Source organism: Pelodiscus sinensis, chromosome 3 (genome assembly GCF_052426305.1).
Source record: "Pelodiscus sinensis isolate ZL-2025 chromosome 3, ASM5242630v1, whole genome shotgun sequence".
NCBI lineage: Eukaryota > Metazoa > Chordata > Testudines > Trionychidae > Pelodiscus > Pelodiscus sinensis.
Window position 1 is genome coordinate 141,451,407 of NC_143054.1, and position 138,507 is coordinate 141,589,913.

At 49.2% G+C, this 138,507-nt stretch overlaps 8 protein-coding genes across 14 annotated transcripts in view; 3 read left to right on the forward strand and 5 right to left on the reverse strand.

Annotated features, from left to right (window-relative positions):
* Window positions 1-1,365: 1,365 nt before the first annotated feature.
* On the reverse strand, window positions 1,366-8,540 carry LRRC73 (leucine rich repeat containing 73). Of its 4 annotated transcripts, none has more exons than XM_075925011.2 (6): window positions 7,003-8,537; window positions 6,083-6,258; window positions 4,931-5,053; window positions 3,286-3,386; window positions 2,467-2,578; window positions 1,366-1,905 (listed from the first exon to the last, which is right to left on the reverse strand). In XM_075925011.2, the coding sequence occupies exons 1-6, from the start codon at window positions 7,272-7,274 to the stop codon at window positions 1,835-1,837; spliced, it is 855 nt and encodes a 284-aa protein (XP_075781126.1). In that variant the 5' UTR covers window positions 7,275-8,537; the 3' UTR covers window positions 1,366-1,834. The 4 variants fall into 4 exon arrangements, with proteins under 4 accessions (XP_075781126.1, XP_075781124.1, XP_006131387.1 ...); XM_075925009.2 differs by having other exon boundaries at window positions 2,395-2,578; window positions 7,003-8,535; XM_006131325.5 differs by having other exon boundaries at window positions 2,395-2,578; window positions 6,083-6,243; window positions 7,003-8,526.
* Window positions 8,541-17,803: 9,263 nt separating this feature from the next.
* Window positions 17,804-26,894, reverse strand: YIPF3 (Yip1 domain family member 3). The gene is made up of 9 exons (XM_075925019.2): window positions 26,694-26,894; window positions 26,267-26,467; window positions 25,802-25,908; window positions 24,917-24,962; window positions 24,021-24,113; window positions 22,844-22,975; window positions 21,806-21,919; window positions 20,757-20,880; window positions 17,804-18,261 (listed from the first exon to the last, which is right to left on the reverse strand). The coding sequence occupies exons 1-9, from the start codon at window positions 26,775-26,777 to the stop codon at window positions 18,140-18,142; spliced, it is 1,023 nt and encodes a 340-aa protein (XP_075781134.1). The 5' UTR covers window positions 26,778-26,894; the 3' UTR covers window positions 17,804-18,139.
* A 171-nt stretch (window positions 26,895-27,065) lies between these two features.
* On the forward strand, window positions 27,066-34,693 carry POLR1C (RNA polymerase I and III subunit C). The gene is made up of 9 exons (XM_006131326.5): window positions 27,066-27,339; window positions 28,029-28,100; window positions 29,310-29,417; window positions 30,289-30,421; window positions 30,587-30,706; window positions 31,134-31,286; window positions 31,965-32,114; window positions 32,649-32,765; window positions 33,840-34,693. The coding sequence occupies exons 1-9, from the start codon at window positions 27,208-27,210 to the stop codon at window positions 33,956-33,958; spliced, it is 1,104 nt and encodes a 367-aa protein (XP_006131388.5). The 5' UTR covers window positions 27,066-27,207; the 3' UTR covers window positions 33,959-34,693.
* Window positions 34,694-36,283: 1,590 nt separating this feature from the next.
* XPO5 (exportin 5) lies at window positions 36,284-79,164 on the reverse strand. 3 transcript variants are annotated; one of them, XM_075925013.2, is made up of 33 exons: window positions 78,974-79,164; window positions 77,407-77,528; window positions 76,667-76,739; window positions 74,919-75,056; window positions 74,472-74,654; window positions 72,431-72,472; window positions 71,376-71,402; window positions 70,745-70,930; window positions 70,001-70,077; window positions 67,326-67,425; window positions 66,470-66,553; window positions 61,631-61,756; window positions 61,291-61,381; window positions 60,582-60,710; window positions 59,316-59,431; window positions 58,294-58,449; window positions 57,584-57,625; window positions 56,723-56,812; window positions 54,948-55,147; window positions 53,731-53,830; window positions 52,380-52,561; window positions 46,518-46,618; window positions 44,909-45,005; window positions 44,352-44,488; window positions 43,439-43,536; window positions 42,518-42,564; window positions 41,782-41,876; window positions 40,804-40,869; window positions 40,139-40,221; window positions 39,299-39,406; window positions 38,964-39,101; window positions 38,605-38,769; window positions 36,284-38,010 (listed from the first exon to the last, which is right to left on the reverse strand). In XM_075925013.2, exons 1-33 carry the CDS (start codon window positions 79,076-79,078, stop codon window positions 37,867-37,869), a joined length of 3,648 nt encoding a protein of 1,215 aa, XP_075781128.1. In that variant the 5' UTR covers window positions 79,079-79,164; the 3' UTR covers window positions 36,284-37,866. The 3 variants fall into 3 exon arrangements, with proteins under 3 accessions (XP_075781128.1, XP_075781131.1, XP_075781129.1); XM_075925016.2 differs by lacking the exon at window positions 52,380-52,561 and adding an exon at window positions 53,532-53,599; XM_075925014.2 differs by lacking the exon at window positions 72,431-72,472.
* Window positions 79,165-79,277: 113 nt separating this feature from the next.
* On the forward strand, window positions 79,278-91,538 carry POLH (DNA polymerase eta). Of its 2 annotated transcripts, XM_075925018.2 has the most exons (10): window positions 79,283-79,799; window positions 79,884-80,018; window positions 81,088-81,314; window positions 83,560-83,729; window positions 84,910-85,013; window positions 86,289-86,408; window positions 87,343-87,466; window positions 88,806-88,871; window positions 89,287-89,459; window positions 90,602-91,538. In XM_075925018.2, exons 1-10 carry the CDS (start codon window positions 79,663-79,665, stop codon window positions 91,431-91,433), a joined length of 2,088 nt encoding a protein of 695 aa, XP_075781133.2. In that variant the 5' UTR covers window positions 79,283-79,662; the 3' UTR covers window positions 91,434-91,538. The 2 variants fall into 2 exon arrangements, with proteins under 2 accessions (XP_089633521.1, XP_075781133.2); XM_089777395.1 differs by having other exon boundaries at window positions 79,278-80,018.
* Window positions 91,539-97,106: 5,568 nt separating this feature from the next.
* On the reverse strand, window positions 97,107-110,246 carry GTPBP2 (GTP binding protein 2). Its single transcript, XM_075925017.2, has 12 exons — window positions 110,026-110,246; window positions 104,607-104,633; window positions 103,681-103,865; window positions 103,149-103,257; window positions 102,364-102,561; window positions 101,705-101,879; window positions 100,823-101,042; window positions 99,951-100,086; window positions 99,425-99,483; window positions 98,454-98,625; window positions 97,959-98,123; window positions 97,107-97,503 (listed from the first exon to the last, which is right to left on the reverse strand). Exons 1-12 carry the CDS (start codon window positions 110,191-110,193, stop codon window positions 97,306-97,308), a joined length of 1,812 nt encoding a protein of 603 aa, XP_075781132.2. The 5' UTR covers window positions 110,194-110,246; the 3' UTR covers window positions 97,107-97,305.
* A 4,234-nt stretch (window positions 110,247-114,480) lies between these two features.
* On the forward strand, window positions 114,481-117,706 carry MAD2L1BP (MAD2L1 binding protein). Its single transcript, XM_075925022.2, has 2 exons — window positions 114,481-115,051; window positions 116,358-117,706. The coding sequence occupies exons 1-2, from the start codon at window positions 114,656-114,658 to the stop codon at window positions 116,892-116,894; spliced, it is 933 nt and encodes a 310-aa protein (XP_075781137.1). The 5' UTR covers window positions 114,481-114,655; the 3' UTR covers window positions 116,895-117,706.
* Window positions 117,707-121,400: 3,694 nt separating this feature from the next.
* Window positions 121,401-138,507, reverse strand: part of LOC102456152 (epoxide hydrolase 1-like) — an 18,606-nt gene continuing 1,499 nt past the window's right edge. Inside the window, exons 2-9 of the mRNA XM_014577631.4 lie at window positions 136,501-136,711; window positions 134,647-134,827; window positions 133,733-133,960; window positions 131,064-131,193; window positions 126,906-127,120; window positions 125,687-125,795; window positions 124,822-124,947; window positions 121,401-121,722 (exon numbers count right to left, since the gene is read on the reverse strand). Of these exons, the coding sequence (XP_014433117.3) occupies window positions 121,521-121,722; window positions 124,822-124,947; window positions 125,687-125,795; window positions 126,906-127,120; window positions 131,064-131,193; window positions 133,733-133,960; window positions 134,647-134,827; window positions 136,501-136,711 (1,402 nt within the window). The 3' untranslated portion in view covers window positions 121,401-121,520. The remainder of the gene's footprint in view (window positions 121,723-124,821; window positions 124,948-125,686; window positions 125,796-126,905; window positions 127,121-131,063; window positions 131,194-133,732; window positions 133,961-134,646; window positions 134,828-136,500; window positions 136,712-138,507) is intronic.

A 138,507-nucleotide genomic window follows, 5' to 3' on the forward strand; every position in this document is an offset into this window, starting at 1 on the left:
GCCACATGTGGCTATTTGGCCGGTTGAGTGTGGCTAGTTCTGCTATAGCGAACTAGACACACAACTGGTTGGACACCATGGCCATCGTGCCTTTCACACCAGATGAGCTGTGGAGCTCTCCCCAGTATCAACTTGCCCAGCCTGGGCCTCCGACAGGCTCCTACCACAACCACATGGGAATGGATTGCTGTGTCCCACAACTCACCTAGCAGCTTGTCACTCCTGTCCCCTCTCTCCCCCTCCTCAAAGCCTTTCTCAAGTGCACAGTGCCCTGCAGCACACACAAGCCCTGCAAGGTAAGAGTTGAGCCTGCAGCCAGCCAAACCGTTAGGTACTGTAGAGCACTGCTGCCTCCTTGTGGCTCTTCTAGCTCTTGTAGTGTACTCACTCCCGTGTCCTGAGGGCTCGCTGCAGTGAGGGAAGGGTGAGCGCTCCATGCCACATCCAGATGCAGGTTCATTTTTCTAGTGGGGTTTGAAGCTCTCTAATGGCGATGTAAGGTTGAGCTCAGATGTGAAGGGGCACAGACCTGTTGGGTTTTACTCCGCCTGTCTCTGCAGCTGTTGACAGAAGAACTAGTTACAAGTGCCACAGGATTAGAGGGCAGGCCCCTGTTACTGCAAGGGCTTTCATCCTTTCTCACTGTAATTTCCTTCCACAATAGGGGGCTACAAAGACCTGGCTCAGCTTTGATTCCCTGTGGGAGCATATGCTTTGAAAATACCATCAGTGGGCAAGATTTCAGGGCTCTGCTCTGAGCAGCAGAGTGAGCTATGGAACACACAGGCCTCCTATATACTTGCACAAGATCCCGCTCTCTCCCATAAGGGCAGAACCAAGAACTACGCAGCCCATCCAGCCGCATAGCCAGCTCTGGGTCATAGATAGCAGAGACAGACAAGTAGAGTCTGGCTACATGGTCTTTGCTCAGACACCCTATCCAGAACCGGCTCCAAGACATGGAGTATTTGGTCTTGCCCCAGCTATCCGTGTCTTACCTTCTTTGGATAAATGCACATATATGATAAATTCTGGGGACACTTCTTGTCCCTTCCAAGCTGCATCCAGAAGCTCCTCTTAGGGGACTGTGGCTGGCTTCCTCTGATACCACTGTAGCCTGTGGTTTCCATCTGCAGCTCAGCAGGCACCTTAGTAGAGGGCAGCTCAGATGGCTGCTGCTAGCACAGCTGGCAGCTTCCAGCACAGCTGTCCCTTGCCATTGCTCTGCTGCGGAGATTCTACTGGATTCCAGGGCTCCCTTTGCGACATGTCTCTCCTTGTCTCCTCAATCAACCTCTCCCAGCCCATCCAATACCCTTCCCTGTCAGTGGGAGTAGGAATGACAGAGCCTCTTGCAGCTATGAGTTGTGCTATGTCTGTGAACTTTATAAAATTCTTCTCAAGACACTGGTACAAGCAATAGAAAGAATATCTGTTATACACAAATATACACCTCTGAATAAATACAGCCTCCAGCATGTGCTTCAGGAATGTACAGCTAGGAAGGGGAGGGCAAGTGATTTGAACATGCAGTAAGTGGACAAGCACAAGCAGCAGATAGAGCATGTGACACAGACACTCATGTAGATTCACTCGGGGTAGGATCCAAAACTCTTGAGCTGAAAAGTGGCATTGATAGGACTTGAAGGATATGACTGCACAATTGGGACAGGCCTGCTGGAGGCACGTGCACACACGCACACAGCATAAACATTCACCCAGTATGTGTGGTGTGTACGCAGACACAAACACATGCTCCATGCACGCATTGCACATGGCCCTCACATACAGGCAAACAATGCTTTTTCTCAGCGATGCCGCTGGAGTATCCTAGTCACATCTCTGTTTCTGCTAAGAGGTTCTCACCCAGACCTGATGTTACCAAGACCATCTGAGAGCTGGGATCTGTGGAGCAGGAGGAAGAGAGAACGTTAGACATTTGAGCTGGAGAAGAAAATAGGTGTGGACACTGGGCACACAGTCGAGAGTGAGAGAAGGGGACAAATGACAAGAGGCAGAGCAAATGAAGGCTAAGGAGGAGCATGGCTAAGATGAAAGGAGACAGAAGCCAGACACAGAATATAGTGTCTGGTAATCCTCATGAGGTTTAACCTCATTCAGACTGGAGGGGAATTTAGGGAAGCAGCCAACCATGATGTGATCTGGAATTTAACTGAGACACTAGGGCCAACTCCCCAAGTTTTATGAAAAGACACTTAGGATCTTTAATACCTGAAGCTAGCCTATATTCCAGCCCACAATGAGATGGGACCTTCTCCATTTACCAACCCCACAGTGATATACTCTTCGAAGCAAACACCCCAGAACCCTCATTCCTGCAAGCCTCCCCTGGCCAGCCTCCTCTCCATCTCTCGGGGGTCCCAGAGGTCTTACTGCTCTGGCAGATCCAGGGGTTCTTCTCCCTGGCTGTGACCTCTTGAGCTTCATTCTCCTCCTCTTCCTCACCCTCAGAGAGCAGGTCTGAGATCTGCTGCTGCAGCTCGGGACTGATACTATTCTCTGCCAGGATCAGTGTCCGCAAGGCTGTCGGGTAATTCTCCACCATGTCCAGTAAGGTCTGAGCAGAACGAGAGCAAGAAGCGGGTGGACAGTCAGCACAGACAGATTTCAGATGAATAGAAAAGGGGTTTAGAGCTGCTTTATACTCTCTTCATCCACCATAACGCCTGTCCTAGTTTTTTTTCCTTATCTGCCCTCTACTGGCCCCCTACAACATATTAGGGACACTAAGGACTCTCCTCCTTTTCCTGGGGAGAAGATGGGATTATTGCCAGGACTTTCTGGCTGTACCCAAGGAGGAAAGTACCACACACTCTGCTGTCTTCTACCTGCAAACACCCCCTGGCACCTCCAAGATTCTCTCAGAGAAGGACTGCAGGAAACCACTAGGAATAACTGCCCAACCCTTAAGCCCTATCTGCCCCTAAACTCCAATACTTATTTATAAACCTAGTTCCAGAAATCAAACCTTCTCCCTCATATTTCCAGAGACCCAGAGAAGCACAAAAATCTGCTCTGCCTCATTCACTAGAGTTGAGACAGAGCCAGGCGTCTCAGGCTAGGGTTAAGCAGCACCTCCAAGGGCTGAGAACCCCAGACCAAGGAAAGGAACAGATGGTAGCAGCACTTATAGGTGCAGAGACTGCTCTGAGAACATCCCATGATGGGGGAAAGGGAGGTGGAAGTAGGTATAGCTCCACTGTTTGTTGGAACTGATGTCCCGGAGGGGCAGATGATGCTGTATCAGCACCAGGCACTCCTTACCTGAGCTGACTGGTCGGTAAGTCCTGTTCCTTCTAGGTCCAGAACCTCCAGGGTACGACTGGAGGCCACAGCAACAGCCAGCATCCCTGCTACCTGGTCACCTGGAGGAGAAGAAAGCCAGGGCATGTCAGCACAGTCTGGCTTCACGTGCCATTGGGCCAGGAAGATCCTGGGACTACCCATCCAGGAGCCTACCCTGTCCCAGTGCTACCGGCTATGTGCCAAGAGCACCTTGGAGGAGGAGGTGAAGTTTTGTTGGTTGTGAAAAGAGAGAAGTTGTGGGGAACAGACTGTTAGTTGTGATTGGCTGATCTGGGAGTGAACACAGAGAACTTGAAGGAACATAGCAAAATTCTCTTTTACAAGAAGACTTTGTACATCAAAAGCACCTACCATCCACCCACCCAAGAGCCTTTTGTCATCATCAGTGGGGAAATGCAGAGATTAGCCCCAAGGTCAAAGACCAAGTCAGTAGTAGAAATCCTGGTTCCCTGCCTTCTGCTCTGAACACTAGCCTCCACTCCTTTTCAGAGCCAGAAATACAACCCAAGTCTTGGCTCCCAGGATTCTGCTCTGACCACTAGTCCTCACTACCTCTCAGACCCAGGAATAGATCTCAGGAGTCTATTATCCTAGCCAATGGGGATGGCTGCTTTGGTGCTGGCCCTGCTGGCAGCCAGTGCCTTTGAAGCACTCCTCAGGGAGGAGGCACCATGTTACCAATCACAGTCCTTTGAACTACCATGTTAGGGATTCTTAACACAGTAAGAGTATGCCAGGGTGGGGTGAGTGTTGGGGGGATGAGGCAGAGAGGGAAAGGAGACCTGCTTGACCTGGTTTCCTGGGGCAGGTAAGATGTGAAAGCCACATGGCCTGGTCCCTGCTTCATCAGCTGCTAATCCTGCTCCAGCAGCACAAATGGGAAGAGAATTGGTTTCCATGGCAACCATTGCCAGGCTCTTCTCCTCCATGCTTTATCTTCAGGGAAGACACTGGGGGGCGGAGGGACTCTTCCATCTGGCAGACCAGTGGCGGAGGCGGAGGGGATTTGGAATGGGAGGGAGTAGAGGAAGGTCTGAGCGGAGGACTGACAAACACATAGTCCGTGGGACAGGTGAAGCCCAGAGTCCCGGAGAAGGGACGGTCTTTCCTCCCTAGGTTGCCTGCAGCTGCCATCTCCTCTGTGAAACACATCTCATGCATTTCCCAGCAGGACACGTGTCATCACACAAACTACCAGCACAAGTGGGATTAACTGGCTCCCTCGTCTCAGCACAGAGGACTGAATGGGCTATGAAGAACGAACTCCCCTCTCACTAGGGTGACCAGATAACATGTATGAAAAATTGGGACACTTGTTTTTTGGGGGGATATAGTAATATATATAAGACAAAGCTCCTCATATCAGGACATCTGGTCACCCTACCCCTCACCTCCAGCCCAGGGCAGGAGAGACAGAGTTGTAGTAGGGCAGGCTGCTCCACAGCGTCACTTCCAGTGCCCCGCAGGTCCCTGGTCTAGATTCAGTCTCCAGAGCTATCAAACAACACTGCAAACCTTCAGCACTGCAAACCTTCAGCACTGCAAACTCGCACAAAGCCTGCCAAGCTAGTAGTTTGGAGCCTCTCATGCCTGTGCCACTCACCAAGGGGATTGTAGTCCAGGTTCAGCACTCGCACCTGGGAGCTGTGAGCCACCGCAATGGCCAGGCGCCCCCAACCCTTGGCTGTGACGCCCGGGTTTGCGCTCAGAGTTAACTCTTTAAGGCCTGGAGAAGAGAGAGAAGCCAAAGAACACCCTAAGGACACAGACAAGTTAACAAACCTTCCAAAGGAGAACCTACTCAGCCAATCACACAGCAAGGAAGCGGCATGGATTGGTGTTTCACAATTCTCTGCATCCTTACTGGTAGACAGGGTATGATTTACAGAATGATTATAATTAATTAATCATCTGATTAGCACTACTGCCTGCAGTGCTGCCCCTTCATTTGCTCACAAGAAGCAGGGCTACCTGACACCTGCCTACCCCAGTCAGCAAATACAATGGAATCAATCTCAGCATGGGAGGGGAGATGGGCAGGACAGACAGGCACTGAAGTTTGAGTTCCAGGAGGGGTAGCTGCTGTCTCTATTGGGAAGCCTGTGGTTAGTAGCTGGTTAGGGTGTTGGGGAGAGGGTCTGGAGACAGAGTCCAGGCCTCAGACCTCATCCTCTTTCAAGTCAGCAAATAGTTATTCCCTTCCCTGTAAAAGAGCCACAAGAGCGCATTCACTGTTAATTTCCAGAGGAGCCAATGGGGTGCATTTACTGTAAATCCCAGTGCTGGGGGTAGGGAAAGGGGGGAACAATGTGCATTGATCTGCAGTCAGTGTAAATGTACCAATCACTGCTCGGGCTTCACGAGTGCAAAATATTAACACCCAATCAGAAGTCCAAGCCTTGCGCTGCCCTCTCCCCAGATTCAAATTCTCCTATCATGAAGTAGCAAACTGGCCACCATTCCCCACTAGTATGGAGCCAGTGGAACAGTCTGCTGTACCAGGAACCATGATCCATGGGACGCAGCTCCTCCCCTTAGAAGTGCACAAGAAGGAAGCAGAGTCTTCACCCAGTGCAATTGCTCCTATACTAAGGGACTGTTTAACTGCAGTGATGCTGGGAGGAGAAACCTTGTGGCATGTCTCAGTAGAGGAAGCAGTGTTGAGGCAAGGAAGTTTAGCTCTGAGCAAGAGGAGCCTGAGCCATATATGAGTTCCACTGGCCACTGAATGCACCCCGCAGACCCTTTTGCTTACCTGACTTGGCTCCATCGGGAGGCAGAAGCCCACAGATCAAATTGATGCCCTCGTCACCCAGCATGCAGTCCCCCAAGTCCAAAGCCACCAGTGAGGGATGGATGGAGAGTGCTGGATTGAGGAGAGCTAGGCCGGCATCTGTCAGGGGGCTCCCATGGAGGCTGCATAGGTAAAGGCTAGGAATTATTAATGTGCCTTCCTTAGGGTACAGGGGACTGGCTCAGCAGATGGGAACCAAGAAACAGGAAGAAGATAATTAATACCACTGCCTGGTAGGAGCAAAGTTCCAAAATGCCTAATGCTGTGTTCCTGAATGAGGGAGCTTAGAACAAACTGGGAAAAAGGGGATCTGGTGACAGATGGTAGAGAACAGATAGTTCTCTCTCAGCATGGGAGAGGAAGCAGGGCTGGGGACAAAAGGGATTTAGAAAACTCCCTCCTGCATGGGACAGATAGTGGTCTAGGGAATTAGGGATGGAGAGGCATCCCCCTTCCAATATAGGAGAGAGTATGGACGACGGGAGAGGGATTGCTTAAAGAATCTCTGTTCTGTTCACTCCCTCTGGAGCATCTGGCATTAGCCGCTGTCGGCAAGCAGGATACTAGGCTATATGGACCTTTGGTCTGAGTCAATGTAGAGTATATGCCAGGAAAATACAGATGGGAAAGATGCAGAGGTGACCTCCTCCCAGCATGGGATGAGGCACTTGATGCTTAAAATCAATAACTTTTCCCCCCCTTCAAATAAGAATGAATTTATAGGACTGCAAAGCAACAGAGGATGGGGTGAGTCAACCCTGTCAGACCAGGCAGTGGAGGCAAGCACATGTGCTCACTAGGGATATTTCCCTTCATGATGGTCACTCTTGGGGGGGCGGGTGGCACATCTCCATGGCACCAGCAAGGTCTCCCCTACTTACAACAGAGACTGGACAGAGCGGTTTGTCTTCAGGGCTTCCGCCAGTTGCTTGACTCGGTTGATGTTGGAGACAATCCCCAGGTTGAGATTGAGCTGAGCCAAGGAGTGAGATTCTGCTACCCCACGGCAAATGCGCCCAAAATCCCGGTCAGAAAGCTGGCAGCCCCGGAGTGACAGCAGTCGCACTGAGTTCTCCCGCAGGCTCTCACAAATATCCCGGATCTCAGCACTTGATAAAGTCTCCCCAGAGATCTGGATAGACCCTGGCAACATTTTTTTAACAATTTTGGCAGAGAGCAAATACAATCAGACACTTGCAGAAGCTGCTGTGCAATCTGGATCTGTGCAGGTAAATAATGTGTAAATTGAATCTGGATCTGTGCAGGTGAATAGTGTGCAATCCAGATCAGTGCAGGTAAGTAGTGTGCAATCTGGATTAGTGCAATCAGTGCTGGGATCTGCTGTGCAAATCTAATTAGCTGTAAAGGATTTTGTGCAGTTTGGATTAGCTGAAGGCTATTGAGCAATCTGAATTGGTGCAGGTAAGTAATGTGCAATCTGGACCTGTGCAAGAGCTTCTGTACAATTCTAATCCCGGCAAGTAACTAGTGTGCAATCTGGAGCCCTGCAGGCGTGTTGTGCAATCGGGTCAGTGCAGCGCTGCTCTGCAACCTGGAGAGGTGCAAGGAAACGGTGTGCGATCCAGAGAGGCAGGAAAATAATCTCCAATCCTTGTAGCTGCTGCGAAATGCGATGCAGTTACGGGTAGAGTCAAGAGTGCAGTCCGGCTGGAGTACGATTCCCGGGATGGGAAAGAGGTGTGCAATCCGCAACGGAACGGGGTACCGTGCGATCCGGATGACCACGAAGGAGGGTCTATATCCAGACCGGATCGCCGGATTCGGAGCCAGCCCGCTGATGCTACGAGAAGACAGAGCCGAAGCAGCCGCGGCGCCCGTGACACCGGGGAAGGGGAGGGAACGGAGCTGCGCTGTCATCCAGCTTCAGAGCCGCATCATGGGCCGGGACCTCCCCGGGCGCGGATCATCTCTATGCCGGTGCCCAGCGCCCATCCCCCGCTAGCCAGCCGGGGACGCGGCTCCGCCGGCCGCCGCACCTGCTCCCGTGGCACCCGGCTTCCCGGGGCGGAGCTGGCCGGGGCCCCGCCCGGGCCCGGCTCCCTCTGCACCTGGCTCTGGAGCCCACCGTGTAGCCGAGCCAGAGCTGCTCCTCCCCCTCCTACCGGCGCAGGGTGCAGCTGTAGGGCTCGGGCTGCTGCCTCCCTCCCCCGGGAGCCGGCTTTGTTGGGGGCCGGCCCGGCTGGTTCCTATAGCCACAGACTGTCACAGCAAGTCTCCGCCTCCTGCCTCGCCTGGCCCCGCGGGGGCCACCTTCCTTCCCCCGCCGCTTCTCGCTAGCGTCTGCGGAGCCTGCTGGGTGCGGGGCAGCAGGTGCTTGGCTGCGGACGTAGGAAGGCTTGGGACCGCCCACCCTTTCCTCAGGGCCACCTGGCTGCACTCGGGTGTGGGATACGCCCCTCCCCTCTCCCGCAAACGTAGTTAAGGCAGGCGGAGGCCTTGTACCTCATACACCTCTGGGAAGCCTCAGGTTCCCGCCCAAATGGGAGGCGGAGGAGAACGATGCAGAGCCAGGTCTCCAGTGCAACTAGCGCTGAGCTCGGGAAGGCAGAGACGGCAGCGGCCCAAGTGACAGAGCCACAGAAATGGGAGTCACAGGATTTCCAAGGCTGAGGGGATATTTCAGGGAGCCATGGGACTAACAGAGCCTTGTCTGAAGCACCCAGACAAAGGGCCAGGAAACCGTAGACATTTGGGAGGGCGAGGTGTGTAAAAAGGACCCAATTTCCAAGCCTGTGGTGGATGGGTGCTGTAATATTGTTGTGGCAGGGATATAAGTAAAATGCCCCAGAGCACTGGATCGCAATACCTCCAAGGCAAGGGTTAAAATAGAGGGGGCCTGCCCTATGGGAATCCGTGCTGCAGCAACAGCTTCCAAATAGTGGTTTGGGGTCCTGATGACTAGGCACTTTCTCTTATTTGATTGAGGAGTTGCAAAGGAGGTGGCTGCTGAGGCCCTTGGCTTTAGTGCAGCGGTTCCCAACCTTTTCCAGATGGGGACCCGTTTTAACAATTCAGGAAGACTTGGTGACCCTGGGCAATTCAAAAAATGTGTGAATAGCTCCTTCAGAGCCACCTGGGGAGACATCTGGTGACCCTTTTGAAATATAGTGGTGACCCATATTTGGGTCCCAACCCATAGGTTGGGAAACCCTGCTTTAGTCAGATCTGTCTGTCCTTTTGTGTTGTAGGACAAGTAGACCAAAGGAGAGTTAACATCCTGATGTGATCCAGGGCTAGTGACTTGGGGCTAAAGCTGCTTGAGTTGGACACAAGATCACAGAGACAGCTTGCTCTTTTTTGGATAAAGACTTTGGCTATGTCTACACTCACGGCTTCTTGCTCAAGCACGGCCATTCTTGCACAAGAATCTGCAGAGCATCCACACTTCCTGCCTGCTCTTGTGCAAGGAAATTTACAGTACGGCGTGGTAAGAGAGGGCTCCTTGCGCAAGAGTTATACTCTCTTTTTATCAGGTGTAAGCCCTCTTGTGCAGGAGCTGTTGTGCAAGAGGGCAAGTGTGGATGCTCGGCAGGGATTTCTTGTGTAAGAAAGCCCTATGGCTAAAATGGCCATCAGAGCTTTCTTGTGCAAGAGTGTCCACACTGCCATGGGAGCTCTTGCACAAAAGCACAGCTCTCACATGGCAGTGTGGATGTTTTCTTGTGCAAGACTTCTTGCACAAGAACCTTTGCACAAGATGTTCTTGCGCAAGAAGCTGCCAGTGTAGACATAGCCTTTGAGAGGTGTCATAGCTGGGATGTTTGCAAGTGGAATTGCTTCTGGGAAGGTTCTGGCCACCTGTGTTTAGTGTGATCAAGTTCTATGCATGTGGCCTGCTGTTTAAGCTAGAAATGGAAGAAACCCGTGCAGTGGAGTTTTCCCAGAGGCCAAGGCCTGGGGCTGCTCTGGTGGAAATAAATCAAGGCTTGAGAAGGAAATAGCACATTCTCTTCTGCTCAGTGACATATAACAGAGTTGCATGGATTTCAAAGGCTAAGGAGATAACCTAAGGTATCATGGGACTAGCAGACCCTTGGCTGAAGCAGGGAAATGAGCAGGGATTGTAGAGTCCAGGAAAGTTTCTCTGGAAGAGGAGGAGAAATAGTGTGTGAGTGTGGAAGGAAGGATTCTTGAAAACATTGTATCAATGAAGGTGGTCAGGTAGGTTCCCCACCCTCCAACCCTCTCTGTCCTTTCTTTGGCAAAGGAAGTGAATGAAAGCTCGTCAGGAAATGATCTGACAGAGCAGAGACCTGGGAATTTCTTTGATGTACACTAGTGCCCTCAGGGCTCACAGTCTCAATTAGTGCAGACTATTGGTCATGTGCCTTGCTCAGTGCAGGGAGGCAGCTAGTATGAAGGAGAGAAGGAGGTTGGGAAGTGTCCCAGCTTTGCATATCTCAGCAGCACTCACTGCACAGGACTTTTCTGGCCCACTCCCATGAAATTAATGAACTAAGTATGACCAATATAGGTAAAGGGGGCCTTGACCATCTTCCATTCACAGTGCTCCCCAGGCTGCAGATGTGAGGGAAGTGGGGAAACTCAAAGCTCAGGTTTCTAAGAGAATTTTGCAGGTGGTAGGAAACAGGAAGCAGAGAGACTAGGGCTAGATTTCACCAAAAGCAGCCAGCGAGTGATGTGGAAACTGCATACATAGGCAGCTTTCTATAAAGAGCTAATCAGCTAAGGAAAAGGATTGGGTGCTGTATATAGAAACCCTGAAGCAAAATCCCATCTAATAAGTAACTAAGAAAGCAAAACCAGGCTCCTGGGCATCAAGCATGGGGGTGGGGGAAGAGAGAAGATGGAAATTGAAGGAGAAATAGGATGCCAGGAAGCATGTTAAATAGCCATTCAGCTTTTCACTATGGAATGGAGAAGGGGTCACTTGAGCCAGGATTTGCATTTCATGTGGTGGCACAAGGGAGCATACAGGTACGCAGCAGAACAAGGCAGATAAGTATCTGGGCTCAGGTGACAAGTCCAAGACTTTGACTTCAGCACCTAATTTTCTGTGAAGGTGCCTGAATAATCCTTAGCTGTTTTCTAACACTTTCCTGCCACCACTTTATAGAGATAGGTGAATATCTGTCTCCCCATATCACAGCAGGTGGGATAGTGATGGAGAGAGTTGATGGGGGACCAAAAGGTTCAAAAACCCAGGTAAGAAGATTCACTGAAGCAAAAAGTGGGTTTGTGGAGAAGTAACTGCATGGCCCCTGGAACAGGAGAGGGGCCATTGTGATGCCAGCACTGGCTCCCTGCATCCAGGTGTCTAGTGCTAGTAAAGGTGATGTTTTGCTAACAGGGAGTTGCAGAATCTCCTGTGTGTGCAGATTAGGTGTCTGAGTGAGAATTAGGCCCTTGGCTGTGTAGAACAGCCGTGTGTCATCACAGCCCAGACAGATACACAGTAGCTCCAGTGGAAAGGATGGTTAGATAGCCAGCCAGGTCATCTTTCAGTGCCTCTGGCCAATACAGGTTGAAAGGGACATGTTGCATTCTCCCTCATAATTACTTCCAAGCACCAATTACTCATGTTCCAATAAAAGGAAACTCTCTTTATTATTAGAGTGGCTGTGGGAGGAGAGCCCCCGAGACATACTCTGGGGCTACGTTCACACTGCAGGCTTTTTGGCAAAAACTGTTTTGCGCAAGAGTGCATCCACAATGCCATGTGATTTTGCACAAGAGATGTGCTTTTGTACAAGAGCGTCCATGGCAGTGTGGATGCTCTCTTGTGCAAAAAAGCTCTGATGGCCATTTTAGCCATAGGGATTTCTTGCGCAAGAAACCCGTTGCCCATCCACACTGCCTTCTTGCACAAGAGCTCTTGCGCAAGAGGGCTTATTTCTTGTGGGGAGAGGAATAACTTTTGCGCAAGAAGCCCTCTGTTCTGACGCCTTACTGTAAATTTACTTGCACACGAATGCGTGTGCCGTGTAGGCACTCCTCAAGTTTTTGCGCAAGAACAATTGTTCTTGCGCAAAAAGCCTACAGTGTAGACATAGACTGGGGCTGTGTCTACATTGGCACCCTTTTCCGGAAAAGGGATACTAATGAGACAAGTCGGAATTGCCAATGCCGCGGGGGATTTAAATATCCCCCGTGGCATTTGCATGAACATGGCTGCCGCTTTTTTCCGGCTCAGAGCTTTGCCGGAGAAAAGCACCAGTCTAGGTGGGATCTTTTGGAAAATAAAGCTTTTTCCAGAAGATCCCTTATTCCTGATTTTAAGAGGAATAAGGGATCTTCCGGAAAAGGCTTTATTTTCTGAAAGATCCTGTCTAGGCTGGCGCTTTTCTCCGGCAAAGCCCCGAGCCGGAAAAAAGCGGCAGCCATGTTCATACAAATGCCACGGGGGATATTTAAATCCCCCACGGCATTGGCAATTCCGACTTGTCTCATTAGCATCCCTTTTCCGGAAAAGGGTGCCAATGTAGACACTGCCTGGGGCTACGTCTACATTGACCCCTTCTCCGGAAGAGGCATGTTAATTTCCAACTTCAGAATAGGGAAATCCGCGGGGGATTTAAATATCCCCCGTGGGATTTAAATAAACATGGACGCCGCTTTTTTTCCGGCTTGGGGAAAAGCCGGAAAAAAGCGTCTAGACTGGCGCGATCCTCCGGAATAAAGCCCTTTTCCGGAGGATCTCTTATTCCTACTTCGAAGTAGGAATAAGAGATCCTCCGGAAAAGGGCTTTATTCCGGAGGATCGCGCCAGTCTAGACGCTTTTTTCTGGCTTTTCCCCAAGCAAGGAAAAAAGTGGCGGCCATGTTTATTTAAATCCCCCGCGGATTTCCCTATTCTGAAGTTGGAAATTAACATGCCTCTTCCGGAGAAGGGGCCAATGTAGATGTAGCCTGGGTGTTTGCATCATTGTCTGTGAAAACAGCCAATACATTAGGTAAGAAGGCCTGGTTGCTAATCAGGTCCTAATCCAGGCCCCAGATCAGATTTAGAGAGCCATAGGGAAGGGACTTACGCTGCAGAGGATACATTACTCTTTCTTATGCAAAATGACTGGCTGACCTCTATCTACAGTTCAGCAGAATATAAAATCCTACTGGGCAGAAAATACCACTGTACACTCACACTTGGGCTTGTAGAACAAACTGGTTCTGGAAAAAGGAATGAAGCTACACTGCAGCTCTTAGCAGCAAGGATAGCAGGGTAAGACCTTATGCCAGGCTCTGAGTTTAATCCCAGACTCGGGTGTGGCACTCTCCACAGTCCTGCATACCAACATGCACTGTGCTTCCAGTGACCCTGAGGGAATTGGCTAGGACTCAGTCGGTGGGCCTGAGCTGGATGGACCATCTCTATGGGTGGAAGCAGAGACAGTGCTTTATCCCTGTGTTGGGAGACCAGCAGACCCAGTTGTAATGGAACCTGGCCTAGCAAGAAGTGCAGGTAGAAGCTAGGGATGTAAAATCCCATTTAATTGGCTAACCAATTAAACATTATGTTTAACCAGTTAACTGATTACAGTGAGGGCTGAAGCAGTCTCCCTATCCTCCATGGCCTGGCTGGAGCAGCCCCTCTCCTGCTTGCAAACAAAGGCTGCTCCTGCTGGCTGGTAGGAGCAAACTCTGCCTGCCGTAGGGGGCTGTGCCGCACCCGCCACAGACAGGAGCTTCTCTGGACAACCAGTCAGAGTAGCACCTGCCTGCAGTGGGCCCTTGAGAACTGGGGTGGGTGGGGAACTGTTCCAGCCTCTACTGGTTAACCAGAACCAACAAACCTCACATGTGGGTGAGGCTTACCATTTAACCGTTCACATCCCTAGTGAGAACCTTGTGGCTATGTCTACACTGGTGGCTTATTGCGCAAGAACATCCTGCGCAAGGGTTGCACAAGAAAACATCCACACTGCCATGTGCAAGATGTGCTTCTGTGCAAGAGCATCCATGGCAGTGTGGACTCTCTCTTGCGCAAGAGAGCTCTGATAGCCATTTTAGCCATAGGGCTTTCTTGCACAAGAAATCCCTGCTGAGCGTCCACACTGCCCTCTTGCGCAAGAGTGCCACCACAAGAGAGCTTACACCTGTTGGAAAAGAGCATAGTTCTTGCACAAGGAGCCATCTCTTACCATGCTGTACTGTACATTTTCTTGCGCAAGAGCGGGTGGGCAGTGTAGACGCTCTGCGGATTCTTGCGCAAGAACGGCCGTACTTGTGCAATAACCGGCCTGTATAGATTTAGCTTGTGTCTATGGGCCAGGTAGCAGAGGGAAATGACTTTTGGGATGAGCTGGGCTGTAATCACCCCAGTGGCCTAGGGCTGTCTGTCTCTCCTTCCCCATCTCCAAATCAGTGATGCTGCATCTGCTCCATTTGGTGTTGGAAGAATGAGCATTCAGGAAGAACAGGAATAGACTCACTGTAGTCTGATCATACAATAATTTTGTGAAAGAGGTTGCCAGAGGGTTGGGAAACTAGTTTGAGCACATTGGTCTGCAGGGAGAGGGTTTGGAGAGTGGAAAGTTACCAAGCAACATATAGAGACAAGTGACTAAGAAGCAGAGCTAAGCAAAAATTGTTTATCAAATAGTTTATTCATTAAAAAGTGTGAGGTTTGGTCATCATGAAATGTGCATTCAGCAAATAGTTTCAACCAAAACAAAACCAAAATGTTTTGGAAATATCAAAAGTTTAATTTTTGACCCAACTCAACATTCTAACCTCCCTTCCTTTTTTGAAATAAAGAGTCTCAAAATGGCCTGGTGGGAAAAGGAAAAAAATCTCTAGAACTTGGTCTTTAGGGCCCACATTTGGCTTGGGGGAAGATCCTGGTTCAGTTTTGCCCTCTTTCTGCTGTAGAGAAGGGGCTGAATGGAGTTCTCCCACAATACAGGAGCAGTCCCTGGTCATCAGGCTATGGGATAATCTGATGTGGCTCTTCTCTCTCGCTCACTCCTTATCATAGTTGGAATGAGCCCCTTAGGACACTCACTGGACCCATGGCCAGTTAAGTACCTCCTAATAAAGTTAATAGTGCTCATTCGTACCCAATATAAAATCAGGTTGTTGTTAAGAATGGCAGAAAACAGGAAGTACCAGCAAGGAGTCCCTTGAGGAAGATGGCAGCTTGTGCTGGGAAAGAAAGATAATTCTGAGCTTAGGAAAGGGAGCTGAGCCCGAGCCCGAGCCCAGGGGACTATCACTTGATAGAGATTAAATCTGTGGTTTATTGATTTTTCTGAGGACTGTTTATAAAGCTGTCTCGGAGAGGAGTTTGAGGAAGGGCATATTTAGAGGATCTTTGACTTAACTACTCTCCCAAGTCAAATCAATAACACCCAGCCAGGGTGTAAGAGGAGTAGAAACTTGTGCAGCTCCTGCATAGGGACACCAGGAAGAGGGAATGGAAATGAGGCAGATCGGGAGCCTACGTGCACTCATCTAGAATGGGTGCTACAAGACGACTACCAGACTTTCCTGCTGAAGCTGCTGTTTTTTCAAAAATACTGGCACAGGGTTTCCCCAGTTCTAGGTGAGTGTTATAACTACCATACTGTAAAATAATTCCCACACTTTCCTCAGCTTTCCTCACTCATGGTGGCAGTAGAGTTGCCAGGTGTTTGGTTTTGAACCGGACAGTCCAGTATTTGAGCTTTCTGTTTGGGAAACAAATTGAAAAAATATAAATGTCCGGTATTTTCTAAATAAGATATAATGTAGATTGTGATGTAATGTCAAGTGTGTCCGGTATTTTTATTGAAACCATCTGGCAACCCTAGGTGGCAGTACCTAGTTAGTACTATTCAAGCACTTACTTGAGCCTAGGGGAGATTATATGAAACAGGGATCTTCTTTTACAGAAAGTAACCTAGCAGTCTTTGAGAAGGTGCGGGAGGGAAGCTGAGAGCCACGAACCAGCTACACCTACACCTACAAGTTAGAATAGCATTGAGACTGCTCTCATTTACATTAGCTGCATATGACTGCCAGATGATTGGCCAGTAGATAGGACTACTTTGAGCTGCTCCTCTGCACCTTGCCATAGCCCCTGCAGCAGAAGGCCTATGAGCTGAATACATCTGTTATATGCTCCCTACAGGGGACTCGTGAGTGGCCTCTGCTCCCCTGGTAGTATCAGAGTAGTGCAAATGGAGTGCAGCAGGCCTGACAGATCTGCTTAAAAGCACTTTGGGGAAATACTACTTGGGCTTTGGAATGAAGAGGCTGGATGGCAGAGGGCAAACAATTCATGAAGCATGCTGGGGAGTAGGGAACCCCTCCACTGAGCCAGAAATGAAACCCAACGTCCACAGCTAGGAGACAGAGTAAGTAACTGGCACTTACTACCAAAAATCACAGCAATGCAGGATTGGAAGGATTAGGTCATCTAGTCCAGTCTTCTGTGCTGAAGCAGGACTTAGTGTTGTCTAGACCATCTCTGTCAGTTGTCTAACCAGTTCTTAAAAATCTCCAGTGACAGTGATTCTACAGCCTCTCTAGGTAACTTATTCCACTGCTTAATTAACCTCACAATAGTGGGGTTTTCTTAGACTTTTTCTTAAAGTCTAAAATCTTCCTTGCTACAATTTAAGGCTATTGCGTCTAACCCCCGCCATCAGTAGTTAAAGAGAATATCACCTTCCTTTGTCACAACCTTTTTCAAACTTGAAGGAAACTTAGGTCTCCCGACAGCCTACTACAAAGTAAACCATTTTTTTTCCAATCTTGCCTCGTAAGTAATTATCTTCAATCAGTTTTATTGCTCTCCTCTAGACTTTCTGCAGTTTGTCCACATCTGCCCAAAGTGTAATGCCCAGAACTTGATACAAGACTTCAACTGGAGCACTGGTAGAATTCCTTTTCATTACTCGCTTACAAAAAAAAATCTGGGAAATATTAACAGTAATATTGTAACATTACACTGATTCATTTAATGTGATTTCCTACAATGCACATTCTTTTCTTCCTGGCTATCGTTTCCCATTTTGTATTTGTGCGACTGATTAATTCTTCCTAACTGTTGTACTTTGCATTTGTCACTAATTCAGATTTTCTCCTGTTTGCCAACATCACTTTGAATTCTGATCTTGTTCTCCAAACTGCTTGCAACTTCTCCCAGCTTTGTATCATCAGGAAACTTTATAAGTGTACTCTCTCTGCTCCATCCCCTATTAGGTTAATCTAGAAGGTAAATAAGCATCTGTGCCAAAGGTGATGAGCAGTCACAGGTGGTGGTGGGGACCCCTATTCCATAAAACAAAGCACAGTGGGTGACAGGATAGAAACAGAACAGTCGTGGAGGGACCACATTTCAGGGCTAAGACTGAAACAGCTTGGTCAGTCTGGCTTTGACAAACAGCAGCAAGAGAGGAAGCAGGGTGAGATCTGACTAGATCTGGAGAGGAATTGTTTGTGGGGCATATAAAGGAGGAACAGGGTTCAGCTCATTCGTGCAATGTTCCAGCTGATTATCAGGGCTCCTCTGCTAATGTGAAGGGCCTTTTGAGTTGAATATTTGCTCAAGAGAAGCCCCCCTCGCATAGCAATTTAAAAACGGACTGGACAAAGGCCTAGGGAATGGACTGCAACGTATAATCCCATTTGGCTCTAGGAGGGAAAAGGAAAGATTAGATGGGACCCAACAAAGTTCTTCCTCTTCTCCCCTGTAGGAGCAGGTTCTAACACAAGACATACTCAGCACCAACATCCATTTAATTCCTCCCTCTTCAGGAGGTGAGCACAGCACATAGGCTGGGCATTACAAAAGCAAGCCAAAGGAGTGGGGAGGGAATAACAGAGTTGTAGAATCCCAGCTAAGTGTGCACAAGGTTGTGAGGACAGTTCTGACCAGTACAGATGCAGACTGGCAAGAGCTGATTTCCCTTGAGACGCGATGGGGAGCCCTGCACTCTTCTCCCCAAAAGAGGTACAAAGAAACCAAGTCCTTTTCCCCCCCCCAATAGTTGCAGGTGTTATGACCTAATAGCCCCAGAAGAGGTGAGGGCAGTGAGTCAAGAGTCCATGAGGCTACTGGGACAAGGCAATGGCTTTGGCCGTTGTGTTCAATACAATAGAGGAAACAACAGGGATGTCTCTGGCCACTCTCTGAAAGGGGGGGATGTTGGGTCTTTCCAATGTGTCCAGGATTCCTGTGAGGAAGGGTAAAAAGTGAGAGTTAGATCCTAAGGTACAGTGTTTCTATTTCACTCTGGCCAGGCAGATGGGGCACATGCTCAGAGGTGTTGCACATCTAAGCTGGAGGCAGGGGTTCCAGGACAGGCAGCCTTTAGGTTCATACAAATGGGAACACTTCCAGTACAAGCCCTGAGTTCTATGGCCAAACAGCTGCACGCATCAGCCTGTCACCTCTGCAGTAGGGCAGGGTGCTGGTGTCTCAAAAAGAGTGGAATACAGATCCCTTCGCCTTGAGGCTGTCTATCCTAGTGTCACAGCTAGTAAATGCTGCTCTCCTGAGAGACTCCCAAGACAACCTCAGCCTGAGAGAGCCCTCTCCCTTTGACTTTAGTTGTCCCCCTAGGACAGTGCCACAGATCTCATGTTGCTTTTCATCCTTGTGTGCGCATATAGACTTCACAGCTGGAGTTGTAGCTGGTGAGGGAGTGTGGCATTGTATCACTCTGCAGTACAGATATGGACCTGGTGTGGCAGGGAACAGAGGTGCAGACTCAGGCCTGCCTGTAACTCCAGTAATGCAAGTGATTGCTCCTGGAAGCAAGGAGAATCCTTTGGAAGATGTTCTTCCCAACAGGTGAGTCTCACACCAGCAGCTTGGAACCTTTGCTCTGACAGAGAGACTAGAGCCATGACAGGACAGTGCTGACTTCCAAAAAAATGTTAGACTATTCTATAAGGGTCAATAATGGGGCTGCATCTAGAATACTGTGTACTGTTCTGGTCACTGCAGTAAAAGGAAGGCCTGAAACAAAAGACCATGTAGCACAGGCCTGGTTTGAGGGCTAACTTGCTAATATAAAACTAATATAGTCAAAAGCTTGCTAATATAAAATTAAGCTGTGAGCAAGAGGCAGGCCCCTGCTCGCATTCTCAGCCTTGTTTGTGCCAAGTTGTGTAAAACACTAATTGGTAATAGACTCAGGTGTAGAACAGCAACTGGTATTAGGTACTGGCTAGGGACGTTAAATTTAGATTACCTGGCTAATAAGGGCGCCTCCACCTTTGAAGTGTAGCAACAGCCCCAGGGTTGCCACTTTGAAATACCGCACAGAGCCCAATATCAGCGGAGGAGTCCCCAGCTGACCCCGAGCTCACATGGCACTGCTGCTTTGAAACCCTGTGCACCTGGGGACAGTTGGGTACACCCCGCTGGCCCTGGGCTGCATGCGGCATTTCAAAGCAGCAGTGCGATGTAGAGCCTGGGGTTTGGCCCTGGGATCCACACAGCACAGCCACTTTGAAGCACACTCTTCTCCCTCCCTCCTTGCTGCTTTTTTCTGATAGAGGAAGCAAGTGGGGGAGCAGGTGAAAAGTGACTAGTCAACTAGAATGTTGACTGATAAAGCATTTGCTTATCAGATAGTCAACTAGTCATTCACATCCCTAGTACTGGCTGTAAAACAGTAATTGGTACTAGACATAAGTTAAAAGCACATTCCAAAAAGGTGATAACACCAGCTTGTTAAAAAGGATCTTGGTACCCACACTCCCCACAGATACCGACTTTTGTTAGGCTCTAGGTATTAGAATGAGACCTAATGTAGGAAGCAGATTATCCCACATCTGACTACTGCTAATCTTAGACTGGGGTGAGAGAATTTTTGATGGGGGGGGGGGGGGCTACTCCAAGAATTTGGGAAGTGGTCAAGGGCCACACTTTTACATGATATTAATGGAGGACGTGTGGGTTCTGGGAAGGAAGTTGGGTGCAGAAGGATGCTCAGGACAAAGGGATTTGGGATGAAGGAGGGGGTGTGGACCCTGGGAGGGAGTTTGGGTGAAGGAGGGGGTGTGACCTGGGGCAGGGGATGGGTGCAAGTGAGGATTCTGACCTGGAGGAGGAGAGTGTGCAGGTGTTTGTGTTGTGACCAGGGGCAAGGGATTGGGGTACAGGAGAGGATGCTGACATGGAGAAGGGGTGCAGGAAGGTAGTGCACGGTCTGTGACCTGGGGCATGGGATTGAGGTGCAGGATAGGAGCAGAGGTTTGGGGGAAAGGAGGGGCTGGGATGTCAGGTGTAGACTGACTAAGAGGCGCTTACCTAAATGCATCTTGTGCTGTATACATCTGCTGGGGTGGGGGCAACACATGGAATCCTCTTCTCCCCAGCATGCAGAGAGCACATGCTCCTCCCTCCCTCCCCTCCACCCCCCCACACTTTGTGGTGTACAGGGAATTGAAGGCAGGGAGTCTGCCTGAGGCTCCCGCTGGGCCACAGGCCATATTTTACCCACCCCATGTTAGGCCCTTCTCTGGAGCATCTGGTATTGGCCACTGGCACAGACCAGATACTAGAGGAGATGAATCTCCAATCTGATCCTATACAGCAATTCCTATGTTACCAGGCCCAGAACCAGGCTACAAGTTGGGAAGAAGAGAAAGCAGGGCCCCAAGGTGTCCAGTCAGTAACCCCAAGACTAAAGAGCTGTTGCCTTCCTGACCAGCTTACCTTCCACCACCTTGTGATAGGCAAAGTGCAGATAAAGGAGGAAAAGCATATGCAGAGCAGCCAGGGTTCCACACAGGATGAGCCGCTGGGTATGTCCCACTGTGCGTGACACCAGCACAGCAACCTAGGAAAAAGACATGGCCTTAAGACAGGGCTACTCAACATGTGGCTCACGGGCTATATGTGGCCTTCGGTGTGGTTTGGGTTTATGCAGGGCTCAACATGTGGCCCACAGGTGGGAGCCAAAACAAAAAAAGTAGTCAATACAACGGTCTTCTGTTGAGATGCGTTTTAGTAGTTAAATTTCTGGACTGTCATTGCTCATTCAAGGTGCTGTCATATGGGTGGAAATTGGGTAAATATTGCAATTTATTAATATCAGCAGAACTGACTTAAATGGGGCCTGTGTGTTGTGTAGTCTTGTCTTAATCTGTGTATTCATGCCCATCAGTGTGAAACTATTTGCATATATATTTGCATGCATATGCAACCACACTTAAGTTACAGCCCTCAGCATGTGTTATGAGGTATCATTGTGGCCCTCGGGGCTTCCAATGTTGAGTAGCCCCGGCTTAAGAGAAAAAATCCCCACAGCCCTCGCCTCTAATTTCAGAATCCAGTGCAGGAGATGCACATGGGAGATTGGACAAGCTGTAAGAGCTTGCTGATCCCTCAGCCCCTCTTCAGGCAGAATAGCAGGAGGCCTGATTGCAGCAGGGATCCAATATATCCCTTGCTAGATCCAAGGGAATGGGCATGGACCTCCAGGACTCCCTATCACGCTGCCCCACTACAAGGGAAAGTCAGGCCGTTTCCCACGACCTCCCACTCAGTTGTGATGGGAATTATTGCCAGTCCTGCAGAGCAGAAAGCACATTCCATATCTATCTCCTCTAGTTCCACTTGTAGTGGGGCTCCCAGCAGCCTAGTGAGACTCCGACATTAGCTACTACCCTCAGGGAGGTGTGACAGCAAGTGTATATCTCTGCAAAGTTACAGCTCTCAAACCTGCTTAGCAGAGAGCCTCTGCTCTGCTGTCCATCCCTTACCATCCGTAGTGTGGAGAGGCCACCGATCCCCAGCCAGCAGATATAAAATAGGGAGTGGAAGTGGATGTTATAGGTAACAAACAGGGTGACGCAGTGTCCAAAGAGACCATAGCCCTGAAAGGAAAAGAAAATGTGTGGTGAGTGGCAGCCCTGAATGGAGGCTGGATATGATCAGTGGCAGCTCGTTCTGAACATCCCAAAGCTTCTCTACCTGCATATACACTAGAGAGATGCAGCAGCCAACTAGCAATCAGCTGTGGTTACTGTGCTGGCTGGAAGTATAGCTTCCTATTCCAGAATGCTGGGGCATGCTGGAGGTGTGTATAACTGTAGGGCAGCAATGAGCAATCTAGGCTAGTGAGTGGGCTGCAGGATTGTAGTAACCAAGACGGCTTCCTGGGATAGGACAGTTTTGCTAACTGGGCTTGTGTACCTAAAATTTGCAGGGTGTGCCAACTGAATTGTAGCAGCACTTTGATTACATGCGGAGGGAATACACAGTTGTATGCAATCAGCACGCACCTCACGTCATATGCCTTGCTTTAAAGATGTGTCACTTTAGTAAGGAAAAAAAAAACTATGCAGACAGAAACCAGTGGAATCTGGTAACCCTGCAGGTGGGCAGCGGTAATCAAAATGTATTTGCAGGCCACACATAGAACCCCAATGGTCTGCAGGTTGCCTACTAAAGGACATAGACCCTAAAGGGCCTGACTTGCAGATGAAGAAAACTAACCTATGTTTAGAGGAAATGGGACTCCCAAGGACATTGAAATCAAGGAAAGAAACAAATGTGTCAGTCTGTAGAAACTGCCCCTTCCTCTAATCCCAAGAGAGGGAACCCTGGCAAGGCAGCATGGAGCAAGAAGAGCAGCTTGGGACTCAAAGTAAATTCCTGCCTTGTCCCAAAGCAGCTGAAGAGCTTGTTCATACATACACAGTACAGCCAAAATAAAGTCCGCTATGCCAGGGCTACATTCCCAACCCCCATCTCCTGTTGAAGTTCTGTGCACTCTGGAAACCCTTCTCTATACATACCAGCAGTGATAGCATCTGCACCATTGTGATCTGGGCATTGCACAGGTATGCCAGGAAATAGATGAAGGAGGAGACGCCCAGCCAGTAACCGAAGCAAGTGCCAATGGCTGTGCCCATCAACGTGCCTTCCCTCTGCAGAGAGAGCAAGACAGTGAAGAAAAGGACAGAGAAGACATCTCACAGAACAGATACAAGCCAATCGCTACCCCCTCGCCAGCAGATTCCCCCTTGCCTTTGGCAAATGTTTAGCTAATGCCTGCTTAGCAGCATCCAGAGAGGGCGGATCAGTGATACAGTGCTAAACTGTATAGCAAAAGAGGCCTGCAGAAGTGACCTCAAGTAGGTAATTCTGTCACGTGACAGATTTTAGGGATGATCTTGTGTGACATCACCATAGAAAGCCTCCATGTCCTAACATTTTCTCTATCAGTAGATGAGACTTCAGTAATAAATACAGGTATCATAACATAAAACATGCATAACTCAGTTTAAGTTTGGCTTATAAAAGATAAGTAGCAAAGTACATCCAAAACTCACATTTAGTCAGTAAAAAAGCCCAAAGGTGACACACAATAATCTTTACAAGTTTTAAATAAAAGCAGTGCTTACAGGTATGTTCCAGCTATATTTGTAGGGCTGCCCCATAAAACTAATTTAACTGGATGATCAGACCAGCATGACAATGATTTTCCATCCAGCTCCAACTTATCCTGACAGCCCTCACACACATCCCACTCCCAGCAGTGCCCAACACCTTAGCACCCCTAGCCCCCCACTCACCTCAATATACTGCCCCCTCCACAGCTCCATCACTCTCAGTCCCACTCACAATTCACCCTGGTACCTTTCTAGCCACTCCCTGGTAACCCCCAGTACAGCATCCTGTTCCTGTCCCAAGCTAGGGTGGCTCCTCCCAATCCTCACCATCCAGTCCTGGATTTCTGATGCAGGGGTGCATCTCTGGAATGCTCCAGCTGCACTACACCCCACGCTAGTTCATCCACTGCAATAGGCTTTTTCCCACTTCCCAGACAGCCCCAGAATAGGCCTTATCACACATCAAGGTTCCTGTCACCAATGCATTTCTAAGTCACACTCAAAATAGAAGCACCCCATGTAACTGACAGCAGTTCAAAGCCTAGTGCCAACCTGATTTGAAACTGAAACATTCCCTTACAATTATAGTGTCTGAAGTCTTCATCCCATGCAACAGGATAGCCACCAATGTGAAGACCAGCATAAGGGGGCCGTAGAGCTCACCTGCAATCTTCTACAAGGGTGACAGAGAAGAGAGGGGTTTGGTTAGTGCTGCAGGAAGCCAGACCACATTCAGATTACATGGGAAGTACCCCAGACTTAGCTCATACTCTGGTCACTTGCTGACCTGAGCAATTATACAAAAGGCTGGTGATAGCTACAAAAGAGAAACAATCACATAAGTAAGACTTGAGGAAGAAGCTTAACAGAGTTATTGAGTCAGATCAGGAGCTAAAGTCATGCTTGTCCCACTGCAAGAGACAGGTACAGATGGGGTGTGGTACAGTGGGAATTAACCAGAAAATCTAGCAGAGGCACCATACAACAATTTCTATCTCACACAATTCATACATAATCAGTCACCCTGGCACATGCATGGCAAAGTGCTTTAACTAATTCCCTACTCTGGGAGAGGGGGGCAGAGAAAGAATGGAAGGCAAAATGAAAGGAGTCTGAGTCAGAGCCCAGGGTAGCCTGCTTTCAGGCCCAAGACAGCTGTAATTCACTTCTTGACAAAGTGAGCAAGAGCTGTCTGTAGCACTGTGTCAGCAGCACTTTGCTGACAGGCTTATTCCTTAGCAAACTGACAGTTTCAGAGAGCATTGAACTTGGAGGTGAATGTGAGTAGAGGGCAGGGCCCGATTGTCCCCTTGGTGCTGGTTGGAATTTCTGAACTCCCCTCAGGCAAAGGTGTGCAGCCTACTGATAGAGAGATGTGTGTGTTAGAAATATTTAACAACCGATTAAGTGCTCCTGTACTTTCTAAAGCCCATTTACTCAGGATATAGAATAAAAGCTCTCCACAGTGGAACTCACCTGGGGAAAATTAATCATCTTCATGGGGATCATGGATTCCAGCAGTCTGCACCTCACAGAAATATCAAGAGTGAGGAAGGAAATGAAAAAGTTAACAAGAAACCCAAGAAGCAGGAGATGCTGTATTCCATTCCCTGATCAGTGATACAAAGCTCCATATCTCTTCCCCTCTGATCCTCAACAAAGCCAGCCAGTCCCACTAGCAGCCAGGGACCAGACTGGAAACAGTGCCTTAGAGGGGAAGAGGATTTGTATTGCAATCCTATCCCCCTGTGCACAAACAGTTTTCTCTGCCTGGTGTCCCGAGAGCAGGGTGACACCATGGCTATTATAAAGGAGATGTGCAAAGTGTTGCACTTGTGGGACAGATGAGGTTTTGTAGGGCTATGTATGCCCTTTCCTCACACTGTATGCAAGAGCAGTAACAATGAAAGGCTAAAGGAGCTGCTGGTTCAGCTCCACAAACCCTGTATCTTACACTTAGAATGGCAGCAATAGGCTATACATGAAACAACATACATCTCAGGATGAACTGAGGGTAGCCCTTTAGGAATAATGAAGGGTAAACAAGGGAGGATCCTGGACAAATTTCCCCCAAAGGCTATCTCCATAGCAAGTCCATAAGCAGAAGTGGATTAGTTAGGAGCTATCCAGGCCTTTATTATGTGAGAAACAGTGGGAGATGCTCCTCACTTTATGGCATGACCCTTCTGTCCTGTTCAGGTTGCATCTCTACCCTGTTATACTGGACCAGGAATACATGACAGGCCTTTCACAGTACCCCATGAAGGGGCCATAGTAGTGGACGGGGCTGCTCATACGAGGATGCGAGACTGAGATAACTGCATGGCCTAAGTCATTTGCCCCTGTGCTTAGTTTGCTCACCTGTTGCGAACCTGGATGGGCTCCACATCAAAGTAAGGTCTGAGAATATCAATGTTGGCATAGAGATTGAAGGCCTTCGACGCTTGTCTCTTACCTGCCTGCCACATCTGGGGAGAGAAATCAGTAACTGTAGCAGACTAAACATTCCCTTTGCAATGCCGTTCTGAGGCGCATCTCCTGGAACCAAAGCATCCAGTGGCTAAATAACCAGAATGAAAATTAAACATCTTTGGAGTGATCAGCATCCCATCCAAAGCCTAGGGGAAAGTAGGACAAAAGACATCAAGCCCAGAATGGGACTCAAGCTGTAGCACCCAGAAACCAAAGGTGAGATAGCTCAGGGTCATATGGGAAATGGCTACCTGGACCTAAAATGGGACTCAACATCTATAGCTCACTACAGTCAGAGCCAGACACAAGAAGGCAACACAGCCCGCCCCCCATCTCTTGCAGCACTCTGCTCACCTGGTCAGCTACTTGCCGGCCCAGCTGTCCCTTAAAACCCTTCATGCCCAGGAACTCTCCATCCTCCTCGTCTGCCGCAGCAGCTTCTGCATCCACCTCCTCCTCCTCCTTCATGCGCTGGTGCATCTCGCCCATGTCCTCGAAGCTGGAGCCAGACGTGTCGTCCATGTTCTCCATGTCGATCACAGCGGAGCCGCCTCCCTGCGCCCCAGGGCAAAGGGTCGGGGAGTCAGGCTCAGCGCCAGGGCCGGGGAGCGCTCGTCCCAGCGCCGCGGCGCCCGCAGCAGGGCAGGCGCCACCCTAGCTCCCAAGCCGGGGAAGCGCAGAGCCGGGGGGGCGGTTGGGGGGGGGGGCACAGCAGCGGCCCGCACCGCTGACAACCGCAGGGCCCCCCCGGCTTCCCCCTCCCCCCTGCCCAGCCCCGCACCTGCATATTGTCCTCGAAGCCGCCCCACTCCGCGGCGCTCCCGGGCCTGCCGCCGCCCGCCGCCGCCCCCCCGGGCCCGGACATCCTCCCCGTTGGCTGGGGGCACCGGGGCCCCCGGCCGCTCTGCGCCTCACTGCAGGGGCTCCGGGGAGCCTAGTCTGGAGACTGACGTGACTGACGTCAGAAGCCTCGGCAACTTCGGCCGAGGACGTGGATGCGCCTTTGCTCTCGCGAGATCTCATACTAGCGACCAGGTCTCGACGCCATCTTGGTTGTGGCATAAGAGCGAGCATGAAGGCGCCTCTGGGAGAAGGGTCTGGGGAGAGCTGTGCCTTATTATAAAGACAGCGTCAACCCAGCGCCGAAGACCCACAACCCCGCGATAGCAGTAGTGGCTGTTTCTTAGGTCAACGCCACACCCAATATGGTGAAGACCAAGTCGGGCTAAGGCGCCGGCGCCGCCAAAGCGGAAGGAAAGGTCCGTATCACGTGACAGGGCAGTGGGTATTCACTAATGCGACTGCGCAGAGAAGAGCCGGATTGTGGCCGTGTCACGTGCTGGGGGCGCGCCAGGAAGATGGCGGCGCGCGGCGGCGTGGAGGAGATGCGGAGCCGGGTGATACTGGGGGAGTTCGGGGTCCGCAACGTGAGTGAGTTGGGGGCCGCGCGCGAGGCAGGAGGGGGCCGGGCGCGCGCCCGGGTCTTGGTGAGCGGCGGTTGGGGGCGGTTTGCCCCTGGCACGCGGCCCCTGCTTCGCTCCAGCTCGGGGCTGGGCTGGCAAGATGCGGCCCCCTGACAGGGAGGGAGTCTGGCCGCTTCCTAGTCGCGCCCTGTGGCCCTGACCCCGCGTTTCCAGGCGCGGCTCGGGCAGAAGGCTCCTGTCCAAAGGGCTCACGCCGGAGCCGCGCGCCCTTTAAATAGATGCAGTAGCCGGGCAAATGCAGCAGCAGCGTCGGGAGCCCTTGAAGTTGCTGCTGTTTAAAGGGCCTGCAGCTCCCGGCCCTGCCGCTTCGTGTTGCCTGGCGGCCGCCCGGGACTCCCCATCGCAGCACTGCCCGGCAGGGGCCGGAGCCGCGAGCCTTTCCAATGGCCGCAGCAAGCCCGGGCGGCTGCCGGGCAACGTGGTGGTAGCAGCAGGGCCGGGGCCCCGAGCCCTTTGCGGTGTTTTTACTTCAGAACCTCCAGCCCCAGACAACTCCGGGGAGAGGCGAGTCCCCAGTGTCTCCCCTTTTGCCCCAGGCCCTGCCCCTTCTGGCGGAGGGGGGTTGAGCCAGCCCATGACCAACATTCATGAAGTGGCCCACCCACAAAAATTACTGCCCACCTCTGCTCCAGGTTCACACCACGGACTTTCCTGGCAACTACCCTGGCTATGACGACGCTTGGGACCAAGCCAAGTTCGAACAGGTAAGAAGCCACTGGGGACCCTTAATGGGGGGAAGAAAGGGGGTCTGAGCAGGCAGGGGGCAGGGAACCAGTGTTCCCGCTAAGATATTTTCCATCCATGAGCGAAGTGAGTTTTGTCTTCTGTGCCTATAATGAGGTCACGTGCACTTGTTCGGATGTGTGTCACCATATCCCCCAGCAGTGGTGATACTTCTCAAGAGACTCTTCCAGTATGCAGACCTGAGCTCTGCTCCCAGGGCAGACTCTGCCCCCTCGCTGCTCTTCCCCGGGCTGGCTGTGAGTCCCTGCCTGAGGCTGAGGGAAGCTGCTGCCAGTGCCCAGGGTTTGCAGGGAATGAGGTGCTGGAGCTGGCAGGAGGTTGCAGGGGTAGGGAATTCTGAGAGGAGAAGAGACGTGTGGGGTTGGGAAGAGGGATGAAGTGGGCCCCAGCCCCAGGAACAGCCTCACCGCAGCCCAGCTCCAGCCTTGGCCTCAGGAACAACCGCTGCCCAGCAACCCGGCTCCAGCTTCAGCAGCCCACCTTTCCCCTGCAATATGGCTTGCCCAGGAAGCAGCTGGGCAGTCACTACACAGCCCTGGCAACAACTCTAGCTCTGGGGAAGGTCTGGAGCAGGCCCCAGCCCCTGAAGCAGCCACCCTCCATGCTGCCACATGGCCTGCCGTGGCCAACAACTTCAGCTGTGGGGAAGGGCTGGAGCTATGGTCAGGGCTGCATGGTGGCTGCCCAGCTGCTTCTTAGGTGGGTCATGTCGCTGGCAGCTACCCTGTGTGCTGGGGCTGGAGCTGGCTCCAGCTCCAGCACACAGGGCAGCTACGCACCATACAGCCCATCCCAGGAGCAACTGGGCAGCCACCATGCAACCCTATCCCTCCAGTCTCCCACAGAGCCTACCGCCAGCAGCTTACCTTCCAGGAAGGTGAGTGCTGCTGAGTGGCTCTGATGAAGAGGTGGGTGGGCTTCAAATTCTTGCATGCACCCTAGAGGGAACTTAGCAGGGAACCTGTGAGGGACCAAGGCCTTGCAAGCGGCGGGGGCTGGGGGGGGGGGGAGAGACATTGGGGTCTCCTGTGGCTGGCCTCTGCAGCCCCATAGCAGGTGGCTATTAGCCACCTGCTCAATACCCCTCTGCACCTGGCAGCAGCCAACAAGGCTGAGCCCCTCCTCGTGAATTGATACCTGGTGACTGCTCCCTTGCGTGTGCCCTACAGAATTTCCGGGTGGACGTGATCCACATGGATGAGAACACGCTGGAATTCGACATGGTGGGGATTGACGCAGCCATTGCTAATGCCTTCCGGCGCATCCTGCTTGCTGAGGTACCCACAGAGGCTTCTGGATCTTCATGCCAGGGCTGCATGACCCAGCTGCTAGTCCCATCAAATCCTGTCATGTCTTTTCTCACTGCTAGACCTGGCTAATGTTGAGCATCTTTGCGATAGACAAAAAATGTATCCTAACCTTCTCTTTCTCTGCCCAGAAGCTAGATTGTGTTAACTGGTAAAGAAGTTTGAAGGCAGGCCAGCTGGGGCACTAGCTCCTGGGAGTGTTGGGGGGAGTGAGACCCAGATCTTTGGAAAGGTGAGATTGTGACTGAAGAGTATAGAGAAGGCAGAATCTCCGAATTCAGTGAGGTGGAGAATAGGCTTGAAGTGCACTGAGGATATTCCATGGACTACAGAACTCAGTGTGCTCTAGGTAGTACAGTCTTTGACCCTGTAAACTAGAAGTTTATGTAATGAGTTTGTGTAATAGAGCACCAGTTCTAAAACGGAAATTGTTGCATTTCTAGGATGAGAAGTATAGTCCAGCTGCTAATAGCTATTAAAGATCCTATGCACAGATCTATGTCTCTGGTATAGGGCCATGTTCTACAACTGCTCATAATGGGTAATACTAAATCCTATTAAAGTTAGTGGTAACATTCAAATTATTAGCAATTACACAACACAGTTATTGGGAGGGAACCAGCAAACAGAGAGAGGGAAAGTGGTAAAAGCAGGGAATGAAGAAGATACAGGATCCTGATCTAGATCCTCCTTTGGTGATGGTATCTGTGAAGGGCAAGAGTTTGACTTACTCCAAAGAGGGTGGGGTGGAGCAAAAAAACTTTTGGCTGGGTATTAAGGAATGGTGCTTAGCAAAGAGTGCATGGCTGGGGTACTTACTGCCTGTCTCCTTTTCCCTCAGGTGCCAACAATAGCTGTAGAGAAGGTCTTTGTGTACAACAACACGTCAATAGTGCAGGATGAGATCCTGGCCCATCGCTTGGGCCTCATCCCCATCCGAGCTGACCCACGCCTCTTTGAATATAAGAACCAAGGTGAGACTCTGTGCAGAGGATCTTATGATAAATGGACATATTGGATGCTGCTCTGATGGTGCCAGATGGTTTGAGTAAATCTGCAGTTCCAGGAGTGAGTGAGAATCTGATCAGTGAAGAGATGGCCTGGCAGGGACTCATTCTGTTTTCCCCATCCCTTTGTAGATGATGAGGAAGGCACAGAAATTGACACACTGCAGTTCCAGCTGAAAATCAAGTGCAAACAGAATCCTCGTGCTGCTAAGGATTCATCTGATCCCAACGAGCTCTACATTAATCACAAAGGTAAAACCATCTGCTCTGGAAGTAAATTCTCTTAAATAGATTAGGACTTTGACTCCAACGAGCTCTACCTTAACCAGAAAGAGAATTCTCTTCCCCTTCCCCTTCCTATACCCAGGCATGAAGAAAACTGACCCCTTCCTTCTATGAAACTTCCCTTTTGCAAGATCTGATTTCATCATCAGGGCTCGCCGAGCTGCGGCAAGCCCCGCTCGTCAGCCGTGCTGTCTGGCGTTCTGCGCATGCGCAGATCACCTGAACCCGGGTCTTCCGGGATGTAATCTTACTCGCTTATTACATAGATTGTCGAGCCCTGTTCAGCATTGTATTTTCCTGCCCTGCTGGGAACAGCAGCCTCTTGCATAAGTATTGCCCCATCTATCTGGGTGCTCAGGTGGCTTGGCCTGATGCCTGTGATAAATCTCTCCAGTGTACAGCAAACACATGACATGGGTGCCCCTGGGAAATCAAGCAGACCTGTTCGCAGATGCAGATTTGCGTCCTGTTCATGATGACATCCTTATTGCCCAGTTGCGGCCTGGCCAGGAAATTGATGTGCTCATGCACTGTGTCAAAGGCATAGGTGAGTCGAGACTTCATTGGAACTGGCAGATAGAAAACATGAGTCTCTCTGGTACAGTGTGTGTAGGGGCACAGGGTCATAGGTCCCTGAGCTGTGTGGCCTTCAGTGCGGCTTGGCTCTTAGCTTCTTCTGTCTCACATTGCACGCATTAAGGAGCTCTTCAGGGAATGGTGTCCCTAGCCTCTGTTTATCTGGAGGTGGGTGACAAGAGGGATCATGTGAGGATTACCTGCTGTATTCCCTCCCTCTGGGGCATCTGGTATTGGTCACTGTTGGCAGACAGGACATTGGACTAGATGGACCTTTGGTCACCCAATTTGGCTGTTTTTTATGTTCAGAGCTTAACCATGTGTAGTGGGGAATCAGTGGGCACTGAATGGAGGTGGGTGCTGCTCATATTTACTGTAGCCCAAGGCAATCCTAGTAGGAATCCCTAAACTAAATTGGATGCAATTATCATCCATCACCTATAAATTGGGCTTCCATTCTGGCTGCACAAAGGAGCATTGTAACATCAGAACAGGTTGTGATGTCTTGTTGCCTCCAACTGTACCATTGTGAAAGGCCTGCCTAGGGAATATTGGGCTGGGAAGAGCCATAGTAATAGCAGCCCGCTGGGAGATTTTACAGAAACTCAGACAAATACACGTGCACCAGCTGTCTTATGTCTTGTCTCAGGTAAAGACCATGCCAAGTTTTCTCCAGTGGCTACAGCTAGTTACCGGCTGCTGCCTGAAATCACTCTGCTGCAACCCATTGAGGGTGAGGCAGCTGAGACACTGAAGAAGTGCTTCTCCCCTGGAGTTATTGAGATTCAGAATATCAAAGGTACCTTCCACTCTATCCCAGGGGTTCTGAATTTGCAGAGATGAGACTGAGTACAGGCTAGAGCCAGGCGTATTACAAACCTAGCCTACTCTCCAAATGGCCCTCAGTACTAAATCTCTATTCTGGGTTTGGGCTCTACAAATGAATGGGTTTGTCATGTGTAAAATATGATGGTTAAGGCCTCCCTGTTCTCTCCCTGAGATGCTAGGGCAGGATTCACCTATCCACTTAGCTCTTTTGGGGTTTTGTTGTGGACTCTGAGTGTGCCTTTTTCAGCAGTCTTGAGGCCTCAAGTGGACCTGTGCCCAATGTAGAACAGGGTACATAGTATATTTTTTCAGCTGGAGCAGCCCACTCAGGCTTATGCTTTGCTGAACTTTGTGTTGGGGAGTAAGGTAGTTTTTATGTAGGACTTCAGTGCCTTTGCCTGGTGGGGAGAACTGTATATTTTGGGAGCGGTACTGGCAGGGAGAAGATTGCTGGTCCACCAGTGTGGAGAGAGGGATAAATAAATACATACCCCATCTTCTGCAGGGAAGAAGGTGGCAAAAGTGGCCAATGCTCGGATGGATACATTTAGCCGAGAGATCTTTCGTCATGATGATCTGAAAAACCTTGTGCGTCTGGCACGAGTGCGAGATCATTACATCTGTAAGTAATCTTTCTCTGCTGCTGCATTATTCAGCCCATTCCTTGGCTTCTCACCTTGCAGAAACTTGTCATCATGCTATTCTAAACTTGTTTGTCTGCAGAAGATCCAACACTTTCATACATTCATTTTACAACAGGTGCCTCATGAGAACTTGACTTTTGGTTTTGGGGCAGGAACCATCTGTTTACTTCTCCCTGTACTGAACAAACCCTGCAGTGTCTGTTCTGTTGCCCACAATGGATTAATTTGTCACTGTGTACAGGTCACTTTCTGCTTGTAGTCACAGACAGAATGGTGGGGAGTATGGAATCATAAAAGTGGAATGGACATTGAAATGTGATCAAGTCAAGCCCCTTGCACTGAGGAAGGACTAAGGAAGCTAAATCATCCCTGACAGAGTTCATCCTGTTCTTAAAAAAAAAAAAAATTCCATAATCCCTTTGGAAGCTTATTCCAGAGAGAACTGCCCTTACGCTTAGGTTTTCCTAGTATCTAACCTAAATCTCTTGCTACAAATTAAGCTGCTATTTCTTCAGTGGACATTAAGAACTGATCACTGTCTCGGTAACAGCACTTAACATATCTGAGGATGGTTCCCTCCCTCACCCCCTGGTCTTTTTTTTCTCAAAACTAAACACGACCAGTTTTCTTTTGGTCACAGGTTAATGTTTTCTGAACCTCTTATTTTTGTTGCTCTCCTCTTGCCTCTCCATATCTTTCGTGAAGTGTGGTGCCCAAAATCAGACACAACACTGCAGCTGAGGCCTCACCAAAGTAAAGCAGGACAGTTACCTTTTCTTACATTCCTGTTGATACACTTCAGAATATTAACTTTTATAACCCTAGCCAGTTATTCCTCATTTTGTAGTTGTGCATTCCTTCCTAAGTGTAGTACTTTGCACTTCTCTTGATAGAATTTTAATCATGTCCTCCAGAGTGCTCAAAACTCCTCCCCTGGTGTCATTTGCAAACATTGTCAACATATTCTCCACTTCATTATCTAAATTATTCATGAACATGGAAGATCTGATGTTGGGTAATAGCTGACTTGCCCTTTGTCTCTATTTCTGCAGTCTCAGTGGAGTCAACAGGTATCCTACCTCCAGATGTGTTGATGAGTGAAGCCATCAAAGTGCTGATAGGGAAATGTCGACGGTTCCTGGATGAGCTGGACTCCAACCATATGGACTGAGCAGTTCATATCTGAGTAGTATAGACTGATTATTTGCAGGAATTGTTTCCAGCCCACATATCTGTGTAAAGAGGGGGAGGTGTTGCTTCAAGGTTGCTAAGCACTGGGGCTATCCAGATGGACACACTAGAAATGAAAGTGTGCTGTTAAATTTCAGGAGTGATATGCACAGCTGAAAGTGGAGGTGCTAGCAAGAGTTAGCAAAATCTTAAAGCTCTTTTTCTAAGAATGTGCAGCACTAGCAGAGGACTACCAGTAAAGCACAGCAGAGGCTTGTACTGGGCCTTACTAAAGGTCCTAGAGCTAACCGAAACCTTAGTAAGGAGAAGGGCCAGCTCTAGCTCAAGGCAGATTGTGTGGCATTCTTAATAAGAGGCTATTTTAAATGTCAGACTTAAGTAAATTTAACCTTAGAGCGGCTTGATTTGCTAGGGTAAGTGGGAAAAGGCATCACTTACTACTACTAATTTGTTAACAAAAAAAATGCTAGTGCCACAATACTTCGGCTGGTGCTTCAAGATGCGGGCTAGAGTGTTGAGGCCAATACACCTCTTGCCTTTTTTCATCCAGTGTGAGCTATTGCTGTAGTTATTTGATCACCAAGGGGAAGAATGATGTTAAGTCCATCTGTATTAAGATGGGGGTCTGCTGTGACAGTTGGAGTAGTACTGTTTATAGAGGAGTGCATGTTCCAGCTCAAGCTTCCTCATCCATAAATAAACATTAAAAAAGGGATTTTCAACATTCTTAATCTTCTCCAGAATGTTAGAAGATGACACTAGCCTGTTCTTATGGAGTCTCATCTTGCTAAATGTAGGCATGTAATATGACTGCAGATTTCACCACACCTAATGAAAGTATGAAGAGGGAAAGTATAATACTCAAGTAACTAAAAGTAAGGCTGCCCAGTTTTTCCAACCTAGGGGAAAAAACTTGAAATAGTAACTTGCTAACTTCTGAAACCAAATTTTAATCATCTAAAGTTATTATAGTAGGAGCATAATACAGGGCATCTGATGACTGCTGGAATCCTGTACTTCACTATACTGGCTACTGCTATAGCAAACTAGCTACCCGCAACTAGCCAAATATGGCTAACATAATGGACACCATGGTTTTAAATCCTTTCCTGAAACTGAGTTGGTATCTGTGGGCAGTGTAGGTATCAAGATCCTTTTTAACAAAGCTAGTGTTACCATCCTTTTGGAATGTGTTTAAAATTTATGGCCAGGACCAATGCAATGGATTGAGAGTCAATGCCTAGTACCAATTACTGTTCTACACCTGGGTCTTTTATCAATTAGTGTTTTACCTTCAGCCCTGAGCTGGGGCATGTCTCTTGCTTACAGATTAGCTTTATATTAGCAAAGTATTGACTAAGTATGTTAAGGACTAGTCAACTATCTGGTAAGCAAATGTTTATCAGTCAACTAGTTGGTCCCTCTCCCCTCTTTGCTGCTTCTCAGATAAAGGCAGCTGGAAGAGGGGCTACTTAAAAGGGGGAGTGCTGCACAACTGATCTGCTCAGCTGTGACATTGCTCCTTTGAAATGCTGCCTCAGTGTCTCAAATTGGCAGCACTGACCCTGGGCTCAGTGAGGGCCTGCTAGGGACTCTTGTACATTTCAAAGCTAGCACGTCAGTGTCAGCAGCCCTGGCTGCACACAGAGTTCTGCATTCCTCCTTTGAAATATACAAGTGCTTATTGAGTAGTGAATGGAATTTCCATCGACTACTTGACTAGTAAATTAACCAAGTTAACATCCTTAGTCTTGACCACTGTTAATCTGGCCTGTACTACATGAACTTTGTTTTCAGGCCTTAATCTTAATACCTCAAACAATTCAGACTAGACAACTTCACCCAATGGAAATCAGTTTCCATAGCTCAATATCAGGAAGCCCTTCCAAAAAGGTAAATTAGTCACCCCAGCCTTTACTTTGTTTCATGGTGGTGATACATTCTTGTATGTCAATGTAGGCAGAGTTATAGTTGAGGTGGTTGCATGAAAGAGGCCATATTTTATGTAAGTGAAACTGTAGTTTCTTTGCCTGATTTCAGCAGTTGGACTCAAAAGGTCATGCATGACTCCTCCTTAACTAGATACTCTGAACACAAACTACAGTTCTTAAGCTTCTGAGTTGATCTTCACACAGATTTAGTTCTTGGCATAGTCTAATGATCAAAGTCAAACCAGAGAGTATACAATGCTGAGAGTCTGACTTTGTCACTGAAGTAAAACATGGGTGTTGTAAGGAGAAACACAGTATAGAGGCCTCAGCATCAAATGGACAAGAACACCACAGAATAAAGGCAGACATGATACTTTGTGTATGAAACCGAAATACCTTTACTGACATTCAGAGGTTTAACCACCAATCCAGAGACGGCTTTGCTTTTAATAAGTCCTACAAAAGAAGGCTCTAAAAACCATTAAAAAAAATCTTTGTTTCTAGCATGAAGTCACAATGTTAAAAATACCACAACACAATAAATACAGATAGCCTCTGCTGAGGCCAGGAGCCAGTAAAAATATGAGGCAAAGAGTGGAAGGGACTATGGAACAAGGGCAGTAGGATGAATGGGCTCAGGCCAAAATGGTCAAGCTGTGTTCCCAATGCCTGCAGATCTCTCCAGCTCCATTTTTCTAAGATTTCTGTTTTGCCCCTTGTCCATGTCACAGCCTAGACAGTACTCTTCGCAGTGGGTTCAGTACCTGTTCCTTTGCAGTTCCATGGATGGCAAACCATAGAAGCTGATTCTGGATAAAGACCTTCCTCCATCATTCAATTTGCATCACAGAACCCAATTCCTGCCACAACACTTGATTCTCAAATAACAGACTCTAAACTACTGTGTCTGCCACCAAAACAGGGCCCAAATCTCAGTCCCCATTTCCTTATTCTGCTAAAACAGTCCATAAGAAATTCAATCCCCATCTTCCTCAACCCTGGATATCAAGAGCTTAGGAGAATGGTGATGCTGGACACTGCATACCCCTACAGTAGAATGCAGACCCCCTCTCATGAGGGCTGATACCCTTTAGGGCTTACAGGCTCTTGACAGACTGGTTCTGATCTTCCATACTCTGCACCTGTCATGTTCCAGTCCACAGGGAATGCTGTGAGAGATTCCTGGCCCAGTCCTGAGGGGCTTTTGGTAGAAACTGCCACAAGGCTAAGGCAGCTTTGTGTGTGGTTCCTTGTGGAGTAAGATCTACTGAGCACACATACAATGACAAGATCTGTCTCCTAGAGAGGAACAGTGTTTTGAAGAACAGAGTCCAAGGGGATTTGAGGGCACTGTAACACTCCTAAGCAGGCAGTCCCCAACCAGGAGAACAATCACCGCTGAGAAAATGGGCTGCTTTCAAGTAATCTGAAAGGGAAAGATTCTCCAGAAAACAAGCCCCCATCACACTGGACATGATGCCAAATGGGAGTAGCCAGTGGTGGGCATGATAGGAGTGTAATGCATATCAGGTGAAGCTTGGCTTCCTCCACAAGGCTGGGAGTGCCATCTTCAGCTGGGATACCATTCTGCCTCATTACATCGAACTCCTGAGGGGCTAGCTCAGAAGCAGGTGGGATTCAAGTGACCCAAGGCTCCAGTATGACTAGGCTCTACCTAGTGAAGTCTATGTGCTCAGCTCTCATCTTGTACACAAGCTGAGGCCTAAAGCTGAAAATCTGATGGAGGAGGAGGAAGAGAATCAGGAAAAGCTGGACAGGCTGGATCAAGTCCAAACCCAGGCCACATCCCCACACAGGAAAAGGTACGGGGATGAAACCAATGAGGGTTCTGTTTGGGCAAAGGGCCATGGAAAAGTGAGAAGAGGAATCTAATGTGGTTACTACAAGAGGAGATGGAAAATATGAAGGGCGAAGGGATGACTGAGGTGCCCCAGGCTCAGGGCTCAAACAGGGCAGTGAGACCTTCTCCAGCCTCATTGTTCTCCAGCACGTCTGTCTCCAGTGATGGCTTCACCTTTTTGAAGAGAGATGGGAGGTTCCGGATGTGAACCTCTTTGCGGAACTGCTCCCCCAGAGGCTTCTGCAAAGGACAGCGGGACAGATTTAGATTAGTCACTGCACCCACAGACCCACTCAGCCTAAGGATCCCAGAGTCACGTAAGTGTCCCACAAGCATTCTCCGATGTTATGTCAGTCACCACCCAGCTGAGGCGCCATGCTCCACCCCTACCTCTCAGTTCACATCTCCCAACTTTTCTGCCTCCAGAAGAGTAGCCTGGCATCTGCTGTACATGCCAAAGCAGGTGAGACTGTCACAAGGAGGTCTTGATTGTGACCACATAATTAGAGCCCAATGCTTCTAGCCCAATGGCAGCATCCTGACTAAGGCTCTGCACACACTTGTGGGCCCAGCCCAGTAATGCTTACACCACCTCTGCATGTGCCAGCAGCCCCTCCTGAGAGCTCCCACAAAGTGCCCTGAGTGCTCAGGTACAATCTCACCCAGGCCAAGGCTGAAGAGAGAGCCAGAGCAACACAAACACTATATAAGATGTACTGCAGCCACCCTCCAGCAGGATCAGCGAGGTGGACGGGCTAAGGGGAGATGCAGGATGGCTAGGGCCATTTCTGCAGGATTCAGGAACCCAGGAATCTAAGCGCCGCAGTCACCTACCCCGATGCAGCCTGCAATGAGGCGTTTGAAATTGTCCTTCCGGCGCTTGTCCGCTGCTTTCAGCAGACTTGGGTTGAGAAGTTTGCAGTCAAACTGCTCCAATGCATCCTTCTGGATTTCTGGGACCTGTTCCATCACTGCCTTCAATTCAGCATAGCGGGGACGCTACCAGGAGAAGGGAAGAGACCAGTCAATAGACGTTCTACCACAGAAGCCTTCACCTTGGCCTGATAGTGGAGGAGGTAGCAGCCCCTTTCCTCTGTGCTCCTTCCCTACTTAGGCTTGAGAACAGTTCATTCATTACAACATATCAAACCTGGCATGATAAAAATTCCCCTTTTCCCTCCACAGCTCCTTACCAAAGCCTCATAGATCTGGAAGGCCAGGTGGACAAGAGCTGCCATGCAGCCATCATGTTGTCCGTGTGTCTGTAACCCTTTCAGCACACTGGTGAAGAACCAGGTCACTGCGTCAGGGAGCAGGTTCCCTGTAAGCACCTGTGGGAGAGGCAACAGCAGTATAGAACTGAGCAACTAATATAAGCCAGGCCTGCTCCAGATGGAGAGAACATCTAGCCCCCATCCAGACCAAAGTCAGAGCCCGTCCATGAAGGTTAGAGGCTCAGGAGGAATGGAGACACCAGTACTCAGAGCCTCCATTTCTGCCTTCTTCCATCAATGGTCTCCTCTAGTACCTGTTTGAGAAGTGGCCAGCAAAGCTGTGTGGTGGTTCTTTGGCAGGACAGGGTGTCCTTCCAGCAGAGGGATCTGTAGGCCGTGATCAGCAGAGCAGTGCAGACATCCTGCATAGGGAAGGCGGGGGAAAAGAGTGAGTCAGTGGAAGCACTTCCTAGTGCGGAGAAGGGCTTGTTCCTGATGGGGGGGCATTCCCCAGAACCCATGTGGGCTCTCTGCCTAGCAGAGGTACCCTTCTTACTGCTCCTACAAAAGGCAAGAAGCATGCTGAGGTCTCGGACTACCCCCACATGCAGCACTGCAGGGCACTGTGAGTGAGCGAGGGTCAGCATGTAGCTGTCAGCCTGCAAGAGCCACAATGCCTGGGGCTGTTCCTATTTGCCAATCTCTGCTGAAGGTGTCAGGCAGATGCATGTGGACAGGAACAAACACTGCTGGAGCTGGTGCAAAGAACTCTGGGGCATCTCTGAGGAGTCTGAATGTGGGGACGCGAGTACAGTGGATTGTGCCAGTGCCTAAGCACAGAGAATTCCCAGCACCCACACCTCTGCTCCCACGATTAAACGCTTCACCTATGAGCCTGGCATTCCTGCTACAGATAGTTTTTCCGGAAAGGGGGCAGGACCAGGCAAGCAATGCTACAGGAAAGGCCTTCCCCTAGCATGGACCACTTGGCAACTCAGATTGAAATGCCCCAGAAGCCTTATTCCCTCCTCCCCCTTTGCACTTTCCAGGATGATTGGTGGGGTCCTAGGACAGACTTTCCCTCTGATACAGGGCACGCTCATTTCAGGGGTAAGGAAAGCAGGAGAGGCTGGCCAGCATTTCCACTCCCTTACCTCCTGCTTCATCAAACACTTGCCCAGCTCAGTTAGCTCTGCACTGGAAGGTGGGGTCACCTCTGTGGACATCATCTCATCATCTACCGGCAGGGGAAAGAGATCCACATGAACACCACAGGCTACCCCAGCAAGGCTTACCCTGGTTCTAGAGTCAGTTGACGTTGGGCTGAAGTGTCAACCCCACCAGAGAACACCTCCAAGCTAGGCTAAGTGGGTGAGAGCATGCCCCTAGCTATGGCTCACCCAGCTAGATCATCTCCCTCCCCTGACACTTCAGCTCAGGTCATTGGGGTCAACTACCACTGTCCCATTCATGCCAACGAGGCCTAGAGAACATGGCTTGCTTCATATGAGGGTGGAAAAAGCATCCTATATCCTAAAAGGAAGAGCTGCTAAGAGGGGACTGGGAGGAGGAAGCCTTAGCATCAAAGGACAATACCACAGACAGTTCCCCAGTGCTTGGGTTCCTGCAGGGCTATCAGCAAAGTCGGCATGGGACACGCTCACTCACGGGACTAAGACTGGGCTCCTGAGCCTTAGAGAGGAGTTTCACCAGGGCCAGAGTTGGCGACTTTGGTCAGACTTTGCACAGAGTCTCTGAAGAAGGAAAGGGTCTGTCTGCATGCACAGCAGTGGTGAGTGGATACAGCAGGGCAACTCACCATCTCCGTCTGCAGCAGCAGAGCTGTTGTGCTCAGCGGCGCCCTTCTTTGAAACACAGCAAACAGCTGCAAAGACAAGTACAGGTCAGGCAGGCAGGGGAGACACCAGCATGGAGCTTACCTGGATCATCTTGCGCACCCTCATGGGGCCCTGCTGCTTTGTTTCCCCCCCCCGCATTCCCCAACTTTGTTCCCTACACAGAGGCTGAAGAACACCAAATGCAACATAGAAAGCCGGAAAGTGAGGCCAAAGATTGGACTAAGGGGCAGAAAGTTCAAGTGTCTTGGTCACAGCAGCTTTTTCTTCAAATCTGCTGCAGCTCCAGATGGGAGAGGGCACGTGGCTGTCTCAAATCCTGAGCAGCCAAGAGGGCACTGGAGCAAGTTTGTTCAGTGTCAAGACTTTGGCTTAGCAACCTAAGGAGGTGAAGCTAATTAGGAAATGAATCACAAGGTCAGGCTCTGATGCATTCCTGTCATTCTTATGTGGAAATACTTTGCCCCGAACTCAGGGCATGAAGCTGCACTGGGGCATGTGCAAGCCTGGGAGCTAACGAAAGGGGTGTGCCAAAGAACGAGAGATGCGCTCCTCCCACAGAGCGAGAAGTGAGGTAATCACCAGCAGCCTCTGCACTCTGCTCCTGGAGACACGTAGGCTAATGCCCCCAATCCTACACATAACCCAATGGATAACCCAGCAAGATTCAAAGATGGGCTGGGCTCTGACATGAATACTAAGAATATTCAGGGTTTGAACAGAAAAACACAGTGGAAGGAAGATAAGCCTCCAGCTTCTGGGTGTAAACTGATCTCTGTTAGGGATTAGAGGAGACCTTCCTGGGGACAGTCTCTCTCCCACCTGCCTTCCATTGCTGGCCACTACACCACAAATATGATGCAGTCTGACAACCCTGCCAGGATTCCTGCCCAGGTCATGATTCTCCCTGTGACATCCTGCAACCCACTCGCTTCACTTACTGATTAGATCCATGACTTCCCGGGTCAGCAACCTGATTAACTGCTCCTCAAGCATCTCCTGGGACTCCGGGTTGTCATCTGCTGTGTCCTCCTCACTGATAAGAAAAATAAGGTGTGTGAGGGGATGGGGGTGGAGTTTAGAGGAGCACTGAGATCAGGGAGGTGGCATCTTAGTGTCTTAGCGTTGCCTGTACAGGTGGAGTGAACAGCCCAGCTGGCCAGGCCAAGCTTCTGGCTGGATCACAGTCCAGATTAACAGAAGGGGGAGGGCAGAAACTCTTCCCACACCCACAGAGTAACTAGACCTTCACTCCCCTAGTGAGGGTGGGAGACACACTGCAGTAATGAACAGGTCTCCCTGCTCAATTCCTCTCGAGACTCCGCATCACAGAGAAGCACCCCAGGGGGTGGTGTCTCCCGTTTCAGGGCATCTTCCCTCACAGCTCTCCAGAACTGGAGGGAACAGTCAGTCCTCAGGCAGCTGCTCAACAGCTCACTGGCCTCACAGACAAGGAGTCCAAGGAGATGCAGACTCCAGCCCCAGGCCCAGCAGCAGCAGGACCATTTTGGTTTCCTCTCTCTGGGGCAGGGCTGGTCCCCTTTGCCCCCATCCCAATCAGATTTTTCTACTGGAGGGTTTCTCTCTTCCACAGTGCTGTCAGCTGGGGCAAAAGGCCAGATTAGAATCCCAAGCTGTAGTTCCCACCCCTTGCACCCTTCAGTCCACGTCCCTTACCAAAGTAAGCTCCGCTGGCTGATGACCTGCCATTTCTGGGACAGCCTCTGCAAAAACACCAGATAGGACTTAACACCCTCAGAGTGACTCTAGAAACGCTGTAGAGTCCTGAACACCATTCACCAGAACGGAGCCAAAAGGGCACTAGGCACAGCTCTGTGTGGAACCTGGTCTGATTCAAAAGAGCTTTAAATATACCTGTCTCCAGGCCCACGGAACAGGAGACCAGCAAAAACTCCTGCAAGGGGGGTGCCCAACCTTTCCCTTGGCATGAATCCATTTGCAGACGCATTGTTTCCTGCGATCCCAGGCAGTACGGAGGATGCCACATGAAAATGGCGTTCTACGCATGGCAAGGTCTTGCATGCCGTGTGCATGGAGCGCATGCTGAGCGAAGGATGCCATTTAGAGCACACTAAAGATCACTGCAAGCCCATCTGCTGATGGAGCAACCCCACTTGGGGCACGACTCATTGTTTCGGAACCACTGGCTCAGTGATGGCTGGAAAGCTGGGATGGCTGTATTGGCTCTAGGTGTGTCAGAGCTATCTCACCAGGAAAGGGAGGAGGAGGGGATACGGGCCCAGCATCACCCAGGGCCTAAAGCTTCAGAGGCCAGGGCCTAAGACCACAGAGATTCCAATGACTGAAGACAACGAGGGGCTTACATCCCCTAGCCTGGAAATTCACAGCAAGCCAATCTCACACAACCCTGGGGGCAGAGAGGGTGTAACTGGGCAAGAATGCCTGGAATCCACACACCACATGCCGAAGTGGCCAAAATCAAATTTCTAGACTCTGCTCCCTGTGTAATTGGGCTTTGGAGCCCTGCTAAGTTTGAGGCTGCAGGGACGTCTCCACTGACACAGGAGCCCTGAGTCTTCACAGCAGCCAGCAGCACTGAAAAAAGCAGTTTCTTACCACATGTAGATAGGTGAAGAGCGGGCCGAGCATAGGACAGAGAAGGGTTTCGTAGTGCTCCGAGGGACAGGAGAGAACCAAGGGCTTCACAAACACACCTGGGTGGGCTGGTTAAGGAAGTTTTGCAGCACGCCAAGAAGGCCGGCAGTGCACCAACACAGCTGACAACCATAAAGCATGGAGACTGCAGGTCCCAGCATGCAGTGCTCAGTCACCTACACAGACGAGCCCCATGCATTTTGCTTCTTAGTTGAAACCCACTAACAACCACCAGTGATCTGTTCACACCATAGCAATGTTAGCACTTGGGACAGTGCCAGCATGTGAAGTCAGAGCAGGAACCACACAGAGAGCGGTGCAGCAGGCGCATCTAGCCCACCTTCCCTGCACTGGGTCTTGCAGACCTCATTTTCAGTGTGGGAAGGCTGTTCAACTGAGACTGCCCAGAAGGGACAATTGATGCCAAGTGGCAGGGTAGTTTCGAGGTGTAGATCGCTGTGCCCTGGGAATGGAATGCCCCAGCTCATTTCACACAGCCAGTCAGCAGAATACCCTGTTCCCAACCTCCATGGAAATCTAGTCCCCGAAGGATCTCAGAGGTTGGCCGTGTCGGCAGAGAGGCCCTCCTTCTTGCAACGTGTTTGCATGCGTAATCTGTGCGGACCTCGCTCTTTGCAGTGCCTTTCCATGTGCACCGGCTGATGCGCCACTAAAAAGAGTGGGAGAGTCCTAGCGACAGAGGACTAGGGAGACAGAGGCAGGCATTTCATCTGGTCTGTCTTCCCTATTCCCTTCACTGGCTCAGCCTGGGAGAGGAGGAGCGACAATGAAGCCAGAGCAGTTTTGGGAAGGGGGCCCTCTTCTACACTCTCTAATGGTTCCTAGGCAGGCTTCAGCCACAGCCAAAGGATACGAAGCATGGGGCGCAGCCTGTAGTCAGGAATGTTGTTGAGGTTAATGAAGGCTGAGTTGAGGAACTGGGTGGCGAGGCCTTCAACCGTGTAGAAGTCTTGTTGCATTGACGGGCCAGCATTTCCCAGGATGTGGAAGCTACAATGAAAAGCGAGGTGTATGTAAAGCTCACAGGAAGTTTCACTATGGGATCCCTCTCAGGAATGTGCAGTGAGATCCTCCCTGAAGCATCTAAGCACCAAGCATTACCCAGTGTTGATGTTACTAACTGAAATGGGATACAAGCAGCCAACTAGGTCAGGGTACAAGCTGGCAATGGAAGAGTCCTCAGGAAACCCACCAGCCTATGTTGCTAATCTGGCAGCCGTGCGTCAGATTGTTCAGTGGGTTACAGGAGCTCTATGCAGTTCATCACTGCTCAGTCGCTTGGGTCTTAGGGAAACCACAGTGCGTGCACACAGAAAACGGCGGCTGCTGGCTGAGGTGAGTGCCACCCCCTCCACGGGATGGTTCATTCCAGGTTACAGCTGCTCAGTGCCTGCGTGGGGGAGGGCTTACCAATTGTCGTAGAGGGTACAGAAGAAGCCCTGCATCCTTTCTAAGATGGTTTTGTAAACAGGAGAGTCGTAAAGCTCCAGCAGAGGCTGAGGGAGGCCTAGGGAGAGAGGAAGAGCAAATATATCAGCCACAGACAGCAGCCTCAATTCAGGCCTGGCTGCTGGGAAGGCACAGAGCCAGGGACTCAGCAAGATCCTCTGGAACCAAGCTATGAGGCGAGGAGCCGGCCAGCCCATTTATAGGACTAATACCACAGTCAACAGAAGCCCCATGTGGGCAAGTGCTGAACCCGCACTGGGCGTGCCCACGATACGGTGCGCTCAGCTCTCTGAGTTTAGGGAAATGTGGAGAAAGTGTGCAACTGCAAAGGGCTCACACTCTCAAGCGCCCCCTTCTGGCCAAGGGTGTGTGCCCACAAGCTCCCACTCCGGAGATGGGCTCTGGGAGTGGAGGTATCTCAGTTGCCAGGATTCTTTCCTGCTCCCTTCTGGGGGGCTGGGGAGGACCCAGGCCCACCCATTTCTCTGGGCCCCAGCCCAGGGACCTTGTGAACAGCAGCAGTCTGCTAAGCATCCTTACTGTCCACTGCTACTCGCTCCCTGGGCCACCTCCCCAAGAATCTGCTCCTCGTTCAGGGCCTAGTCCACCATGTCCCAGCAACTTCCAAGAGCTACATCACCCCCCTTCACTACTCCATATAGGCTGACAGGGCCAGCCTTCCAATGCAGGCCAGAAGAGAACTGTCAAGTTCTGCAACCTCTCTGCCAACAGCCCCTGTGGGCTCTTTAACAGACGGCCATCCAGGGAGCTGGCCAGATTCACTGGCTGCTTGTTGTTAGTAGCATAGCAGCCTCTAGAATCCCAGCAGGGCCCTAGCATCCTAGATGCTGTAACATGTAGGAAGAGATGGTCCCTGCCCGAAGAGCTTTCAGCTTAAAGAGGGGAAAGCTTATCCCTGTTATACAGATAGACAACAGCCGCACAAGAAGGTAAAGTGACTTGACCGAGGTCATCGCGAGACTGTGGGAGTCTCAGAAATTGAACCCTGATCTCCCGAGTTCCAAGCCAGTGCCTTACCCCTGGTTATTTGGAACACGTCATTCATTCACATGCCTGATACATCCCAAAACAATTGGATGAGGGTCTGAAAACCTACTTATAATGATTGTAGGCAGGGGCCAGACTGCAAGACTTCTACTGAGGATGGCAGGGTTCTGTGGCTATGGCAGCCAGCGGTACCGTGGAACAAAGCTCTAGTTATGGGATCGCACACAGAGCCAGGTGAAAAACGAATGCAGCTCACAAACAGACAAACATGAATCACTCAGTCCCAGGAAGCAGTGACATCCTCCAGTGGGGTTGGGGACATGGGGACCTGTGCTACCACTTCCTTCAGGTGAACTGGATGGGAGGCTCGAGTCAGACTTCATTAGGTTAAAGGGGTTTAGTTAAAACAAATTCATTCAAAGCAGAGCAGAGAGCTGCAGAGCAGGAAAGAATCTAGACCCTGATTCCTTTCAGCTTCAGCAGCTAATATTAAATGTTAAGTGCCCCCTCCTGGTAAGGCTGCCTATATGTTTTCCTCTGAAGAAAGGCTGGATTTCTTTACCTAGGATGGCATTCTTCTCCACCTCCAGCATGTCTAAAGCCTTGACAAATGGCTCTCCCAGCTTCGCCGCCATCTCTGGCATATAGAGATTGTTGTGGGTCCTGAAAGAGAAGGGAGAGTGGTTTATGCTCATGCCAGTCACATCCCTTGGCTGCTTCGCAGTGGGATCCTCCACCTCCAGCCTGTCAACAGCTCCTCTGCAGCTGAGGAAGGTGAGACCAAGCACTTGTGCATGGGATCCCCCTTCTCCACCTGGGAAAACATCAGGGAAGCTCATCCCCCAGAGACATGGAGAGACTCCACCTCCTGTCCTGGAGCTCCCAGCTGCTGCCCCCAGACATTTCCAACACTGGCAGCAGAGACTCCCAACAATTCTCCAATTGACACTGGCAACAGCTCATTAGCATGGCCAGCACAGCCAGAGAATGTACTGAAACCCCTCCCAGACATGAATTCTGTTTCCAGCAAAATCTTCCGATGGCCTGGCCGAGGGAGAGGCTGTCCCAGCTCCGAAATACACACACTGCACCTCAGGGATGGGTCACAGTCCCCAGAGTGGCAGGCGGCACCGGAGGAACTCTAGGGAGCGTAACAGTCTAATATACATGTTACAAGCGGCAGTGTGGCAGAGACACATGCCCCCTGGACAATGCATCCAGCAGGGAAGAGTTCTGCATCACTGTTAGCTCTCTGTGATGGACCCCATTTCAGCCAAGGATGGGTGGTTCTTTGCCATCCAGGCCAAAAAGGGCCCTTCACTAGCCAGAGTGGTGACTCAGAGCTTGTCTCAGCAGCGGGTGTCTCTCTCACCTACCTCTCTCCTTTGAGACCTCAGACCTCCACTCTGGGTGTCGACAGCTGCACACAGCATAAATCCTGCAGCCAAACCGCCCAACAGCCTCCTCCAAAACTGCAATGCCATTGTACCTGCTGCTAGAGGTGATCAAGGGCAACTCAGTATCTCCCCCTAGAGCAGTGTTTCCCAAAGTGTGTGTGTGTGGGGAGGGGGGACGCTCTTCTGGGGGGCATGAAGGACTCGCTGAGGGCAGGGGCACAGACAAACTTCGACTGTTCTCCAGAGTTTCAGCTTTCATTATTTTTTTAAAAGTAGGTCTCTAGATGGTAGGGTCATGAAGAAACCCTTCAAAAGAGATGCCTTAGATATAAGAGATGCAGTGATCTCTGCCTGAGTTTGCAGAGAGCTTGAAACAATAACAGCTTTGAGGTGTGAACTATTCCAGTCACTTCACAAATATAGATGCTAGTGATATTTTAAGCGTAACCATTATTAACTATTTCACTGTTCAAGGCATATAAGGGAGCAGAGGAAGTATATAAAGGTTGACACAATCTACTCTAACTACTCATTTTGGGTAGGCTTCCAACACCATGCAGTGGGGCTGAAGGGAGCTGTGACTACTTTTATGTCTCTGAAACGGGACTCCAGGCTTGTGTACAGGAACAGTTAGTCCATGGAGCGTGAATCTACTTCAGTTGCCCACTGTGCACCAATTACTCATTTGGACCCTGCTGCTTTGCACTAAGAGATCCCTCGTGTGCTTTGATCTCACCCCGTGTGAAATAGGAACAGATCAAAGTGCACCACAGGACTTTTACTGCCAGGCAGTAGAGGTTGCCTGAACATTTAGTGTGCGGCAGGCTACTGGGGTGTGTGGGAGAGATCTACACCAGAGCTCGCTGCATACTAAGTGTTTGTATTGACAAGAGCTCAGCTTTCACAAATAATTGGGGAATGCTGCCTTACAGGCTCAGAGACTGCTACATACCCTTACGAGAGGCTTACACAGACCCATTTATGCAATGTCACATGGCACATCCAGCCAGAGAGGCTCCATCATCTTTAAGCAGTTCCCATGAGTGTGTCTCCGGGCCTGTTCCATGCTAACAACAGATGGAGCAAGGGGACATGGTTGGACACTGACTGAGCCATAGCACAGCACTCCAAATGCAGGATTACAGAGCTGGGTCTTAGTCTTGCAGGGTGGCTTTAGAACATTCATGACATTGTATAGCCAGTCCTGTGAGGATCAGAGTACCACAGCTCACAGGTCGCCATCTTGGGGCCTATCTTAGGACATTTTCTTAAATTGGTAGTAGAAGTGCATGATCCCAGAAGGGAGCCCAAAATCATCTTGTCTGACCTCTGGTAGATCACAGGCCGAGGCATGAGCAGGTGCCCAGTCAGATAAAAATGAATCTCCCCCCAGCTAGTGGCTCAGGAAAGCTACAGCAGTAACGCAAGTTACATAAAAGGGGCTGATCTGCTGCGCCCCATGAAAGCACAGCCACCATGTGCCATCTGCCTTTGGCAAGATCAAAATGCTCAGCTCTGCACATGAACAATGAGCACAATTGCGGAGGCAAAGAGGCCTTTGAGGAATTCAGCACAGAAGAATTAAAAACAGCAAATGCCATTCCCAATAGATACAGGAAAAACCCAATGGAAGGATATGGCAGGGTATGGAGGTTGTATTTTCACAGATATAGTTACAGCTCTGCCCAAGAGGCAGGTAGTGTTTCCAGGGCTGAGAAATTTAGTCTTCTGGGCCGGAGGGTGAGCCTTTCAAAGCCTCCCAGAAGACCACATTGGAAAAAAGCTGAGTTCCCCAAAGGATTTTGTCAAGATGAAAAAAGAAAGAGCCCTGTGGCTGTGCAGGGCACACGAGAAACCTGTTTGGTCTGCTTCTAATGCAACATGCACAGATCTCAGGCCTAGAAGATCTTGGATGGGTCAGTCTTTGCAGCTGCTGACTCCAGGACCATGTCCAAGGCCGGGGACACCATTATTCAGGCTCAAACGCAGGAAATAAAGAGGACCAAAAACAGCTGGATAAAATGAAATCTCACACAGGATAAAGGAAACTGTTGGCCAACAAGCTGCAAGCGACAAGTGGAGCAATTTCAAGCCCATTCAACAAATACTCACACAACCACCAAGACAGCGAAAGGCAAGTTAGGTCTGGCAGGAGAGGTTACATTGCACTATCCATGCACACAGACTGCCTATTTCCCATATCAGTTCACTGGGAAGCTCCCCGAGTCATGGCCAGGATTAAGGAGCTACTCCACATAATACTTACCTTAGAGCAGACCTTGTGACTACTTTGTTTTCACAGCCTCTATCCCCATACCTGGCACAATGGACCAGGCAAGAACCCCAGCAAGGAGTAAACAACAATTTACACTAGAGAACAGTCCCGCTTCAGAGGGGCTTCTTTACTTACAGTTCAAATTAGCTGCTCAGGAGAATTTGTGTGGCTGCTTCCTGCTGATCCCGTCGCTCTCAAGTCAGCCAATGTATCCTGCAAGAGCTCCCAGCCCCAAACATAAGCCCCTTCTCCTCGGGGGCACATTAACCACACAGGAGCTGGATGATTCTGCCAGATAGCTGGCCTATTGGCACAGTGCTATGAGCAATGATCAGTCCCAACAATATGGCAGCTGTTGTCCGGATTCTACAATCACCCCTCCAGGCAGCCAAGCTGTACCCTGTATCTCCCCACATCCACACAGTCCACTCCAGAGCTCACAGTCCCTCATGCTGACCACATGAACAGGTACCCTAGGACAGGGGTTCTCAAACCTCATTGCCCTGCAACCACTCTTCTAATGATAATTAAGTTACTATATGACCCCGAGGGAGGTTGTCGGAGTCCAAACCCTCTTGCCTTGGGTGGGAAGAAAGGGGACTGCAGCCCATATCTGCTGCCCTAGATGGGTGGCAAGGGGCCTGCAGACCACGCCCCACTGCCCTGGATGGAGATGGAACTCAGACTGCAGCTTCAGCCCTGGGTCCCAGCAAGTCTAATGCTGGTGTCCCCATTAAAATGGCGTCACGACCCAGTTTGAGAACCGCTGCCCTAGGAGACGAGTACAGGGGAAACACATTCTGGGAGAGCAGAAACCACTCCAGAGAGAAGCACAACACAAGCTCTTTTCTTTCCTGGCAGCTCCAATTTGCAAACCAGGAGTAGCACAGAGAAATCCCTGCCTCCTGCCCCTGGAGCAGCCACACAGAGTTGGATCTCACCTCCTGTGCTCAGCAAAGTACGGGGCGAGGAAAAGGGCTGGTCACTTTCATTATCTTAACCACTTCGTTGTTCTGGGTGTAGCATCAGCCCCAAGAACTCACTGGGAAAGGGAGGGTTATTTTTGGGGATCAAGTGCAGGCCACTTCAATAAGTTACCATCTACTTTTCCGACATGCCTAAAACTGGTGGTCCCAACAGTATTTGACAGAAACGTCTTAATGGTAACACTGGTGCATCACCCCAGAAAATGGCATCGAGTCACTTCCAGTGCTGAAGCACTAGAAACAGTAGCAACAGAGCATGGTCTGCACATTCTGATTAAGGAACAGTTCCGGAGCTTCTGCTTCTTTAGAAACATACAGCGGATGTTTGCTACTGTACAAGGGGGATTCCATCTCCTAGGTGTGTCATACAGGTGTCCTAAAGCCTTCGTCACGCCTTAGCTTGGTATTGGCAGTGCAACGACTGCAGAGACAAACAGATCACTCGGCCTCGACCATCAACCTGCCACAAGGTGTGGGAATACTCCGTTGGACGCTGCTTTGCTGGACTGCCCAGACACGATGCCAGATAAACACAAACTGATAAAATTCTCAGCACCCAGGAGACTTCACAGGAGACCATCTCTGCCCAGAGAACTCACGACCTGCACAAAAGAACTGACCCATGGGATTGTCAACTTCACAAGGGCAAATTTCATCTACCACAGCAGGTCCTGCTACATTAATAGCAACTGGATAGCTCTACACTGTCAATGGGCTAGTGCTCACCCTACACCTTGTAAAGAGGAATTTGCTTGAGTGGCCAAGATCGTATACACCTAACCCAGCCCAGCCTTCCCATTGGCAGCAGCACTGTCCTCAATCAATTGAGGATACATTTTTCAAATACCTGACTAGTCAGTGCCCAACATAGCTACGTGGGCACTAAACACAGTTCTCACCTGTTCACCACCACCCAGCACCAGCAGAGAAAGCGAAGGAGGACAAAGTCTCATACACTGCACACATCACTGGCTGCCAGCAGGAGGTTGAGAGTCAGTCCCACGCCTAGCAATGCCTCCATGCCTGCCGTCACTGAGAATCCATGAAGGGGTAGCCCAGAGAGCTGTTACTCTCCGAACACTGCATTGCCGGGTGAGGGAACTGCACAGTTCAGAATACCCACTCCCACCCCAACCGAACAACCTTCATCTCACCTCCTGAGGCCAATCTGCCAACACACTATGCAAGCTCCCAGAGTGTCGACTGAGAAGCGGCACTGCTGGGCACAGAAAGAGCCTTAGCCTTAGCCCCCATTCGTTTCAATGGCAGATCATGCTTCCGGCAGCCAGAATTCACACTCAGCAAATCAAAGCAGCTCAACTTAGTACTGGAGAGAGAACAAAGCAAACTCCCACTGGACGCCATGAGAGCAGGCCCTGCTCTGCTGATGACTGGAGAGGTGGCCTGGTGGGGGCTGAAGGCAGAGCAGAGATGTTAGTTGAAACACATTTGGTTAGTCATGGAGGCAGCTTTAGAGTGGACCTACTTCCAGGTGGAAATGGAGGTGGGGGGGAGGCAACCCCTGCCTGCCTCCCATTGGCTTTTGTGGAATCTCATGGCTAGGGCTGTGTGTGTGGAGAAGGCTTGGTTCCCCCGGTCCCATTCCCCACTGACAACAGTCAGGAACAACACTGCTGCCGGTGCTCAAGCCTGGGCTCCCGTTGACTTCAATGGGAGAACATGCTCGGAGCACGCAACATACATTGCAGGTTCACTTCGGGAGACTGTTCAGTCAGCACAACTGGTATCACGTCAACTCGACCCACCTTATGAGAGCGAGCAAGTTGTCGAGAAGTTTCAGGACCTGCTCAGTGCAGGGGTTACGGTAGATCGGATTGCCGCTGGGCATGTACCCGATCACAAATCCTCCAGCCTTAGCCTCTTCCAGGGTAGTGGGCCAACGAGCCCGTTTCACAACTCCCAGAATGGTGTACACGCAAAAGCTTATCTACAGCAAAACAAAAGACATGGAGAGAACTCCTCTTAGCAAGGACGCAAGGAAAGGCAATAGCAGGCCAGAGAGAACCCTCTCCCCTGGTCCTTGTCCTGGGATGCTTAGCGAGATGGCACTCCACTTGCCCAACCCTGCAGTTGGGGCTGCCTCGGAGAAGATCCTTTACACTATTCTGATACCCTCCGGGGTTTGCAATAACCCGTTGGCAGGCAGGAATAGCACAGAAGCTTATTACTGGACACAGTCAACACAGAAGGTCTCGCTGAGTCCAAACGACCACACAGGGCATCCTCTAAGTCAGGGATGGGCAATAAGCAGCCTGTGGGCCAGACTTGGTTTGCCAGATACTCCTATGGGCCAGGAATGGCAGCTGCAAGAGGGCGTAGCTGAGGCGTGCAAGTAAACAGAGAGTCTGGCAGCCTGCCAGGGGCTAATCCTGGCTTATTGCCCATCCCTGCGCTAAGAGAAAATATTTATGTCATCGCTATCTCATCTCCCACACACATCATGGACTGACCAGAAACGCCCTGTTCCTGCAACAGCCTAAACCTGCATTACCATCTACCACCCGCAGAGCCTCCATCAGCATTTCCTCCGGTCACAACCCCGAACATAGCAACCGCCAGTCTGTAGTGAGGACATCCTGCAGATAGTCATCCCGCTCATGACACACCGGTTCCAGGCCAGTATTTGACTTATTCTCCACACCACACAGTCTCACGCTTTCCAGAGTGCTTCCCTTGGGAATCACAATTCATTGCACCACGTTACCCAAAACATCCAGCCTTAACTCAACGGCATCCACAAAACAGACTGCTTCAAAAAGAACCTGAGATACACCAGGTACAAAGGCGTATGAAGTACTGCCTGAGGAATACAGCGAGACCCCTGCCTTGGAAGGCTACAGGATTCTACATGTCACACAGGGATGGGGGAATAGGAGACATGACCCTGCTTCTCTTACGTGACCCATGTCCACTGAGCTAGCGTCAGAAGCCATCCGTCATTCTGCAGCTTGAACGACGCAGTGATCTGGGTCCAACAAAAGGCGTATGTTTAGGACAGGTCTTGCAAAAGGCCCAAATGGACGTGTGCATGGGGGATGCAGAGGAATTACTCGCCACTCTCCAAAGGCTGAGCCTCCCCAGGTAATTGATACTCACTCTGGAGCGGTTCAGGCCACTGGGATCTTCCAAAACGGGATCAGTGATTTTGTTATCAGCACCCACATAGGAGATGAAAGCTTCAGGATCTGACAGGACTCTGAGGGGCAGAAAAAGTAAGCCTGGGATAATCAGCAGCACTGAAGAACTTTATCTGCGAGAAATGCTGTCCCTGCACAGAGGGTCAAAACTCCATTCCCCACAATCAGTCAATTCACCTTGAAGATAACGCAGGGGGATGCCGGGAGGTGGCTGCCCTGAACAACTTTCCCCTCAAGTTTAATTAAATTAACTCCCTCACTGCTCTTGGGGCCTCATCAATGCCAAGTGATCTGAGATCAGGACAAGCTCAATCCCTGAGCCCTAGTCTGCTTCTCTGTGCTGAGCTCTGCTGACTTGGCCCAGAATTGCAGAAGCCAATAAACCCCTCTCCAAATCGCCCATGCAAAGTGTGCCCCAATCATCCGAGCCCAGCACCTCTTCAAATCAGTTAAGGAATATTCCAGAGAAGCCCTTGTATATCTTCCAAAGCTCAGTAGGTTCTCTGCTAGCTGCTGGATGGCAGCTTTGCTAGATGTTGGCAAAGGACAGGTGTGGTCTTCTGACAGGTCTTTTCCCAGAGGTCAGCAAAGTGGTTGTTTTGACTCCCATTTTTGCCAGAGGTCTGGAGAGTGCTATGGCCCCATAACCCTTCTCAGCTCTTAGCATGTGCTGTTCAGGTTGGGGATGTAAATACCTATTAAAAGCTAACTAGTTACAAGACAGAATTTTAATCGTTTAACTGGTTAACCATGGAAGGCTGGTGCTGCATCTGGGGTCCTGCTGGCCAGCCTGCCACAGGCAAGGGGGCTTCCAGCCCGGCCCTCCATAGGTAGGGCTGCTCCAGCCAGGCTGGCGGTGCCTGCCATGGCTAGGGTCTTGCTGGTTAGGCCACCGCAGTTTGGGGGAAGGAGGGACTGCTCCTGCCCGGCCCTCTGGTTAACCTGCTACCAGACAAGCATACTCCATGCCAAGCAGCTTTTCCATCTCCTGGCTTATTAGCAGGGACTCAAATGGTGGCCAAATTTCTTAAAACAGTACAGAGGGCTTGTGGCTAGCAGACACCACAGAGCCACACTCCTCTGGGCACACATTTGCTAGAGGGAGGAACGTGCCAACCCCGGTTTCTCTGCACTATCTTAGCTGCAGCTCAGGAATGGTTAATGTCGAGTCTGTACCTCTGCATTTCTTCAGAGAGCCACAGGTTGGCAACGGGAGACATGAGTTCCTCCAGGAAAACCTTCTGCCGCTGATAGTCCTTGAACTGGTTGCTGATGAGGACGAGGGCCTCCATGAGGGCACATTTCTCCATCTGTGTCAGAAGCAGCTCGTTGGACAGCAGCTGCTTCACGTGGTTATACAGCATCTCAAAATTAGGCTGCAACAAAATGCCAAGCAGGACCCTCACTCACTTGGCAAGGGGTACCTGACTGAGGCTGCTGCACTCACTTTTGGGAGGGGGGGTAGGGAGACCGGTATGCATCGTATTCCCACAAAAGACACAGGAAATAGCTGGGGCCTGTTTTGCTCTTCCCTACCCCCCCCACCCTCCCAAGGGCTTACTTCTCTACCCGGATCTTCCAAGCTTCTTCCTTAAGCCTGGCATAGCCTCATTTCTACCCTGCCAATCCATCTCCCTTACTCCCCCAGATACTCCAAGGACCTCCACTTTCCATGGCAAATAATGTTTGAGATCTGGGGAGACACTGCTGCTCCAGCAGGCTGCCCCATCACAGCATGGTCTAAATCCCAAATTGCTCTAGTCCTTCCAAGACCAGCTACTTCCTTCCATCCATGGGCATTCAAATGTCAGAGTTCAGGACTTTCCATCTCTCTGCTCCCACCGTTGAGTCTAATCAGGAAAACCTGACTGTCCAAGCAAATGGGCTAGCCTCACTGGAGTGGTTCAGTTTTTGCTTGCCCACTCTACTCCTAAGCCAAGTGTTGAGGAACAAGCACAGATGTTTGTACAAGCATCAGGGAACATTCGCTACTTTTGGGATAGATGATGACAAACTCACTCCTTCCTGGCAGCTGTACTGAAATACAAGCTAGAATCCTAAATGACCTAAGTTAGCACCTTCAAAGCAGCAGCTTGTGTTTTGCCACAACATGAAGACTAATCTATAGTCACAAAGTGAGTGACAGCTGCTACGCCTCCACCAAATGAAGGGAGCATCAAGAGGAGTAGAATGCCATTCATTATCCTTCAAGCCTTAATGGCTCCCTTCCTTAAACAGGCTGTTAACATAATGCCCTCTAACTACAGCTCTGCAGGTCCTCTAGCAATCAAATACCAGGGCTGCTAAAGCCAAGAGCTCAAAAATGAGTTTGTGGGCTTACTGGTTAAGCAAGGCTAATAGAAGAGACAGACCTGGTGGATCAAACAGAATGACCAGTGTCTATATTCTCTTTGACTCCCCTTGGACTGATTCAGAAAGCCCTGTTCCTTCACATCCCTTTTTCTGACCCGCTTCTGACGCAAAGAGGGCAAATGACTTCAACTAAGGGTATAACTGACATCACCAATAAATAAAATATAGCAAATGTTCCTATAAATTGATTATAAACTTGACTATTTCCTTCTCCCATTTTACAGGTTGATCAGCATCTTCGATTGTGAATTGTGGGGAAGGGAATGTGCCTTATTACATATCTGTACTGGCCCCACCACAACAGGGTCCAGGTCCTGATCAGGACCTTTGGATGCTACTGCTATATATTTAAAAAAAAAAAAAAAGTCAGTATCCCTCAAGAGCTGAGAAAGAAAATAAGTTGCTTGGCTGTCTATACAGCAGAAATCTCTCTGCTCTAGTCACATCAAAGTAAAAACAGGAAGACTCGTCTGAGAAAAAAAAAGGGATTGATGCACAAGAGCTGAAAGTCCCCAATTCTTAGGAAAGCTGCTGAAGATGGGATAGTAGCGCTCTGGAACAGAGCTGCACATACATACCAGGACGAGCTGCGGGTAGTCCCGGCACATCTTTATGATTGAGGAGCATGCGTGTCTTCTCACATTCTTCACTGCCCGAGTTCTTGGGGCCTGGACCAATAAAATTCAGGGTCAAGCTACAAAACCCAGACAGACCCAAAGCATCCCAAGAGTCCAGGGGAAACTGACACTTCAATTCATGCATTCTAAGAGTTCAGTTAACAGCCAGTTCCCAAAGGAGTCACTGCAAGCCCAAGCCTCTGGGCACCAATTCAACTGCTGGGATGAGAATATCTACCGCATTACAGTTCCTACATGTACACAGGTACAGCAGCCATACAAACACCAACCACAAAAGCACCAACCACTGAAGCACATGCGTGGCAGCTAAAAGTGAAATTCACTCACAAATAAAGGTTGCTGCATAAATACCCAAATAGCTATACTCTAGACTATTTCAAGTGGGGGATGGTGGTGAATTTCACCCTAAATGCCTCCCATGCTTCCATCAGCCAAGGCTTATTGGCTACGACAGTGAAAAGGGGATTTAAGTGTCTAGATCAGGGTTTCCCAACCTATGGGTCGCCATTATATTTCAAAAGTGTTGCCAAGTGTCTCCCCAGGTGGCTCTGCCCCCTTTCCTCCCCCCATTTTTGAATTGCCCTGGGTCACCAAATCTTCCTGAATTGTCAAAATGTGTCCCCATTTGGAAAAGGTTGGGAATTGCTGGTCTAGATGTTCCCTTCTCAAAGACAGATCTGATTCAAAAGTTACTTGCAGCATGTCTTTAGACCTTGTCTCAGGCATTAGTATGCTCCTAAAAAGGGTACAGCTGATGAAAATGCTATTATTGCATTTTGTGGCCAAGGAGTATAGACTTACCTTACTCTCTTCTATAACTTCAAAAGTGACAGAGGAGAATAGCTGTGGGACAAGGGAATAGTCAGTCACTTGTCAATATCTGGCATTCACTCCAAAACACTAGGAACAGGATATTGGTGTGACTTCATCTAGCCAGTGGAAACACCTTTATTTGGGAAGGGGTGAATTCCCACTACACTGAGGCCTTCATATAAGATAAGGCTTTTATTGAGATAGGGGATGTCATTTAAAGGTGGAAGTTCAGGGCTGGAAGCAAGAAATCCAGGTTATCTAGGCAAATCACTTCATTTCAGTGCCTCAATTTTAATTTCATTTCTAACAGGAAGGGTAATTCCTCTGATGGGGGTCTCACAAGGATTAGATACAATATGTAAGGGCTGTGTAGTACTAATACTCGGAGGCTAATAGGAGTTCTCAACCTTTCCAGTCCACTGTACCCCACTCTGGAGTCTAATTTGTCTTACGTGGTCCAAATTTCACCTCATTTAAAAATTACTTGTTTACAAAACATAGAAATCCAGAAGTGTCACAGCACACTAGTACTGAAAAATTGCTTACTTCCTCATTTTGTTGATATGAAATTTTAGTTTATACTAAGTTTACTAGTGTTTTTATGTAGTCTGTTGTAAAACTAGGCCAATCTCTAAATGAGTTTGTATATCCCCTGCAAGACCTCTCTGTGTACACCTTTGACTTAAAAACTGGTCTACCTTGGAAAGGACTTGCGGTAGATAGTCTGGCCTGTAGGTGACAAACGGGAAGAGTGCAGAGACATTGGTGAGCACACAGGACAAGATGAGAGGATCCTTTGTTTCAAAGTTCAGGACAAGTTGCAGCAGTTCTATGCCATCATTCACTGGGATCTCCTGCAAGGACAAAAGGGGACGGGAAAAAGGAAAGAAAACAACAGTTAGAGACGCAACATGAAGCCAACACCTCCAATGTCTCCTCCCAGGGCCTAAGCAAGGAGCTGCTGTGCTGAACAGCACCCTTTGGTGAAGTCTCCACAAAGCGGGTTAAAAGTGGCAAAACTCATTTAGTCTATGTGCATGTTATGTGCAATTGCTGTTGGAAGAAAGAGGGAGCAGACAGCATTGAGATCTCTATGGATGTCTGGAAACAACCGGAGATTCCAACTCTTACTGATTCTCTAGCACGTCCGCTTCCTCCCACCTCTTCTCTAGTTCTCCTTTTGCCTCCAGACTAAAAGTTTCAGGCTTAACAACCACTGCAATGTGTTGTTGTGACCAGAATGACATGTCCAAGCAGCCCCACCCTGATTAAAAGTTAACCAGGTCCTAAATGGCAATCACAGTGCTTGTGATTTCCCAGCTAATGCACTGCAAATGGCAGAGAAAAATGCAATTCTCATTTTTTGCTCTTCACTTCTCTTCCATTGTGTGCACAAGTTTGCCTAAAAAAAAAAAAACCCAAAACAAACAAAAAACCTCTAGTCTCTGTATTGCCTCCCCACTGAATAGCTTCCAAATCTAAAGCACTTTTCTGATGTTCAGAGTCCACAGTGGAAGAGGCCCTATCTACTGACCTAAGGGATCATCACTCCCCACTGCAACTATGACCTCCCCTGGCAGCCGGAGTTTCAACACTATTGTATTTTGCGGCTGCAAGCTAGTGTTTTTGTAACACGTTGTCTGAAAGACAACACAGCCAACAAATTTCCATGCCAACCCAAGACAGAGAAATCATGAAAACAGCAGTTAGGGGTATGTACTTCCTTATCCAGGGTCCGGAACATCTGGCTGATGACACTCTCTGAGAAGAAGGTCATAGCATCCCACTGTACAAAGGAAGGAGAGAAGATGGAGCAGAGACCTTCTCCAGTCTTAGCTGTGAGTGGGAAGAGAAGAGAAGATTGGAGCTCCTGTGACATTGGAGAGGTCTATCTAGCTTTCCCTTTTCTCTTAAGCACAATGCCACCCTGGAAAGTCCTCTGCAAAGTCCCATGCTCAGGGAAACCTTGCTGGACCTCTGAATCACCCCCTCACAAGTGCTCTTATCCTTTCCCTCTATTCCATTGGCCAGTAGGAAGGTTTCCGGCATGGGAGATAGGTACTAGATGGTGCTCAAAGGCTGTTTGCTTTGTCATTGAGGTGGAAGCTCTTGGATCACAAACAATACCCGAGATAAGAGGAAGTGCTTCCAACAAACCACAGCAGAAGGGAAAACAAAAGGGCTGAATGCTCAATCTCGGCAGCAATGGCACCTGGAAAAAGGACTCAACTAAATCAGTCGTTTAAGGCAGAAAGTGGCCTGTGTGGAGGAGGAATGATGTGAGTGACAAAGGCCTTGGAGAGGCAGATACGTCTGGATTTTTCAGAACCGAGATTGGCCGCATTGTACAAGGAGGACAAATTCAGACAGATCCGGCCTTTCAGTTTGAAAATTGTGTTTTATGGGAAAAAGATTAAGGATATAAAGTGCTGTTTAATTAGCTAACTGGTGAAATGTTAAATTTAACTGGATAACTGATTAAACAGAGGTGGGCGTGGAACCACTCCAACCTGGCTGCTTCCAGACGCTGCTCCTGCAGCTCCCAATGATCGGTAGTGGAGTGCTGTGGCCAGTGGAGGCTGCTGGAGCCAAAATAGGGCTGCTGCTTCTGGCACCATGTGTGCCGAGAGCCAGCAGCCCCACATGGGAGGCTGGCAGGGCTGGAGAAGCCCTCCGACTGAGATGGGCCGTGGGCTGCTCCCAGGTACTGGTTAACTGTTACACTCAGTATGTATCACCCGTTAATATCCCTAGGAAAGATACAAGTGAGAGGAACTAGGGAAGCTTTCCTGTCAGTCAAAGGCTCTGCACCAGTGGCTATTTAAGAAAGCCATGAGGGATTTCTCCTGCAGGGACCTGAGAAAGCCTGACTTGGAACCTGGTTGATTTTAAGAGGTGTGGTTTCAAGAGACCCACGCAAAAGCTTGTTATGGGCTCCTGCAGGAGAATGAGTCTCTTTGTCTCTCCTGCTCTTCAGGCAACTTACAGTTCATGGCTCCAATATCAACAGGAGCTGCCAGCTGGTACCTCAGCCACTCCCCGGCCATCTGGAAGCCAGTCCTTGGGTCAAGGCGACAGGCCATCCTCATCACTTCTCCCTGCTGGGCACGGAAAGCTGCCAAGGGAATTGGACATGAGTCAGGTTCAGATATTGGAAATGGCTCCCCCTCAGTTTTACTCTTCACCTTTCCACAGCTGGGAACATCTGTGGTGGCTGCTCTGGCAGTGGAGTTCTGCAGAGTCTGCTAGTAGATTAGCTTGCAGTATCAGGCAGGAGCCTTCCAGCTTTGTTTTGGGAAAATACAATTGAATTCTTTGGCCAAACCCTCTCTTTTTTGGATCCTTGCCTCCAGACCTGGTTCCTGTCCAAGTCATGGGGTACAAACAGTTTCATTCCCCTTGCTACCCTGGATGACTGATTGATGAAGGCTCGACAAAGCCTTAGTTGCCACTTTTGGCCAGGAGGAAACTGAACTGAATGTCTGGGCTGCCACAGGTGAATGCCAAGAAGTTCACCAGGCACAAGGCAAGCAGGAAGAGCTGTAGCAGCAAGGTGAGCAACTGAAGCCCACTGCTGAGCTGACAAGGGGGCACTATACGAGGTCAGGAACCCCCAGCCCTGTCAGAGTGAGGGGAAGACTGCAAATCTCAGACAGAGGTAGGAGGACTTGCTAGGAGGCCCCTGGATGACTTACAGTTGAAGAAGGTATTGAAGTCCTCATCACTGTCGAAGTCGAAGCGAGAGTATTCACAACTGGGGCTGTCTGTTTTAGAGGGGAAGCCCACCTGGAAACAGAAGGGATGTGGTGAAGGAGCAAGTGGAGCAGTCACTCACCTCTGCCTGAGCACCTGCTCCAAGGGGATTCACACTAGGGTAAGAGCTAAAGAACCATCATCTTTAGCTTAGGACTACTAACCTGCAGCCTGGAAAGACTGCTCTGCACTGCTCTGCCAAATACCCTGCAGCATTACCACTATGAAACATTCACCAAGGCACCACCAGCTCACACCCAGCAGAGCAGCACTTCTCCATACCTTGACTAAGTTAGTCATAGATGCACGAAGGTACTTTGGGATCATAGCCAACAGCAGAGGGTCCCGGGACAGGATTTCATGTCGAAAGAGAGCTCCCCAGGTGATCTGAGTGGAGGAGCGCAGGAACTGGGAGGAAAAGAAAGAACCAAAGTTTCAGCAGGGTTGGCTCTTTGGCACAGAAGTTCGAACCTCTGTGGTAAAAGAAAGTTACTCACCTTGTGCAGTAACGACAGTTGTTCGAGATATGTATCCCAGTGGGTGCTCCACTGCTGGTGTTGGGCTCATCCCGATGCCACAGATCAGAGTTTTTCTACTAATATCTGGTCAGGCTGCACATGCACGGTAGAGGGCACGTCACACGCACAGCCTGACTCCCCTCAGTTTCTTTGTGTATGTCCTATTGCATGAATGTCAAGCTGAAGAAGAGGATAGGAAGGGTGGGTCATGGAGCACCCATGGGGACACACATCTCGAAGAACCGTTGTTACTGCACAGGGTTAGTAACTTCCTTTTCTTCTTTGAGAAGAAAGAGGGTGACGTCCCTGTGGGTGCTACATAGCGGTACCCAATAAATGGTAGGCAGGCTTTGAATTAACACTTATGCGCAGCTGAAAGTACCACAATGGCAACAGACTAACTTGTCTCCATTCATGTGGAGATTGCATAATGTCTCATGAAAGTGTGGCTGGATGACCAAGTGGCTGTGCAGATGTTCTTAAGTGGGACTCCCTTCAGGGCAGCTGCTGATGAAGCTACAGCCCACGTGGACATCGCCCTGGGGGTGTAGGGAATGGTCTACTTTGAAGGAAGCAGTATTGGATGATATCAAGTTGGAAATACGTTGCGATGAAAATGGCGTTCCCCGAGAGCGCTCAGCAACTGGAACAAAGAACGTTTGTGATCTGCGGAAGGGGGTCGTGTCCATAGTTCCGTCAGGCAGGCGCCTGCGCAGCGTGCACAAAAAATTCTCTGCCCAGCCACCTTGTTTGCAGAGTTTCCTGCTGGAAGGCGAATGGTGCAGCAGGTGGCTCCTCCAGGCTGGGGCCTGCCGAGGCGGCATGGTGGGGTGACCGCAGGGGAGTGGGAGCAGCTGAGGCCCCATGGTGAGGAGCCTACTCCAGAGACCAGGCCCTGCTGAGTGGCTGGGGACCAGAACCTGTTGCGGCTGTGTGGCGGGGGCAGGGCCTGCTGCAACTGCATAGTAATGGGGCCAGGCCCTGTTTGGGAGACCGGGGCAGGAGGAGCTGCTGGGAAGTCACCATGCGGCCCCTAGACCAATGTAAAAGGTGTTTGGTTTTAGACTCTTAATTTGGGCCTCTCTTAAATTATAAAGAATTTTTAATAGGCTTCTATGCCTTGCCTGTTTGTGATTTTGGTCTTTTGTTGACAGACTCTTACTGGATTTTTATATAGAAGTATGTGGGGTTTTGTTTGTGGGGCAATATTTTGGAAAAAGTGTGAAAACAAAACATTTTACTGTAAAGATAATCTTGCAACAAACAAGTCTCCATTTAGAAGAAAAAAAAAGTGGTAATTTGGGCTCTCAGAAAATCATTCCAATGACACTAAAAATGAGAATCCTTGACACTGAGCAAGAGAGTCAAGTGTTATGCTTGATTTCTTAAACTAGCCTGCAAAACTTCTGAAAGAATATAATAATGTTTAATAAAATAGTATGTTAGGTGCTACTTAAGGGTAAAGACATTTTTGCTATCCTTATTTGTAATATCATGAAAATGTACCTCAAGGACTTTAAAACAAAAACAAACACACAAACACACACACACACACTCACACTCTAAATATATCCTCAGTTTCACTCTCAGCTCAGTGCATGCCGGACTGAACGTTCAGAGTCAAACCTGCATGAATACCCATACATTGCACACAGTTAAATCTCTTACTAAATGTTAATGCATTAAGTAGAACTATCATGTAAAGCAAATAGAAATGTAGGTTTCTCTTCTGAGGATCTAATGGGTAATATATGTTCTCTCTCAAGTACTTGTGCCTGTTTATCATCTTAAGAAATCTAGAATGTTAGATGAGCTTTTTCTGCTTTTAGGACAAGACTTGTTGGAGGTTTCAGATACAGGCTGAAAGCTCAAACTTTAACTGAAATGATAGGTGTGTTAAATATTAAACACACACATTACTTGTCCTGGATATCAGACATTTGAGTTAGATATATTTTTAATCCTACTCCCCTCCCCCCAAAAATAGGTAAACATCAACTAAAACCCAATCTCCCATCACATTGCATGCAGGCCCTCGACCTGCTGTTTGGAGGAGTGCTGCGTGGATGAACGGGTGTTGGGAGCCTGTCGGCATTGGTTTCTTGCCCTGGAGCGATTCTGGTCAAAAGGTCTTTGTTGTTGTCTGAAGTAAGAAAAATCTCTGCCTCTGATAGGGGGTGCAATGCCTCCAGAGGTAAGGAGGCGTGTACATCTCTAAAGTGAGTAGGGTGGTGCGAGTCTTTACTGGAATGAAGGACCTCATCCATCTTTGCGACAAAGAGTTTGTCCGTATCAAGTGGTAGATCCTTGACCTTGGTTTGCAGTTCTTTCTGAATGCCTGACACTTGTAACCACAAGGACCATCTCATCCCTATGGATGTCGCTGTTGCTTACAGCTGAAACAGCAGAATCGAGCACCATCTGCAATGCTGCATGGGGTGTGGTGTAACCCTCCAGTACTATGGATTTCAGGATAGGCTGTTTCTCGTCTGGCAGATGTTGCATTAATTCTGTCAGTTTAGCTTAATTATCGAAGTTGTAGTTGGCAAACAGTGCGGTGTAATTTGAAGCTGCAGTGTCGAGGAGGAATACATTTTCCTACTGAACAAGTCCAAACACTTATGGCCCTTATCATGGGTGGAGGACTTATATTGGGTGTGTGTGTGGGGGGAGGGGGTCTTAGACCTATGTTGTGCTGCTTCCACCACTAGAGAATTTGGTTGTGCACGGAGGAATAAAAAGACCATGCCCTTTGAGAGGACAAAATATTTTCTATCGGTCCTCTTGTTGGTCGGAGGGGCTGAGGCTGGTGTTTGCAAAACCTCATCCACTGCCTCATGGATTGCTTCATCAATTGGAAGCACGATCTTCGATTTTGCAGACAGTTGGGAGGTTCTTTAATAGCCTAAGCTGTTTCTCTTGCACCTCAGATAAAACTACCTCATGATTCATGGCAACCCTCTTGAATAAGTCCTGAAAATATTCAGATCATTTGTTGGTGATGGATCGTCTGGGATAACCGCCTCATTGGGTGAGGAAAAATGATTTATTGGTTGGCGAAATGTCTAGTTGTTCAGAATCAATATCCTCAGTAATCTGTCCCTCTTCAATCTCTAGGTCCCCCTCCTCCAACGGAGAACTATGAGGACGAGAAGCAGGTACCGATCTATGAGCCAGTGTTGACAGGGCTGTCAAACGGTGCCATGGGGGAGACTAGTGACAATATGGAGACTAGCGAGGTGGATAATGAGAGCGGTAGGATCAGCCCTGATACCACGGAGGGTGATGTGAGCATCGTGGTCTATGTCTGTCATAAGATGCATGTGCTCTGACAGGAGAGGAGTGTAGAGATGAGAACACACTCCTGCAATCATCGTCATAGTCGCTATACTGAGACAGCACGGGTAACTGGGGAGAACCATGGGCTGATAAAAGAGAGTGAGATGGGTGTCTCACAGAGGCATCGCGCAGAGATCTAGATCGCGACTCCAGAGATGGCACCAGCACATTGTAGTCCTGCCTGCATGTGGAAGAACAGTGATGGCTCAAGGAATTTTCCTGAGGTGTTGTTGAGCACGGTACTGATTGAGATATCGGTGCCGGTTGTAAGGGCGCTGGTTCCGGGCTCAGCGTGAAGGCAAGGGCCCAGCGGATTTAGTTCTTGCCTTTGTCAGCACTGAGGCCTTGTTCGGTGCTGGTGGTGCTGCAGATTTGTCAGGTTCCTGGACCTCGGTCGTCTTCAGTGTCATTGGCATCAGTGCAGCAGTCTGTGCAGCTCAAATTTTTGGTTCTACCATCAGGCCTAGGCTCACAGTGCGCTGTCCCTCAGCCACGTTAAACTATTTACATACAGAGAGAACTTTTTTTTTTTTTTTTTAAGACTAACTGCGAACAATAGGAAAAAAACTTTTTAATGAACTCAATTTCTAGCTATCGGTAACTGAAGAGGAGGAACAGGCGATCTGGCTCCTCCTCTTCCGTTACCGATAGCTAGAAATTGAGTTTATTTAAAAGTTTCTCCAATTGTTCGCAGTTAGTCTTTAAAAAAAAAAAAAAGTCTGTGACTGAGGGCGGTAACGAAAGAACTGAGGCGGGGGAGGGCGGTTGGGTCATGTGTGTGAATTGCAAAGGCATAAATGGCACCAGCCCCCTGCCATGCATGTGCAGCCTGGCCAGATACTGCTAGAAAAACTCCGATCTGCAGCTCTGGGATGAGCTCAACACCAACAGTGGAACACCCACGGGGACATCATTCGAAGACCGGCAAGCTACAATGAAGTTCCAGTCCAGGCCCAGCTAAAACTGCCAAGCTACACTGGCAAAGGGGGTTATCCCACCAAGGAAATACCAGGGCTTGCTCCAGCCCCTGAAACATGTGCTTTCAATGCTGTGTGGGTTTTATGGGACACTGGATGGCTACGCAGCACAGACTGCATTACCTTCCACATCTTCAGAGGAGACAGTGGTTGAAAAATGGCAGCTGGCTCTCAAAAACCTAACAGGCACGAGCAGATCCCCTCTGTAACGGGAGTGACATGACCCTCCTACGTTGTACTTTAACTACACAATGCTACACTCAGAGCCTCCTCTCCCTTCCACTCACCTGGCTGGGATGGGTTGTGAAAGCTAGAAACGAGTCCAGGTATTTCCCAAGGTTGGCTGGTGTGTCTACATCAGAATCCGAGCCCTGTCAACAGAAGGGCAAGTAATTTCAAACACAATAAGGATGTTAAATATTCATTAATTGACTAGTCAAGTAGTTGATGGAATTTCTATCGACTACTCGACTAGTCAAGAGGCTGCATGCGGAGTTCCGAATTCCTCCTTTGAATGCACCATGGGGGCTCTTGTACATTTCGAAGGAGGAATGCGGAACTCCACATGCAGCCTGGGGCCAGCAGGAAGTCCCACTGACTCCGGGCTGCACATAGGGTACCAGCTTTGAAATGTACGAGAGTCCCCAGTTGGGGCTCTTGTGCATTTCAAAGCCACAGCACAACACAGAGCCTGGAGTGAGCAGGGGACTCAGAATCCCCCACTGACTCCAGGCTCCATGCTGTGCTGCGGATTTGAAATGCTGCACGGAGCAGGGGTCAACTGGGGATTCCCCAGCTGACCCTGGGCTCCCCATGGCATTTCAGTGGGATCCAGGATCAGCTGGGGACTTTGAAACCAGCACCACACAGCTGAGCCTGGACTCAGCTGTGCAGGGCTGTCCCTTTCAAGTACCCACTTCTCTCCCTCCCACCTTGCTGCCTCTATTTGATAAAGGCAGCGGGGTGGGGGTGTGGGGAGATCGACTAGTTGACTGACCATCTGATAAGGTCTTGCTTATCAGATAGTTGACTAGTCCTTAACATCCTTACTCCACATCACTGGTACAAACAAGAATCATGGCATCTATAACCCCAATCATCCAGTCCTGTCAGGACTGATTCTAATGTTTGTAGAGGACTCACCACTAATGCACACAGCTGACTGCCCAAAGCACACAAGACCTGGCAAAGTCTCTTCAAGAAAACATAATGTTTCTCTACTAGGCCTTCTCCATCTGCTGTCCTGGAAGAGAGATGAGAAAGGGCAGGTCAGAGTAGTAAGCTGGGAAGACAATTTTACATAAGCATGGTTTGGTTCCCTTCACAATTACTAACGTTACTGCTATGAGGGAATCCCATTATGATTAGAAGTATTTCTAGTCTAAACCCTTTGGACTTTCCCCGAATATCTCCTGATCAGGCTCAAGCCAAAAGAAAAAGGTTCAGGACATTCAAAGTTAGCCTGAACAGCTTCTTTTGAAGACGTGGGACTTAGGAAAATAGTTGGCTTTTCCTAATTCAGTGCCTCTTGCTACTGCCAGGCCAGATCTGGATGGTGTGTACACAGTTAACCGATGAGCCAGGATGCCTCAGTTAACACTCATGGTTACATGCAGGTTCCTGGTATGCTGCGTGCCCCTTCCATCCCCATGTGCTGCTGTCTCTGTAGGAGACACAGCATTGTGTGTGGGGCAGTGTTCCCTTTAAGGTACATGCCTGCGTGTGTGCACCAAGAATTTGAGGCCTGCCCACCTTGTCAGCAGAGCCACACAGAGCTGCTCAGCTGTTCCAAGGCAGGCAGCTGGCCCACCTCAGGAGTAGCTGGGCAGCCATCAGTGACCCTGGCCCTAGCTTCAGCCCTTGCCCAGAGCTGGAGCTGCGGGCCGTGTGGCGGCTTCCCTGGCCGGGGCCAGCGCTGGTGGCATGTTGTGGGTGGCTGGCTGTAGCTGCTCTTCTGGTGGCCCCAGCTGGAGCGAGAGCGGGAGCTGTGCCGTGAGTGACAGCTGCTCCTCCAGCAGCCCCGGGAGGAAAAAGCCACAGGCGGCGGCAGAGCAGAGGCAGCAGCAGAGCGCAGGAGCCAGAGCTTTGGGGCAGTGCAAAATCACCTCCTCCAAAACGGTCCTCAACCTCGCTCTCTAGGTGAGACAGTGGGTGGGCGAGGCCCAGGCTGGTGCACTCCTTCCACAGCCAATGGATGGGTGCGGTGCCCCCCATGGGGCTGAGAGGCCCCAGGAGGTCTTGGCTGCAGGGGTGGGGCTCCATAGACTGGGGGCTAGTGATGTGCAGCTGGAGGTTTCTGGTCACCTGACTGGGTTGGACGTGGCTGGCATTGCACCCCCATCTGAACTGTGCTTTGCTCAGGGCACCTGTCTGGAGGGTGAGTAATGCTGGTGCTGCTTAGGTTGTCATTGCTCGCAGGTGAATCCCCACAGAGGGGAAGGGCTGGAAACACTCATCTGCTTTTAAATAAGCTTCTAGGTCGCTTCTGGCTTACCCTGATGTGAAGCCTACACCTTTCCAATTTGGGGGCTCAGCATGTTCGTAAATGCAGGTTAATATGATAGGTGGGCTGCAGGATGATAGGGACCTTGGAAGATAAGATAGAGGTTTCCAAATAACCACTATTGACTTGATCCTGGTTATGAATTGCTTGTGGTTTTTTTTAAGATCTCTAGACTGTTTGTGGTCATCTAACATCTAGCTAGGAACTATATAAAAAATAATGTATTGTTGGAAGGAGGTGGGAATGCTAATTTCGTTAGCACCATTTTAATGTTATAAACAAAGCAGTAATATGCCCTATCATACACTGCCATACTTAAAACATGTGGACAGGAAGAAAAAAGCTGATCAGGGTTAGGAGAACAGTAGATCTCTCTGTAAGCCATGTTTTTCCAATGTAGGCAGTGAGGCTATATTAACACAAAACCCAATTCCATCTTGGCCATATCAGTACAGCATAGCTAGGTAAAGGAAATCCAATTTACAAATGATACATTAATGCATTTAAAGTGCAATCTTTCCAGTTTGATGGAACTGGGAGTATAGGCATTGTAGGCATGCAAAATTATTGCCCCAGCTGTTGAAAAATCTCAGACTTTGGAAGGGGAAGGTATAGCTGGTAATAGAAAATCAGAACACAAATAACATTGCCAGAGGATGTTGTGAAGACCAGGACTTAAACAGGGTTCAAAAAAGAACTAGATAAATTCATGGAGGTTAGGTCCAACAATACTTATTAGCCAGGATGGGTAGGAATGTGACTGGGAAAGGGCTGGTTTAGTATTCTCTCTTCCATATCATTTAATATCTATCTATATATTTGTTAGTAACTGGTGGGTGCAACAGTGGCACACATCCGAACAAGTGCACATGACCTCAATATTGGTGGAAAATCTTAGAGGGAACACTGGTGTGGGGGAGGGAGGGGAAGGTGGGAGCAAGCATGCACAAGGGAGCCAGCTTAAAAGTCAGTCCACCATGTGCACTGGCTCCCATCGAGCCAACTGCTGCCCCGTGTGTAACCGCTGAAGTTTTCAGAAGTTACATAGTTACTTACTTAAATGCATTTTCATATTCTTAGTGTGCATGCTTGGGATTTACGTATAGCAGTGGTTTAATATGCAGTGGTACAAAGCTAAGAACTCTATCCACACCTGAGCCAAGGCCATGATGGGAACAGTTGCTGAGGTCATTTTCAACAGCCCAGTTTTAGTTTTACACCTTGGGGCAGGGAGTTACTTATTAATATAGGTCACCAGCAGACAGTTTCCACTTAAAGCCATGACATGCTCCCACAGCAGCTGGACAGTACTCACTGGGCAGCAGAGAGTATGTAGTGCATAGCAACATCTCCAAACAAGACCATCAGGGGCTTCCGATCCTCTAGCTTTCCCTAAACATAAAGGAAACAATGGTCAAAGCACATGACAGCACCACATCCCACCAGCAAGGGGAAGCTGTGCTACCATTTTGGGGCAGGCATTCCACCACTAAGCAGAATCAAATACAGCAAGAGAAACTAAAAAACACACTCTTGGTGATTGAAGTGTTTTTTTCCTGTAACCCCATGGGGAGCCTTAACCCAAAAAACTCTATTGGTTTGTCACTGCAAGGCAGCTGTACTGGTTTATTATTGTAGGGTTGAATATGAATACTGTGCTTGTGCCATTGATCAGTAATAAATACACCCAGGCTGGACATGGCAGCAGAATATACTGGGTTTTACAACTGGATAGTAATAATTCAACTCTCCTCCGTGGCAGAGCATTGGGTACTGTAAGGGTCAGGAATGAATTGTGATTTTTGTTCAAGCAGGGATTTCAAGCTGTCTGAAGGAGCATACAGAGGAAATGGGGCCTGAATGGGTTCCAACGCTGCTCTATCCATTGCCCTTGGGAAGCATCTGCCCTAAAGTCACTCAGGTGCCTGGGCAGCCAGAGACAGATAAAGGAGAAACCTTACCATTGATCAACTTTATGATAAACTAAGAATAAACCCAGAGGAAGGAAGGGAATGTGGAGGGTAGGAGGCATCAGTAAAGCTCATGAAGAAGAACTCACTTTCCTGCTGACAGCGATCAAAAGACACTCTGCTGCTCCTACTTGTAGTTCAGGTTCATTCAGGAGCAAACACAACATCTCCAGGAGCTTGCAGTTATCTGCTGTGATGTGGCTCATAGCCACCCAGTCAATGTAGCCTGCTAGGGTGTTAAGTGCAGCTACTCCAACACGGCAGTTCGCCTGGGCCTGTGAACAGACCATAACCAACAGTTCAGAGCGAGAATGGATTTACAAGGAAAAAATCTTAGGGCAGAACTTTGACAAATGCAACTTCATCCACAGCGGACTTCTCCATTGAGGAACTGCACATGCATTATATGGCAGCAGCTGCTTTCTGAAATAACTTTCTCGGAGAAAGTAACTGGTAGTTGTGGGGAGAAGTGAGGCAAAGTCCTTGGGCTAAAACTATCAGTTCTGAATGGGGTAATGCTCTGCCTGCCCCCCTAATATTTCTGACTTTTTCCTTCTGATAGCAGGGCTGCTTGAAATGAGCAGTTTCCTCCTTTCTAAATAGTAAGGTATTTAACCAAAGTATAAAAGCAACTTGTTGGCTGGTGATAGGCTGGGGCATGGAAACCCGAGTCTGGTTCTAAACAGCCTCTGTCTGCACAGCTTCCCCAGCCATACCCACCTTTGGTTCTTGAGCCAGGTCAGTCTTCTGGAAAAAGAGAACAAGAGACAGTAAGTGAGCTGCTCTGGTGCACTTCTCCTCCCAGCCACTGCTGGGTAGGCCCTGGCACATTCAAGACGGCACAGCCAAGAGAAACCTCAAGTGAACAGACATCCAGTGACAAAAGCATACAGAGAAAATGGGGCCTAGGTGGGTTCCAGAAACTGTTCTGCCAATTGCCCTGGGGCAGCAACCCCCAAAAGTCACTCAGGTGCCCGGGCAGCCAAAGAGGCAGATGACTTTTAATTCCTTAGATAAAGGATTGACATTACCATTGTTCAACCAGATAAACTAAGAATAAACCCAGGGAGAAGGTTTCCAGCTCAGGATATTACTCCAGCTATCATTACTGCTTCCTTTCCATTGGAAGTTAAGCCACTGAAAAGACGACGTTCCAGGCAGCAGGTTCCTCTGCATGGGTGTGGGTGGGTTCCAATATTTCCTTGAAACTCCCAGGAAGCATTTTTAAAAGAATCTTACATTCAAGGATCACAACCTCTGGGAAGGTCAAAGCACATGACCACATCATTCTGGAACTAATGTTCAGAAAGGAGAAGTGATTTGACCAAGATCACAAAGCAAGCCAGTGGCAGAGTTAGAAATGGGACACTGGAGTCCTGACTTCTAGTCCCCAACTCTAACTACTTGACAGCAACAATGCGCTGTGTGGGCCAACTTATTGCCTAAATTATATCTGACAGCTGCATCTGATCGGAGCAGATGTTCTGTTTTTCTGCATGCAAGGAGGTTGCAAGCATCACTTTCCACTGCAAGGCTTTGCTTTGGAAGCTTCATTCTGTCGACATTTAGAAGGCAATGACTCAGGTCAGCCAGTTGTACCCCAAATGCCTAAGTACTGACCCACCACACCACAGCTGAATATCTAACCACTCTGCAGAGTACAGCTGCCAGGCCTAGAAATTCCCTTCCTCTCAATACACAGTGCGCAGACTAGTCGCTGGACACCCAATCCCTAGAATCCAGCCTGTGCACAAACAGCTCAAAGATCTGCTAACCTGTAGAATGGTGAGGGCATCATGCTCCTGGGGTGCTCCAACCTAGCCAAGCAGAAGGATTCCACCATTAGCAGAAGAAACCCACCCTGTCAGGGTCTCAGCATTGTAATTCATACCTCACCAAGAAATGTATTCAGACGAACGACAAAACACAAGGACTACGTCTAGACTGGCATGTTTTTCCGGAAATGCTTTTAACGGAAAAGTTTTCCGTTAAAAGCATTTTCGGAACAGAGCATCTAGATTGGCAGGACACTTTTCCGCAAAAGCACTTTTTGTGGAAAAGCGTCCGTGCCAATCTAGACGTGCTTTTCTGCAAAAAAGCCCCGATCGCCATTTTTGCGATCGGGGCTTTTTTGCGCAAAACAAATCTAAGCTGTCTACACTGGCCCTTTTGCGCAAAAGTTTTGCGCAAAAGGACTTTTGCCCGAACGGGAGCAGCATAGTATTTCAGCAAGAACACTGACAATCTTACATGAGATCGTCAGTGCTTTTGTGGAAATTCAAGAGGCCAGTGTAGACAGCTGGCAAGTTTTTCCGGAAAAGCGGCTGATTTTCTGGAAAAACTGGCCAGTCTAGACACAGCCAAGGGTTCCCACCCACCAGAGCTCAACTATAAATGGTTCAAAAATACACAGCTCTACAGAATGGGCTATGCGCCAGTGTACATGCCAAGGAAATTGGTTGAAATGTCCCTCTTGGTCAATGGTCACCAACCAGTAGATCTTGGAGCCTCTGACAGGTGATCCTGAGTTGCCCCCTTAGGAGCCTCCTGCTTGTTGTGCAGCTCCATTGACCAATAATGGGCAACCGTGGCCAGCAGAAGCCATGGGCTCAGTACCTGTAGATGAGGGGCAGCACATGGTGCCATGGAGCCATTGCTGTACATGCCAGCTGCTTTCAGGGATGGTGCAGGGACAGGGCAGGAAAAAGCCTGCCTTAATCTCACTGCTCTACCACCTGGAAGCCATCTCAGTGCCTAGCCAAAGCCTGCTTCCTGAACCCCTGTTCCAGCCCTGAACCTCCTTCTGCACCCAAACTCCTTCCCAGAGCTTGTACCCTGAAACCGCTCCTGGACTCCAATTCCCCATCCTGGGCTAAGAGCGGAGCCCCTCCCACATGCCAAACCCCTTTGGCATAAGACCCCAGCCTGGTGAAAGTGAGTGAGGGTGGGGGAGGAAGGGAGATAGAATGAGCAGGGGGAGGCCTCGGAGAAGGGGTGGAGCAGGGGCAGGGCCTCAAAGAAGAGGCGGGAAGGAAGTGGGGCAAGAGTATTTGGGTTTGAGGTAGATCTTAATTGCACTTAAATTGAAAAAATGATCTTGTGGTTAAAAAGGTTGGAGACCACTGCTCTTGGTGAATAGGATCCAGCCCATCGCTGCCCTACCTCCACCATGCGGTTGTCATGCTAAGCATGGCTTTAGATGTTAACACAGCATAAAAAGGGAACAAGATGTGCAGATATGAAGCTTGTCTCTGGATTGGTCACTGATGTGTCCCTCACTTTCACAACCCCACTTCACTTTCATTGGATCAGACCACAAGCTCCTTGGGGCAAAGATCTGCCATTATGATGTGTGTTGAGCAACCTGCACATCTCCGGTATCATATGGTAATAAACTATAGCCCATGTTGCTCTGTTTATCGGAGGAGATGGGGCATCTGCAAGTGGAAGATAGCAGTACCCCATAACATATCTAGGAAGGGAGGAGTTTCTGAACTGAGCATAAATAGTTCCTGGTATAGCTCACAGTGCATCATGCAAACTGATGCCTTAGTCCAACTAAATGAACCTCCCAGCACCAACTTCTCATCTATCACAGGTAATCAACACTAACAAATCCAACTGCTGACACCAATGTTGTCTCCTGAACCCTGAGACTTTCTTATCAGCCATCAGGGGTTCCCATGCTCATAGCAGAGCTCTGTGGTCTAACTACAGCAATTGATTTCAGACTGATTCTCCTCTGACTCACCCAAAATGTGTGAATCATGTCCATGAACCCAGTGCTGACTGGGCTCCCAGGAAAGAGCCTCTTACCATGCGCCTATACTTGTTGACATTCTGCTGCAGGGTAGTGAGCAGGAAGCTGAAGATCTTCTCCATGTTCTGGGTAAGTGTTTGTTGGATGTCTCGTCGTCGCTGGGTGGGCAGCGTCTGGAAGGTCACCACATCCTCCGCCAGACGCAGGAGGATGAACATCACCAGTTCTGTCTGTGTCTCCTAGCATCCCAGATAAACAAACCCATCAGTCTTGCCGTAACACTGAGCTGCTCGCTAAAGTGATTAGAGACACAAATCATGTTCTGGGGTACAGGCTGAGAGAAGTATCTAGGGCGATTTAACCTCTGTTGTCATTATTCTAGATCACGGTAACAGCTTGTGATTGACTGTAATGCCAACTTGTTTGACCAAGAAACAAGGAAAGGAGATCTACGAGCCACTGGAAGAGCAAAGACAAGTATGTCAGGTAGGTGTGCTTCATACCCCTTGTTTAGACAGTGTGTCCAGCTCCTTCAACATATCTGGCCAGTGCTGAGGCCATTCACGCTTGATCATCTCCACCACAATGCGAGACAGAACATCCTTAATGTGACTTTCCTCCTCTAAAATATTCTGTGTTCCCTATGAGAGAAAGAAGAATCATCATATAAAATAGAGTCAGGTGCCCCAAGAACAGTCGCTAACACCATGGGTAAGTCTGGTGAGGGATGCAAACAAGTTATTTGACTAGACGATTAACCAATAAACCTAGGCTTATCGGTTAATCTAGTTGACTACTCCCATTTCCCCCCCACCTTGCTGCTTCTCTGTCAGAGGCAGCGGGGGTAGGGAAAGCAGGCTCCTCCTACACTGGCTCTGCGGTGCTGCTTCCCCCTCGCCTCGTCCACAGAAGGTCCTAGTTCCTTGCGGACAGAGGCTGCTCTGCATCCCATGGAGCAGCCTCTGTCTGCGGCCAGCCCAGGTCAACGCAGACAGAGGTTGCTTTCTGGTAGCCTCCTCCACCTCCTCTCCCCACACAACAACCTCTGTCCACGGGGAGCTTGAACCCCTCATGGGCAGAGGCTGCTGCCACCCGTGCTGCTATCTCTGTATCAGAGGCAGCAGCGTGGGGCAGCAGGCAGCTGGTTCACAAGGGGAGCTGGTTTTTAAACTGGCTCCCCTCCTGGATTGGCTCCTGTCTGGCACTCCACGCTGCTGCCTGATACAGAGGCAGAAACACAGGGTGGGGGGGGGGCTCCCCAGGAGTGGGAAGGAATGCACTGGCTGCCAGCCTTGCCCCCAGGGGACTATAAAATAGTCAAATAACCATTAAGAATTCATGCAGTTAGTCGACTATTCTATTACCTGCTAACATCCCTAAGTCTGGCTGCAGACCCCCTGGACAGTTAAAAAACAACAAAGCTTTCATCCCAGCTGTCCCTGTCCTGATTGGAACTCCCACCTTTCCAGGCATTCACAGCTGGCAGATTGTGCACCAGACAACTGTCAACTGAAGAGAAGTGGGTCTTTGAGGACCATTGCCTCCATGGGATGGATTGACAGTTGGGGGTGGAAAGTTCCAGGAAATTGCCTACAGTGGCAAAATGGGAAGTCTAGAACTCAAAAGCACTTTTGGGTTCAAGCCACAATTCTCCTTTTCCATAAACTATAATTTACAGTACCAGACCAAACCGCATTCTCTACAGGATTCAAGGATATGGCTTTAATGCCAATATCTAGCATTCATGAGAAGAGCGGAGGAAATCCTCACTTCAGAGATGCATTTTGTAGCACTGAGCACTATACGTCACCTGAACAAGTGACAATCTCTGCATTTATAGAACCGTCCATCCAAGGACTGCATAAGCACTTTGTAGATCTGAAGCAAACCTCACAACCCCCAGCTCTTGTGAGGTGATTAAGCTAGCCACGTTTTACAGAGCAGTATGCTGGGGTGCAGAAGGAAATGGTGTCTACCCCAGGGTCATACAGCAAGTTTATGGGATAGCCTGAAACTGAAGTTGGGCCTTCTGTACTTTAACAATGGCCATTCTTCCTCCTCACCGCCATGTGTCACCTCTACGAAGTGACAGAACTCTACCACAGATGATGGGTGTATTACAGGAGCAGGTGGGTGATCATCTGTGGCCTGCAGCGTGCAGGAGGTCATACTAGATGATCATGCTGATCCCTCCTGGTTTTAATGTCTATGAGTGTGCTCCATATGCTACCTGAATGCAGCTAGCACTTACATTGGATATGAGCCCCATGACATTGTTCTTCAAATAGACCTTTTCGAGACGAGGCATGCCATTCCAGCGAAACCTGGCCAACAATACACATAGAGGACACCAAGTCAACATTTTGGGACAGATCACTGACTTGTCTTAGTAAACCATCAGCTCTTTTCCCACGCTAGGGAGGCTGGAGCTGCATTGCTCACTTGCTCTGCCAGTACCCAAGCCCTTAGTGAAAAGACTGAGCAACGTCATGGGTCAAAGGTACAATTATTGCCCAGTTAGATCACCTGCACCATTGAGAACAGCACAGTTCAGGGAATGGGCAGGCTTCATTAACATCTACAGGAAAAGGAGCAAGAACACAGAATACTGGGTTTGTGGCGCCAACAGAGCAGAATCCCCAAGCTATATAGTGGAGAGGTACTTTCATTTATCTGTCTTTTGTCCAAGATCTATGCCAGAAATTAATCTGCATGCCTCTCTTGCAGTGTTTTGCTATTAGCCCCGTTTTAGAGACAAGGAGAAAGGACAGCAATGGGAAGTGACTTGCTCCCTTCAGTCCTCTACTGAGTCAGTGACAGGGCTCAGTATAGAACCCAATATCCTGATACTCAGTCTACTGCTGTAACCAACAAACATCTGGGAAAAAATAGTCAGAACTGACAACAGGGGAGTCCTGTTCTCTCTCCATAAAAAGCTCTCCAGAGTGTGGGATATCACTACATCCATGCAGTCTAAATGAGCTCCCTTACTTGACCACATGCTCCAAGATCTGAAGACCAAAATGCCTGACAATGGCTGTCTGGGTTTTCTCTGCCAGTTTCAGACCACAGGGGACACAGATGGGACACTTCTCCTTAAACTCCTCACAGAACTGAAAAGAAGCAAGGAAAACATGAGCCAAAAACTGTGGTAGCATGGAAACGAACATGGGAAAAGTGAAACATTAGGGCTATTTGCAGATAAGAAGAAAAACGGAGCTCCAAAGCTACCCATTGCAAGTGGCCAGACACAGATGGAAGCTTGTATGGGGCCATGTGTGCTCCACAGGCTTTTTGGGGGGCTACTGCGAGCCCCACAAAAGCCCCAACACTTCTGCCTACAGCCTCGCCATCCCCTGTGCTCCTACCATAGAAGTGAGGGCTTGCCCACTCTGCCTGCCTGGCACTTCTGCTGGGATGCGGGAAGCCACCACACTGGCAGGAGTGCTGGATGGTCAAGCGGAGCCCGTCAGGCACCCATTTTTCTAAGCCCTTCCCAACAGGCCAGGATTCCTGGGCATGGACCCCACTGGCCCTGTGGCTAATTTATCAATGCCAGTAGGGAAATTTCTATGGAAAGCACAGGCGGCTCTGCAGTAATTTCTGTAGAATTTAAACTTTACCTAGTAGCTCAGATCCTCACCACTTGGGAGTACTTTCCCAATGAGGCTCAATACCACCAGGTGCCTTCTTGAGACTGCAGACTACAGGAGCCACTCTGATGCTGCTCTGAGACTCCTGAGCAGCAGAGTGAGTCTCTGATGCACTTCAGATCTCCCACCCCAACCATGCGAAAAGACACCAATTTCCCAGTCATTCCTATTCAGTCTGGGAAAAGTGCTGCAGTAAAGCCCAGCCCTGGGGATTGCCTCTCTCTAGACCAGGGCTACTCAACAGGTGGCCTGTGGGCCGCATGCGGCCCACAGTCCATTTGTTTGTGGCCCACAGTGCAGTCTGGGTTTACGTGGGGCTCAACATGTAGCCTGCAGGTGGAAGCCTAAACAAAAATGGAATCAATCTAATGGTCTTCTGTTGATGTGCATTTTAGTAGTTAAACTCCTGGACTGTCATTGCTCATTGAAAGTGCTGTCATCTGGGTGGAAATCGGGTAAATATTGCATTTTATTAATATCAGCAGGCCTGACTTAAATGTGTACTTACCTTCATCTTTGTATTCATGCCCGTCAGTGTGAAAGACGCTATTTGCATGTACATGCAACCACACTTAAGTTGCGGCCCTGGGCACGTGCTGTGAGTATCACTGTAGCCCCAGGGTTTCCAAAGTTGAGTAGCCCTGGTCTAGACCTTTACTGCAGCGTCTCTCTGGAGCCCCGAAGAGCCGCAGGGGACGAGAGGCAGGGCTGGCTGCCCGCTCTCCGTCCCGCCGGGCAGGAGACTGGGGAACCCGGCGCAGGCGGGGCAGAGCCCAGAGGACCCCGGAGCAGCTCTCCGGGCTGAACCCCCGCGCAGGGCGCAGCGGGGGTGGGGGGTGTCACCGCCCTCCCGGGACCGGGGGCCCAGCATCCCTCGGGCCACGCGGACCCCGCTGCCCCGGTACCTTGAGCGCCTCCAGGCGGTAGCGCTGGGTGGAGGCCGGGTCCATGATCACCGTCACCGCCTTCACCAGCTGCTCGCACAGGCTGCTCACCTGCTCCGTGGACATGGCGGTAGCGGGCGGGGGGGGGAGGAGCCGCGCGGGGCGACCGGAGCAGGCGAGGGCCGGGGGCAACCGCACCAGGGGGGCGGGGAAAGGAAGAAGCAGTGCGCAGGCGCACCCGGGACCAAGATGGCTCTACGTAGTACGCATGTGCCACGAGGCTCGGGAGGCGACTGCGCATGAGCCAGTGGACCCGCGCGACGCTTGAAGGAGGAAAACCGCATGCGCAAAGGGAGGGTAACGGCGCCGGCGAGTCCGAGGACATGACGACGCGCATGCGCTAGCCCACGTCCCGTTTCCTTAATACCCGGAGATCCAATGGAAGTAGCCGCACGTTCCGCGCCAGTTCTTTGAACCGGAAAAAGGGGGCTTTTAACACCGACCCACCCGCAGCCCCTTCCGCGGGCACTACAACTCCCAGCGTGCACCGCGGGCCTCCGGGTCTTATCTTGCGCCTACAGCTCCCAGCCGGCGCCGCGCGGCGCCTCAGCGGTGGGCGGGGCAGCGAAACAACGTTGGGCGGCGCGCGCTCGCCCGCGGCTTGCTGGGCTTGGGAGCTGCGACCGTTGGTTGACGGTTGCAGCGGCGGCATGTCGCGCGGGCGGGAGCGCGTGGTGGCGCTGGCGGACATGGACTGCTTCTTCGCGCAGGTGGAGCAGCGCCGGGAGCCGCGGCTGCGGGGCCGGCCCTGCGCGGTGGTGCAGTACGACGCGTGGCGGGGCGGCGGGTACGTGCTGCCCCCTCCCCACCCCCTTCCCTCCTCCCGCGCCCCCCGCCCGCCCGCCTCACGCGCCGCGCGCTCTCCCCGCAGGGTCATCGCCGTCAGCTACGAGGCGCGCGCCTTCGGGGTCTGCCGCGGCATGCGGGCGGACGAGGCCAAGAAGCGCTGCCCGGAGCTGGTGCTGGCGCGGATCCCCCAGGCTTACGGGAAGGCGGATCTGAGCAGGTGAGGCGAGCCCCGCTGGGTGTCTGCAGCGCCCGGCTCCGTCCCGCCCGGGACAGGGACTGAGGAGCCACCTTTCTGCGCCGGCCCCGAGGAGAACTGCGAGGGGGGAGCGGGAAACCTGCCCCTCACCAGCCTGCAGGCCAGGTCTGTGCAAGGGCCTAGGCACAGAGTGGTAGCCCCGGATGGCTTGGTATCATCTGTGTTCCTCTGGGATGTGAATAAGCCACCCTCGTGAGCCGCATAAAAGGCACCAAGCTAAGGGCCGTGTGGACAACATTATATGTGCAGGGGCACTTCTCTTGCTAATCTAGCTGATCACTGGGGCTGGAGTAATGAAGTTGATAGGAGAGCTCTTTCCTATGGGCTTGATGTGTCCCTGTCTCTGTAAGCTCTGTAGCGTAGCCATAGCAAAGGTGATCATAGTCTTACTCTAGCTGCTTCCTGTACTGATGGAAGAAGTTTTTCCATCAGTGTCCTTATCCACCTCCACAAGAAGTAGTAGCTAAGTTGCTGGGAGAATCCTTCCATCAACTGGTCATGTCTACACCAAGTATTAGATTGACATAGTATCATCTGAGAGAGAGGCAGTTATGTAGCTTAGCCTTAAGGCAGTTATGTAGCTTAGCCATCTGTAGCTTAGCCTTAAGTGTCTGGTTCTGTCAAGCCAGACCCTTCCCTAGCACTACACAGATTCAGAAAAGGTGACTGTAATGTGTGTTGCCTTGCCTTTCAGCCTCTGAGTTTATCCACAGGAGGGTCAAACTACAGGTTTTTTGCTGGGAATTTGCTGGACCAGAAGAGGTCCCCTGTCACCAGCCCCTCAGTCTGCCACCCTCCCTGCTACCGATTCCACTTCTACCCCGGCTGGTCCTGCAGCCACCAGCTCCAGCCCTGGGTGGGCTTTTGGATGCTGGCCTGGGCCCTGCTGTCACCTGCCGTCCTGCTACTAGGCTCCCATCCAGTAGAGGACTTGAATGGAGAGATGAAAGGAAAGAGACCATAGGCTGAGAGGCCCTTGAGTCCCCATGTTCATGACAAAGACTAAACTGCTTGTGTCTTTTCACTGCAGGTACCGAGAGGCCAGTGTAGAGGTGATGAAAGTGATGTCGCGCTTTGCTGTGATTGAGCGTGCCAGCATTGATGAAGCTTACATGGACCTGACTAGTGCTGTACAAGAGAGGCTCAAGAAGATGCAAGGGAAACCTATCTTAGCAGAGCTGCTGCCAACTACCTACGTCCAGGGACTGCCCAACATCTCTACAACAGCAGCAGAGAAAGAGAATATGGATCACAAAGGTAATGCCAAGCCACCAGGCAGATGCTGCTTCCTGTTCCTGGTGTTAAACAATTTCTTTTTGCTCTTCATTTTAGTTTATTTTCCTTCATCTCTAAAGAAAGTGAGGTTACAATGTAATTGCCCTACACTGCAGTCTAAATCAAAGAAAGAGAAAAAAGGAGGCCTCTCAGGCTGTGTCCAGACTCAGGAGTTTTTTCCGAAAAAAGTAGCCTTTTTTCGAAAAACCTTCACCTGCGTCTAGACTGCAGCCGCGTTCTCGAAATTAAATCGAAAGAATGCGGCTTTTCTTTCGACGGTGGTAAACCTAATTCCACGAGGAAGAACACCTTCTTTCAAAAGTGCTCTTTCGAAAGAAAATACAGGACTATGTAGCACTAAAGTGCTACATAGTCCTGTATTTTGTTTCAGCTACACCAGACTAACACGGCTACATCTCTATCACTTTCAAAAGAAGGCGTTCTTGACAGCAAACAGGCTTTTTAGAAAGAGAGCATCCAGACTCACTGGGTGCTTTCTTTCGAAAAAGCGGCTTGCTTTTTCGAAATTCCGCGTGCAGTCTAGATGCACTCTTTCGAAAGAGGCTTGCAGTCTAGACATAGCCTCAGTGTGGAAACACAAGGGAAACAAGGCTTCCTTAGTAACAGGTGAAAGGCAACTTACTTGTGACTGTGAAAGGCCAGCATTGCAAATAGAGTCTGGGGAAGAATTCTAGCATCTCCTTTCCCTGCTTGGCCCTTACCAATCTTTCATCCCTACTTGCCATGCAGAATGCCTGCACCCAGGTTGCTGATATCCATGGGCTGAAGGTCAAATTCAGACAGTTTCAAAATCCACTAGGATCTAGTCCAAACATTCACAAACAACCACTTGGGAGCGCTGTTGTGCACGTACTTGAGCACTTTGCAGACTGAGACAAAATTATGTACCGACTGTGGTCTATTTAGAGCAGTGTTTTTCAAAATGTGGTCTGTGGCTGCCTCCCAGGTGGTCCATCGCGGGAGCTTTCTCTTCCCACCCTCCCCCATGCAGCGGGGAGCCCATGCTGCCATTGCAGCCTTGTGGTTGGTGTGCAGCCTCAAGGCTGTAGCTGTAGCACCAGCTCCAGTGAGCAGGCAGGGCGGTAAAGAAAGCAACCCCCGCCCCCAGGTGCACGGGCCTCAGAGCTATACGTGGAGGAGTGCCGCTGCCATGGTAAGAGGGCATGTCCCTCAGTTGGTTCTGTGGGGCAGGCAGCAGGTTGGGCTGTGTGGAGCTCGGCAGGGTGGGCTCTCGTGGTGTGTGAGCAGCCCCATCGCTATCCTGGCAGCAGGTTGGGCTGTGCTCCACCCGCAGTAGTGAGAGGAGGCAACGCTGGGGCTGAGGACCTTGCACACGCAGGAGGCAGGTGGAGGCTCGGGACCCTTTGGGGCTTTGCACTCACAGGGACTCGGTCTGGGGGGTGGGGCTGAGCAGCGATGGGTGCTCTGGGTTTGCCTTGCTGGGCACTTCTGCTACTGATGAGGATCATGGGCTTGCCTCGCTTCCCCTGCCCACCCAGCACTCCAGTCAGGGAGTGAGGTCAGGGCACAAGGGGCTTGCAAGCCCCCAACTCCTCTCCCTGTCAGGAGCAATGGAGTGGGACCGGGCTCCGACCCGTCTCTTGCCCCAGCTGGAGCACTGGGTGGAGCCAGACAAGCACTGGCAAGAGCAGAGGTAGGACTGGGGGTAGATGGACTGCAGCCCACCCAGGCCCATTCGTGGCTACACCCCTGATTTCAAGATATTCTGCAGCACAGATCTGTGTGTGGAAGTGTGGTTTTTTTCTCTTTCTGCCTGTCTTCTTGTTAGCATCTAAGGAAGTGAGTTGTAGCTCATGAAAGCTTATGCTCTAATACCCTAATAAATTTGTTAGTCTTTAAAGTACCACCAGACTCTTTGTTTTTTGTTGAAACAGACTAATACAGCTAGCTCTCTGAAACCTTACTTCATCTTGTTCACCTTGGGTGCCCAGGGTGCAGTTGGGAGAATAGTTGTGTCTGTTTTAGTAATATGATAGCAAAGAGACTTGCTTTCCTTTTTCCAAAGGATATGTTCAGTAAAGAGGATTTTTTTCTTTTCTAAATGCACTGGTGCAGGGTGCTTAACTTTTGACCATGGAGTAAAGGTGCAGTGACAAGCATATGGCCACCATTCATTCTGGCTTGCTAGAACCCCCACACTCCTTGCTGTGTTGGGTTTTAATCTCCTTTGTGCTCTTTTTTTCAGAGGCGCTGCGGCAGCGTGGCTTGCGCCAGTGGCTTGAATCACTGCCTTTTGGTGACATCAGCTGTCCAGACCTGCAGCTGACAGTCGGAGCAGTAATTGTGGAGGAAATGAGGGCAGCAGTAGAAGCAGTTACAGGATTGAGGTGTTCAGCTGGGATTTCACACAACAAGGTGTGTGTAACACAATGGGGTGATTTTATTTCAAATGGTGAACTCTGATTATGCAGGAAAATAAAGGAAACTGTCAGAGTCCCTGTCTGATAGCATCTGAGTAGAATGGAATATCATGGTCACATTTAAACATGTAGTTGAAAATAACATTAAATATAGGAATGGGTTATAATATTTGCCCAGTACCATGGAGATGTAAACTATCTGGACCTGGATTCACTTACTGGCCAGGACTCTGATTTTTCTGACACTTTGAGCAGTCAATTTACTGTGGAAAAGATCTAGTGCTCAGGAGAGAGTCCTCTCTAGAAATGACTGATCTTAGTGTTTCTTTCCTACAGTGAGGAGGCATGTTCTATGCCTGTAGAAGGTATTTACTGGTGTAAACTCTTCTTTAATTTGTCATACCCTAGGTCATTGTGGTCCCCTCCCTCCATCAATGCTGGATGTGAGATGGATTAGGTTGGCACTCTGAGACTCACTATCTTGCAGTCTGGTGGATGTGCTTTGAATAATGTACAACCAGCTGCTTGCAGCAACCATAACCACACTCGTGCAGCCAGCTGTGAAGGGGAACTGACTCACTCTGATACTGCGGCTCTGGGTTTTTTTTTTTGCTGCATCAACTATGTGACTTTTTACTGACTCGCATTTTGTGGGTTTCCTTCTGTAGCACTCTGTTGTTGCTGACCTTGCAGAGAGAAGACAGAGCAAGACAGGAGCAGAGAGGATGGAAGAGAAGATCAGACAGAAAGGAGGCAGGGATAGTTAATAGGGCAGGAATGTGATGGCTGCTCTTGAGGCTCTAGCAAAGTTTTCTGACCAAAACTGAGCCAACATATCCATGCTAAACACCCTAAGTCTTCTAGACTATCTAAAATGGGGCTCTGACTTCTTTCTCAGAGTTAGACTTTCAGACAACATTGTGTTTAAGGACAGTTTAGCCAGCACAGTTCAGATACTGAGGTAGTTAATAACTGGGAATAAAGAGTGATGAAACATGAATCTTGTTCTTAGCAATGCTCTGCCCATGGAAAACACTGTGAAATCCCAAAGTCCTGCAGCCTTTAGCTGCGGGCTGTATTGCAGAACCTAGGAGGCAGAGTTTTTTAGAAGCCTATGGTCCTCTGAGCATATGGGGTTTGCAGTAATGGGGTTTCCACACTCTTCCATATTCCAGGTACTGGCAAAACTGGCCTGTGGGCTGAACAAGCCCAACCGCCAGACGCTGGTATCCCAGGGATCTGTCCCACAGCTCTTCAGCCACATGCCCATCAGCAGCATGTAAGTATTGGGGAGTTGTGTGCTTTTCTTGACCCTGGGATCTGGCAGTAGAGTGCATCATCCCCTCTTTCATGCTGCTGCTTTGTTCACTAGAATCTAAGCATTCATTTAAAAAAAAAAATCTCTAACTGGTCTGTTGCTGAGATGGCTGTGTTAGTTCAGGCTCGCCCTGCAGGCAGAACTTGAATACTTGGGAGAAGTATGAACTGCCCCATTTATCCGAATGAGGGCTAATTCAGATATTCAGTGATGACGTAGACATTTTGGTCTTATCTACATGAACATTCAGTTTGCAGCTGGCTGTCCTGTTTACACTCACAGTTCTGTAGTGCACTTTGAAATGGGACTAGCTCAAAGCATATTAATGGACAGTTAGTGCATGGAAAGCTAATTGTAGGGTCAGTTCCCCCCCCTCTGGTATGCTAAGAAGTAATTGTTAGGAGACAGGCCCTGAAAACGTTAAATACTTATTGTTAAAATATGCAAAAAGGGAGAAGAGGGATTCTATTGAGAAGATCTGTGCGATTTACTGAGAGGGACAGCTCCATTCTGACATGAGTCAGTAGATTTGGGAAATGCTGCCACTTCCTTCTGCCCCAATGAAGGAGGCAAACCCAAATGGTCTACCAAAGTCCAGTGGGTGTCATTTGCACCTCTCCCCTAAGGTGTAATTTAATTCAAGAAGCACAGTGGGACAATGTGCAAGGCTCAGTAAGTAGAAACATAGACTTCCTGTGCTTTGTGTATTCAGACCTCAGTGATGGGGAGCAGAGCACCTGGAGAACACAGTCATATTCTGAATATCTGCACAGTCTGCTATGAACAATGTCTTTCAAAGTATATTTTGAGTGGAGCTTGGAAAATGTACCATCACATTCTTTTCCAGTCTGAGCCTGTACTCGGGAGGTGCAAAGTTAGCACCTGCCTTCAGATCACTAATACGGGAGAGGTTTCCTGCCCATGTAAAGGGGCAGCAAAAGTCTTCAAGGTTGGGCTGGGAGCCTGGGTAAGCAAATAGGTATTTTAAACAAAGGTGGGAGTCGTCTTTGTGCATTTGTCTTGTCTCTTTCTGTTCTTAAGCAACCACGTCTCTGGCTAGGGACTGATGAGCTGTCCCATCCTCACTGGAATCATCATGCTTTGCTCTTCTGTCAAGAAGTCTGGCCAGCCAGCACTGCTCCCTAACCTTTCCTGCTGACCTAGCCAGTGAATGAAAGCTAGGATGTGTTGAACAATGCATGTGAGGGATCTCTTCTATGTTTCCTCCTTCTGCAGCCGGAACCTGGGAGGGAAGCTGGGTGCCTCTATCACGGATATACTGGGAGTGGAGTACATGGGACAGCTGACCCTATTCAGTGAGTGTCAGCTCCAAACTCACTTTGGAGACAAGACTGGGTAAGTGATGCACTGGGTTCCCTCAGGTCTTCTAGATCTCCATAAGAAGCTAGGCTTGTGTTCTCCTTTTCAGCAGTAGATCCTTAGGCCATCCTTAGTGCTCAGGTTGCTGCTCTGGACAATTTGCTAAGGCCCTTTTGAGGGTTTCATTGTCATGAGCAGTGAGCTATAATGGTCTGTTAGGCCCATGCCGTGGCTTCTGATCTTTCCAGGTATTTGTCCATCCTCCCAAGACTAAGCCCTTGTTTGCTGTTCTAGAGGTGCAACTCAAGCTCTCAAGCAGGTTAGAGAATATGGAATGGATTGGGAGGCAGGCAGTGCTCAGGCATAGCACTGGCTGATCACCTAGGTGTTGGGAGCTTAGAATAGCAGTCCAAGCCTGAAATGCCAAGTGCCCAGAGCAGTGGCTGGGAACCGCTAGAGAAAGCTGCTGTTGAAGGGAGGGAGCCAGCTGGGGAACCTGAGCAGTGACTGTAGCTGAATGAAATCAGCTGTCTGGGGAGGTAAAACCATCATCTGAGTATAGTTATCCTTGTCAAATTGAGAAGCAGTCCATTGCTTCAGCTAGCTGAGGTCACCTAACTATGGAACCCCAGACATAGCCAGTATGAGAGAGGGATACGTTAGTAGCTTGATTAAATGGTTAACTGAGTGAGCCTTCATGGTTACATGCAAGACCTCCCCCCACTCCCCTCCCCACACACTACTGCATCTGTATCAGAGGTAGAGGGGGAGGAGAAGCAGGCAGGAGCTGGTGCTCATGGGGGGGGGGACCAGTTTTTATGCAGACTGTCTCCTGTGGAGCTACTTGCCTTCTCCTCCCCCCTGTGCTGCTGCATTCCTGAGGCTAAATACTCAGTGATCCTAAATGAGGTGAGGAGGCGAGATGGAACATTATCAGCCTTAATCTCAGACCTCCCCTGGGGGCTTTCAGGTCCTGGCTCTATGATATGTGCAGAGGAATCGAACAGGAACCTGTGAAACCACGGCAGTTGCCTAAGTCCATTGGTTGCAGCAAGAACTTCCCTGGGAAAGCAGCCTTGGCCACTCAGGAACAGGTAGGAGTGTGATAGATTGCCGCAGCGGAACTGGTTTAGACCTAGTATATGGGATGGCTGCTGAACCACTCTATAGGTTACAGCCTCCTCTCCTTGGGCTCAGGAGCTGCTCCATCTCACCGTGCTGAATGTAGTGCCCTGATATCAAGCTCTCAGGCTTTGTAGGCTCTGTTCAACAACAGCAGCTATGTAACTCAGCAGAGAAACCTCTCCCTCAGTCAGCAGAGAACAGAAGCCTCTCAGCCCTTCATACACTGGAGCGTGCTGACCAGTGTGAACAGAGGGTCAGGGTTGTTCCTTTGTCCTGCCCTCTCCTCAGCTGCATACCCAATACCTTCCTGACACTGATTAATTTTAAATCCTATTCTTGCTGTGCCTGAGGGAGCACCATGGTACTGGGTGTTTCAGGAGGAACATGTCCTGTGCACTATATTTTACCTTTGCTGTCAGATATGCTAGAGCATCTTCATCATCAGACTGTTTCTTCTACCTTGAGCTGCACTTAACCAAGGCAGACTAGGCAGGAGCTTGGAGGCAGATTCCCTCTGTCATCTGGCTGCCTCTGTCACAGTTGCTGGCCTTTATTTGTTACTACTAAGCCTCTTCAACGAGAATCCAGCTTCCTTCTGGAAAAGAGCCTTTAAATGCCTGGATGGAGTGAAAGTCCTTGTGTGACTGCAGCAGTGCAAGTGATGGTAAATTTGCTAACACAAATGTCATCAAAGTCAGCTGGGCCCCTACTGGGGAATACCTGTTTTTGGGCAGGGTGGGAGAGGGTTTTCTATGCACCCATATGATAGAGCAGTACAAAGCTGAACTCTTAATCTACCAGCCTGAGTTCAGATTAGGTTTATGTCAACATTCTCATGTTAGAAATTCTATCTTTCCTTGTGTTACTAACAAGTGAGAGGGCAGGAGTGATGAGGGCTCTAAAAATCCATAGGATTTCTGCACTTGCTGCATTTCCCTGGGCTTGGGACAATGCCACTAGAAGATGCCTTATTCTTTTTGGATTCCCAGCACTGGCATGTGCGGCAGTGCCTGGCATGCTCTAGCTTCCGAGGCATGGATGGCTTCTCAGATTAAATCCAAACTCTGTCTCCCCAGGGTTTAATGATTCCCTGGAAGCTTTTGTGGTATCTTGGGATTTGTGTGAAACTGACCTGTTGGTCCTTGTCAAAGCCAAGTGCCCCTTCAGTGTTCCTCACTGCCTTGGGCTCTGGATGTCTGCAGCTTACTGAGTGTGGTACTGTTCAGGGTTGTTTGCCAGATTCTGTAAAGGCAGCTGCTTGGATGTGTGTGAGAGTGTATCAGTTGTTGCTATGTGCTCTTCTTGCAGGTGCAGCACTGGCTCCTGCAGATGGCCTTGGAGCTGGCGGGGAGACTGAACAAGGACAGAGTCCAAGTAAGGAGGGGCTTGAGAGGGTATTCTGCCTTCTCTTGCTGTGGGGCTGGGACAGAGCCTACAGGGTCTTGGCTCACTGAGCTGACACCAGCCTCAGGGAGGTGGTGAATGGCAGAGGAAGTTGCCCTGCACTTAAATGCACATCTGCTGGCTGACTTTGAGTTGAGAGGTGCGGAAGGACCCAGAGAAGGAAAGATTCACCTGTAGGGCTAGAAGCACACACATGCACTAGGTCTGTGAGCCCTCACATACTGTATTTACCTGACTGTGATAGTGATGGAATGGCAGTTTGTCCTACCAGGACAGATTGTGGCATTGGATTGAAAAGTTACTGATTGGCCACATAGTGCTCAGGCTGAGCATGTTCCTGGCATTTATTGCTTTGTCCTGTGCAGCAGCTGTCTTCTCTCTGCAGAACTGCCGGGTGGCCAAACAGCTGAGTGTGAGTATCCGCATGCAGGGCAATCAGCGAGCCAGTGCCCTGTCACGCCACTGTGCCCTGTCACGCTATGATGCCCATAAGATCAGCAGTGATGCCTTCGCGATCATCCGAAACTGCAACATGGCAGGATCTCAACAGGCTGCATGGTGAGCAAGTTCTCTTTCTGGCTCAGGGTTGGTGTGCTGGAGGACGGGGGTTGGGCTGTGCCCTGGGAGGTGACACATGCAGGGCAAAGGGGAGGTACTGAGTACAGACAGGAAAAGGGATTGAATTCTTAGGAAGGAGCTTGATTTGGCAGAGGGAGTTGAGGGCCCCTGGAGTTGGAAGAAAGTAGGCTTCCCCTGGGGGGCATCAGATAATGGAGTAACCACTGAGATTTGGTGCAATTAACACTGTTATTAAATAAAATATCTAACATCCCTAGCAGAGCCAAGGTGCATATTATCCTGTGCTTAGCAGCAGGTGAGCATTACCCATCCAGAAGGAGCATTATCCTCCCCCATCTCCTGCCATGCAGTGCCAGCTTCCACATTCAGCATGCGGGGGTGCCAGTAGAAAAGGGGGCAAGTCTGCACCCAAGACTGTGCTCCTGTAGAGTTGGAATGAACTGAGCTGTACCTGCTGCAGCATGAGTACCTGACTGGCTTGAGCTCAGGGTGCCATCCCTGGGCCAACCAGAAGAGAGTGGCTGTGCTCTGGTTGTATGGGGACAAGATGTTAATTGAGCAGAGAGGCTTTGAGGGAAATAAATGCATTTTAACCACAACAATTTTTCTTTCAACCCTTATCTCCTAGCTGAGGCAGGAGGATGCAGTATACTGGGCTCAGAGCAGCAACTCCTCCTGACTGGGAGCCTGAGAGTTGCTAGGGCTGTAAGATGCCATTTAAAAAGTTAACTGGTTAAACAGTATGTGTAACCAGTTAACCCTGGAGGGCTGGGCCCCTTGTACCATGGGTAGGGAGCTATTCAGGCTCCCTGCCATTATCCAAGGGGCCTGGCCTAGCTTCCTCAAGGAAGCACCGCTTTGCTCCGGTCAGTGACACAGGCAGTCTGCACTGCCCAGGCTGCTTAGTGCAGTGAGAGGGGGAGGAGAGGTATTAGCATTTTGCCAACAGGCATGACTAAGACACACTGCTCTCCCAGCCCACAAGTGTCCTGTCCCAGCTGTCAGCTGCTACACTGTCCCCATGCCCAGTGAAACTAGACACACTTATTTAAATTCTGCCTTGAAAGGCTTCTCACTTCATGGGCTGAGTCTGAACTGCTGCTAATCTGCTTTCTTGACAGGTCCCCTCCTCTCACCTTTCTGCATCTCACTGTGAGCAAGTTTTCGGAGGCTCCAACGCTCTCTCCTGCAGGCATTGCTGCCTTCCTGACTAGTGACACCCAGTGTACGCTACCAGTGGGCACCGGTCCATCCAGCCCAAATGCCAAAGGCACTGGGAGCCCAAGAAAAGATCCCAGCAAGAAGTCCACAAATGCTATTGAGTCCTTTTTCCGGAAGGCAGCAGAAAGGCAACAAGCTCATGTGGTTACAGGCCCCTGCCTGCCTGACATCCCTAGTGCAGGGGCAGAATTGTCAGTGCCTGAGCCCTGTGTCCACAGTGCGAGAGACGGTGCCATCCTTGGCAAGAGTCTGGAAATGTTTGTGAGGCACAGTCCCAAGGGTTGCAGCTCTCCCTCCCCTTGCAGATGGCTTCCCCCTGAGGAGATGCTCGCTGACCATGCAGAAACCCCTTCTGCTGGTCCACCCTCTGGGAGTGTCCTAGAAACAGAACCAGCTGCTTCAGAGCTACCTGAGTGGAAGCAGCAGAGTCTGCCACCATCTGCTGAGTTTGCACCAGGCCCTGCCAGCTCATCAGCTGACAAGCTGCACTGTGAGAAGTGTGGGCAGCTGGTGCCAGTGTGGGAGCTCCTGGAGCACATGGACTATCACTTTGCTGTGGAGCTGCAGAGCTCCTTCTCAGAACCCAGCCCCATCAGGACTCCTGTAGCTACTTCTAGTTCTCCTGCCAAGGGTAAAAGCAAAGCCAAGACCCCTGGAGGCTCCAATGCAAAGCGCCCCAGGCAAGGAGTGACCAGGACTCTAGAATTCTTCTTTAAACGGCTCCCTCCTTAGGACCCCCAGGTCCATTTTAGTGTGAAGTTGAGTGATTTCTGAAGTTTTTATCCTTCCTGTGAACTTATCCAAAGATTGCATAATAAATGTCTGCAGTGAGTGAGACTTTTGGGGAAACATGGCAGAGAAATGCATCCAGCTTAACACTTGACACTGCCTAGTACTGTTCCTCCAGAAACAGTGTCAGGATAGTGTATCCTGGGTAATGCTCAGCAAGTTCCCATGTCCCATCCCTGGGCATTTGAGCGCCACAAACAGTAATGGATGTTGCACATGCAATGTGCTGGAGAGTTGGGGAGTGATGTCACCCCCATTTTACAGCTGCGGGGCTAGGGTATAGCATGATGGTGACTGCCTGATGTCACAGGAGGCTCAAGTACAGTCTAGGAGTGAGCCCTAACCCCTGCAGTGCCTTAACCACAGGATCTTCCTTCCTGTCTAATACTCCTTGCTGCTGCCTGGGTAGCTTAGTCCTACAGCAGGGACAGAATTCCTCTGATCAGTCTTTGTCTGAGATAAGGCAGAGAAGCTACCATCACTGCTAAGGTGTCTCTCTGCAGCTTTGTTCTGCTGTCCTGGTCTCATGCACTGAGAGATGATTTTATTAGCTCTAGCCCCCTTTAGGGAGGTTCTCTGAACCCAAGGCCTGCCATAATACTGAGCCGGTTTTTCTTCCTCCTGGGGCAGAGAGATCAAGGCCTGGGAGAGTGCATGGCTGTGGCAGAGTTATGGCTGAACACTACAGGTGAAGAGGATCAAACTGCACCTGCAGAATCTAGTACTGGCTCAGAACTGGGCTTTAGTGCACACACAGCAGACTGCTGTAGCCCTCAGGTGTGTCTAGATTTTGCCAGCTGTCTACACTGGCCGCTGGAATTTGCACAAGAGCACTGACATTCTAGTGTAAGAATTCAGTGCTGCTTGTGCAAATACTTTGACACTCCTGCTCAGGGATAAGCCCTCTTGCACAAGAGGGCCAGTGTAGATGGGCACCTTTAATTTTTTGCACAAGAAAGCCTGATGGCTAAAATGGCCATCGGAGCTTTCTTGCGCAAAAGCGTGTCTCTACTGGGCACAGATGCTTTTGCGCAAAAGCATCTGCCAATCTAGACTTTCTTTTGCAGAAATACTTTTAATGGAAAAACTTTTCAGTTAAAAGTATTTCTGCAAAATCACACCAGTCTAGATGCAACCCTCATGTGTAACAAACTTGTGCTTCCTCCCAGGTGCCTTAAGTAGCAAGGTCACAGCTCAATGGGTCTCTGTTCTATTGCCTTGGTAATGAAGTGGGTATAGTTAAAGTCTAGCCCTACAGGCCTTGGGAATCCTGTCTCCCAGAATCAATCCTAGGGGGTTGCAAGGGAAGAGGAGACTGGGCTAATGGAGTCCCCATCACCCAGTCTACTTTGATTCTAATGGTGATAGAAATGTAGCCGTGTTAGTCTGGGGTAGTTGAAGCAAAATGCAGGACAATGTAGCACTTTAAAGACTAACAAGATGGTTTATTAGATGATGAGCTTTCATGGGCCAGACCCACTTCCTCAGATCAAAGCTCATCATCTAATAAACCATCTTGTTAGTCTTTAAAGTGCTACATTGTCCTGCATTTTGCTTCAACTACCCCAGACTAACACGGCTACATTTCTATCACTATTCTACATGCAAGGCACTACATTTAGCCGTTTGGAATGGAAATCCATCAACCATAAAGCTTCCACTATTTGATCTGAGGAAGTGGGTCTGGCCCACGAAAGCTCATCATCTAATAAACCATCTTGTTAGTCTTTAAAGTGCTACATTGTCCTGCATTTTGATTCTAATGGTTTGTCTTCTACCCACACATGCAAACAATGTCATGTGCTCTACTTCCCCTTGTCACTGGACCAATTCTCTGTGACACAGGTATGACAATGGTCTTTGTGATTCTTGCTGCCTGCCTAGAGAATGATAGCTCACCTTGCGGGGATGGAATAGGCTGCCTTGGCATTTACTACCTTTGCAGGTAGCATTGGTGTGTATCGAGAACAAGTCTGAATGGAGCCAAACTGCATTCAGTCGCTGAAGAGCCTCTAGTCTGCACAGAGTTCAGTTCAGAGGGAACTAACCCTCCCACTGGGTGATTCCTTGAGGTTTGGGTTCGTGTCAAAGCACTAGTCACTGCCACACAACTGAACTGAGCACTGTGTAGGAAAAGCAGCTCTGGGTGTGGTTTGGAAATTCTAGCCTTGCAGGCAGTTTCATCAGTTGTAAGATTCCCCCCATCCCTCCCCCTTTAGAGTGAGCAGAGGGACAGCCTCAAGCTCCTACTGCTGGCTGTAGATAGTAGGGAGCCATTATAGCTGTATTAGCACGACTATTTCCTTTCCCTTCCCCCACCAGCTCAACTACAGCAGCAAGTTCTTGCATCAGCTGCTAGTTCTGCCTTAACCAGAGCCTGCTGCTTTGATCTGCTCTGGGCTACTCCTTTGCTAGTGCAGTTCCAGTACCTTCCAGCATATCTCACTCATGTAGCTTTTCTGAAGATGTTGGAGGAAGGGATTCTGCCTCAGAACTGCCTGTAGTCATTTGGGAGGGACAGAATTAAAATGACATTCCCACTAAAGTTAGGTTTGCCCTTTAGAAAGAAACGTGCCCCCTCCCCACAGACATTACAACCTGTTTGGTGGGATTGCATCACTTTGCTGTCCTACAGGGCCATCAGGAAATGAAAATGACTCAGGTGGTGGCCAAGTCTATAAAACAGAAAACTGAATAAATGAAAAGCTACATCTAAGCTGGGATCAGCTGACAGGTTGTCAAATAATAAAGGGTGGAGACAAGTCCAGCAAGCCACCCTCAGTGATGCAGAGTGCAGAAATTTGTCCTGTACTTCAGTCCCTTCAAGGAGCAGCACTGGAGCATTTCCAGTTTTGTTTAGTCTCCTGTGTATAGGTTTGGATTAGATTGCTTGAGCAAGTAAAATGTCAAACATCCACATCACTATAAAATGAAAACATTGGTTCAGTGATAAGCAAGTCAGAATGCTACTTGAGGATTTAAGAATCACAACATCTGTCATGAAATAGTGTGCCCCACATGCTCACCACTGTAAAAATATAGATCAATAAAAAATGCTTACATTGATATTATCCATCTGAATTAAAGAATCATTCTGCCAAGTCTAGTGCTGCAATTGTCTGTTTGCAGTCAGCTGCTCCCCACCCCCAACTTTACATACGGCTTTTAAATTAACCTGAGCTAGGTCAAAGCACCAGTGAAGGTCACATGGCGTCTCTCTATAATCAAACTCCAGGGTAGCAGGAATGTGGCTTCAGACACATGAAAGTCAGCCCCACCCACTGCAATAAACACTGTGCTCAGAGTGACGTGGCTGTCAGCTACCTTAGCCACACATTGGATCAGGCCCAGCTCAGCAGGCAATATGTGCTTATAAGCAGTGACGTGTACAGTCCTCCACAGTACTTACAGGGCCCAGCACAGTTCGTTTACCAGGAAATAGAGAGCAGCTGGGAGAGGCTAGAGGGCTCCGCTCAAACATCCCCTGTCACAACTCAACCAAAGTTCTCTCTCAATAAAACATCTTTATTCTGTACATTATATATAGATGCCAAGGAGATGGAACCCGTCCCTCTGCATTAGAGACTCCAGGACAACAGTGAGCACAAAGAGCATGACACTGAGAACAGTCACGCCACAGAAGGTGGGAGGAAGCGCTCAGTCCCATCAGCTCTCCCAGGGAAGGGAGCAGCACCTTAAATGTGTGTCACTGCTGAAGATTACTCCAAGATCACTGCAAACAGCAGGAGGAGATGCCTTCTCCCAGGGCACCATTATTTGTCCTTAGGATAACACAGGAGGGGAAGTGCTTGCTGGGACTCTGTCCTCCCTGCAGGGGCACACACTGTAATGGAACCCAGTGCTACGTGCCAGAGCTGAAAGGGGAAGGGTCCCCTTTTCTAAGATGATGTGTGCAGTGACTGAAAGGGAAAACAAACAGACCAAGCCTCCCCACAAGGTACTGCCAGGAGAGTGGATACATTACCACACCCTGGGAAGAGGCAAAACCTGCTCACAGCTGCTATTAACAGCAATAACAAGATGGGCTTGACCTAGAGTTCTTAGTCTAAGCCAGAAGGATTCAAGCACAAAACATGGTGGAGGGAAAGCAAAGGAGCTAACCCTTCACAGGGGAGGAACAATTCTCTCCCTGCAGATCAGCTTGGTGCATTTTAACAGTCTGCAGGCAGGGATTCCCACCCCCACACAAGGTTCTCCACTACAGCAAAGGGCATGGCCTATGGTGAGGAGAGCTGCTGTGACAATGTCACCAAACTGATGTGAGAAGCTCAGTCTTGCATGCACTATGGATGCCGATCACCCTAGCACAAGACACCGCATGGAAGGCAGCATAGACTGAGCATTACTGACATCACCACACCTGGAGCAGAGAGCACAGTCACTTCCCTGTCCAGACAGAACACTACCCTGCTCAGGCAGCAGTGCATGACCAGCTCCATTCGATATCACCAGTGCAATCAGAAGCCTTGTGTGCAGCTATGCAGCCTCTCCTGTCCCCCGTTTCCAGCTGAAGAGCACAGCAGCAGCTGTACAGGCCAGTACTCAACACTTGATACTTGAAGGGGACAGCTGGGGAAACAGAGCAGCAAGTGTTCCATCTCCCCATGCACCTACAGAGCCTCTGGCTGTGCTGGTACCCACCAGCTCCCCATGGCCAATGAAACCTCATAGACAAAACAGGAAGTTTCCCTTAAGTAGAATGTGAGAAAAAAAAAATCACTGCAATAACTTTGTCGGATTGCACCCAACAGGTAATCTTCCTCCCTGGCCAGTATGGCAGCCCCCTCTGCCTCTCCTCAAGAATTAAGGCAGGTCCCCGAGGAGCAAGCTGGGCTGCAGCACAGACTGATTGCCACAGGGAAATCATCACAAAAGTACTGCCACAAACTCGATAAAGGGGACTTCCTGCTCAGTTGAAGCAGACGGCAGGCAAGCCCAGCTGTGGGGCCAGCTCTGTTACCCCAAATGGCCTCCTGCTTGGGGCAGCTCGGCTGCTACAGTGAGCAGAGGGCTAGGAGCACAGACTCTGGCTTCAGGCAGGTTCCTGAAGATGCTGATTGCATTAGCGAGAGTGAGGCAGCCCCACTCACACACAAGACATGACCACTAGGAGGGGCACATACCTCGTCACCATCTGGCAAGGTCTAGTCCAGAGAGGAGGTCCCTGTTTGCACTGGTTTGGGGAGGTGCGTAGGAGCCTCTGATGGGGCACACGTGGGATTAAAATCAAGATTAAAAGGGCTAAAAGTGTCCTGAACTCTTGAAGGGTTCCTGTGAACCCGAGTTTAACCAAGCCCCTGCATTCTGGGTTGCTATGCCTCCTTTGCTGGTCCAAAGGTCTCTGCTCTGGAGGGAAAGCCTGAGGCTGGGAAATGGGCACACACAGTTGGGTCAGGCTCAATACTGCCAGAGATGCAACGAACTGATTCTGGATCAGAGGTGGCAGGATCCCTTCACTGCTGCTCAGCACCTCAGGAGCTTTGCGTCAGCCAATAACTTCCCACCAGTACAGTAAACAAAGCCAGGACTCACCCGCCCAGACCGAGGCTGCCTCTGGTCTATTGTGGAGGGCAGGATAATGAAAGCAGCAGACGATGCAGAGACAACATGCTTAACTTGCCCCAGGAGGGGTACTGAACACAGGGAGCTCTCCTGGGCTCCATCACACAGTGTGAGGAGAAGCCCATGCCAGACCCGGACAGCAGCAGTTCCAGTCATGTGAAGGGCCAAACTTCTCCCATCTTTCTCCTCCTTCATTGCTGGTGTCTGGAGATTCCCACAGACTAAGTGGGAGTCAGAAGGTCAAATGCCCAGGCCCCAGAGTCTCCTCCAGGCTATTCTCTTCAGCACTGATAGCTTGGAGGTCAGTGACGTGCCCAATACCTTTGGTGACTCCTTCACGGAATAGCAGCTTGGCACCAGTCTTTAAGTATTCAGGGTGTTTGATGAACCGGAAACGCACAACAGCCTTCTCCCCTGTCCGCAGCTTGTCCTGAGGGAGAGGAGCGAACAGTCTCACAAACAGGAGCATGCCCACCCAGTCCTCTGCCTCCATATCCAGGAGCCGTGGAAAGTCCAAGGCAGAGAAGATAGGAAGGATGCAAAACAAGATCCCCTCAGTCTCTTCCAGAAGCCACCATTTAAGGTGGCACAGCTTGAGGCCCCCTCACTACAGTCATGAGACTGTGGGAAAGGAACTCTGACTTCCAGCAAAGAGCTCTGGAAACCAGGGGGCTACTCCTGTGCCCTGCTCTAGTGACACCAGAAACCTGTGGGACAAAGGGAGCTTGCTGGGAAGAGAGGAAAGGCAGGACCCAATACAAGTCGAGTGGCATTAGCAGGAAGGAGTGAAGTGAGACTTCCTGTGATTTCTAATGAAGCTAAGGAAATCTAATGAGCCAGAGCAGGCTGGGGTCTGAGAGGCTGCCAGAGTGGTAAGAATCTCACCTTTCCATGGATCTTCTCCACAATGGCCGTCTGCCGCACGTTCCCCACATGCACTGTCACCTGGAATCCCTTCCGGAAAGTTGTGGCATGGAAGAGCAGCACAATCTCAGCTTCAAATACTGAGCAGATGGTGGGGTTCATCTCCGGGCTCACCATCACCATGCCCTGCACAACAACTTCAAGCTCAAAACACAGACCATCAAGAACAGCCCTTTGTTGTTTTTGAGCCCCACAGGCCTTCCCCCCCAGTTGCTTCCATCCCATCATCTGAACCCCATTTAAAGCTCCATGCACCCATCTCAAGCCTTGAGGCCAGCTACCCCACCACTGGCAGTAGGACAGGAGTGGGGTGGAGTTTCTATTGGGGATCCCCTCAAGTAGGCACCTCAGAGTAAGCACACTAGTCCCTTCCTTCCTTGCTCAGGATCCCAGGGGCTGATCAGCCAATGCAGTCAAGGCAAGCAGCAGCTCCCTGCAGATGGGAGCAAGTCTTACCTTGCGCAGCAGGGAGCGGTCAAAGGGCCCAAGGGCCAGTGTGGCAGCTTGTCCTGCGCGGAGCACACGGCACGCGGAGCGGTTCCGCTGGATGCTGCACACCTTCAGCCGGAGGAACTTGCCATCATCCGTGGGGCCAACCACAAGGCTCTCCCCCTCCCTGCAGATCCCACTGCCAGGGGCACGAGAGCAGGACCAAATTTAATCAGAGCCACAGGAGAAGATGCCCAATGAGATTAGCCTGCATAGCTTCTCTGAATCCCACTGGAAAAAGGGTCTACCAGGACTCTCCCTCCCCAGTGTCTGGCCAACGAACTCAGCTGTCTAATGCAACCCTCTGAGATCCCCAGGAGCCTGACCAGCCAGTGTCCACTTGCTCTTCCACTCTGTCTGTTCCAGCAGAAGCAGCAGAGAGGTGATCTGCGTCAGTGCTAGCACTGCCTGGAATCCCCAAGAGACGGGATGCACTAGACTAGCCCTGGATTCCTCACCAACTACAAAAGCTGTCCCACACGTTGGGGAGTATGCACTGTCCTGAGCAGACCCAGGAGTGCTGACCTGCTGTCCCTCCTCCCAAACTACTCAGCTGCTGCTTGATGAAGGGTTTCTGAAAGTCTAATGAAAGACACACCCTTCATGAGGCCAGCCACGCTCTAACCACAGCCCTATCAGAGGGCAAAGCAGCTGCCTCGGGTTGCCACCAACACATTAGAGCTCTGCTCTGGAGACAGCCCAGCCTCTTGGTGGAGATTCCCCCTACCCTGCTCCCCACCCCACCTAGGAGAAGGGTAAATTCAGCCTTCACATTCCCCACTCCCATTCACATGCAGTTTTTTTCCCCAATATTGCCCTGCCCATACAAGAGAACTCAATTCTCTGCGAGATCTGGCAGTGCTCAGCCCACGTTCTCTCCCCACAAACCCTGATCCCTCTGAGCTCATCCAAGTCACTGCGCTCACAGCAGCATTCACCTGGACAGAGTTCCTCCAACAACAGTTCCCACTTCAGGCACGGTATAGATTTCATCCACCTGCAGCAGGGCAACAGGAGCAAGCTCTTTAGATTCATTGTGCACCTGGGAGACTAGCGCCTCAGAGCTGGAACGAGCCACCAGCCACCCACCAAAGGCTAAAGACGAGCCTTCTCTGCCCTGGGCCATAACAGACCTGTTTCCTGCTCCCACTGTTGGCAGTTCTGAAGGGTCCCAGAGCAAAGCCGACACCATACAGGTCAGCGATGTGTCCAGCACTTCTCTTGGGTTGAACTAAGCTGGACACTCAGCTACCTGGCAGGCCCTTTCAGAAGCAGCACACGGATATGGGGCTGGTTCCTCTCTGTATTCCAGCTCCCCAACCTCCTCATTACTCCCGTGGTTCAGCACATTACTCCCCTCACCAGACACAGGGACCCTCGTGCAGCTTTCCCTCAGGTAGGTGCTCAGATAATGCCATGGTAATGGGTTCAGTGAAAGAACCTCAGTCCAATGTTCGCACGTACCTGGAACTCTGTAAGCTGCTGCATGAGCTCCTCCTGCTCTTTGCTGTTGGTCAGAGGAGGAAGGATGTTGAGGAAAACTTTTAAGAGATCCAAGTTCTCCCCTGAAACACTGGATAGAGTGAAGATCGGGGTGATGCTGCCAAACACACACAGAAAGGAATGAGCAGGGGGCCACAATACAGCTGCAAAACCCATCCTGGGGAAAGTACTGCAAGGAATTGGCTCCCAAAGGGACAATACATGAGCTAGATGGGACCTAGCAGAGACACACTATAAGTGCCTTTCCAGAGCTTGGCCCAGGCCATCTGTACCCAACCAATCCAGGCCTCCTCCCTGGAGCTGTGTCTTCAAGGTAAGCCAGGAACACATTCACCCTCGAATCAGTCACTGGCACTTGTTCCTGGTGCCCAGAAAAGGCCTGGGAGAGGAGGCCACGCAAGAAAGGAGTGGGAGTGAAACCTGGGGAGAAGACAGCTAATGCCTCCTAAAGATATGGTCTCCCCCCATGTGAATGGAGCTAGTAAAATCCCAACAGACTACGGGTATGTCTACACTGCACAGCTATTTCGGGATACTGGAGGCATCCTGAAATAGCTACCCCGCATCTACGCAAGCCGCCCGTTATTTTGAAATATTTTTTGAAATACTGGGATGCCAACATAGCATGTCCGTTAACCCTCATTCCATGAGGGTTAAGGGATGTCTTGAAATAGCACATTATTTTGAAATTTGGCACCATGTAGATAGCCAAATTTCAAAACAGATTCAAAATAAGATACCAAATTGAGTCTCTTATTTTGATTCTAGGGTGCAGTGTGGACACACCCAAAGCTCAGCTGACTCCCCCTGCAGAAAGGATGAAGGCTTCTTACTTGGGAGACTGTGCAAACTGCTGTGCTGCCGTGACAGCGTCATCATCCGAGTTGACTAATAGGGGCAGCTTGTTGCAGCCTGGCTGCTTCAGGATCCGCTCCAGCTGCTTCACTGTCCGTTCCACGGTGGCTTTGGAACACAAGTCCACTTTGCTGATGACGATGAAGAAGGGAACCTTGAGGGCCATGGCCAGACCCAGGTGCTCCCGCGTGGTACCTGCTACAAGAGACAAGAGAGAGCTCAGCTAAAAGGAGCATGGGCACAACAGACAAATGCTCACAAGATGTGACCATCTCCCAGCTCAAGAAGTGCCCAAGGAGGCCATCATACAGATGAGGGTGCTGTGTCACGCTTTTGCTCAGCATGTCAGGCAATGGCAAGGGGCACAGCTTTATAATTATCATTCCAGAAAGACAGATCAGGGCTTTTCAGGGCCAAGGCACATGCTTCTGCTCCATTAGGACCCAGGAGTATCTCTCCAAGAGCTAAGAGATTAGTCAAAAAAGTGGCTGTCCAAATGGCACGGGGAAAGGTTATAGTTTACTTTGGGATCCAAGATACCCCACTAATATATCAAGGGGATTTCTCCCTGACATGCTCAAAGTGCCCTCAAATGCTACTCAAAACTTTCCTGCCATGGACACCACACTCAGTAAGATAGTCATCTCTTAAGTAATCAAGGTGTACAAGGCAGCCAAACTCCCAGCTCATCTGCTGTGCTCACTGCTGCATTGGAATCACTGGGTGTCAGGAGGGAAGTGGAGTCAGGATCATTTTTTCTGACTATTACCACCCACTAGCTAGCATCTACCACTCCATTGCTCCAAAGCATCCTGCCAGACTCTCCATGCGTTCCCCAGGGAAGGTCAGAGCACACTTACCAATGCCAGTGTTGGCACTCACCACCAGCATGGCAAAGTCTGGGCAGTAGCTGGTGAGGCCAAAGATGGTGGTTTTTAGGTACTTGTGGTGGCCAGCAAGGTCAATGAAGGTGATCATCTTGGAGGAGCTCTCACAGATCTCCTCTGCTGTCCGCGAGTCACTGTAGTTCACCACCTAGGAAGAAGAGGTCCCAGAGACAGGGATGGCATATGCAAAAGAGGTGGCAGAGGGCAGAAAAGACAACCTCGACCAGACCAACTCCATCTAAACAGAAACAAGTGCCATAGAGCATCAGACTCTGTGCCTGGAAAGGGATTATGCCTTATAGAGCCTGTAGACTGCTCTGGCTGTATTCTAATGCCAACCCTGTAGGACACTAATGTGGAGGCAAAAAGCAGGACACCAGAGCAGATGCCTGTTCCAAGTGGACAAGCAGCACCTTTTCCTAAAACCTCCAAGTACAACTTGATCTCTCCTAGGCTCTCTGCTGCTGCAGTGGGGGGCACAGAACTCCTTTCCTGTTTCTGAGGCAGGCCTGCTCTGCCCTCTGCCGCGACAGGTAGCACAGAGCCAGGGGGCAGATGTGTTCCTCCCACTCTTCACAGGGAGCAGGGCCTGTCACTCCCTCCACACTGCGGCAACAGCACTCACGCCATACCTCTCCCTTGCTATTGAAGCCAAGGATCTCAAAGCTGATGCTGGATGTTCTCCCTGACTGGATCTCATGGAGGTGCCGGAAGAGATTGAGACGAGCTCTGCCCCGCCCGTTATCCAACTCTCCCTGAGTCAAGACACCCAGCAGCGTAGACTTGCCCGAATCCACATTCCCCAGCACAGCCACTCGCAGGTCTAGGAACTAAAGAAAACGAGTCAGATCAGAAAAACCATGGGGCAGCCTGCTCCTGGTGCAAGGACAGCACCCCACAGCTGTGGTTGGCACTTGCTCGCCCTGTTCCCTCCAGACTGGGCTGGGAAAGGCAGGGATCGCCATGCAGCTCAACTTTTTATTAGATTCTGCCCTTCCCAGGATGTCACAGACCAGGGTTTATGCCGTCACCATGGCAAGTATGATGTCCTATGCCAGGCCTAGCACGTCGCAATAAAGGTCATCTACACACTTACTGCTACATCGGGCTGGATTAGAACTGGTGCTGTGGAGGCGAAAGGCTGCTTCAGATTTCAGTCCCTGACCCCTGAACTACCCAGTCTCCCTTGTCTGTAGTGGGTTGTAGCTGGTACCTGAATATAAAAGGCTCTTTTCCCTTACTGCCCCCCTATGGTAGCTCTTCAAAGGGTGCCCTGTGAAGCATTCTACTGTGAAGTGACTCCAGGGTAGGGGTTCCCATCTCAAGAAGTTTCCCTTTCAGAGGAATGTGGTCTGAGAATCGCTGGTACCACAGGGCTCCCAGGTCAAGGAGAACGACGCAGCCAAGGGTTCCCTACCTGCTGGTTATCAGGTACTTTCCGGACAAGAACCTCTGTTATCTTTCTGGGAACATCGCTGTCATAATCCACCTCACGCTCTCGCAGGATGGTGATGTCAGCTCCGACCCTGCAAGGGGTGCAAGAGGGAATAGTCTGCCTGAGTGAGTGCAAGATTGGTCACTTATCCGGGGGACCACCTGGCCAGAGCACCACAGAGGAGCTAGGAACAGGATTCAAACTGCAGGGTAGGCTGTAGGCTCTGAGAGCCATAGGGCAGAAGCCTCAGATCTTCAGACAGGAGACTCTCTAGCAGCAAAAACCCCAGAGCCTTGGCATGGCTGGTTTCCATGGCCGGGGGCCTCTCTGAGAGTGAGCTAGAAGAGGTCCTATGCACTTGGTTAGGAAATGAGCTTCCTTGATCGACAGGCCTTTCAGAGGAGGGGTGAAGAGGAAGAAGGAGCTCCCAGGATCTTTTGGGGGGTTGTGGGGAGAATGGGACAAAGCTGGGTTTCTCTGGTCCAGCATGGGTGAGAGATCCTGAGACACGTACTTTTCAGCCATCCGGCGCAATGTCTTGAGGGAGGCACGCATCTCCTCCTCGGAGAGGCCCACCAGTAGCCCATTGTCCTCCACACCAATCTGGTAGACAGCCTCACCCCGGCCTTCCTGCAGCCGCCACTTCATCTGCGTCACCAGGTGCTCAAAGCGATACTGCGAGGGATTCACCAGCTTCAGCTGCTCGAAGGAGGGAGCAGTTACAATTGCTGCCTGGGGGCAGAGAGAATCCCATCTCCCTGGGGCAGTGACTCCCTAACACTCCAATGCCCCCCCCAGCAGACCCAACTCTGGGAAACACGCTCCGAGTGAGCACCTGCAGAGGAGCCAGTGGGATAGGAGAGAGCTGGTTACATGGAGACAAGAACTTCTGCAGCAGAACATTCCTGCATCTTACAGATGGTATCTGAGAACTCGTCAGTAGGAGGGATGCACTAGATTAGGGAGCCAGGGTCATGGAGCTACTGGAGCCCAAACCATTGGTCCTCTGGCTCGAATAACTAAGAATGGCAGGACTGCCTCCAAAATACAACGGGAAAGGGTCCTAAGGAAGGAGTGAGCGGGGTGAGGAGAGGGGCCTTAGAAGGGTGTACACTCTCCTCTACACTGGTAGATGCACATGGGAGATGAAACATACCTGAGGGGCTGGGAGGTCCCCACCAGATACAGTTCCAAGGGATTCTACACTGCATGTTCTCTGGCATCCGGTTTCTCCCACTGGACTCAGAGAACCCAAAGTGAGATGGTTAGTGCCCTAATCAGTTCCCCCTCCCACAGGCAAGGCTTGGACGATTCCTGTTGGGGTATACCCCTGGGCATGGGCCCCATTTACCCTTTTGCTCAATTCAACCCTTAGGGCCCAAGGTTTCAGGGTAACTCTCCAAGAAGAGGAGCCCCCTCTGCAATCCCCTAAGGACTCACCTTGTATTCTATGTTCCCATCTTCTGCCTGATTGAAAGCCACAAGAGACATGGGTTAGCGACCAACACATAACACCCAGGCACTTTTCCCAGGTGACCCTTGCACACTCCACATGGCTTCCGTAACACCATGGAGCCCACACACCATTCTGGATAGGCTGGAACGACACTAGGCATGTTAACCAGCCCTTGCCAATTAACTCTGGCAGCAACCAGCCATGCCAGGCTGAAGCAATCCCCGCCACAGCGGTACATCCAAGAAACAGGCCGCGCGGCGGGGCCTAGGTTAAAATAGTTATGTGCTATCATTTAACAGATTAGCAATTTTAATATCCCTAAACGTCACATGGATAATCAGCTGTGCTGCCAGCTTCGCAAGGAGGAAGCGGCAGGGGAATCAACATATACATTAAGTCATAGACTCCCCAGCGAGAGCTGCAGGCCATATTCCCATGCCGTACTGGAATCTTACTGTTTACCAAGCAGCTGGAACACTCTAGTATGAATGCTTGGAAGCTAAAAGGGGTTATATTGGAGTCAGATAATATTTTTAGTGCTAGCAAAAGAAAGTGCCCAGTTAAATGTCCTAAAGACCTCTTTGTCCACAACAGACAGCGCCCTGTTAGGGGAATGCAAAAGGAAAAGGCTCTTTACTCTGTTAAGCCTAAGCCATCTAGGGCCCTCCAACCCTATGTACATTATACTGCTCTAAAACCTGCATTCAAAACAAGTGAGCCTGAGAATCGCTCCAGCAATGAGCTGGTCTGTTAGAGACTCTCTCACCTTTCTTGACAGTGATTTCACGCACTGCTAAGTGTTCCTCTCCTTGATCTGGCTCCATAAGCATGCAAGGCTGCCTCCCCCTCCCCTGGGGATTCTCCTCATAGCCACGAGGAAGGGAGTGCTATTGATATTACTCACTGGCCTGACAGTTCCAAGAAATAGCACCAGAAACTTCCCTGGCACAAAAGGGTTTCCCTAGGCCAGCTCATTGTAGGCAGAAACAAAAAGACCCATTAGTTTATTAATTCCATTCCATCCAAGGCAGGATCCAGCCTCCAGAGAGAAGACGTGTCCAATACTAAACTGGATCTCCCACTGATCTCTGTCCAAAGGTTACAGAGCCAGGGCCAGGCCTTGCAGGGAGCCAGGAACTCCAGTGGAAAGCACAATAAATCAGACTGACAGCAGGGTGAAAACTGACCTGCTTGGATTTCACCTCTTCTTGCCAGCTGGTTTCTCTAGATATACACAGCTCCCTCTGCTAGCACATGGCTCTGCCCAGCAAGGAAAGGTAAATCCCATCCTTGAATTCTAACTCAGCCCCAACCCACAATAAATGGCTCGTGGTGGCAAAGGGCCATAGTAGCCAGGCTTTGGGATTAGTAGCTCTACTCTTAAAAGTCCTGCTTAGCCAGGGTAACCCCTCCCATCCAGCCTTCAGCTCCGGAGACTGTCAGTATCCATGTTGTCCCCTGACCGCTGAAGAAAGCGTTTGTGCCCATCTCATGGCAATAACTGAGACTCTAGTGCAAACAGTACAAGGACAGTGACAAGTCTAGACTTGCAGGACAGTGGTACAGGCAGGATGTCAAGAGGACAGGAAGAAACTGACACCGAAGCCTTAAAGCAGTGGTTCTCAAAGTGTGGGTTGCAACCCCCTTTGAGTGGTATCACCAGGGCTGACAGACTTTCTGGGGATTAGGTTATAGGCCCCCTGCCTGGGGCTGAAGCCTTTGAGCAGTGGGGCTCAGGCTTTGGCCCCCTCACACACAGCAGTGGGGTTTTGGCAGGCTCAAGCTTCAGTTCCTCCTTCTGGGGTCATGAAATAATGTTTGTTGTCAGAAGGGAGTCATGGTGCAATGAATCTTGAGAACCTCTGCTTTAGAGGACTCTCTCTCCTGCAGCTGAAAGGTACAAGGCCCAAGTCACCACAGGGAACAATCCTGAGGATGGACTATTTAGGACTCAATTGGGATTAGCCTGTTCTAGCTTCTCAAGTCCTCATCCCCAAAAGCAAGGCATCCTGCCTTGGACAGAAATATCTGTCCCGAACTCTCAAATGGGAGTTAACACTCTGATGTTTTTGAGGATGCTGTAAACATCCTGTAATGAAACACAGGGCTAGACTATAAATGGTCATAGCAATCTACGCGCTCTTCAAGCCATCGTATCCATCAGCCCTATGCCCGTGGGAATTGTCTGAGCTCCAGCAATTAACGTGGCCACTTATCAAGCTTATTTTCACAACACAGCAGGCAAACCCTACCACGCATGGCACCACTGCTTAGGAACTGCCCTTCACTTTACCCAGGATTTGGTATGGACTCTCTTCAGCAGGGCTGGGCAAGATGCGGACCAGGGGCCAAATCCAGCCAGCCTAACACTTTGATCTGGCCTGTGTACTGCATCTGGGCACTTCCTATTTATATCCTGTTGCCTGTGCCACTGAATTTCCAGGTGGTGACTCAGGCAGCAGGATCTTATTTAAATGGCTCAGGAAGGAGTCAGAACTATGAGCCCTTTAAATAGTGGCAGGAACCCCAGGCGGCTGCCAGGCAATACGGTAGTGGTGAGGTCGGGAGCTACAAGCCCTTTTCTGTGTTTTTAGTTGAAAGTCTCCAGTCCCAGACAACTCTGGGAGTGGCTAGTCCCCAGCCCTGCCCCTTCCAGCCAGGACCCTTCTGGGGAGGAGCTGGCCCGTGGTCATGTACCAAAATTCATTAAGTGGCCCCACTGTGAAAATTATTGCCCACCCCTGCTCTACAGACCAGAACTCCAAACTCAGCAAATATCTCCCAGATCAAATTAACAGTTCATGAAAGACGGGGGTGTCACTGGGCCTGCTGAGAATGTGTTTTCAGAGAATATGTCCAATCAGATCTCAGAAATGGAAGGGAATGGAGCATCTTGTGCTGGGTGCTGAGCTGTATGTCAGAACTTATTCCCAAGACTGTAGCTATAAGACAGCAAGGAGCACCCAAATGCCATGCCAGGCAGTCAGACTGTGTACCAACAATGCCATCTCACTCAACACCAATGGAGCTGAGTACCTCCACAGCACAAGTGGAGCACTACCACATAAGAGCTCTAAGGAGGGATTATCCAGGTGTCTCTCCCCCACAGAGGAGAAGCTACATTTATCTTTCATTTATCAGAGAGAAAGGTAGAGAAGGAAAAATGTACTAACAACATACTAAGGATGTGGCCAGGGTGGGGGAAAGGTTTTAATATGGCCTCATTAACCAACAGCTACACTAATACCCTATGCCTTAACAACAAGTACACACCAACACAATCTTCTCAGTTGACCCAACACAGGATCCACCCTCTAGAACTGTTTCTAGCCTAGTTAATCATCATGAAAACCTATTATATTTTTCCACACCTACAAGAATGAGGGCTAGGAAAGAAACAGCAAGAGACTAGGGTTACAAAGAGGGGCAGAACAAGCTTCTTTTATGGGATGAAAAGCTCTTCCCCCTAGCTTTTCCAAGTCTCAGCTCTTTCTGCATCATATTATTTTGTTGTTACTGTCTTACATCACTGAGGCTTGAAAATTTCACTTGCCTGTGGCTGTTGGAAGCTTTCCATGGCAGGAAATGAAGCATTCAACTTACAGAGAATCTAACCTGTCAATTAAAAAGCTTCCCTAGCCTTACAATTGCAAAGGCCTTTCCAAATGTGAACTGGTTTTAACAAAGGCAGGCAGCCAGCTTCAGTGATTATCATAGCTCAGAGCTCAAAAAAAGTGAGAAACTAATACAGCCTTTTTCTGTTCCCCCTACTTCTACTAGAAACCCTGAAATAAACAAGGACCTAGAACTCTCTTGCTGCTTGGCAAATTATAGCATGAGCCAAGGCAGGAACTGGAATTCTACGTCAACGTGAGGTGGAGAAGGTTGAAAGCCTCAAGTACAGGCATCTACTAGCCAGAGGCTGATATATCATCAGGCCAGTGGCACTGGAGTGAGATAAGGCCTTTCTGTGACTCCAGGATACAGTGCACAAGACAGCTGCACACAGAGATCAAGAACCCACAACTCTCTATGCAGAGATGGTGACACTCTAGCCCTGTGGCCCCACATTGGTCCTACTGATCCACCCCACACCAATTCACAGCTACAAGGACCCTTTAGACCAGTGGTCACCAACCAGTAGATCGGGGGGAATCTACTAGTAGATCGGGGGGAATCTACTAGTAGATCGGGGGGAATCTACTAGTAGATCTTGGAGCCTCTGACAGATGATCCTGACTGGTTTGGCCAAGAGGCTATTATCAAGTGCCAGCACTTCAGTTGCTCCTCCCCACTGCTGCGCCTCTCCTGCTCTTTGCCTTGGAACTCTCTCCCCCACTGGGCAGCTTCCTGCTTTCTGTGCAGGGAAGGGGAGAAAGTGCAGGGAACTCATGTCAAGGTGCCCCCTCCCACTCTGTATCCTTTCTCCACAGAGCAGAAAGGGGGCACAACAGGACTTGGGATGGAATTTGCTGGCTGCTTTAGGGAGTGGTGCAGGGTCAGGGCAGAGGTGAGCCTGTCTTAGCCCCACTGCACCGCCAACCAGGAACCACCAGCAGTGCCCAGCTGGAGCTCACATCCCAAACTCCTACCCCAGTTATGAATACCCTGCTGCGCCCCAAGCTCCTATCCTAGCCCTGAGCATCCCTGCATCCAAACACCCTCCCAGAGCCTGCACCTAAAACCCCGCTACACCTCAACTGCCTGCCCCAAGGGTAGCTGAGAGCCCTGCTCACAATCCAAATCCCTTAATCCAAGATCAGAGCCTGCACCCCAACCCTCTGCCCCAGCCTGATGAAAGTGAGTGAGGAAGGGCAAAAGAGGGAAGATAGAGTGAGCAGGGGCAGGGTCTCAGAGAAGGGGCGGGAAGGAGGTGGGGCAAGGGTATTTACATTTGAGGTAGATCTTGAATTGCACTTAAATGCAAAAAGTGATCTCTTGCTCAAAAAGGTTGGAGACCCCTGCGTTAGACCCAACAACATCCCTGAGCACTGGAAACCCCTTTAAGTAATCAAAGCTCTTGTGAGACAGGTTACCTTTCCCCTGCTCCCCGCCGTTCCCCCACCAGCCTCCCACCTCCTCCCTGCCATGCCCCTCACCAGCCTCCCCACCGTGCCCCCCATCACCGACCCAGCCCCCCACCTCCTCCCCACCGTGCCCCCCATCACCGACCCAGCCCCCCACCTCCTCCCCACCGTGCCCCCCATCACCGACCCAGCCCCCCACCTCCTCCCCACCGTGCCCCCCCCCCCCACCTCCTCCCCACCGTGCCCCCCATCACCGACCCAGCCCCCCACCGTGCCCCCAGCAAACCTCCATCCCCTCCCAGTCCTTGCCATGCTCCCAGCCCCTGTCGTGCCCCTCCTCCGCCACGCCCCCCGCCGTGCCCCCCGGCGCGCTCACCTCCGGCGGCAGGTAGGGCGGGTTGTTGGCCTTGCCGCCCCGGTTCCGCCCGCTCTTCTTCCCCTTGGAGCCCCCGCCGGCCCCCGCCCCCCCGCGGCCGCGCAGCGTCCCCCCGCCCCCCACGGGCCGGCAGCAGCCCCCGAACAGCTCCGACACCCGCGAGTCCATCCCGGCCCCGCGCGCCCCCGCCTCCCTTCCCGGCTGCCGCCGCCCCCGGCCCCGCTCCCGGCTCCAGCCCTTCCAGCTCCCTCCGGCCTCTGGCGTCAGAAACAGCCGCGGGGCTTCACGGGAAACCGAGTCCGGACAGCTGCCCCCAGGACTACAACCCCCAGCAAGCACCACGCTGCACAGCACACGCAGCTCGGAAAACTGCACTTCCCATGATGCACCGCGCCAGTCACACTGACTCGCAAAGGCCCACGGGCGCAGCAGTCTCTACACGCAGAATTACCGCACTTAGAAAGGACTACAGCTCCCAGCATGCACTAAAGAAAAAAGCGTCCTTTCCTTTCGGAGCTGCTGAGCAGGGACTCCCGGGAGTTGTGGTTTTCCAGTTTATTGAGGTTGTTGGTTCCCTGCTAGCTTACCATTTTGCGATGCTTTCAGGACAGGCCCATTTCTTGTGTATGCTTTTTCACCAGCCTGTCTTCATGAGTGGAACTGGGGCCCCTGGAGAGAGACAGAATAGCATCACTTGTGTAGGGTTGCCAGGTGTCCGGTTTTCTACTGGACAGTCTGGTATTTGCACCGTCTGTCCAGTAGAAAAATTCAGACTTTCAGGTATTTTCTGAATTTCCAACTGGGCGCTGGACGGAAGCCTGGTTGGGGGCGGGGGAGTGACTGGGAGGCGGGGCTGCGATTGGCGCTGGGAACCCTTTGTTCGTGTGCAAAAGCCAGGTGGCGGGAGTGGCTCCCAGCCCTTGCCTGGCTTTTGCTCGCAACTAAAGGGAGTGCCTGCTGGGGGCATGGCCCGAAGGACTCTGGCTGTAGCCAGTGGCTGCACCCCTCCCCCCCGCCAAGTCTGCTTCCCACCCCCCTTCCTCCGGGCCCCCCTCTCCGCCCGGCCAGCCCCACGACCCCTGGCTTCCCCCCACCAGCTCTGCTTCCCACCCCGCCCACCTCCCGGCCAGCCTCACCCCCGTCCCAGCAGGTTCTCTCCCCCTCCCCTGCCCGCCCACGATCAAGTGTGTCCGTTTTTTTGGTGGGGTCTACCTGGCAACCCTACACCTGTACCATTCTCTTCCCAGACTACTTAAAGTGCTTCCAAGGGAACATTTGATGGTGGGGCCTGTTGCCTCCCCGGGCTGTTTCTCTGTACTATAGCGGTGACTGACATCATTCTATGTCAACCAAAACCCAGGAAGCTGCTGATGCAGTTTCATGGTTGGGTGTAGTTTGGGCAACAACATTGAAACCCAATTTCTAAAATCTATAGATTTACATGCTGTACACAGTGCTTGTGTGTATGGTGCTATATATGTGCATAAAACCCCTCCCATCCTCTGGATATCCTGGTCCTATGTACCATAAGAGAGAAATACAGGTGCTACCACCATATAATACATTCAAACCAATATATATCAAGAGGTTGCTCTTTTTCAGACACACATAACAGAAGTTTAATGGAAAATAATAAAGAGCAATGTTATTTGATAAAGCACTTCAAAACAGTACATTGTATAGTTTCAGCAAGTTACCACATAATAAATACATTTCTATAAGGACAATATGCTAAAATATATTTATATCAAACATACTGTCACATGTTAACAATAAAGCAAGAATTTTGGACTGAAAAAACTCCTGAGTACTATTTCCAGTTTCCCCACTAATTGTATAGTTTTGACCAAGTCACTTTGTCTCTATTGAGGATGTCTTATTGACATTTGTAAAGCACTTTGAAACTCTTTGATGAAAAGTGCTATAGAAGACTTAGACTTAGTCCTGTGGCACTTTATATATATACATATATATATATACACACACACACACTATCATGAGCCTTTGTGGGCAAAACCCACTTCTTCATATGAGATAATCTTGAGTGAAGAAGTGGGTTTTCCTCATGAAAGCTCATGTGATGCACACTGTCTCTCTCTCTATATATTTATATATATCTATATCTATATTTGTTAGTCTCTAAGGGGCCACATTGTTTTTAAAGTTACAGACCACATGGCTACTCCTCTGAAACTAATAGAAGACTTAGGATAAACTTAAAAAACAACAAATAGTCTGGTAGCACTTTAAAGACTAACAGGCAATCTAAATATACTACATTGACACACTAACCATATTACACACAAGACTATGCAAAGCCACAGAACTACAGATCCCATCATGCATTTGAAATATACAAATTGGACTCCTCCTCCCCCCCATGTTGATTTTTAAAATTGCAGCCAATGATAAATCAGGGATGCTTTGTTTTCAAAAACTAGCTGTAGCCACACACTCTTAGTGCTTCAGGGCGCCTCCTCCTTCAGGGCTGACCTCCAAAGGAAACAAATTGCATCATGTACTACAAATAGCTAAGAACAGAAAACCAGGTCAGAGCAGTTCATTCAGCTAGAATAGCAGTGTATACTACTGCCTCTGCACAATTGTGGTATGATATCTGTTGTGGATGATACTGACACAAAATGTGGTATTTAATCACTGTGATGATAATATTTTAGCCATGACTAATATATTACCAGTACGATGATTACTATAACTAATTATAAAAATGGAATTTATATAAAAGGCAATGAAAGGAAGATGAAAAAGCTCTCTGAACTAGAACTCAAGAATCCTGACTATTTAGTGTGTGTCTACTGTGGGTTTTGCTCAACAAACCTCATGATACTGTATATATTTTAGTTAATCTCTACGGTGCCACAGAACTACTCGTCATTTTTGAAGTTACAGACTAATACGGCAGTCCTTCTGAATCTATATATATAGGTGAACCTGAAACACCCTGGGTGCGTCTAGACTGGCAAGATTTTGCGCAAAAGCATTTGATTTTGCGCAAAAGCATTTGCTTTTGCACAAAATCTTGCCGCCTGTCAACACTGGCCGCAAGTATTTGCGCAAGAACCACTGATTTTGTACAGATCGGCTGTGTCTACATTGGCACCCTTTTCCGGAAAAGGGATGCTAATGAGACCAGTTGGAATTACAAATGCCGCGGGGGATTTAAATATCCCCCGCGGCATTTGCATGAACATGGCTGCCGCTTTTATCTGGCTCGGGGTTTTGCCAGAGAAAAGTGCCAGTCTAGATGGGATCTTGCGGAAAATAAACCTACTTGCAAGTAGGAATAAGGGATCTTCCGGAAAAGGGTTTATTTTCTGCAAGATCCCATCTACACTGGCGCTTTTCTCCGGCAAAACCTCGAGCCGGAAAAAAGTGGCAGCCATGTTCATGCAAATGCCGCGGGGGATATTTAAATCCCCCGCGGCATTTGTAATTCTGACTGGTCTCATTAGCATCCCTTTTCCGGAAAAGGGTGCCAATGTAGACATAGCCTACAGGTATTCTTGCACAAGAGGGCTAGTGTAGACAGGCAAGTTAATTTCTTGCGCAAGAGAGCGTCTACACTGGCACGGATACTTTTGCGCAAAAGACATCTTTTTTGCGCAAAAGCATCCGTGCCAGTGTAGACACTCTCTTGCGCAAATACTTTAACGGAAAAACTTTTCCGTTAAAAGTATTTGTGCAAAATCATGCCAGTCTAGATGCAGCCCCTGGGGAAAAGCAAGGGAGGGAATTAAATGGGTTCCTTATAAATTGGATCCCCCCCTTGCATTTTTGTATACCATAGTATCAAGGCAGATAGATTTATTCTGACACCTTTTAACTTGGCTAGGAGAACAAACCAATCTTGGCTACCATCATGCCACAAACTAAAGGCCAGGTAGAGGTCTTTCTAGTGATCTCTCACTGAAAACAGGAAGAGATGTCAGCTACAGGGTCTTTTTTATTTTTGTTCTGTGTTGAGATCCGCTTCAGTGGAACAGGGTCTTGTCAATGGACCCTTGGGTGTGGACCAAAGACAATGACTTATTTTTCTCATACTATTGATGAAACTAACTTGTGAGAAGAAGGGGATTAATCTTCCATAACACACCATTTCCCTGTTTTTAATGTGCATTTCCAGCTGGTTTGCTATAGGCAGCATTGTCTAGTGATTAGCACAGAGGAGAGATTGAAATGCAGGGCTCCTGGAATTTACTTCCCACTCTACAACAACATCACTGTGGCTACGTCTACACGATCAGTTTGCTTGGCAAAAAATATGCTAATGAGAGGCTCATTTGCATGAGTTACAATCTCATTTGCATATTTTCTGCCAATTCCTTTTTGCGCAAAAACAAACAGTGTGGACGTTACGTTTTCTTTTTGCGCAAGATTCTTACGCCCGAAAAAAGGAGGTTTACCGATCCTGCGAAAAAAGCGGTTTTTGTGCAAAAATAAAATGTCCCCACAAGGCGGGCGGAGGGAACACTCATGTGCCCTAAGAAAAGATGGCGCCGGCGGGGTCACGGCCACCGGAAGGAGCAGGGACGTGAATGTCCCGTGATGCCCCGGGGCGGCGGCCATTCAACTTGGGGCCGGGAGTGGGCAGCTGAGCGTGAGGCCGAAGATGGCGGGGATGGGCCGCCAGGAGCGCGCAGGTGAGGGGCGGGCCCGGGCTCCTCTCCCCTCCCCACCCGCGCCGAGCGACCTCTCCCCTCTCCACGCAGCTGACCTGCTCCAGACCGAGCCCCTGGAGGCCCCGACGCTGACTCCGGACCCCGCCGCGGGATGGGGCGGCAGCGGGGCGGCAGCGGCGCCGCTTCTCCCCACGCAGGGCCCGGCCGGCCGCGCCCCGGGCTGCCGCTCGGTCTCGGTGGTGTTCCCCGGCCCCGTGACCCGGCAGGGCTGCTGCCACTTCGCCTGCGAGCTCCTCAAGCACGTGCTGCACCAGCGGCACCAGCTGCCCCTGCCCTACGAGCAGCTGGCCTACTTCTACCGGCGGGCGCTGCCCCGCCCGCCGCAGGTAAGCCTGGGCCGCCGGCCGAGCGAGAGCCAGCCCTGGATCCTGGCAGCCGGGTGCGTTCCGCGCTTGCCCGGTGAGACGCTGTTTTCCTGGGCTGGCTGCTGGCCGCTACCTCCCCTCCAGCAAATCTGCTTCATTCCTCTGCCTGCGCAACAGGTCAATCTCTGCGGGTGCTTTTGCCTTCCGGGAATCTCTGCCTCCAGCCCCAGCGCTGTAGTGACTTTGCCTTGGGCTGAGGAGGGCAGGAGACCGTTCCCTGCATGTTCTGCAAAAGTCAGCCTACTGTGCCAGGCCAGATAGGCCTTCCCAGCCGCACCCTCCCGAGGTAGGATGATCTGATACACTGGTTCAAGAGACAGCAGTTACAGATCAAAGTAGTAAGGTTTCTGGTTGGTTCAGGCCCAGCAGTGACTGGCTGCAGGGTCTTGGCTGGACTGGCTATCTTTAGGAACCAGTGGGAGATGGGACATGAAAGTGTCTAAGCTCTCAAGTTTGCACAACTAGGATAGACCTTCAGACGTCTCAGAAACGGAGAAGGGGAAGTCCATCATGTAACTGAAATAGGTTATTGGTAATAGAAACTTCCATGTGTTATGGAGATGATTATTAAACTCATCAGGATAGCAACACAGGGTTATATGGACAGTGTTTCAGAGCTATTTAGTCTGTTGGGCAATAAAACTTTGAAAAAAGATCAGGCGGCTCATAATCTTTCTCACTGAATAAAGTGGCACTGGCTCCCAAGGCAAGTCAGCCTTTTCCAAGAATTGGATAGCTAATCTACTGGATAGCTGTTGTCTTGATTTGTAGCCTCTATCAACATACCTTCTGTATTTCCAGTTGCATGCACTGTTTTTCTCAATGCAGTCAGTGTTTATATTTAATGTGACACAATATCCTAAAGAGAATACACTTCTCTCTGGCTGGTCAAGTAGTTTTATCTACAGATCTTAGAGCACAGCAGAACATCGGCCTCCTAAGAAAATCCAGAGAGGCTGAATGTTGACTAAAATGCTCATTGAGCTATGCCAAGCTGTGAGAGGTTTCTAGCTTCATTATATCCATCTTGATATCTTTTATTTCTACTGACCTTAAATTCAGGAAACACTAGTAATGAACTCATTCAATGTTGGGTCCCACCAAGACACCAAGATTCCTTTTTTCAGGTTTTTAAGAAAAAAAAACCCTTAGTTTTTCTTAAAATATCTGTTCTTTCTTCTGTTGGGTCTGGTGGTTCAAGATGCTAAATGCAGTCAAATGCACCACCACTTGCCTAATATTTCAGAATATACTTTTTCCTTGGCAGGATGGTGATGCAATTAAGAAGAAGCCACAGCCTACAGACCGAGGGAGCAGCAGGAAATGTCAGCAAGTGCTAATGGAGCTGGAGGGAGTGTTCCGGCATTTGGAAGCCATATTCAATCTGACCTTGGTTCCCCGGATCCTTATTCTGCTTGGAGGAAATGCCATGAGCCCTAAGGAGCTCTATGAGATCAATTTGGAGGGCATCTCTGTGGGCAATGCTGAGGAGAGCCTGCAAACACCGACCTGTGTTCGTAAGCTTTTCCATTCACTCTTCCTTGCAGATGTCTTCAGTGAGTTACAGGTTGTTCCTGCTATGGGCACTATTGTCATGGTACAGGGGCACCGTGACTGTGGCATTGACTGGTTCCGACCAAAGCTCAACTACAAAGTGCCAACACGAGGGAGGAAGCTGACTGTCAACTTGTCCTGTGGTGGAAACAGCAGTACAAATCCATCTAATCAGCAGGGAATGACTTCTGCCTGGGACAGCTACATATGGTTCCAAGCACCAGTGACACTTAAGGGCTTCCATGAATGACTCATGCTCTCTAGCATTTTAATAGGGCATTTTATAATCTGGTGCTACTTTAGTTAATACGTAAGAATGTTTTTATGATCTGTAACTATACATTCTCTCCTCAGAATCCTATATCCAGGGAATGTGCTACCTACATGCAGCTGGGGTGTATTTCACTGTCCATAAAACAAAGCTTTAAATGGCCCCATGCAAGGGATAAGCACTAATGCAGTTTTGTTCACAGATGTCAATTTCTTGGTGAAACTGAGTCAGGAACCCTAGAGAGTTGGTGGGAGTAATTCAGTTTGTGCAGCATGCCCACTCACCCCCAAGAATATCAAGGTATTCATACAGCTGTTCTCTAGCTGCTGCAAGAGCAATGTGCAATGTTAATGGATTGATTGGGACTTGAATAATCTAAATTTATGCTTAATATGGGTGTGGCAAAGATTATATAGCAGGTTTTACTAAGCAACTTGGGCTCTCATCTCCTTTACAGTCTGGCAATATCATAAAGATTAGAGAGAGAGAGCTGAGAAGTTGCTTAGCTATAAGAAAATCCACTTAGCATCCCTTATACAAAGGATGCTCTAAAGAAGACCTCTAAACAAGAGTCTTTTGCTCAGGACTGTTTTCTATGCTTGTGAGAATCTGTCTGAGCAATGCCACTTGCACTTATGGGGGGAAGGCTCTGAATATCTTGTATTGTTTCACTGATAGTTGGAAAAAATCAAATGATGTGTTTCATTTCTTCTAGGGCTGCTTCCCTATCAAATTGCATATGATCTGATGCCTAGTTTAAACTAGATATATAAAGATCTTCATGCTTCACAGCCCTGCCTGTTCCTCTCTTCCTTCTCCCCAAAATTCAGTAGAAGTCCATGGGTTGTAAAGGTCCAGAAGTTTTTCACTTTATTTATGCTACTCTTCTTTCCCTAGACACAATTTGTCAAAGATGTACATTCTAGAACTAGCATATCTATTCATAACCTTCCTGCTCTGGTTTAAGGAGATAAATTCCATTCCTTAACCCATAGATTCCGTAAGGCAACAGCACAAATTTGAATCTCATGTCCCTACTTCCAGAGTCTCAGTAATTAAAGAGCCCTAGATTTGGTAATTTCTTGTATGTGACTTCTGAGCAAGGAATAGAAGGAGGAGTCAGAGAAGACTGGTGAGATTCAAGAAGATGGGAAAAGGGTAAACAATAGTGGCCATCTATAAAAAGGGAAATAAGGACAACCCAGGTGACTACAGTCTAGTAAGCTTAACTTGAGTCCCAGAAAGATAATGGCACAAATAATTAAGCAGTTTGGTTTGCAGACACCTGCAAGATAAATTGGTAAATAATGGCATGGATTTGTCAAGAACAAATAGTGTCAAAATAACCTAATAGTTGTCTTTGACAGAGCAAAAAGCCTTCTGGATGGGGGAAAAGAGGTAGATGCAAGACATCTTTATTTTAGTAATGCTTTTGATATGGTTTTCCATGACTTCCTAAACAAGGGATATTACAACTTAGAGCTGTTACAAGATGGGTACACAACTGGTTGGAAAATTGCTTAAGATACATTTCCAGCATGACTTTGAACCACTGATAACTACTGTGGGAACAGAGTCCTGTAGGGATCAGTTCTGGGTCTGGTACACTTCAGTGATTTAGATAATGGTGTCAAACATCTATTACGTTTGCAAATGATATCAAGCTGGGAGGTCCTGTAAGTGTTCTGGAAGATAGGATTTAAACTTAGACTGATGTGGAGAAATGGTTTGCAGTAAATGGGATGAAATTCAATAAGGACAAATGCAAAGTACTTTGTTTAAGAAGGGGTAGTGAATTAAACCTGTACAAAAGAGGAAGTGATAGTGCAGGAATGAATACTGTGGAAAAGGAGGTGGGGGTTCTAGTGGACCACAAATTCAATGAGAGTCAACAACATGAAACTTGCAACAACAACAAAAAAAAAAGGCAAATGTTCTGGGATATATTAGCGATGGTGTTGTAAGCAAGACACAAGAAGTAATTCTTCTGTTCTAATCTGTGCTGATTACACCTTAACTGGAATAGTGTATCTAATTCTGTTCTCTACAATTCAGAAAAGATGTGGTCAAATTTGAGGTAGGTCAGAGAAAAGCTACAAAAAATGATTAAAGGTCTAGAAAACAGGATGTATATGGGAAGGCTGAAAAAACTGAGTTTTAATCTGGAGTGAGAGGGGACCTGATACTTTTAAAAGTACATAAAAGGTTGTTACAATGAGCAGGAGTAACAATTGTTCTCTAACCTCTGAGGATAGGACAAGCTGTAATGGACTTAAATTGCAGCAAAGGCAGTTTCAGTTAAACATTAGGAAAAACTTCCTAATTATCTCAATAGTTAAAGCACTGGAATAAATTGCCTAGGGAGGTTGTGGAAGCTCTATCATTGAAAATTTATCAGGTTAGACCAACACCTCTCAGGGATGGCCAAGCTGTGGCTCGTGAGCCGCATGCAGCTCTTCTCTCTCCCTCCCCCCCCCCAGCCCCCTTGAAGTGTAACTTGAGAAGCTGCCCCTGCGCCCCTAGAAATGGTTCCTGGCCCCCAGCTCCCTGTGCTCACCAGGACCGGGGAGCTATCCGGTGCAGTGATTCAGAATGGCATCACCAAGATGGCAGTGGCTGATGGGAGCCTGATGTGGCCAAAAAGCCTTCTCTTAAAGGGGCAGTATCCTTTCCCTCACCCCAACAAAAACTGCTAAAAAAAAATTCTGGTGTGCCTCGTTGCATTTTTTCCACCACTGTTTCAGCTCTTAGTTTAATGGGTTGGCCACCTAGTTTAGATAGTGCTTAGTCCTTTCCTTGAGTACAAGGGACTGGACTTGAAGACTTCTCAAGGTCCCTTCCAATTCTGTGACCTTGTACAGCAGCAAAGCTCTCCTGATTCTTGATTACTTGTGTTGTGACTTAAATGGCTCTCTCTTATCTGGGAGTAACAGAGGGTAGAGAAATGGAAAGCCACTACCTGACTTTTAATACTCTATGAAAGCAAGCCCTATTGGATCCAAAGCACTCAAGCTAGTTCTGAAGTCAGTGGGTGGGTTGATCCTATTGTAATGCAACCAGGTGGGGTCTTGTTACCCAGTTTTGGAGTATGTCCTGGAGCTGTACAAATGCCTCCTAATCTCTGTATAGAGAACTAAGTGAACTCTTGTGGGCAAAGTCATTTAAGGTCAAATATCCTAAAGCAGGTGTCTAAATCCAACACTTTAGGCACTACTGAGATCCTTAATCTCCGCTCAGCAGCTACTTAATTTAAGTCATCTAAATGTCTACTATTAAAGTCTCTAAGTCAGCTAAGTTTCTGTTGCTGGGTATGTGCGCTGCTGCCTCATTCCTGGTGACTGGCACCTCTCCGCTATGGACCCTCAATTAGTACATGTCCTTGGACCATACCAGACTCCACAAAATAGCAGAGGGCTAGAGAGGTGGCTTCCATCATCTGTTTAGCCCACTGGTTAGGTATACCATATCCTATATGACAGGTCCCCAAATTGTGGGGTAGGGAATGAATGTACTGGTGGGCATGGCAGGGCTTGTGCCAACCCACACCAGAAGTGAGTAGGGAATGCCACCAAGCCCTGTTACTCTCCCAGCTTTGCTCTGGTGCTGCCAGACTGAGGTCTAGTTGTGGCTCTGCATTCTAGCCCTCCCTGCAGCTCCATTCCTCGCTGTGGCCTCAAACTGTTCCCTTTGGCCGCCTTTACCTCCCTCCCCCCTTCCCTGGGAGCCACAGCTGGGAATGACTTGAGGATGAGTGGGCATGACCCTGAAAAGTTTGGGGACTGCTGCCATGTGAGAACCCTGGGTTCAGTAACCTCTCTGCCTATTCGTATTAGGTGGGAGACCCAGCTTTAATTCCTTCTCCATGTGCTGAGTGAGTGCTTTAGCTGTTGTAGAGACAATGGTGAGTGCTGTAATGTACAACAAAATGCACTAATCTACAGTGAGGCACAATTACTGTAAATCAGGTTGGAAAGCTGCAATCTTGTGCAGGGCTATTCAGACTTTGAGATTGAATGGTGCACTCTAACATGCTGTGATCTCTGACCTTTGTGGCACACTTTGCCATGTGATACTCTGTAGCCATCCAGAAGGCTCTTTGACACAATGCCTGGAAGAATGAGAACTTGACACCTGTCACTTCTACCTCAACTAGTGAACCTAGATCAAGTCACTCCAGAGATGAAGACAACTTGAGTGGGCTTTTCTGTGGAAGCTGCTGCCCTTGCTCAGAAATAGGTGACTATTGGTCATTAAAAAGCCAAAGTGTAGTGCAATGTTGTCACACATTAAACAGCAACTATCCATTCTCTGCTGTAATGGCCAAAGTCCACATGCAGCAGGAGTCTGCTCTCTAAAATGCTCCTCCAATGAAACAGGACAAAATATCCCTAACTTTCAGTGGAGATGTAATTTTTTAATTAAAAGCTTTAGTAATTGATTTAACCTTCATCTTTTTTTTTTAAAGGAGGCCAGTGACTGCAGCTATTAAGCAAATGGTTATTTGGCTTTATAAAGTGTTAACAGAAATGCAGTTATTAATTACCTCAGACTGGAAGTCTAGCAATGTGCTCCCATTATCTGTGCATAGTGCCCCTAGCTCATGACTCACAGATGCTCCACCTTTCTGACCAACTGCCTGATATCCTGTGCCAGGAGCTCTGGTTCCTCAAAGGCAGCAAAATGCCCCCCACGTGGCATGTAGGTATAGACAACTATGTTCTTGAACAAATTCTTTGCCCAGGAACGTGGGGTATGTGCAAGTTCGTTGGGGAAAGCAGCAAGGCCAGTGGGTACATAAACTCCAATCCTTAAAAAAACAAAAACAAAAAGTTAGCAGTTTTTTAATCAGTGCATAATCTTTGTGGAGGCAGGTTGTTTAAAGCATTTGTTTCTCTTATCAATAAAATGTCAGAAAATCAGTGTAAAATGTTCTGGAAATATACTCACTACTAGGTAGCATGGATATCTTAGTATGTTACCATGACAGAAAACTCTCTCTACATTTATTTGTATCTGGAGTACACTTGTATTTCTCTTCCAATGCAGTTTGTACTAGTTGTTCAAGGTTACTAGAAATGTGTATGCAGTTTGATGCAACAGTTCAGCCAGTTTGCATATTAGTTTCACAGACCTCAGCAGAACAGTTATTTGAATCTTGGCAATCCCTACCCAGGAACAAAAGGTCAATATTGCAGTTTAATATATTTCAATACAACATATTGGGGAAAATAGTTGACTAACACTATCCTACTCTAATTTTACATTGATAGTTAAGCCAGGAATAACAGAGGGTGTGTTTCTGTGACACCTTCTTTGTATCTGTGAATTGGACATTGAGTTGTTCCATGGCCTGTTTGGGGTGACTACATTTGTGCTGCAAGTATCTTCATTTGCTATGGTATGTGTAGGTGTGGTTTAAGGTTGCCCATGAACTTCACAGGAGATCAAAACCAGGGATCTGCAACAGCCCTTTCATGAGGTGTTTGACTTCTGTGAGCTCCACTCAGCCTTCCAAGCTTTAGAGTTGAAGTTGCATTAGTGAAGGTTAAATGTGTGGGTCTAAAAGCGCTAACAAGACTGAGTGATGGTAAGGAAGGAAGGTTCAGCTGCAGCGGGAGACATTCATTTTTCATAATCCACTTAGAGTTCCTAAATTGGGATAAGGCTTATTTTAGTAATCGTGTAGCTGCAAACAATTTTATTGGTTACGCGGTTACTAAAATACTCCTTGGGGTGGGACTGGCAGCAAGTGCGGGAGCTCCCTGCCACCCTGCGCTGCTGCCTCTAGAGTGGGTTTGCAGGGGTAGTTGGTTTAAAAATAGGCTCCCCGCGCAGATTGGCTCCTGCCTGCTGCCCTGCTCTTTTGTCTTTGATTCAGAGGCTGTGCGGGGTGGCAGTAGCTCCTGCCACAGATGGAGGCTGCTTTGCAGCAGCTTGCCCTGCCCCCCATGCTGCTGCTTCTAATACAGAGGCAGCAGGGTGGAAGGCTTCTGCGGAACTAGTGCTTGTGGGGGTAGGAAGTCAGCTTTTAAGCTGGCTCACCCCAAGCACAGGCTCCTGCCTGCTCCTCAAACTGCTGCCTTTGTGGGAGGCGGCAAGGTGGAGGCAGGTAGCTCTGCAGAGCTGGCATATGTGGAGAGCCAGCTTAAAAGCTGATTCCGTGTGTGTATTGGCTCCCACTTGCCCCATCACCCTCTACACTGCCTCCTCTAATAGAGAGGCAGCAGCATGGTGGGGGGAGGGGAGAGTGTGTGTGGTGGCAGGTGGCTCTGCGGGATTCAGCACTTGTGGGGAGCTGACTTTTAAGCTGGCTCCCACCAAACACCACCTCCTGCCTGCAACCGGCTCCCCAAGGACACTGGCTCCCACCTCCCCATTGCTGCTTCTAATAAAGAGGCAGCAAGAGGGTGTGTGTGTAGTCATTTGGATTAACTGATAAACCCAGACTTATCGGTTAATTTTTTAAACAACTATACGCTGACATCCGTATTCCCAAAGCGTTGTGGCATCATGGTGAACGGTTGGGGGAGCAATGTGCAACAGCAGCCAAGATGTTGGTGATCAAGTTGAGGGTTGCAGTGATATACTGCACTGTAATGTTCAGATGAACATCAGAAAGTTGTATGGCTACCACTGGCTAGTATCAATACACAGTATTTAGCTATAAACCCTTTTTAGAAATACATACTGTGGCCCAATGGTTTTGTCCTATGGTACAGTCACCCATCTTGTAGTCAGCCACAAAGGACAAATGGGATGTCTGAGAATAGTGTTTGAACCCAAACTAAACTCTCAAGTAGGTTAAAGCTGTTTGATTGTCTGTAGCTGGAAATTTACAAGGTAATAGTGATATAACAGTCTAACCGTTACCTGTCTATCTTAGGGTCATTTGAAATTGAACTAGCAGCAAATTAAAATAATTTGTTAGAAAATGAACAAACCCTGTGTAGATCATAAATCCAATGGGCTCAGTGTGTGCAGACACTCTAGTTTGATACGTTTTGCCTTTCCATGTGTGTGCGGTCATCTCTTTGTGGTAAATTGATTTCATAAACTGAATTGAGCTGACTATTCTCCCATGCAATCGATCCCTCTCAATAAGTGACTGGCTTTTTAAGCCCCTATTGCTGTTGTACAGAGGCCTCATATACAAATATAAAACAATCAATTCCATCTCAAAGGACGATTTTCTGATTCCCAGTAGTGCATGGAATGAATGGTAGTCAGTCTTGGGGGGGGGAGGGAAGGGAGAAGGGAAAGGAATCCTGCTCAGCAAAGTGTTCCCTGCTTAGCCTCATCAGTAGCAGTAAGCTCTTCACTAACCAAAGTTAATCCCTGTTCAGTGTATCAAATTCCAGATAGTTAATGTATTTCAGCAATATGTGGATGACTATTTTCTTTCCTCGAGGCCCTTTGCAATATTGTCTCTAAATTCTTCTTGTGTGTATGTTTAGTTATATCGGGGACTTCTAGTTGTTGTCTGACTAAAAGTGATTGCTGCTTTACTTATGCAGTGAAACTGTTGCCCAAAAGGTGGAGAGCAGCTTATGAGTGTAGGAGACAGAACTCTTCCAGGACCTAGCCTCAGACTAAACTTACTCCCAGCAGAAACTAAGAATGACTACATGTTTCTGTTTTTAACTGGCATACAAAATTCGTTGCTGTGACTTCACTTTCCTTCAAGAAATTCAACACAAAAATTAGTTTAAGCTATTTTTCCTATAGTTTTTTTGGGGAGGGGGAAGAGAGAAGGTACCTTTTTTGTTACCATGATAGAACCTAGATAAAAATCTGATTTATTTTTGAAATATGTGGGAGGAGGTAGCTGCTACAATGATGGGAGCCATATAAGCACCTAGATGTCTGCAATGTTATCTAGCCTGCATCTCACCCCGCCCCTCTTTACCTGGCATCGGGAGCAGTACTGGGGTTCTTGGAAATATTCTCCTTGTAGAAACGCATTGAAGGCACAATGGACGAAGTTACCCAGTAAATCATCACATATGTCAAAAGGTCATCCAGAGAGAATTTCCTAGCGAGGGATAAACCAGAGAAGCATCACTGTCGCAGGGGCTGCTCTCTGCACGTTATCAGAGACATGCCCTGAAGTGTGCGCAGCTAAGCTGCGGCACATTGATAGGGTTGCCAGATGATTTAACTAAAAATACTGAACAACCCCCCCACCCATCCCAAAAAACCCACCCGGGAAAAAATTCTGTTGAGGAAAAAGAAAGGGGGAGACCAAAGTTGTTGGGGGGGGGGGGGGGGCAAGGACCCCGAGACTTAAAATAAAACCAAACCCAGCATGGCCCCTTTAAGAAATGTCTTTGAGGCTTTTTGGCCCTAACAGGCTGCCGGTGGCTATCTGCCATCTTGTCTCCCGCTCCGGGCCAGACAGCTCCCCTGCAGAATCTGGTAAGCACCTGGTGTTTTTGCCTCCTGACGGGGGGAAAAAAATCAGAAAATACCAGACATTTTAGGTATCTGGTATGTTCTGAATTTTTTTACCGTACAGGAGGCGAAAATACCAGACTGTCCGGGTCAATACAGGACACCTGGCAACCCTGTGCACTGTACTGAGTGTTGGCACAGCGGCACTGCAGCCAATTCATTACAATTCTAAACTGCAAATTGCCTTGTGTATGTTCCCTTGCCCTCTACTTACATTTGGTCTCAGTAGTAGATGGTCTCACCTCCCTACTTGTGAGCATCCCTTCCTTCAGTTGCGTTTCTCCCTCATACCTGTGCATTGGCATGCTGCTATTCCATACCTCTCCAGACCTCCATTGTCCATGTCCCGGAATGATCTGTCAGTCCAGGTAGAGAACTTCTCCAGAATGTATGCAGCAAGTCCCACAGGGGAATCATTTAGTCCACAGCCTAATTCAGGAAAGGAAGAAAACTGTTCTCAGGTTCACATAGGATTGTATTACCTCCACTAAGGATATGGGAGATTTCCTTGAAATCCAGTTTAAGGATCAAGTAGAAACTTTGGATATTACCACCTTTGTGCTATTCCTTTTGAGACAGTTTAGTACTAACAGAGCCCAGTTAACAAAAGACCCTGTCTGCTACTTTTTTAATGCAGACAGAAACCAAGAGTAGGACAGGCCTGGTGGTGGCAGCAATGGAATGGTAGGAAAGTGTCCAAAGAAACTAAACTGTAAAGGAGGCAGGGAAAGGGAATAGCATTCTCAAACGGTGTGGATGAAACAGGTCCTAGAATATGTTTATGAAGTGGAAGGATGAGAATTCTGTGCACCGGCTAGCCTGTACTTACCCATGCTTTGCAAACCAAAACATAATAAATACAGTACTTACAAAGGATTATCTGTTCACCTCATGGAATAAGTAAATATTTGGCAATTGAGGAAATGGTGATAAAGTTACTTGCTGAAAGTCACGTGCAATAAATCATTGTTAGAACTTGACTAGAATGCTGGAGTTCCTGTTTCTCAGCCCTTGCTCAGTTCACATTGCTCCTCAAACATTCTAGGCCTCAGTCCAGATAGGATGGGTATCTCATGGATCACACATGTCTATAATATGAGTTCCTTAGTCATGCAGGGTATGGCTAGACTGCAAGCTTCTTTTGAAAGAGAGCATCCACACCTCAAAACCGGATCGAAAAAGCAACTTGCTTTTTCAAGAGTGTCCAGACTGCATGGACACGCTCTTGAAAGAAAGTCCTGATTGCTATTCACAGAATGGCCACTAGGGAACCTATGCTTTTTTTGATTGCCTCTTCTTTCGAAAACTGTCCCTGTTCTGTATCCATATGTGCCTTTTTTCAAAAGAGTTCTTTGGAAAAAGGTGTTCTTCCTCATAATTTGAGGTTTACCAATGACGAAAAACCCCCTGCATTCTTTTAATTTAATTTTGAAAGAATGTGATTACAGTGTGGATGCAGGTGAAGTTTTTTTTTTTTTTTAAAAAGGGCAGTTTTTTCGAAAAAAACAATGTAGTCTAGACATGCCCGCAGAGACCTACCTGCTGTGTCTGGCTTGGTGGCCTGGATGTGCAAATACCCTGTCTCCCGCAGAAGCTCATACACGTTCTTCTCAAAATATGGGAATAAGCGGCGGGAATCTTCCCTGGTGAGGCCCACCAGCCATGGTACGTAGGCCCCAAGCAGTAAAGAAATCAGCCTCCCCAACCCTCCTGAGAAGATGAAGACGAAATTCAGATGAAGCCCTTTCACGGACCTGGAATCAATGGTATTAAGGAATAGAATAAGGAACAGCATTAGTGGATTAACACTATCAAAAGAAAAGGGGTCCCGTCTCCAGCTTTCCTCTGATATACAGAACTGTGAGGACACTTACACTGCACTAGACCCATTGGTACTTCTGGAAAAAGTCTCTCTCCTAACCATACATAGCTCTTCAGGCATGTGTATTCACAATTTCCTTGTGTGATGACATGTAGCAAATAGCCTAGAAATTAGCTGATACAAGCACTAGCACAGGCTGGGGAGGACAGAAGAACTATAGCAGTATTAGGGTAAGTCTATGCTGCAGAGCAAAAATTGAATTAAGATACACAACTTCAGCTACGTCAATTGTGTAGCTGAAGTTGAAATAGCTTAATTCAGCTTTTGGGGCTGTCTATGCAACAAGAAGTTGAAATAAGAAAACTCTTCCTTTGACTTCCCTTACTCCTTGTGAAATGAGGCTTACAGCAGTCGGAGTAAAAAGTCCTCCAGTCTGACATTATTTTGGAATAATGGCTTGCTGTGTAGATGTGCATTTTGTTACTTTGAAATAACGGCGCTGTGTAGACATATCCTTAGACTCCTATTTGACTTGGCATGACAGATTCATTACTGTGGGATGGGCTGTTCTCCTCAGAGCTTCATTTTGACCCTTTTGTAATGAGGGCTTCATTGTGCATTGGCTGAGAAGCCTGTGGTGGATTACACATGATCATAAGCTTTCCAGAGACTCCCTGCCCTGGATGCTAGTTGCACCTCACAGCTCTTCTTCTACAGGGGCCAAGATACTCTCAGAGCACGTCTTCACTTGCTGCACTGGAGAACGATATTCTGGCGTTCAATTTAGCGGGTCTAGTATAGACCCATAAATTGAATGCTGAAGACAGCTCTGGCCGGTGTCTGTACTCTTCACAGATGCGAGGAATAAGGAAAGCCAATGGGAGCATTTGGTCCCATCGGCCTCCTGCAATGGGGACAATACCAAGCTCACCTTTTCACCTAAGGGGCTAACATGGAGCATGTGTTTTACAATAATTCACTAACATTTAACTACATCTGCTAAAAGTAGCTGCATGTTTTTCTTCCATCTAATATGTTCTAAACCTCCATTTTAGGCAATGAAGGAGTTTATATATCATGTTGCCTTTTAGCCTCTCATAGGTTTCCCAACCAGAATTCAATCTCACCATTATCTCCTTTCTGATACGGAAAGCTACATCTAAACTACGATCCTCTTGCAGAAGAGGAAATGCAAATAGAATGTTCATTTGTATATGTCACGCTCTCATTTGCATTTCCTCTTCCCTTCCCTTTTGCACAAGAGCCATTCTTCAAATGAGGAAGAACCGCTCTTGTGCAAAAGGGGGCTTTTGCACAAAAAGGTGCTGTCTACACACCGCTTTTTTGCACAAAAACCTTGCGCAAAAGGGAAAGGAAGAGGAAATGCAAATGAGAGTGCAACATATGCAAATGAGTGCTCCATTTGTATTTCCTCTTCCACAAGAGGATCGTAGTTTAGATGCAGCCAAAGAGATCATCAGGTGGGCCTATTCTAATCCTTAAGGCTCCCTGAGATGATGGAATGTAGAGGGCACAGTTCACATTCACAATCGTCTGAAAGCTGGGAGTGATCACAAAAACTTTAGATAATATGGAAATATGAATGAAACAGAATAAGCTTGAGAAAAAGGCTGAGAACTATGAAACTGAAATTAATAAAGATGAATGCAAAAAAAATTGGGGAGATATATCAGAGGGAAAAATCCAATACACAAAGCTAGAATGGAAAAGAGGAGCTAGACAGCAGAAGGGCACCCACAAAAATGATCTGGAATTGGGGGTAGAATGCAGAATAAACTCAACAGGAGTCAGCAATGCATGCCTGTACTGTTTTGTATTATCAGGGTTGCTGTGTTGATCAGTGGTGAAGCTACAACGTGACAGATATGAGTCAACAGTGTGCCCTTGTAGCCTAGAAGGCTAATGGCATATTAGGTTGCATTAAGAGGAGCATTGCCAGCAGATCCAGAGATGTCATCATTCCCCTTTATTTGGCTTTGGTGAGGCCGCATCTGGAGTATTGTCCAGTTCTGGGCCCCCCACTACAAAAAGGATGTGGACGCATTGGAGAGGGTCCAGTGGAGGGCAACCAAAATGATTAGGGGGCTGGAGCATATGACTTATGAGGAGAGGCTGAGGGACTTGGGTCTGTTTAGTCTGCAGAAGTGAAGAGTGAGGGGGGATTTGATAGCAGCCTTCAACTTCCTGAAGGGAGGTTCCAAAGAGGATGGAGAGAAGCTGTTCTCAGTAGTGACAGATGGCAGAACAAGGAGCAGTGGTCTCAAGTTATGGTAGGAGAGGTCCAGGTTGGATATTAGGAAAAACTATTTCACTAGGAGGGTGGTGAAGCACTGGAATGGGTTACCTAGGGAAGTAGTGGAGTCTCCATCCCTAGAGGTGTTGAAGTCTCGGCTTGACAAAGCCCTGGCCGGGTTGATTTAGTTGGAATTGGTCCTGCCTATTGCAGGGGGCTGGACTTGATGACCTTCTGAGGTCTCTTCCAGTTCTATGATTCTACAGCTGTAGCCTTATTTTCAGCTTGGGCACTCACTGGGGCAAATATTTTAAAAATTGGCCATTAATTTTGGGTGCCAAACTAGAGGAATACAAAAACTGGGACACCCAACATGAATGGGCTTTTAAAAAATGTGAATCTATGCTATTTCTTTTTTTTTAAAAGATACTCCCTGGAGAGAGTTCAATTGACAGCAGTGTACATAGAGGCAAGTATGGCCAGATCAGAGGAAAGCAGAGCCCTTGACTCAAAATGACAAGGAGACAATACAAAGGCAAAGAGGACTGGGACCAATTCTCATTCAGCTTCACTGGCTCCAGTTTGGTGCTTGTTCTTGGGCCAGTTTATGCTTCTAATTGGCACATTATGCTAGGTCAGGAAGCTGAAAGGACTGCAGCTTTGCCAATTGCTCTAGAATCCAGACCACTGTCTAACAAGGATGCAGAAAAGTCAAGAGAAATAGTTTCAGAATGCTTCTGACTCCTGTTCCCATGGAGAGAGCTCATTAGGAACTTAAGAACAGCCATATTGGATCAGACCAAAGGTCCAGCAGTCCAATATCCTGTCTTCTGACAGTGGCCAATACCAGATGGCCCAGAGGGAATGAACAGAACAGGGAATTATGTCTGTCACCCATTCCCAACCTCTGACAGAGGCTATGAACACCATTCCTGCCCATCCTATCTAATAGCTGTTGATGGACCTATCCTTCATTATCTGTATTTTGGTAAAGTTTCTGTGGGCCATGGCTATCCAAAAAGGGTTGTACAGATAACTTGGCAGGAGTCCAATGGTTGAAGTTAATCCCTTTTCATTGAAGAAGATGGCCAGTATCTGAATCTTTAATACAAAGGCGCAGTTTGCAGAGGAGACAACTCCTGGAGTGTAATGTTCCATCTCATCCTGGGTAGCCTGGCTGCTTGCTTGGATGTGCAGTCTGCAGGCACCCTATCTCATTCCTGTTAAAGAGGAATGTGATGAGGCGTCAGTCTGGTTAGCAATGTGTCTACTGCCAACCCCAAACATTCCAGAATCAGGAGTCAGGCCCTACAAAGCATGGTTTTTAAAAAAATCAATACTATAGGGATTCTTTCCATTTGCCTTTTGATTTCTGAGCCTTTAGGGTCCATGTTTTTCAGTTTCTCTCTTCAACAACAAGGACTAGAATTTTTTTTTAATTTTTCAAATGAATGATGAGAGTCTCGCACAGTCACATGACTGTAGGAGTAGTGGAGCACAAATATCACAAGGCTCAGGATAAAACTACAAGAGTTAGCAACAATGCAAGGGGGGAGGGCAGGGAGTGTTGTGGGAACCAGACCAGACAACTATTCCTCTCCAAACCCCCTTTGCCACTCACTTTGGCAGCATCTGGGCCATGTTAGTGGTGATCCGAGAGCCCCAGTCGCCTCCCTGTACATAGAACTCCTGGAAGCCCAATCTTTGCATCAGCTTGTGAAATATCCGAGCAGCAGCCAGCGTGTCAAAACCTGTGCATAAGGAGAAACTTATCACTAAACACCTCGGCTACGTCTAGACTGGCATGATTTTCCGGAAATGCTTTTAACGGAAAAGTTTTCCATTAAAAGCATTTTCGGAAAAGAGCATCTAGATTGGCACGGACGCTTTTCCGCAAAAGCACTTTTTGCGGAAAAGTGTCTGTGGCCAATCTAGACACGCTTTTTCGCAAAAAAGCCCCGATCGCCATTTTCGCGATCGGGGCTTTTTTGTGCAAAACAAATCTCAGCTGTCTACACTGGCCCTTTTGCGCAAAAGTTTTGCATAAAAGGGACTTTTGCCCGAACTGGAGCAGCATAGTATTTCCGCAAAAAGCACTGATTTCTTACAGTAGGAAGTCAGTGCTTTTGTGGAAATTCAAGCGGCCAGTGTAGACAGCTGGCAAGTTTTTCTGGAAAAGTGGCTGATTTTCCGGAAAAACTGGCCAGTCTAGAAACAGCCCTTTTCTCCCCCAGCCAGGCATCACTGATGCCAAAGAGGATGCAGGTCAGTGTTCTTCTGGGTATTGCCCGGTACTGGTCCTCTGGGTCACAAGAAAGGGAGAGTTGGGGATTTGGGAGGCTTCTAATTACCTCTATATTACAAATCTCTATATTACACTTAGCCCTAGAGCTTTGTGATCTCATCCCCATGACTTTCCCGATATCTCTGCAAAAGACTACCTGCTATCTGGCAGATGGAGCTGATTCATTATCACAAAGCAGCTAGCACACACTGTGATAAAAAGGCCAAGAAATGAGTGCACTGCAACCATTTCAATGGCCCATGGAAGACAAGCACTGAAGGCACCAGGAGCCTACAATGAAATGGATACCAGCTGCCTTCATCCTTAATATGGGGGATTGGGTCCCAAGCTGTAAACAGCCAATCTGTTAGGTCATTAAGAAGCACTTTGAGCATGCAGGGTGTTTTCCTGGATACAACATAGGGCACAGACTCCTCCCCTCTTCACCTTTGCCTTCTCCACCTTGTAGTTCATCCAAATTAATCTTTCTCCCCATATGGGCACCCTCCATCCTCAGATCCCTCCACGGGCTCCCACTCTCCAGCATCAGGTTCACATCCCCGCTCTTCCCCTTTAAGGTTGTTCAGTCTCCAGGCCCACCCTCCTCATTTCCCCTTCTGCTCCCTATTCTCTGCTCCCACTGCCTCCTTCATTTATCTGCATCTTCTCTCAGGACAGGCCATAGGCCTGTAACAGCCTCCCAACCAAAGTTCACAGCACCTTTCCTTGTCTCCTCCGACAACCACTGGAACCCCCTCCCCCAATCAATGAAGTGTCCTGGCTCTCATGACCACCCATCTCATGTTGCCCCATGTTCTATTGCACTCTTATTCCTTTGGGGAAGGGAGCTGTTTGATCTACATCACCCCATTGTACGGCATGGTGTTCACACTGGCATAGAAGATTGGGGAGGGCGTGTCACAGAATAGGATACAGAGTCTTTCACCTCTAGGACCCTGGTTCCTTTCTGGTTCCAGGTTGTTGGGAGTCTCAGGGAAATGGGAAATGGACTGTGGGGCCTATTGTCTATGGGACATCAGCTCTACTTCAGCCCAAGACTGAGGTGACTGGATGTCTTGGGGGTGTGTGTAGAAAATGAGCTAGGGAGCCTTTTACCTAGGCAATAATGACCTGTCTCACAGGACTGGGACACAGAGCTTTTTACTTTCAGACCATTTAGTGGTCTGTGTGACTTGAGCTGTGAGTCCAGTTCCCACTGAACAAGTCTGTGATGGATCCCCCCCCCCCATACTTAATGAATGGACTTATGGACATGAATGTATATAACTCAAAGGTGCTTTGAGCAAATTATTTCCCTATAAAAAAAGCAGAAAAGCAAACGCGTTCCCTGGACACAGCGGAGTATTTTTTCCCGAACTCCCTTCCCCCAGTCTAGCTGTACCTACAGGAAGCTGGGCCCTAAACTGCACTCTCCTTGGACCTGAAGAGGTTCAGTGTCTGTACTGCTTCTCGGAGGGGGAGGGGGACAGGGATCTCAGCTCAGGGTCTTGGCTGGGGGAGACCAGTGGAGCTGGCCCAGCAGGACCAGGAAACGAGGAGCCCCAGAGAGCGGGAATGCGAGTGGCAGTGCTCGTATCAGCACCCTGGGAGCCACCCCCGAGGGGTCATCTGTGACCGCACCCTGCCACAACATCAACAACACGATCATCATAATAAATGACCGCTCCTCTCCAGCCCAGCAGAAATGCCGAGGACTGATCCGTTTCTGAACCATGAATTGCCCTCACATAGTAAGGTGTGATCCCTAGAGGTCAGGGGATGCAGGCTGAGAAAAGTCTGCCCTAGCCTTGCCCCTGCCACACTTATTCTGTGGATACCAGTCTCCAGGGCTGTCAATCCACCCCCAGATTTGTTTTATAAAAAGAATGGGTACAGAATCCAACTCCCAGTGTTCAGAAATTGACCCATGGGTCCAGGGATGTTTCCCAGATTCTATTCCAGAAAGCACTGGGATTCTAATTAACTCTCTCCTGCCCATTACTCACCTTGTTGGTGAGGTGCCTCAGAGAAGCCATAGCCTGGGATGGATGGGCAGATGACCTCAAACACCACATCCTCATTCAGGCCATGCCCAGCTGGGTCAGTGAGCAGTGGGATGATCTTATAGAACTCGTAGAAGGAGCCAGGCCAGCCATGCACCATCAACAAAGGCCTGGCTGCCTGGCCCCTGGGTATGTGAGGGGGCTTCACATGGACAAAATGGACTTCAATCCCTGCCATGAATCCAAGAGAAACAAGTTAATGCTCCAGTTGCTTCTCTGCTCCTGGCCCAGACCCTAAAGGAGAGAGGCAAAATCCTAGCCAGTGTTTACAGAGACCCACAGCATAGCATAGAGAGGAAGTTTCCCAGCTGGAGTTGGGAGGGAGATGCCCTGTACCCCTAAGAGTTTTGTTTGCTTCTTTGTGGATGAGGGATAATGCCACGGTGAGAGAGACCCAGACCCCCCCAGCACTACATCTGTTGGGCAAGGCACCCTAAATTTGTCTTTGTGAATCTGATGTCCGTGAGGTGGAGGCCCTAGCAGACAATGGATGCCTTGGATACTTCAGCCTGCTTTCCTGTATCTTAGTGCAATGCTGAGCTCAGCATGGAACAAGCTGCATCATTGTGGGTTCCAGAGAAACTTTGACATACTCCCAGCAGAGGAAGGCAAATGAGAGGCAGCAAAGCAGAAAAATGTGGGTGCTCCACGGGTGAAATGCTGGGACGGTAAAGAAGAGAGGGGGTGATTCATGAGTGAAGGGACAGGAGAATGGGGCAGCTAGACAAAGGAAATAGAGGTAATTTGCTGGGAGCACTATGGCTGCTAGGGGAACAGTAAATGGGGCTCCACGGAGGAGGAGGCACCAGGATTGCAAGAGGAGAAAAAGAGAGCGTTCAGGGGCAACTGAGTGGCACCTTCAATGGTTGTTTTGAAATGTGGATATTGGTTCACAAATTCCAGCTGCTTCCGCCAGTCAAACTCGTTCCTCCAGTAGGCAACAACTCTCTGCAGGTAGGTGGAGTTGAAACCATACTGGAAGGCGGCTCCCTCCAGGGGTGGTGTGTAGCGGGCCTGGTCTAGGCGCTGATGCAGTTCCTGCAGAAGGAGAGTTCCCACACTGCTCCATCTCAGGCCTGGCTCTCAGAGGCTGCTTTCCCTGCCCATCACTCCACAGAGAAGCCAAGAATAAAGTCTCCTGCATGCCCAGGCTCTTAAGGAGCCTTCTTTCTGTATCCCTTCTTTCTCTATCCTTCCCTGGGGCCCAAAGGGCACTGTCCAGCAAGCCACATGCCTCCAGGATCCGATACACAGTGAAAATATGTTTTGCATGTTACTGGTTAGAATTGGAAACTGAGGACAGAACTGGGTTCTATTCCTGGCTGTGGCTCTGACCTGCTACGTGGCCTTGTTCAAAACACTTCCCTTCTCCATATCTCAGTTTCCCTTGTGTATACAGCGGGGTTATCCTACTGCCCTAATGGAGAATATGGGTTGGGATGTTAATGACTGTAAAGGGCTCTAAGCTACTTGGAGGAAAAGCAGGGATGGTGGTGTAGAAAGGGCTGCTGCATGGAAATGCCAGGGTTTAGAGTGGAACTGGTGACCTAAAGTCTCCATTGCTCAATCCTATCACCTGCTCAACCCACTGTTAGTCAATTAGAAACAGTGGTAGGCACAGTCTGTGCATTCCCATAATAGCTGTCAGCATCCCTCACAGTGATCAGTGATCCCACTGTTATCCCAGCCCTGAGCTCCCTACACACAGCTGTGCCAGTGCCCCTCCCCCTGCCCTGCAGCCCCCTGCTATCCCAGACCTGGGCTCCCCACACACAGCTCTGACAGTGCCCCTCCCCCTGCCCTGCAGCCCCCTGCTATCCCAGACCTGGGCTCCCCACACACAGCTCTGCCAGTGCCCCTCCCCCTGCCCTGCAGCTGCCTGCTATCCCAGCCCTGGGCTCCCCACACACAGCTCTGCCAGTGCCCCTCCCCCTGCCCTGCAGCCCCCTGCTATCCCAGACCTGGGCTCCCCACACACAGCTCTGACAGTGCCCCTTCCCCTTCCCTGCAGCCCCCTGTTATCCCAGCCCTGGGCTCCCCACACACAGCTCTGCCAGTGCCCCTCCCCCTGCCCTGCAGCCCCCTGCTATCCCAGACCTGGGCTCCCCACACACAGCTCTGCCAGTGCCCCTCCCCCTGCCCTGCAGCCCCCTGTTATCCCAGACCTGGGCTCCCCACACACAGCCCTTAATCCTGACCTGCAGTACTTGCTATTCTTAAACCCAGACAGACAGCTTTACTATTCAAGTATCTGAGGGGTAGCCGTATTAGTCTGAATCTGCATAAATAACAAGAAGTCTATAAGTCTATAAGGTGCCATAGGACTTCTTGTTGTCTCCACTATTCAGTACATCTCAGTGTCCACTAGCAGTTTCTGCTGTTCTAGGTATAGGCTTCTCAGCAGAAACGGTCTTGGACTCTGTTGAGATTTTGATACATTTTCCTTAGACTGGGACCCAGAAAACTCAATTGGTCTGTGATCTAATTTGGACTAAAACTCAAGTCTATAGGCATGGATAATCAGTACATTTTCCCACTGTGCCAGACAGCTGTGCTGAGCTATTTGAGTACAGTACTAAGGTCACTAGGACATCACTTTGAAGCAGTTAGATGGACCAGATTGGCTAGCTCTACCTCTCTTGTTTCTACTCCCCACCAGCTGTCCCTCCTTGGATACCTCTCCTGGTTCCCTTTTCCTCAGCCAGTGATACCTGAATTTCCCTGTCCGAGGTTTCAATTTGGAAGGATCGGATTCTCTCATCTTCTTTCTCTCTTGAAGGCCTTTCACCTGAGCCCCACCATCCATCTCCCATTTCTAGAGTCTTGATCTTCCGTCTAGACAGGAGCCAACAAACCAGGAGCCCTCCAGCTCCCAGAGCAGCAGGGGCCAGAACTGTACTCCTCTGGGGATAGTCAAGGGACCTAGGAAGGGACAAGATACCCAAATTCAGGAACAAAAGCATCAAGACACAGAATTCTCCAAGACCTGTATACATATATGGTGATTTTGAGTGGGGATGAACACCCACAACTCCCATAATTCAGTAAACAGGAGTCATGAGTTCCCATCATCTTAGGAGATCAGGCCCTAGGTGTCTCTCCCAGAATGAGTGTCCAGCTCTTAAGGTGTCGACCTAAGAACCTGGAAGCAGGTTAGAAACAGAATATCAGTTTTGGCAAGAACTGAACTGAACTGCACCAGCTGGAGACAAGCTTCTAAGGTTCCATAGAGGTCCACCAACAACCACACCTGCAACTAATGAAACATGATTTGAGAAGCCTGGATCACCACCTGCCTGGCCACTAGTCATTGGTCACAAGCCTACCCAGGCCCTCTCCGTGTGGTGACCAGCAATCCTATATTCTCAACAGCAGAAAAAATATCAGAGAGACTGGGGCCTAATGTTCAGACATTAGCAGCACTGCAGTGGGGAGTACTTGGCTGTGTCTACACTGCATCCCTTTTCCAGAAAAGGGATGCAGATGAGACAAGTCGGAATTGCAAATGCAGCGGGGATTTAAATTTTCCCCGCTGCATTTGCATGAACATGGCTGCCGCTTTTTTCCAGCTCGGGGCTTTGCCAGAAAAAAGAGCCAGTCTAGACGGGGATCTTTCAGAAAATAAAGCCTTTTCCAAAAGGTCCCTTATTCCTGATTTTAAGAGGAATAAGGGACCTTTTGGAAAAGGCTTTATTTTCCGAAAGATCCGCGTCTAGACTGGCGCTTTTTTCTGGCAAAGCTCCGTGCCAAAAAAAAAGCGGCAGCCATTTTTATGCTAATGAAGCGGGGAAGATTTAAATCTCTGCTTCATTAGCAATTGCGATACGTCTAATTTGCATCCCTTTTACGAAAAAGGGATGCAATCTAGACGTAGCCCATAGGTGTGTGGGTTATACTAGCTCTTTCCAAGATTGTAGGCATTAGATAAGAACTGGCAAACTCATAGCGGCAAACTAAACCGGCTCACATGCATATTAGTTTTGTTTGGAATAGGTATTAGCATTATAATTTATATTATAAATGCTTATAAGTTGCAGCATGCATTAATCTCACTTATAACATCTGTATTCCATGCTACAAGATAAAATATAAGTTTGTTTTATAATTGTAAAAGGGCCTGCTCTGAACTTGTGAACTTAGATGGGAAGAGTGGCTCCCCTGCCTACCCAGAAAGACTATCAAAAATGAAATGACATATTGAAGGACAAAAGCTTTGTTGATTGCGCCATCCAACCATAGGCAAGTACGTGCAGAAGGCCTCCCTCATCCCTTCTGTTTGGATGCAGGAACAGCAAAATAAAAATAGCTAACATGAAGATTTTTCATCTCTTTGCTGTATGGACTCTCACCAAAGCTGGAGTCAAGAAAACAAAAAGCAGGATTCCAGGGTCAACCCATGTGAAGTCCTAAAAAGACATTCAATGGTGAAGGATTACTACACCTGTTACCTTTTGAATCATTGACAAACTCATTTGTGTATAGATGTTTGCTTGCTTGAACCTGTAAATAACTCATTTATTTTTCCTCGTGAATAAGCCTTTAGTTAATTTCAGGATTGTCTTTGGTGAAATATCTTAGGTACAGATTAATCTTGGGTAAGTGACTTGTCTCCTGGGACTGGAAACAACGTGGATACTTGGTGATTTTGGTGTAGGTAACTATTTATCACTTACTTGCCTGGGTGGCAAAGTAGATTGGAGAGCTCAAGGGCATGTCTG

Excerpts from the sequence above, each read along its gene's own strand:
- LRRC73 (XM_075925009.2), bottom strand. The coding sequence starts at position 7,274 with ATGTTGCCAGGGTCTATCCAGATCTCTGGGGAGACTTTATCAAGTGCT. Across the intron at positions 3,387-4,930 it reads CCTGGACTACAATCCCCTTG|GTGACCAGGTAGCAGGGATG; the intron begins GTGAGTGGCACA and ends CTTCTCCTCCAG. Across the intron at positions 1,906-2,394 it reads CCCCTGGATCTGCCAGAGCA|ATCCCAGCTCTCAGATGGTC; the intron begins GTAAGACCTCTG and ends CCTGCTCCACAG.
- YIPF3 (XM_075925019.2), bottom strand. The coding sequence starts at position 26,777 with ATGTCCGGGCCCGGGGGGGCGGCGGCGGGCGGCGGCAGGCCCGGGAGC. Across the intron at positions 24,114-24,916 it reads AGATGATTAATTTTCCCCAG|AAGATTGCAGGTGAGCTCTA; the intron begins GTGAGTTCCACT and ends TCACCCTTGTAG. Across the intron at positions 21,920-22,843 it reads TGCAGATGCTATCACTGCTG|GGCTATGGTCTCTTTGGACA; the intron begins GTATGTATAGAG and ends TTTTCCTTTCAG.
- POLR1C (XM_006131326.5), top strand. The coding sequence starts at position 27,208 with ATGCGACTGCGCAGAGAAGAGCCGGATTGTGGCCGTGTCACGTGCTGG. Across the intron at positions 32,115-32,648 it reads TGAGATTCAGAATATCAAAG|GGAAGAAGGTGGCAAAAGTG; the intron begins GTACCTTCCACT and ends CATCTTCTGCAG. Across the intron at positions 32,766-33,839 it reads AGTGCGAGATCATTACATCT|TCTCAGTGGAGTCAACAGGT; the intron begins GTAAGTAATCTT and ends CTATTTCTGCAG.
- XPO5 (XM_075925013.2), bottom strand. The coding sequence starts at position 79,078 with ATGTCCACGGAGCAGGTGAGCAGCCTGTGCGAGCAGCTGGTGAAGGCG. Across the intron at positions 46,619-52,379 it reads AACTTGCTCGCTCTCATAAG|GACCCACAACAATCTCTATA; the intron begins GTGGGTCGAGTT and ends CTTCTCTTTCAG. Across the intron at positions 40,222-40,803 it reads TGCTGCTGCAGACGGAGATG|ATGATGAGATGATGTCCACA; the intron begins GTGAGTTGCCCT and ends CCCTGCCGGTAG.
- POLH (XM_089777395.1), top strand. The coding sequence starts at position 79,663 with ATGTCGCGCGGGCGGGAGCGCGTGGTGGCGCTGGCGGACATGGACTGC. Across the intron at positions 81,315-83,559 it reads AGAGAATATGGATCACAAAG|AGGCGCTGCGGCAGCGTGGC; the intron begins GTAATGCCAAGC and ends TCTTTTTTTCAG. Across the intron at positions 83,730-84,909 it reads CTGGGATTTCACACAACAAG|GTACTGGCAAAACTGGCCTG; the intron begins GTGTGTGTAACA and ends TCCATATTCCAG.
- GTPBP2 (XM_075925017.2), bottom strand. The coding sequence starts at position 110,193 with ATGGACTCGCGGGTGTCGGAGCTGTTCGGGGGCTGCTGCCGGCCCGTG. Across the intron at positions 102,562-103,148 it reads AAGTACCTGATAACCAGCAG|TTCCTAGACCTGCGAGTGGC; the intron begins GTAGGGAACCCT and ends CGTTTTCTTTAG. Across the intron at positions 99,484-99,950 it reads AGCAGCTTACAGAGTTCCAG|GTGGATGAAATCTATACCGT; the intron begins GTACGTGCGAAC and ends GCCCTGCTGCAG.
- MAD2L1BP (XM_075925022.2), top strand. The coding sequence starts at position 114,656 with ATGGCGGGGATGGGCCGCCAGGAGCGCGCAGGTGAGGGGCGGGCCCGG. Across the intron at positions 115,052-116,357 it reads CGCTGCCCCGCCCGCCGCAG|GATGGTGATGCAATTAAGAA; the intron begins GTAAGCCTGGGC and ends TTTCCTTGGCAG.